The sequence below is a fragment of the Girardinichthys multiradiatus genome, chromosome 4, assembly GCF_021462225.1.
Source record: "Girardinichthys multiradiatus isolate DD_20200921_A chromosome 4, DD_fGirMul_XY1, whole genome shotgun sequence".
Classification (NCBI taxonomy): domain Eukaryota; kingdom Metazoa; phylum Chordata; class Actinopteri; order Cyprinodontiformes; family Goodeidae; genus Girardinichthys; species Girardinichthys multiradiatus.
The window spans coordinates 42135621-42255485 of record NC_061797.1 but is presented as its reverse complement, the minus strand read 5'-3'; the positions used below and the strand labels follow the sequence as shown (position 1 = coordinate 42255485).

General features: G+C 41.0%; 5 protein-coding genes across 10 annotated transcripts; 4 read left to right on the top strand and 1 right to left on the bottom strand.

Moving 5' to 3' along the window:
* The first annotated feature begins 11347 nt into the window (after positions 1–11347).
* LOC124866631 (ERO1-like protein alpha) lies at positions 11348–18839 on the top strand. The gene is made up of 8 exons (XM_047362508.1): positions 11348–12053; positions 12761–12880; positions 12962–13045; positions 13392–13433; positions 13675–13754; positions 13986–14059; positions 14375–14420; positions 18824–18839. The coding sequence occupies exons 1-8, from the start codon at positions 11982–11984 to the stop codon at positions 18837–18839; spliced, it is 534 nt and encodes a 177-aa protein (XP_047218464.1). The 5' UTR covers positions 11348–11981.
* Positions 18840–25837: 6998 nt separating this feature from the next.
* On the top strand, positions 25838–39462 carry ero1a (endoplasmic reticulum oxidoreductase 1 alpha). Its single transcript, XM_047363991.1, has 15 exons — positions 25838–26675; positions 27383–27502; positions 27584–27667; positions 28014–28055; positions 28296–28375; positions 28607–28680; positions 28996–29116; positions 30292–30353; positions 30431–30457; positions 30531–30623; positions 30716–30962; positions 35015–35084; positions 35408–35494; positions 38824–38960; positions 39064–39462. The coding sequence occupies exons 1-15, from the start codon at positions 26604–26606 to the stop codon at positions 39122–39124; spliced, it is 1377 nt and encodes a 458-aa protein (XP_047219947.1). The 5' UTR covers positions 25838–26603; the 3' UTR covers positions 39125–39462.
* A 2413-nt stretch (positions 39463–41875) lies between these two features.
* On the top strand, positions 41876–86122 carry pacsin3 (protein kinase C and casein kinase substrate in neurons 3). Of its 5 annotated transcripts, none has more exons than XM_047363493.1 (11): positions 41876–42312; positions 56062–56127; positions 67802–67890; positions 68091–68247; positions 68439–68674; positions 69037–69192; positions 71427–71602; positions 73278–73398; positions 77991–78133; positions 81876–82051; positions 83730–86122. In XM_047363493.1, exons 3-11 carry the CDS (start codon positions 67837–67839, stop codon positions 83843–83845), a joined length of 1335 nt encoding a protein of 444 aa, XP_047219449.1. In that variant the 5' UTR covers positions 41876–42312; positions 56062–56127; positions 67802–67836; the 3' UTR covers positions 83846–86122. The 5 variants fall into 5 exon arrangements, with proteins under 5 accessions (XP_047219449.1, XP_047219450.1, XP_047219445.1 ...); XM_047363489.1 differs by having other exon boundaries at positions 41877–42312; positions 67790–67890; XM_047363490.1 differs by having other exon boundaries at positions 41877–42312; positions 56023–56127; positions 67790–67890.
* A 4402-nt stretch (positions 86123–90524) lies between these two features.
* On the bottom strand, positions 90525–111795 carry LOC124866802 (Golgi apparatus protein 1-like). 2 transcript variants are annotated; one of them, XM_047362748.1, is made up of 27 exons: positions 111442–111795; positions 105872–105901; positions 105065–105151; positions 104754–104969; positions 104314–104517; positions 104092–104163; positions 103811–103997; positions 102656–102873; positions 102445–102566; positions 101718–101819; positions 101323–101476; positions 101179–101196; positions 98233–98370; positions 98065–98151; positions 97906–97968; positions 97703–97816; positions 97373–97461; positions 96430–96547; positions 95042–95134; positions 94820–94957; positions 94299–94422; positions 94091–94233; positions 93880–93981; positions 92934–93041; positions 92722–92842; positions 92527–92633; positions 90525–91857 (listed from the first exon to the last, which is right to left on the bottom strand). In XM_047362748.1, the coding sequence occupies exons 1-27, from the start codon at positions 111742–111744 to the stop codon at positions 91690–91692; spliced, it is 3426 nt and encodes a 1141-aa protein (XP_047218704.1). In that variant the 5' UTR covers positions 111745–111795; the 3' UTR covers positions 90525–91689. The 2 variants fall into 2 exon arrangements, with proteins under 2 accessions (XP_047218704.1, XP_047218705.1); XM_047362749.1 differs by lacking the exon at positions 101179–101196.
* Positions 106923–118953, top strand: LOC124866804 (troponin I, fast skeletal muscle-like). Its single transcript, XM_047362752.1, has 7 exons — positions 106923–107046; positions 114754–114792; positions 114875–114911; positions 115719–115847; positions 118110–118199; positions 118374–118550; positions 118671–118953. The coding sequence occupies exons 2-7, from the start codon at positions 114785–114787 to the stop codon at positions 118755–118757; spliced, it is 528 nt and encodes a 175-aa protein (XP_047218708.1). The 5' UTR covers positions 106923–107046; positions 114754–114784; the 3' UTR covers positions 118758–118953.
* The last annotated feature ends 912 nt before the right edge of the window (positions 118954–119865 follow it).

Genomic DNA, 119865 nt, shown 5'->3' with positions numbered 1-119865 from the left:
TCGTATCTCTTGATTTTTTCATAAGAAGTCAAACCCGGCTCGTTTAATATCGCTCTCATTTCAGCATCCAAATTCTCCTCCGCCGTCTGTCTGATGGACGTGTCTGACTGGGTCAGACGCTTGAATTGATGAGGGGAAATGAGAAACATCTTCTGCGATGTTCTGAGAGACATTATCTCCTGATGATTCCACCCACTAGATCACCGATCAAGGGTGCAAGAGCCGTTAAGATGGGCAGAATAAAACCACCTCGTTGCTTTTTGAGAGCCAACTGTTTAGTTTTTATCCCGGTTCTTTTATCACCCAACAATCTGATGATATTTCTTTGTTTCTTCAATTGTCGGTGTTGAGAGGGTGATAGTTTAATGTTACCTTTTAGGATATTCAGTGCAATCTCGCACAGAGCCTGAATAAAGTCGGGAGAGCAGTGTGCGAGAATATCTTTACGTTTCTGTGGACAGGCCTGGTACAAAGCTCTGAATAATGGTAAATTCCTTTTTATACGCGCTGACATGATGACTTACTTTGTTCTGGGTACGTACACAGCAGGCCACTGCTGAGGAAGTATCCCCGTTCTCAGTCTGAAATGTTCTGGGCAGGTAGGCGTAAAATCGATGATTAAATATCCATGAGCTTCTCTCGTTGCGTCTTCAAAACTCTCCAAGAAGAGACCCTTTTGAGATGGAAACATTTGGCGGGCCAGTATATTCAGCTGCAGCTTATCTCTCGGGTTCTTAAACAACACCATATAATTACAGTTCAAACTAATAGTGCGACTGAACTTTCCCTGATGAAATACATTCTGAGTCAACATCATAACACTCATATTACGATGGTGACGAAACTGGGTAAAGACCTTCATCACGTTTTCATCATCTGAGGCTTGAGCAATAACATCGTCTAGAATAATCAGATGATTCTGATCAGGAGGAAACAGGTTTTCATCTTCAAAAGAATGAGGCAATCCTTCCACAAAGGTAATATTTTTATTCATCTTCTGCAATTCAGCATACATGGGTTGAAAAGATGTGTAAATCCATACAATATTTTCTGGAACAATATCCATGACATGATTACAGTTTTGTAAAATACTTTTTACAAAGAAAGTTTTCCCGCAGCCGCTGGGTCCAACTATCATACACGAGAAAGGGGCTCTAAATCTAGGATCAAAATCAATCTCCTGTAAATCCATGTGACTTTTTATTTTATTTCTTCTTCAACTCTAATAACCGAAAGGCAGAGTTGTCCCGTCAGAAAAAAGACGTCTCTTATCATACACCAGTCGAAACTTTTTAAGAAATGTCGTGTTTGTCAAACGGAATCTCTTTTTATCCCTCCTGATCGTGTGCTGAGGGATTTCAATGACACCCTCACTTGACCTCTGTAAGTAGCCCTCGACCAGCCCTTTGATGCTGTCAAAATTGACCCTCTCGCTGCATTCATGCGTCTGAGTGATGCCTTTAGCACGTATCATTACATTTTTACGGTTTTTGGTCTGGTATGCATAACTCTTGGGTCCTGTCGATGCAAACTCCGAAATGCTGTCACCATCTAACTCGTCAGTAAGATCACCCAGATAATTCCCCAATTCCAGAGGAGTTTCACCACTTTTTGTCACATAAATCAAACTGTCCGTGTCAATATAAATCAATCTGTCCTGTAACTTCTCCATGCTGCTGAGAAGTTTTAAACGTGCATAAGCGGTGGTGAATGCTGCTATAAACACATTATTTGTCTTACTTGGTGGATATATGACACGTTTGCTGTAGTTCCACTGCACTACACACATTTCAGGGTTGAAAAAATGAAAATAGTTAACCCTGTATTTACTCGAGAACATGAAGCTGAAAAAGTCTTCAGGATTAGTGATGACTGTGGTCTGAGACAGATCACTTCTTTGCGCAAATTTCCCCCAAAAACTGTTTAAACACAATTTTGCAACCTGCCTTTTGGCAGGATTCATCTCGATTTTCTCAGGGTCTAATTGGATGCCCTGATGCAGTTTGTAGTTGCTTATATACTTTGACTTACTCTCCTGATCCACTGCTTCAGACGGATAGCCTGAAGCCTCCTGCTTACCCTTTAAAAAGCAATGAATGTAACCTTTAAAAATGGTATCACTTCTCTTTTCAAAATGCCACACCTCTGTGATTTTAGCAAGACGATAACTACACTCCAAAGCTTTACAGAGTTCTACAGTCACCCAAACTCCCGTCAGAGCTCTTTCTTGATCATTATGCATGCAGGGACCTGACTGGTTATTTAATTCAGCGCATGAGCGGCAGAGAGTGAACACAAGTTTACCTTGGGATGTTCTGTAAGGTAAAACAGGGAACAATAGGTTACGTGGTGGGTAGACTACAGCTTTGATTATACCGAAGTAGCTGCTGGGGTCATCAAAATCTTTGTAAATGATGGTGGGGTGTCCGAGGGGAAAAACGCAGTTGGCGTTTACATAAGGGTACAGAGATGTGTAATCCACATAGTGTACAGTTTCATCCGGTTCCGCTGTGTACCTCAACTTCATAGGACAGGTGCGTCCACCATACAGCGCATCCCGGGGGGATAGCGGTTCGGGTGCATTAACTTTCTCAAGAAAGCTGATCACCCCTGGGTCTGATTTTTTCATTTCAATCCACTCATGCTCCCATATGACTTCGAGACGAAGGCCGTACACAGTTTGTAACACCTTGCTTCTCTCAACAGTGGCTGCGTAAAACTGTTCAAATGCGACCCCTCTCAACGGACACTTGTCATGAGGCATGTAACACTTTTTACAGCCGTGGAAAAAACAGCCATAAAATTCAAACGCAACTTTGACACCGTTAATCTCTGCATACCCATCCACTGAATATGGCCCGATTTTCTTTTCACCCCTATTTAATGCATGCTCGATAAATATGGCTCTGCTGTCTGCAATCCAGCCGAGCCATTGAATGGACGCGCTGGAGAACGTTTTACTGCTACGTCTGTAGTCCAGAGGTGATGGAATGGCTAAGGTTTGAGGAGGAAGGAAATTGGTTACAAAAACCTTCATGCAGGCTGATGCTATTGTGATACTTTTAAACGGATCCACACTTGTCTCCTTAAAGAACTCGTCTCTGAATTTTAAGCATCCTTGAAAAAGAATTTCAACGTCATTTTTACAATAACGAATTGCTTCTTTCTTAAAGTCAAAGACCTCTTTGCTCGCTTCTCTGTACCAGCTGCTAAACACCTGTTGTTCTTGAAGACTCATGCGTTCTACAGCGTAGCAGGATGGAGGAGGAAAAGCCCCTACATACTGGAGATGTTGTTCAGAGGAAAATAGGTGGGGAAAAAAACCCTTGCTTTGATCGGTAAAGCCTAACGCTTTCGGCATGGCACTAAGCTTCATGCACATGAAGGACAGGCTATCAATGTATTTTAACCTGTAATCAGGGTCGGTTAAACAGAGAAGTTTACTCCCTACCATGACGATATGTGGTTTAATGCCTAACTGCAGCATTGCTGTAAGAATCAGGTAACCATCGTACCCCCGCGCATTGTGCGCTATTAAGGTGTAACCTTTGTACATTGGCCTCCTGAAATGCAAGAGAAATTTTTGGGTGCAATTCAGTCCATAAGCGTACCATTCATCACCTTTCAACGTTTTAGCACAGACCAGAAAGGGGGTATGCACGCCGCTCTCATTGACGAGGCATTCGAAATCATAAAAAATCAGTTTATCATCAAGCTGATTAATTGCACTGCAAGGCAGAATGTAACACTTATGATCATCGCATGTAATGTCTAGGCTGGGGGGTACATTTTCACCGCAAATACTGCATTTTACATTACACACGTGTGGTTTATTCGGTTTACTGATTGGAATAACGTATATCCGTTTGCATACTTTACACAGTTTTACCAACTCACAGTCACTCATAGGCCTTTCAGCACTATTTCTGATGCGCGGTTCCCTGTGTCTGCTGAAACATGAAGAATTACGACAGATTCTTTGACAGCCTGCACAGCTTACAGGATTGCTAATCTCTTGCATACATTTATATGTTCGACACACTGGACAATAACCTTCATAATGGTGTGTATTGGCATTCTGATAGCTGGCGTAACAGTAATTACAAATATATCTGCACCCCATAAAACCTTTGAGATTTTTTATCCCATAGTAATGACCTTGAAATAACAGCAAAAACAGAGGGTTTGAACGATCGGGGAAACTGGTCTCAAATTTACACAGAGCAGTAGAGCCCGTGGTTCTGTGAAACACTACAATTTTTCTCTTCAGAATGGTTTCAAATTTACCAATATCACTAAAAGTAACTGCTGTTTGCTCGTCAAGGCCTGCCTGATGCTGCCATCTCCTCCCCAGTTCTACAGCACAGTGATCCGTGAGCTCAGGATCAGAGACGTGTGCGAGGCTGATTGCAAAACATAACTGATTACCGGTATTGTTTATAATATACAAATGACGCATTTTCTTATTAAACAGTTCACAGTCTAACGTTCCTGCAGCTTTACGCTTAGAACCTCCTGCTGGGTCATTAACAACCTGAAGAACAAATTCCATGTTATTATCTACAGGTATATTTGCATTCGATTGTACTAAATCGTCGAGGAAGTTTTCGAAAGCAGGCAGGATCATATTTCCATCATCTGTAACAGTAAATGTGATGTGACGATTGAGATTTTCACCCACTAATTCCAGCTGCACAACGTCGTTACGTCTGGTTAACGATCTCGCAGCGTCGGCTAATTCAATTATAATACGCATGATGTCTGTATAGAATGCTGCTAAATCTGGAACGTTACTTGGACAGGGCGGCGGTATGGTAAAAGGTCTCCTTATTTCATGGTTATTAAAATGTTCACGTTCAACCACAGCTGGAGGATCTCGCTCTATTTGATCAGAACTAACCGCTACTCCCGTATTGAAATTACCCCCGTGATGATCTGCGGAGTGTGACGTAGAAGGATTCTGATGAGTGTCAGGTGGATCATTTTCCTCAATGCTGCTGCTGTGTGGAGACGGTTCGCTGTTCAAATCGGAAAGAGCCTGATTGATTACGTTTAAAACGTCACCGTGCTGATGTTCATTTATTAAATTTTCACTGTTAGCAGGAGATGCATTAACGGGGATTTCGTTAAGTTCATTAACTAAATTTCTTATTTCATCCAGGGCAAGTCTGATTACTTGATCAGAACTAACCGCTACTCCCGTATTGAAATGACCCCCGTGATGATCTGCGGAGTGTGTCGTAGAGGGATTATGATAATTTTGCTCAATGCTGTGTGGAGACGGTGTGCTATTTTCTTCTGCATTAACGGGAATTTCGTTAAGTTCATTAACTAAATTTCTTATTTCATCCAGGGCAAGTCTGATTCAGTTATCCATTTTCTATGAACATAAGAAACAAAATAAAAATAAAACTAACCTACAGAAAAAACAAAAAACAAAAAACAAAAACACAGTGATCAGTTCAGTTTAAAATCACCTTGATGTCACCAAAATGCTTCTTTAACAGAATCTGACATGCTGCCAGAAGCGTTAACGATGAGGCCTTATTACGAAGATTCCGTGAGGCTGTAGAGACTGTCTTCCTGCGTTGTCCGTTTCTGTGACCAATCTGTCCTACCATCAACGTTACCTCTGTAAGGAGAATGAACAAAAAATAAATAAATAGATAATAAATATATATATATATATTGAAATAATCACATTAAAGCTGAAAAAAAAAAAAAAAAAAAAAGGGGAATTAAAATTAATTCAGTATGTATGTATGAATTAAAACGTACCGTTCATTAAACCACTCACTAGCGTTGCTCTGGTTTGTAGCGCAAAGAGTCGCTGTCTTTTGGCCGGGGTTAAATATTCTGTAAAAACAGAAGACAATAAAAGTTATCTTACGCTGCGCAGCACAGCGTTCATAAATAAAACGAAAATAGTTTTTAAAATACACAAGTTTTTTTTTAAATCTTACTCCGATTCTTTGCGGTAAAACCTCCAGATTTCACTTCTTGTTGGACTGAAACTGTGCCGTTCTGCTGAAAGCTGTCTTGATCTTTGAAAAGCGACCTTCTGGTGGGCGGATTCAATGTGGCATCTTTGGATGTATCTGTAAACAGGTTTATATGACATTTTTATTGAACTATGCTTAAAATACATATATATATATATTGTTTTTATTTAATTTTTATTTCCTTACCTTGCTCCTGCTCGACAACTATGTCTTCCACAGAGCTCTCAGTCGAATCTGTAAACAGTTTTATCTGAGGTTTAAAACAAAAGTCTCTAATAACACATAAATAAAATACATTCACTCTCAAAGAAAAAATAGATAGTTCTTAGGACTTACTTACTTTCTGGTGGTGCCGGTAACTTATCCGGTGTGTCTTCAGGGGAAATGATGATAATTGACGGGGGGGTATTCAAAGAATCTGTCGTAATTTCTGTGTTAAAAGAAAGTTCAGTTGTTGCGAGTTTTTCTTGTTTGGAAATAATTCGCCTTCTTAATTTGGACTGTGGATTCCAGCCGCTGAACCCTCCAACTTGATCATTCGGGTTTACCTCTCTCATCAAATCTATAAATTGAAACATTGTCAAGGGTTAACTATAATATATATATATATATATATATATATTATTGCATTTAACATTTACTTACCATAATCTGATTGTGTCAAGATGAAATCATCAAGGTCATCAGCGGTGGGTTCTATGACAAAGAAACAAATATATATATATATATATATATATATATATATATATATATAAACAATATATATAAACAAAATTTGAGAACATTCACATGCATTTAATGATACTTACTTACTTACTTACGTTTTAAGATGTCATTGTGCTTTTGTGAATTATCAGAAGAAGAAGCCACAATTTCCGGGTTTCCTGAAATATTTACCGACATTTTTTCTTGTCAGTACTGGTATTTTTCAATGTAACAAGTGTTATGGTTCAAAGACATTCAGCATTTGAAGACCCTGACACTGAGGTTAACCAATGAAACAGAGCCCCAACATTTACACACAGTATTTATACCAGAACATGACAGTGTTATCTCAACCGCAAAGACTATGTTTTTAAGACCAAAACCCTTCTTGAGTTCAAAGGTGATATGTTATCTAAGAAACAGACGTAACTGCCCCTTCCTGAAATCGCCCCTAACAGTTGGATATGGTATAACTGTAACCCTGTAACTCTAAGATGAAAAAGTAAAATGTTTTAGAAAAGCTACAGGTAACTAAAATTATCATTCCTTTTTCCTAAAATGGAGTCTCTCATGATTAAAAAACAAACACATCATTGCTAGTCAATTTGTAACTTGGAAACAGTATACTGATGTTCTTTTTTTTTCTGTTAATCTGATATTCGTCTTACCTATTTCAGCTGCTTTTCCAGTATGTTGACGCAGAAGCTGAAGGTTTTTCTCGTTCCATCGATGTAGTGAAGCACAATTTTTTTATTTTATTTACTTTTTTAGGTCTTTTCTATTTTGAACGGATTTAGACTGGCTCATATATTCAACAAATAGGTCCTGCTGTAAAGCAAAATTAACTTACAATTCTGTCAGGTTACACAGTTCCTTTATTAGGATTTCATGTGATAGGTCAACATTAAGTTGATTATACCTTTAAAAATATAAAAGGATGCATGTCTTTTTTTTTGTTTGTTTTGTTTTTTAGATGTATTAACGCCTGAAAAAACATACAGATTATTAATAACACCCTTAAACACACCCCTGTGTGTTTTAATTGGCTCATTTAAGGCCTTCCCCGTAACACCCTTAAACACACCCCTGTGTTTTAATTGACTCATTTAAGGTATCGCCCCTAATGACGACAACCAATCAACATCCACTGTTACGCCCCTTGGACACACCCCCCTGCCCACATGGCAACCACATGGCGCCCACATGGCCCCCACCGGAAGTCCCGCCCTCACCGGAAGTCCCGCCCACCTGTCAAAATGTTTGATGAAAGGGTGCACTTAAATTCTCTCTCACACTACTTACTTATTTCTCTGTCAGAGTCATTTTATTTGCAAAAATTTGAACATAATTTGACTTCTATTATTCTTAAAATGCACATTGTTTCCTCATAACCCCTTTTGTTTCCACCAGGTCTGTTTTGAACGCTTCAATTCTTTTTTATTCACCAAGAATCAATAAGGTGGTCTTAGTGGGATCCACCTTAAAGGTGTTATCTGTTGGGTGTCATGTTATCATTGTCAGGTCAGTGAGGTTCATAAGTCAGTCAGAACCTTGGTCATTTGTTCTGTGCACATAATGTTTCATAGATCCAGCCTATGATTAGTCAGCAAACCTTCCACCTATAGGAGAAAAATTGATTGTTAATGAATGAGCTGCATTTCCTAGGAACACTGTCTTCCTCCTGGATGAGCATCACCTGTTGAAAAACTTTCATCATTGTTTGTTTCACATATTCAATCAGATCTTTATATTATATCAGTAGGTGAAGTTGTTAGTATCTCATGTAGACTGACATATACTGTTGCATTTGGAGAAGATCTCAGATTAAATAAACATAGTTAGAGCTTCAATCCAGGTTCATTTTGTGTCTGCAGACTTTAGCCAATTTTTCTTTTCTTTTTTTTATTATACATAAAGAGCAAGATTCAAAACATTTTCAAAAGGCAGATTGTGGCAGAATGTAGACAAAACTGCTTATTGATTGACAAAATAACATTCAAGCACACAATCACCATATTAAAAGGCTCTACTTCTAGAGAATCACTAAACTTCTGAGGTCCGGTTTTGGCCCGCGGACCTTGAGTTTGGCACATGCAGAGGTAGAGTTACAATTTTTTTTCAGACCTTTCAGCAGAGACAGGCGTCTGCTGTTTGCAGAAGTTTTATCTTTGTTTTCAGGCAGCTGCATCTCTTTGTCAAGGTCGTTTCACAGAGCTGAAATTTAACTTCTCTCAAAGAGGAAAAATCAGGAATGCACACAATCTGAGCCAAATATGGAATTATTTCCCTGTAAAATGAATCTTTTGCATTTTATCATGATATCGTTGGTAGTATAACACCATAGAATGATTTTTAAAGCACCTGTTTCTCACTAATGCTTGCCTACAAAATCTTTTACTCTCAGATTACTTCTTTAACAACTCTAGTCATTGTTCACTGGGTTGTCCAGTTGGACAGTTTCCATGTTGTCCACATTGTCACCTCCTCTTTTAACTTCTTTTACCACGTCCTCTAAAACCACCTCTTAGTCTTTATAATTTGGGGCTACCTTGGTATTCTAACCTGGGATGGGTGGCGCTCCGCCCCCCTTTATTTGTTTTCAGTTAAGCTGAAAGTTTTTTTCTGTGCTTTTCTTAAGGCCTCAGTATTATGGCTATGTCAGTTAAAAGCTGCTCTTATTGTTGTTTTTTTAATTCATCTTTTTGTTTTAATCTTTTTATCAACTGTGAGCACTCAGGGACTGAAAAGTCCCCTTTGAAATTATAATCTGGCAAGGTTTTTTATTGTCTCTTGAATCTTTTGAATGCATAATCTCCAGTTTAAGATCCCCGTGTAGTTTTAGGATTTCAGTGATAATTAAGTTACCTGAAAATCCGTATTTTTATGCCATCGTGTACATATTTCTGTTAAATCAGAGCTTTTTCTCTGTCCCTTCCCCCATTGTTCTTTGTTATTTTTCTCTTTTTAGTTTTCATTATTTCTAATTTTAGATCCCCTTGTAATTTTAAGACATCCTTTGTATCTAATTTGCCCAAAAACCCATGTTTTTTATTTTTTATTCCATCTATGACAGATCATACCTGCTCCTTTTACATAGTTCTCCATAAACTTTACTTCCCCTTCTAAGTCAATTAGTTTACTTTGTTTCTTCCCCATTATGTTTTATGTTAGTTTAATTGTAGTATAAATGTCCCAGATAAAAGGTCACTGGCATGAGACTTTAAGGGGAGGACATTAACACGCCCTTCTACTGCGACTAATTCGCAGCGGTGTTAATTTTCTGGAATGAAATCCAACCTGAATCTCCAAAGTCACCAGTACGTAGTTTTAATCTGGGCAAAAGAAAACACAGGACTAGCAGAATCCTGCTATGATTCTATTAAAATGCTTAGTCCTCCATATACACACACAACACAGTCACACAGTTAGTTTCAGGTACCTTGTAATTTTTCTAAGTTAACTTGGTGTTATTTTATGAGCTCAATTTACTCCGTTCTTTTTACTTTTATAGCGCTTATTCTATTCCCTCGCAGGGGAATAACCCTTAGTCGTTTTATTTGGCCCCCTTCTTGGCGGGGCCCTACCTTAATTTGTCACTATTCCTTTCACGGTGGAATAAAACCATCCCAATGCAGCGTCCTTACCGGCGACGCACTACCAACGACTTTTAAGTACTTTTCTTCTTTTATTTATATAGCGCTTACTCTATTCCCTCTCAGGAGAATAATCCTCAGTCGTTTTCTTTAATCCCCTTCACGGCGGATTGTACCAAATTTGTCACTATTCCTTTCACGGTGGAATAAAACCATCCGAATGCAGCGTCCTTACCGGCGACGCACTACCAACGACTGTTAAGTACTTTTCCTATGAACTGTATTTTAAAACTGTCTCACCTTGGAGTTGACTTCTTGGTGACTCTCTGGACCCTGTGAGAGTCACCCCGCGCCGAGGAAGGCGATAACCCACTGGCCAGGTGTGAATTCACACACACCGGGACTTTTAGCCACTAAATGGAGGCTGTGCAGCGGTGCTTCGCTCGACGTCAGGCTTCCCCCACGGATCCCAGAGTCACTGTTAAAGCAAAGAGAAATAAGGTTATTGAATGACTCCGGCTCGAAGGACCAATAAATGTTAGGTATTATTTAGTCAACTCAGAGGTAAGAACGATACAGTCATAGTTACTTGCAGCAAGGGTAGCCCACTTTGCAGTGAAACTACCAAGTTTTTGACACCCTATCTCTTTATTTATATGCACAATTCAACAGACAGTTCAGACAGGGTGTGTGTGTGTGAGACAGAAAGGAGGCTGGTTCTCACAGAGATAACAATGATCTCACACACACAGGGAGGAAGGCATAGTGCAGGTGCCTTGCAACCCAAGGTTTTTACATGAGTGATAACAAGTTTTTGCACCCATCCAACAAATTTCAAAGCCAGAGCCCACTTTTGGCTTAGAATGTTCTGTTTAGTAGTTGACCTTTTATTTTTTTAAGTATCGTTGTGCAATTAAATGGCATATCTTCATTGAGTTATTTAAATTCTCTTCACAGACCCACAATATGGCCCACGAGCCTCAAGCATTCAGGAACCACTTCCTTTCCTTAATTGTAAAAAAATTATTTAATTTTTCTTCTATTATACATGTACATACTTTTTCAGGTTGAGCATTTATAACAGGATTGCTTTCAACAAAGTGTATGACAAATATCTCGTAAAAACTGTACATCTGACGCTTGAGCTGGAATCCAATTATCTGATGGCTTATGGCATGGTTTTCCTAAATACGAGAAAAAGGTTTATACAATATAGCGTAAAATTATAAAAAGTTTTGATAAACTAAAAACACTAATCAAGCGGTAATAGACGTGTGTCCTCTATTGCCCCTGTGTGGCTGACTTGGGGCACGACATTATGGAGACGTGACAGACGTTGATTAAACTGAAAATAGGTTTTTAGGCGCACATTATTGGGTCTTCTGTGAGGACCACGGACTGTGGTTGTTGCACCAAAAGTTCTTTCCATTACATTCGGTGATGAAGACGTGAAGTGAGTCTATGACTGCATCAGCTGGACGTCACGTACGGCACGTAGCGGATTGGAAATGAGAAAATATCAGGAAATGACACCTCACATGAGATATCCGCCTCCACACAGCTGCAGCTGCTGAGGGATTGAAGCTTTTTCCTCATTTCTAGCAAAACGCGCGGACTGAGAAGGGCTCCATCTTGACAACGTTAAATAACGAACAGAGAGAAAACCCCCAGAGAGGTCGTGATGGCGCCGGTGGTCTTCTTGCTCCTCCTCCTCCAGATGTCCGGATCTGCGCACGGCAAGTGCTTCTGTCAGGTGAGCGATATTCCGCCTCATTCCTGCCCGAATCATTTCTAGATCTTGTTTTTGACAGGTATGGGGCCATGTTTACTTCCTCTGGTCTTTGTGGAGTCACTTATTTCGTCAACAATGTATAAAAACTTCTACATTCAGAGTTTCTTTGTGTTCATAAAACTGTAAACCGAACACAGAGTGGAAAGTGCTATTCCGGATCAACTGAAAAGGTAAACTAATGAGGAGGAAATTAAACTGGCATTTAAACTGGAAAGTCTAATGAAAATAATACCAATACTCTGAAGGTGCATATCCATCTTGTGATTTCTTTTACATATAAATATCTTGTCTGACGAGCTTCAGTGAGGTTTTAGAGCCGAGAGTTACTGACAATATTGTTATGACCTCTGTTTATTTTATGAATGCCACTTATGTTCACATTGGAGTGCTGCATTGTCAGGTACAGTATTATTTTACGGAGGCTTTATCATGCTGTAAGTATGAAGATACTAGCATTATGCAGGCTTATATTCTAATTGTCTGAATCTGTTCTTTGCACCGGAGGTAGTTATGGCGTACCACAGGGTGTGGTGCTTGGTCCAGTATACTTACTTACTCATTCACCCACTCCACCCATCCATCCAATTAGCTCCCAGTGTCAGACACTCTGCTTTTTACATTAAGGTGAGAACTTTATGAATCAAATAAGATAAAAGTTTCTTCCTCAGGTCACAGGTGAACTGGACGACTGTGCCTGCGATGTCGAGACCATTGACGGTTTCAACAACGAGCAGCTTTTCCCCAAACTTCAAACTCTTCTGGAGTCTGACTACTTCAGGTTCTACAAGGTAATACAGCCTGACTTGTCACTCACAGATGCTTGGATAAAACAATCTGTCTCACAGGGGTTCTGGTGATTTGTCTTACAGGTGAACCTGAACAAACCGTGTCCTTTTTGGACGGCCATCAGTCACTGTGGTCTAAGAGACTGTGCAGTGAAGCCCTGCTCACCTGTGAGTTTCAACTTCATATGCATTCTGTTATTATTTGTTTTTTCTACAGATGCTTCTCAAGGAATTAGAACAAATGTCTTTGTGACAGACTGCTTGAAAGATAGTGCCTAAAGGTTTAATTTAAAGCAGGTTCTAAGCTATTTATCTGTGCTACTTGCTTGGAAGCAACATAGAACAACCCCCAGTAGGGATCTTCCCCTATCAGACCATTAAGACACATAGAAACTTTGAAGTCATATTAAAAATGTTTCCCAGTTATCATCTTCTAGATGCCAATTACTTGTTAAAATGGGTCTAAGTGGCAAATAATTCACATGAACCTGATCAAATCTGTATCTGCTCCCAGAACGAGGTTCCTGAGGGAATCCGATCCTCTCCACATGAGAAGGTGAGTCCGTCCAGAACACTGCTGGGGTTGCCTGACTTACTGCTGTTCCTTTAGTTCTGAGTTTAAAAGTTGATGTGACCGTAGTTAAAAGTTGATGTGGGGACAACAATAAATTACAAAACTACTGAGGATATTTCTTTTACTAAAATGAAATGAAATAACAAGGATGGTCTTTCATGCGATAACCAAAAACAAAAATGTTCTTTTCTTCATCAATAATAAATTTTCCATCTGCATTTAGTATTCTGCAGAGGCAAATGAGGAGCAGCTGGATGAATGTGAGAAGGAGAAACATCTCGGAGCTGTAGATGTCTCTCTGAGGTGAGTCAGAACCAAATTAACTCATTATGGGCTTACCTGTGCTTTAGTTCCTTCTGTTATCTGCATGTAAAATCTGTCCTTTCTAAAAAGCTGTTAATTTATGACTAAACGTCAGTTTTTAACAACCTCCATCAATAACACACGGCACTTACTCCTGGTTTAGTACTGAAAACTGACAACCTTAATTCTGGGTCAGATCCTTTGAGACTGAACTGCTGCTTTTGTTTTTAGTGAAGAGACACGAGAGGCTTTATTGGATTGGAGCAAACACGACGACGAGGCCGAACGGTTCTGCGTAGTTGACGGTACAGATCAGTCCATCTGTTGGGAAATAATTGTATAAACTAATGTTAGCATGTGTAATGTCTAATACAATTTGCTTTATAATGCAGAAAATGCAACACAAATGATTATTTAAAAAAAGGGGATACAATTTGAAGTAAAATGTTTTATATATTTTTAAAAACAGAAGTGAAGATTTGCTTATGTGACACTCTTCGCATTGCTCTGCTCCCCTTTAATTTAAAATGGGTCTAAGTGGCACTGTTTGGCACATATATTTGCTGAAATGGTCTGACAGATGGATGACTTATTGTTACTAAAGTGTTGCTGTTTTGCAGACGAGGAGTCACCGGACTCATCAGAGAACAATACATGTTTCACATTGTCCACAGCCCAAGATTTGTGCTCCTTGCACCATTGAAACCGACGTTTGGCATTGGCACGAGTGACCAAAGGTTTGGCTATAGCAGCCCGGCCGTGTATATTGACCCTGTGGAGCTCCCGACGGACAGTTCTGGTGGAAACAGGAGAGTTGAGGTGCACATTTAATTCTGCCTTGATTTGGGCAGCTGTGATTTTATGTTTTTTGGATACAATCCGGGTTAGTACCCGAACATCCCTTTCAGACAGCTTCCTCTTGTGTCCACAGTTAATCCTGTTGGATGTGGTTCGTCCTTCTTGGTGGTATGCTGACATAACCCTGGATACCGTGGCTCTTGATACATCACAAAGACTTGCTGTCTTGGTCACAGATGCGCCAGCAAGACGTGCACCAACAATTTGTCCTCTTTTGAACTCTGGAATGTCACCCATAATGTTTTGTGCATTTCAATATTTTGAGCAAAACTGTGCTCTTACCCTGCTAATTGAACCTTCACACTCTGCTCTTACTGGTGCAATGTGCAATCAATGAAGACTGGCTACCAGGCAGGTCCAATTTAGCCATGAAACCTAAAATGACAGGTGTTTCAGTTTCATTGTCCAACCCCTGTATATACAGTACAGACCAAAATTTGGACACACCTTCTCATTCATCTCATTCAAAGAGTTTTCTTTATTTTCATGACTATGAATATTGTAGCTTCACACTGAAGGCATCAAAACTATGAATTAACACATGTGGAATTATATACTGAACAAAAAAGTGTGAAACAACTGAAAATATGTCTTATATTCTAGGTTCTTCAAAGTAGCCACCTTTTGCTCTGATTACTGCTACGCACACTCTTGGCATTCTGTTGATGAGCTTCAAGAGGTAGTCACCTGAAATGGTTTTCACGTCACAGGTGTGCCCTGTCAGATTTAATAAGTGGGATTTCCAGCCTTATAAATGGGGTTGGAACCATCAGTTGTGTTGTGCAGGATGTGGATACAGTACACAGCTGATAGTCCTACTGAATAGACTGTTAGCATTTGTATTATGGCAAGAAAAAAGCAGCTAAGTAAAGAAAAACGAGTGGCCATCATTACTTTAAGAAATGAAGGTCAGTCAGTCCGAACAATTGGGAAAACTTTGAAAGTGTCCCCAAGTGCAGTCGCAAAAACCATCAAGCACTACAAAGAAACTGGCTCACATGAGGACCGCCCCAGGAAAGGAAGACCAAGAGTGACCTCTGCTGCGGACAATAAGTTCATCCGAGTCACCAGCCTCAGAAATCGCAGGTTAACAGCAGCTCAGCTTAGAGAACAGGTCAATGCCACACAGAGTTCTAGCAGCAGAAACATCTCTAGAACAACTGTTAAGAGGAGACTGTGTGAATCAGGCCTTCATGGTAAAATAGCTGCTAGGAAACCACTGCTGAGGACAGGCAACAAGCAGAAGAGACTTGTTTGGGCTAAAGAACACAAGGAATGGACATTAGACCAGTGGAAATCTGTGCTTTGGTCTGATGAGTTTGAGATCTTTGGTTCCAACCACCGTGTCTTTGTGCGGTGCAGAAGAGGTGAACGGATGGACTCTACATGCCTGGTTCCCACCGTGAAGCATGGAGGAGGAGGTGTGATGGTGTGGGGGTGCTTTGCTGGTGACACTGTTGGGGATTTATTCAAAATTGAAGGCATACTGAACCAGCATGGCTACCACAGCATCTTGTAGCAGCATGCTATTCCATCTGGTTTGTGTTTAGTTGGACCATCATTTATTTTCAACAGGACAATGACCCCAAACACACCTCCAGGCTGTGTAAGGGCTATTTGACCAAGAAGGAGAGTGATGGGGTGCTGCGCCAGATGACCTGGCCTCCACAGTCACCGGACCTGAACCCAATCGAGATGGTTTGGGGTGAGGTGGACTGCAGAGTGAAGGCAAAAAGGCCAACAACTCCAAATAAATCAAACTTCTGTGAAATCAAACTGTCCACTTAGGAAGCAACACTGATTGACAATCAATTTCACCTGCTGTTGTGCAAATGGAATAGACAACAGGGGGAAATCTTTGACGATTAGCAAGACACACTCAATAAAGGAGTGGTTCTGCCGATGGGGACCACAGACCACTTCTCAGTACCTATGCTTTCTGGTTGATGTTTTGGTCACTTTTGAATGTTGGTGATGCTTTCACACTCGTGGTAGCATGAGACGGACTTTACAACCCACACAAGTGGGTCAGGTAGTACAGCTCATCCAGGATGGATGTGAGCTGTGGCAAGAAGGTTTGCTGTGTCTGTCAGCGTAGTGTCCAGAGCCTGGAGGGGCTACCAGGAGACAGGCCAGTACACCAGGAGACGTGGAGGAGGCTGTAGGAGGGCAACAACCCAGCAGCAAGACCGCTACCTCTGCATTTGTGCAAGGAGGAACAGGAGGAGCACTGCCAGAGCCCTGCAAAATGACCTCCAGCAGGCCACAAATGTGCATGTGTCTGCACAAACGGTTAGAAACCGACTCCATGAGGATGGTATGAGGGCCCGACGTCCACAAATGGGGGTTGTGCTCACAGCCCAACACCGTGCAAGACGCTTGGCATTTGCCAGAGAACACCAGGATTGGCAAATTCGCCACTGGGGCGCTGTGCTCTTCACAGATGAAAGCAGGTTCACACTGAGCACATGTGACTGACATCACAGAGTGTGGAGACACCATGGAGAGCAATCTGCTGCCTGCAACATCCTTCAGCATGACCGGTTTGGCAGTGGGTCAGTAATGGTGTGGGGTGGCATTTCTTTGGAGGGCTGCACGGCCCTCCATGTGCTTGCCAGAGGAAGCCTGACTGGCATTAGGTACCGAGATGAGATCCTCAGACCCCTTGTGAGACCATATGCTGGTGCAGTTGGCCCTGGGTTCCTCCTAATGCAAGACAATGCAAGACCTCATGTGGCTGGAGTGTGTCAGCAGTTCCTGCAAGATGAAGACATTGAAGCTATGGACTGGCCCGCTTGTTCCCCAGACCTGAATCCGGTTGGGCACATCTGGGACATCATGTCTCGCTGCATCCACCAACGTCACATTACACCACAGATTGTCCAGGAGTTGGCAGATTCTTTAGTCCAGGTCTGGGAGGAGATCCCTCAGGAGATCCCTCTGCTGTCTCATCAGGAGCATGCCCAGGCGTTGTAGGGAGGTCATACAGGCACGTGGAGGTCACACACAATACTGAGCCTCATTTTCACTGTATTATTAGGTGTACCTAATAAGTGGCCGGTGAGAGTGTGTATCTATATGTATATTTATATATATGTACGTATATATACTAATGATTACATTTTGAAATAATTTAAAATGTTAAAGTATATCTAATTATTTTGGTATTAATATCCAGTTACGCCAGTGTTAGTGGGCGGTGCTAATTTTCACGTATAGACAATCTGATTGGTCTGTGGTAGAGCTGTTGTGCAGTTTAACCAATCAAATGTAACGGTCTAGTCGTCAACTAACTATGATAGTTTAAACTTTTCAATGGTGGACTGTAGCACACAAGAAATGAAAAATGAAAGTAAATACTGTCATAATTATACATCTTTTAAATAACGTTTAATTACTCAAACCTTTATTTTGAAAGTATGAACTCTGCTGAGGTACACTTGTGGACATTTAAATATATATACCAACACTTGCCTAAAGCTGAAGAAGTGGCCTCATCTGCGTTAACAATTTTAGGTTAGGATTCAATTGTATATGTCTGTTTCTCCTGTTAAGAATATAAAGCTATTTTTGCATGTCTTATTTCCCAAACAGGTTGGAAAAACAGGAAAATAGGCCCGTTACAAAACCAATCACTATAGCAAGTCTTTACATTTGCGATGTTGTTTGAAAAAGATTTATTCTGAGAGCGAAAATCGGCTTCTCCTCCGCGCACATACAAAAAAAAAAAGAAAAAATACAGGAATGTGGGATTAATGAGACTAAGTTTTATATCTGCTTAAAGGGTACTTTTAATCCCACAACCCCGTCATATCGGAACATACATTTGAATATGACTGTATAATGTTAGAATGTTGCTGCAGCTGCTAAATTCAAAGTCGGCCACTTGATGGCGCTGTTACACCACATCAACGTGTTTAAACCTTTTGTTTTGAAGTTTCTTCTTTGAAAACTATTCCAAAGTTACCTCAGCGTCATAAAGTCTTTCATCCATTGTGACGTCACAGCGGTTCTAAAAGTCTAGCTTCACTGACTTCTAGCCACAGTGTGGACAGCGTTGTTGGTGTGCTAGTCACAGTGTTGTTGGTTTGCTAGTCACAGTGTTGTTGGTTTGCTAGTCACAGTGTTGTTGGTTTGCTAGTCACAGTGTGGACGGTGTTGTTGGTTTGCATTTTTCAATAGACTTGCTTATTCCTTTTTTAACCCGTCAGCAGCAGACATGGCTGAAGGAATCTGTTCAGAGTTTAAAGAGAGCTCAGTTATTTCTGTGAACACTCTGAAACAAGAAGTTGCTAGTTTCTTCAAAAGTCTTACAGAAGACCGTTGGAGAAACTTGATGTCTGGAAGTCCAGACATGGAAACAAAATGCCAGCTGGCAGAGCTTCTATGTGATGTGACAGAGCTCCTTACGAGTACAATCCTGTATAACCACCAGAGCGAGTATTTGACACTGGCGGATGTGACAGCAAAATTGGGAAAGACAGTCCCAGAAATCTTTGCAGAGGTACTGGGAGTTCCAGTAGAGATCACATCCAATAGCTCAGAGGGCTTCAACAATTTAGTTGTGAGTCATGTAATAGACACAATCAGATCTTACCTTTGTTGTGACCCAGATGATCTTACAGAGAGTTACGTGAAGCAGATCTCTGACTTGTACAAAATGGATATAATGGTTTGTGAGTGTATGGTCATGATTAAAGAACTCGTAATTACATTGGACAAACACCAGCTGCAGAATACAGCAAAGGAGTTTATTCCCCCTCTCGTCTGGGACTTCACTAGGACAAATCTGCACACGAAGTCCCCGCCATCTGCTCAGACCGAAGAGAAATTCAAGCAAAAATCAAAGAAGAAAGGGGTAATGAGAACAATCAAAAAGTTTATCAGTAAATACATCCTCAAAAAATCGGTAATGCCACTCGATTACTTGCCAGAGAATGCAGATACTGAGAATTTGCAAAAAGACATCCTAGAAGACTTGAAGACTGATTGGCAGTCAAAACCTAACTCAGGTATAGGAGAATCCATTCCAGGGGATACATTTTCAGAAGTTGGATCTGTAAAGAGCTCAGAAAATGACAAAAATGGTGATGAATTCATCCAGGTGAAATCCAGCAAAAATGATGTTGACATCATCCAAATGAAACCACAGGAGCAGTTTATGCACATCGCATCCCAGGAAATTATGCCAGGGGTTGAATGCTCAGAGGCTACATATGTGAAAAACTTTAAATCTACAGTTAATCTTTCTGGAATCATTTATGTGAAACCATGTAATCCACAGCAGCAGTTTACAGAAATTGTATCATTGGAAGAAAATGGCCAAGAGGATGAACCTTTAGATGCTGCATGCATGGACGTATCTGATGATGAGATATCTGAAATTCCCCTAGCAAATAATCTAATTCAGCCACAAATTTACAACAAAACACCGAGGGAATGTTTCGTTGCAGAGGAGGACTCCACAGAGGACCCCGATAGGGAAAATCTTCAGCCTCAGCAGCAGTTTTCATACACCACACTAGTTGAAGACTTTGTCCCAGAGACTGAGCATTTAGAAGTGACACCTTCAGACACTGTCTTCGCACCAAAGGAGAAGCCAGCCGAGCTCTCACAGGTGGAAGATTTCAAATCTGAGCAGCTGTTATCAGAAGCTACTTGTGTAAAGGACATGGTGCCTCAGAAAATGGATCCCCTCACACCGCTGGAAAAATGTGATCAGGATGCAGATGTACTAAGAGAAAGTAACAAAACATATGTAAGCCTATTTTGGGGAATCCTGATGTCCCGGGCCATTCAAAAATCCGAGTTAAACTCCTTTTCTCCTAAAAACTATCAACTCACCCACAAACGTCTATTTGACCAAATCTGGACTGCTTTAGCAAAAAAAGACATACACATCAACCCAGATTCATTATCAAAACAGAACAAGAAAATTTTCAGTGGCTTTTGCAAGAAGCTCGACTGTCCAGATGAACTTCTGTTGTCTTTAATGGTTTTAAACTTCCCAGAGACAGATAGTGAGATTGTCTCATCTTTCATAAAACAAGTCAGCAAACTCCAAAATAAACCCCGTTCTTTTAAGGAGGCCTTAGCACATTTAGGTAGATCCATACTGAAGCTTATACCGAAACAAAAGATGCACTGTGAGGAGTCCAGTCAAACCAATGAGCATTGGCTTGGAAAATCTGGCAAGACTCCATCCGAAACACCAGAGTTCTCAGGGATGTCCGCTGCAGGTGATAACTCTCCTAAAGACACAGCACAGTCATCACATATCCAAGAGAATGTATCTAAAAAAGCAGCTAAACCAGTACTGCATAACCCAGATTATTATGCCATGTTGGAGGAAAAGATGAAGGCTGCAACACTTACACAGGAGAAGAGAATGGCTGTACAGATCCTAGTTACAAAGCTGATATGCAAGATCATTAAACGGTCACCTAAATGCATTCCTCAGAGTGAGTGTGATAAGATCATTGAGCGTCTCAGCAAGCAAATCTGGGATGAAGTTGAGTCTATAAGCCAGGAAATATCCCCCAAACAGATTGAAAGACTCAACAGGGCTATTTTTGTGGATCTCAGTAAGGAATGGCATAATTCAGACATGCTCAGTTTGCTGCGGTTAGGGATGTCATCTATTGATGCAAGAGTTGTGTCAGTGGTCAGGCATAATCTGCTTAATCCTCCTAAGAAGTTTTGGAAGGTTAGAAGTTTCTTTAGCCCAGCTAGGATTTTCAGACACCTACTCTAACTTTACCAAAGTCAGTGATTTACTTATTCTAAAAATAAATATTGATACTTTCCTTTTGCCCACTTCAAAATGTTCTCATTTGATTTGACTCCATCGAGTGGCCACTTTGAATTTAAAGTAGATATACCTGCTATTAAAAAGAATTGAAGAAGTTTTATGCTTCACATAAGGAAGGCCCTGTGGTCCAATGCCTTGTGTGGTGTTTGCTTCTTCTCCGTGGGTTCTCTCCAAGTGCTCTGGCTTCCTCCCATATCCCAATGTTACTTCTCCGTGGGTTCTCTCCAGGTGCTCTGGCTTCCTCCCATATCCAAAGGTTACTTCTCCGTGGGTTCTCTCCAAGTGCTCTGGCTTTCTCCCATATCCCAATGTTACTTCTCCGTGGGTTCTCTCCAGGTGCTCTGGCTTCCTCCCATATCCAAAGGTTACTTCTCCGTGGGTTCTCTCCAGGTGCTCTGGCTTTCTCCCATATCCCAATGTTACTTCTCCATGGGTTCTCTCCAGGTGCTCTGGCTTCCTCCCATATCCCAATGTTACTTCTCCGTGGGTTCTCTCCAGGTGCTCTGGCTTCCTCCCATATCTCAATGTTACATCAATTGGTCCCTCTTTTGTATTGGGTTTGCAAACTTTCAAGAATGCACACGTGTTGTGAATATGATTATGAATATATAATGTAATATTAGTATTTTAATATTATAAATAATAATTAAATTATGATTTGGTCTGATAGGTGTTTTCATGTGAATACCAGTCCAATATGGCGGTGGTTTTAGGACAATAGTGAAAGGGAGGCAAGCTTTGATATAATTGAACAGAAAAATTCTGCACACACAGAACAAAATTCACACAATTTTTTAAAATACAAGAATTTATTAACAAAAATAACCAAACTCAAAGTCAAACATATTTCCATCAGCAAAAAATAAAGAAAAGACATAGGGCTGCACGGTGGCACAGTTGATAGACCTGCTGCCTCTTTCTGCATGGAGTTTGCATGTTCTCCCCGTGCATGCGTGGGTTCTCTCCTGGTACTCCGGCTTCCCCCCGCAGTCCAAAACATGACTGTTAGGTTAAAATAAATTGCCCTTAGGTGTGTGTGTGTGTGCACACAGACAACACACACACTAAGGTGTGTCTGTGTTCCCCTGCGATGGACTGGTGACCTGTCCAGGGTGTACCCCGACTCCAGCCCAAAGACTGCTGGAGATAGGCACCAGCTTCCCCGCATCCCACTATGGAAGAAGCGGGAGAAAATGACTGACTGACATAAATAAAAAAGTGCTCAATAAATAAATAAGCATACGATTAAATACACACAAAGTGCAGGAAATAAAAAAAAAATGTTGGCAGTAATTAAATTATTTAATGAGACATAAGTTAGTTAGTAGTATTTGACCTTTTATTTTTCTGTGTTTAAAAACCACCCTTTAAATAAAGCTTGTCTAACATTGAAAACAAAACACAGAACACAGAATTAGCGCTTAGCTGAATTTTCTCAACACAAACAAAAACCAAACATCATTAAACAAGCATTATTTAGATTATTTTATTCTAATCTTCTCTGCCTAAACACCAACTCTTATGCGAACCGTGCTGAAGGAAGAAAAGGTTTCTTTCAGTGGCCGTGGTGTGGTGGGGTAGCTCTCGCAACCTGGACATGCACGCAGGAAGGTGTGCAATGCTGAAATCCCGATGCCTTCTTCTCCAGGCCGTTGGGGTAAATCCGCTTTTGGAGCCCTCAGAAGAAAAGTCAGGCCACGCTTGTCTTATTACACCCTTTTTATCAATGCATGCCGGGTACTCGAACGGCAAAATCCTTACTTAACTTTGTTGGATACGATCAGTGTGATCGTAGTCACTTTTGGATCCAAGTTGAAGAGTTATGTCTGCTTGCCGGCAAGGAGACATTCGTGCACTGTGTCCTTCCGTCCGGTCTCCTTGTGAGCCGTATGGAAGAGGCCGCCATGTTGGAACATGGCCTTTTTGTTCAAACAGTGACACCACGGGGAGTCAGGTATGACTCTTCCTCTTCCTGTGCTGGGTTAGGCAAAAGTTAGTGTGACGCCAAAAGGTTTAGAAAAGTTCATACTGGACTTTGATGATGTATAATTCAGAGTCCATGTTCATCCTTGATGTAATCCATGGCTGGGGTCCCACCAGACGCCTCTCGCCAATTGACAGCGGGGGACAACCACTAGCTCCCTGGGCATCCTTCAAGCTACAGTATAAGGGGATATAAAAAAGATGGGTGGATTCAAGTGTAGAATACACAAAAAGTGTACAATAACATCGCTCTTCATGTTCATTGATGGGTTTTCTGGTTTCCTCTGACTGTCCCCACAAAACCCCACCCCTTTATAATTAAGTAGCTGGTACAATTGATTTTCAATGTTCAGCCTATAACAAAGTAATAAAAACTTATGTCACATGTGTGTCCTGACCTAACGCTCATTTATATTTATGTTTGCTTTTTTTAGACATGGGGTGTGACATGACAGCCAGACTGAAAGCACCCAGATGTTTGGTGATTTTGCAATCAGCTAATTGTTTTCTAAGTGCTGGTTTGATGGGATAGAACAACTTAAAATAAACTATTGTCTGTGTAATTGATGATGATGGCATCTTTATGAAGTACAACCCCAGAGGGATGCTCCAACATCACAGGGCATGACATCACATTTAATGATTACAGAGGGGAGGAGGGAGCTGTGTAGGGTTGTATTGGTTTAATGTAAGGAATACAGTTCCGGACATAAAAATGGAATGGTTTGTTCTGTAAAATGCCTTGAGATAGTCATTATTTAGGGCCTGCCATAACAATGAATGAAGGCTTTGCAATGAATTCTCTGCCCCAACATTGTATGGAGGCACATATTACCATCCCCTCCAAACTGGACTCTTTATTTATTTTTCTTCTGTCTATATTAAGGCAGTCCAAACAGTAAGCTGTACTCACACAACGCATATATCAAAACATCCAGCTCGAGATCGGACTCCAGATGTATGCTATCTCTTTTATTGGCAATTCGAGTTGCCATGGCGACATAACTAGAAACCATGCCCAAAAATCCCATAGGAATGAATGGAGTCAGGGTAGGAAGCAATCATCAAAATTTACTATTTTTGAGGCTTTGCTGTATTGTCATACTTTCACCTAGAGTTTAACAAGGGATTGCTTCAAAGTCAACACCAGTGACTGTCTACTGTCTCTACACACTCATTCAGGAGGAGCGACTGCTCCAAGTCTCTGACTCGATGCAATCTGCTGGGTTTCCTTAGATAGAAAAACTTGTTATCCTATTTGAATAAATAACTGAATCTGACTGCATTGTTCAATGGTTAGGATTAATTGGAATGTATGTACCTGACTTTGTGAAGTGCCTTGAGACGACATGCGTTGTGAATTGGCGCTATATAAATAAACTGAATTGAATTGAACCATTCTGTTTGTAGAGAAATCCGTCATCTTTTCAGAAGTGAAGACGTATGTTGATACATGCTATGCTTTCTTAACATTGAGTGTTGAAGCATGTTAAATTTTTTCTATCACCCAGTTCTTTTGTTGACAGCCCTAGGAAAGGAGCTGGAGTCGTTCTTAAGTTCTCAAAAGCCAAACCCTAATTTATTTTGACCACGTATAAAGTTGTACAATGCTGGACTCTGCAGAATAAAATACATATTTATCTTCTTCTGTACAACTTGCTGGAGTTACGCACGCATCGTGATCTTATCTTCCATATGCTAATACTACGGGTAGGCCAGCCTCTGCACACATGAGCTGTACAGGTACATGTACATGTACTACAAAAGTGTGTGAGTGTTGTTCTCAGGAGTGTATCTAATTGCAAGAGAACTACTGATATGGCCTTGAGAATACAATTCTGCTCTGTTTCTTAGCTCTAAGAAGATTGTATGAACACAGAGAGAAATTAGACTATAAAACTTACAAATGACAAACTAGCCAGTATATGTCTAGTATCAGATCAAACACAGTTAATAACCAGTAAATGACTAATTCAAATTTAAACAGTAAAGCACAAAACAGTCAGTTCTAACAATCCCCCATTTGACATTATTTTATTATGAAGCTTAGCCCCAAACTAGACTTTATTCCATCATAGTGCTTCAAAAGGAGAACAGATATAATTTCTTTAAATCAGGATTATGAAACCTTTAAGAGTTGGGGGGGATATTCTTATTCACATGCTAATAAATGTTCCATTATTTTAATTATTAATAATTTGGAATTACCGTTTGTACTTATTTGAAATAATGTTTCCTACTTCTACGTATTCTTTTAACCTTTAAACCCTAAAAATAGAACATTTATTTCAACATTTTCAAAATGATCCCAAGTTATAGTTTATAAAACACTATACATTTTTAACTAATTTCAAAGCCAGAGCCCACTTTTGGCTTAGAATGTTCTGTTTAGTAGTTGACCTTTTATTTTTTAAGTATCGTTGTGCAATTAAATGGCATATCTTCATTGAGTTATTTAAATTCTCTTCACAGACCCACAATATGGCCCACGAGCCTCAAGCATTCAGGAACCACTTCCTTTCCTTAATTGTAAAAAAAATTATTTAATTTTTCTTCTATTATACATGTACATACTTTTTCAGGTTGAGCATTTATAACAGGATTGCTTTCAACAAAGTGTATGACAAATATCTCGTAAAAACTGTACATCTGACGCTTGAGCTGGAATCCAATTATCTGATGGCTTATGGCATGGTTTTCCTAAATACGAGAAAAAGGTTTATACAATATAGCGTAAAATTATAAAAAGTTTTGATAAACTAAAAACACTAATCAAGCGGTAATAGACGTGTGTCCTCTATTGCCCCTGTGTGGCTGACTTGGGGCACGACATTATGGAGACGCGACAGACTTTGATTAAACTGAAAATAGGTTTTTAGGCGCACATTATTGGGTCTTCTGTGAGGACCACGGACTGTGGTTGTTGCACCAAAAGTTCTTTCCATTACAGTCGGTGATGAAGACGTGAAGTGAGTCTATGACTGCATCAGCTGGACGTCACGTACGGCACGTAGCGGATTGGAAATGAGAAAATATCAGGAAATGACACCTCACATGAGATATCCGCCTCCACACAGCTGCAGCTGCTGAGGGATTGAAGCTTTTTCCTCATTTCTAGCAAAACGCGCGGACTGAGAAGGGCTCCATCTTGACAACGTTAAATAACGAACAGAGAGAAAACCCCCAGAGAGGTCGTGATGGCGCCGGTGGTCTTCTTGCTCCTCCTCCTCCAGATGTCCGGATCTGCGCACGGCAAGTGCTTCTGTCAGGTGAGCGATATTCCGCCTCATTCCTGCCCGAATCATTTCTAGATCTAGTTTTTGACAGGTATGGGGCCATGTTTACTTCCTCTGGTCTTTGTGGAGTCACTTATTTCCTCAACAATGTATAAAAACTTCTACATTCAGAGTTTCTTTGTGTTCATAAAACTGTAAACCGAACACAGAGTGGAAAGTGCTATTCCGGATCAACTGAAAAGGTAAACTAATGAGGAGGAAATTAAACTGGCATTTAAACTGGAAAGTCTAATGAAAATAATACCAATACTCTGAAGGTGCATATCCATCTTGTGATTTCTTTTACATATAAATATCTTGTCTGACGAGCTTCAGTGAGGTTTTAGAGCCGAAAGTTACTGACAATATTGTTATGACCTCTGTTTATTTTATGAATGCCACTTATGTTCACATTGGAGTGCTGCATTGTCAGGTACAGTATTATTTTACGGAGGCTTTATCATGCTGTAAGTATGAAGATACTAGCATTATGCAGGCTTATATTCTAATTGTCTGAATCTGTTCTTTGCACCGGAGGTAGTTATGGCGTACCACAGGGTGTGGTGCTTGGTCCAGTATACTTACTTACTCATTCACCCACTCCACCCATCCATCCAATTAGCTCCCAGTGTCAGACACTCTGCTTTTTACATTAAGGTGAGAACTTTATGAATCAAATAAGATAAAAGTTTCTTCCTCAGGTCACAGGTGAACTGGACGACTGTGCCTGCGATGTCGAGACCATTGACGGTTTCAACAACGAGCAGCTTTTCCCCAAACTTCAAACTCTTCTGGAGTCTGACTACTTCAGGTTCTACAAGGTAATACAGCCTGACTTGTCACTCACAGATGCTTGGATAAAACAATCTGTCTCACAGGGGTTCTGGTGATTTGTCTTACAGGTGAACCTGAACAAACCGTGTCCTTTTTGGACGGCCATCAGTCACTGTGGTCTAAGAGACTGTGCAGTGAAGCCCTGCTCACCTGTGAGTTTCAACTTCATATGAATTCTGTTATTATTTGTTTTTTCTACAGATGCTTCTCAAGGAATTAGAACAAATGTCTTTGTGACAGACTGCTTGAAAGATAGTGCCTAAAGGTTTAATTTAAAGCAGGTTCTAAGCTATTTATCTGTGCTACTTGCTTGGAAGCAACATAGAACAACCTCCAGTAGGGATCTTCCCCTATCAGACCATTAAGACACATAGAAACTTTGAAGTCATATTAAAAATGTTTCCCAGTTATCATCTTCTAGATGCCAATTACTTGTTAAAATGGGTCTAAGTGGCAAATAATTCACATGAACCTGATCAAATCTGTATCTGCTCCCAGAACGAGGTTCCTGAGGGAATCCGATCCTCTCCACATGAGAAGGTGAGTCCGTCCAGAACACTGCTGGGTTGCCTGACTTACTGCTGTTCCTTTAGTTCTGAGTTTAAAAGTTGATGTGACCGTAGTTAAAAGTTGATGTGGGGACAACAATAAATTACAAAACTACTGAGGATATTTCTTTTACTAAAATGAAATGAAATAACAAGGATGGTCTTTCATGCGATAACCAAAAACAAAAATGTTCTTTTCTTCATCAATAATAAATTTTCCATCTGCATTTAGTATTCTGCAGAGGCAAATGAGGAGCAGCTGGATGAATGTGAGAAGGAGAAACATCTCGGAGCTGTAGATGTCTCTCTGAGGTGAGTCAGAACCAAATTAACTCATTATGGGCTTACCTGTGCTTTAGTTCCTTCTGTTATCTGCATGTAAAATCTGTCCTTTCTAAAAAGCTGTTAATTTATGACTAAACGTCAGTTTTTAACAACCTCCATCAATAACACACGGCACTTACTCCTGGTTTAGTACTGAAAACTGACAACCTTAATTCTGGGTCAGATCCTTTGAGACTGAACTGCTGCTTTTGTTTTTAGTGAAGAGACACGAGAGGCTTTATTGGATTGGAGCAAACACGACGACGAGGCCGAACGGTTCTGCGTAGTTGACGGTACAGATCAGTCCATCTGTTGGGAAATAATTGTATAAACTAATGTTAGCATGTGTAATGTCTAATACAATTTGCTTTATAATGCAGAAAATGCAACACAAATGATTATTTAAAAAAAGGGGATACAATTTGAAGTAAAATGTTTTATATATTTTTAAAAACAGAAGTGAAGATTTGCTTATGTGACACTCTTTGCATTGCTCTGCTCCCCTTTAATTTAAAATGGGTCTAAGTGGCACTGTTTGGCACATATATTTGCTGAAATGGTCTGACAGATGGATGACTTATTGTTACTAAAGTGTTGCTGTTTTGCAGACGAGGAGTCACCGGACTCCCGGTATGTCGACCTGCTGCTGAACCCGGAGCGCTACACGGGCTACAAAGGTCCGGAGGCGTGGCAGATTTGGAACAGCATCTATGAGGAGAACTGCTTCAAGTAAGCCTCAACACTGATGACATACCTTCATATGTCTTTGCTTTTATCTATATGATGAACAGTGGACAAGATTAGAGTTTTTTAATTAATATCTGGTCTTTAACTGGAGTTATAGGTCAGTAAAGATGACTTCAGATGAACGGTAACAATTACTAAACTGTTGGGATTCATCATTCTTCCGTAAAAAAAAAAGATTATTCACAAGTGCAAAACATTTGGGATTGTTGCCAAATTTGCCAGGAAGTTCACACTCAAGGTCAGACTGCACAATTCTTAGAGAGATGACCAAAAACCCAAGACTTCCATCTAAGACTTTATGGGTCTTAGCTGATAGATATTAAAGCTTATTATTTAACCATTAGTAAAATAATAAACAAGTGTTGTTTGTGTTGAACGGTTGCCTCAAGAAAGTGTATCCTATTTAATCATTGTATCAGTACAGCTTGTGAATAAATATTCTGGAACAATGTTCTTTGGTTCTGTTAGTCCAAAGTAGAGAAGCTTGGCCATAAAGCACAATTTGATGTTTGGGGAAAACAAAACACAGCATATCAGTAAACAAACACCTCATTCCAACTGTCAAGCACGGTAGTGGAGGAATATTGATCTGGGCATTTTGTTGGCAAGTCAACAATAAACCTCTTTGTTCAGTAGAGTCAAATGCAGGGCCATCTGTCTAAACTGGATCAAGCATATGGACAAAGATCCCCAGAAGAACAGCACATCAGAAGCAGTTGCAATGGTGCAGTCAAAGGTTCAGACCAGAAGTATGATGTTGGAAAGAAAAGTGGACCAGAATTTCCCCATAACTATTTCAGATGCTTAATGCTGCTAAAGGCGGTTCTACAAACTACTTCATCATATTGTGGGATGTACTTAGTTTTTCACCAGCTACTCCTGCGTTTTGACCATTTTTTGAAATATGTGATGGTTTTTGCATCCCATGTTAGTTTTGATTAAAAATCTGATTAATCCAGTTACATTGATAAGGGGTTAGCCCTGTTTACATTAAACCTTCCAATTCAAAGATGTCACATCTTAATATCAACATATTATGATTACAATGGTTTTCAGCCGAAACAATGTTCTTAATTATGGTTTTCTGCAGAAAAGTAAGCAGACGAGGATAAAACGGATTATAATGGTACATTATTTCCTTTATGTATTTGACACAGACCATTTACCATCAAGCGACCGCTTATTCCTAGCTCATTTCAGAGCAGCTCAGGAAGTGAAGGTAAGCTGTCTTTAATGCTCCATCCAGCTGTCTTAATCTTTGTTGACGGAGCTCTTACAATCTGACATTCTTCACAGCGCGAACCTTCTACAGCTGGCTGGAAGGTAAGCTTGCTGTTCATTTGCAGACGTTCTGGAGTGTTTTCCAGTTTTCATGTTGCTTTGTATCCTTTCTCAGGTCAGTGTGTGGAGAAGAGAGCTTTCTACCGTCTCATCTCTGGTCTCCACGCCAGCATCAACATACATCTGAGCGCACAGTATCTCCTGGATGGTGAGACACGTTAACTGTGGGACTGGATTTCCATGTTTGGGATGTTTTTTAAGCCACCCCCCATGTTAACCCAACTCCTCCTCCCCTTTCAGACAGTTGGTATCAGAGGAAGTGGGGTCACAACGTGTCTGAGTTCAGGCAGCGCTTCGACTCTGATCTGACAGTTGGCGAGGGCCCCAAGAGGCTCCGCAACCTCTACTTCCTGTACCTGATAGAACTAAGAGCTCTAGCCAAAGTTCTCCCGTTCTTCAAGCAGCCATCCTTCCGGTTGTACACAGGCCGGACCGAAGAGGACCAGAAACACAAAGAGCTGCTTCTGGACATCGTGCAGCTGGCCCGGTCAGTCTACAAACCCAAAGAAAACTAATAATAAGCTGTTAGTGTTGGCAGATTTGACGTAACCCTTTACTTTCAGGTTCTTCACAATGATTTTTCTTTCTCTATTAGAGTTTTCACAATACTAAGATTTTAAGCTCGGTACTGAATCTAGAAATATGATTTTTGATACTACGGCAACATTTTTTGAAGGCACAGGGTTTTTTCCTGTTAAAAGCAAAAAAATATGATTAGTTACAATATGACAATATTTGAACTTGCTTAATTAGGGCAAGTAGGAGACAATTCAACTTTTATTTAGAAAAATATATAATTCAAAAGTGTCACTTTCCTGGTTGGCAAAACAGTAGACAAGGTAACACTAAGTATAAGTGTTAATATCCTTTCAACGTTTGTACCTTTGATTCAATCGTGCAGTTATCGTATTATTATAATTGTTTATCTTTAGTGTGTCACTGTGTGCTTCAATTTGCCTGTCAATCTGCTGTTGATACAAAGGGGAGGGGCAGAGTGTCTGTTATTGCAACGCTGCTGCTGGAAGACTTGCAACAATTTGGGCAAATAGTCGGTTTACAGTGGCGCCCAGAGTTTTTTATACACAATCTCGTGATGGCACATCAAAATCAAAACCAATGACTGAATGGAAAAAAAAAAAAACAATGACTGACTTTTATTATATAATAGGAACTATAAAAACCCATCATAGACCATTTGTCTTTTGTTTTGTTTTTACAAATTTATACTTCAGACTGACCACAAAAGAGCATTTAGAGCTTCACAGCCTACATGTAGATGCCCATGACATCACAAAATCACAGAAGAGTCTTTGATGGGTGCACATATTTATTTCTCCTTTTCAGAGCATCCAAGATAATCTTTGCATTAACAGTTTAAACTACAAAAAAAAAACATAAATGGATGCTCATACAGTGTTTAAAATAAACCCGGTTCCAAACTTAACTGAGTGTATTAACATACATTCTGTAGATTTACATTTTTATAAAATGCAAAATAAAGGCAAATAAACCAGATAGCATGTGCCACAGTTACTTTCAAAGTCATAAAACCAAACAGTCACTTTTAAATAGAATAACATGCAAAGTTCATCACAAGTAAAATGAAGATTATAAATCTATAACTATAATTCGCTTGCCAAGGATGTAAAACGTCTGCAAATATGTAAACTGTGTGTCTCTCACAGAAGGAATGCAGCTAGCTCCAGTCAGCATGAGAGCTAAATTATCACATGTATGCAAGAGGTAAATATGCATATCAACTGTTTTCATTTGTTTCAAAGCGAACATGTTAGACCCGGCAACACAACTGATAGATATCATCGGACTTTCAGACAGAAAAGGCTAAACAAATATTTTAACTCACCAGCTGGATCTGAACCTGCTGCAGCCCTCTGCAGGGCATGACAAACTCTCCCTTATACAGATTACTGGGCTCAGCCTCCCCACCGTGTTATACATGTTACAGGGCCGACCGCTCAAATGGCAATAATTTAAAGAGACAGAGCAGTTGTTTATTACGGTAAATTTAAACATTAAAAGCAGGACAAACTCTAACCATCATTTGATGCTGCATTCACTGACAATCAGAAAAGGCAGACACATTGACAACTCAGCTTCAGTCCTAAAACCAACAGCTTACCACCAACAGCTGGGGGAGCACTGGGGTGGCCAGTGTTATCTCCCCAATGAGGGGCCACTGTCAGCTCATGTCGATTTTTAAAGGAAATTACTATCTTTGATATAGTTTATTTTTCTAGTATTGATTATATCGAAATATGGATTATTTTAACAACCCTATTTTCTCTATATATTTTTACCAGTTTTACCTTCTACCGATGATACACTTGCCCCTGTCTTTCAGTGTTTAACCTTATTTTTCTCCTAGACATAGCTACTGATTGAGCTTTTACTGTGACTAACTCTTTGTGCTCTCTCTCATGACTCAGTTTATCTGTTTTGTCTTTCTAGGTGAAACGACTAAAGGAGCTACATCCATTAACATTTACTTTTTCTTCCCATAGAAAGTACTCCTGGATCAGTGCTTCTTTGTTCTCTTTGTGTCTCTGCTCTGTTCTCTCAAACCCCCAGTCGGTCGTGGCAGATGGCCGCTCACACTGAGCCTGGTTCTGCTGGAGGTTTCTTCCTGTTAAAAGGGAGTTTTTCCTCTCCACTGTCACTACATGCATGCTCAGTATGAGGGATTGCTGCAAAGTCAACGCCAGTGACTGTCCACTGTCTCTACATGCTCATCCAGGAGGAGGGAATGCTACAAGTCTCTGACTGGATGCAATCTGCTGGGTTTCCTTAGATAGAAAAACTTTTTATCCAATTTGAATACATATCTGAATCTGACTGCACTGTTCAATAGTTACAATTAATTGGAATGTATGTACCTGACTTGACATCTGTATGATTCGATTGAATTGACTTTGCCCATTTTAAAGGTACCCACCTTTCACACAATGCAACAGGAAACAACACTCTCCAATTATTTTTACCTCCGTCTTCTTCCCTCCCTGTTGGTTGGAGTAAGGGGGAGTCAGGTTTAGCCTAAACCGGCTCAGTTATGGTTGAGGTGCAAACACACCCTCCATTTCTGCTACCTGTATGACCCCTTCTCTTTTCCAATGGTTATAATCAGTCTGACAGAGAGAGGTATCCCAATCGTTGTGGTTTTTAGTATAACAATGACCATCAGTGGGCTCCATATGGACAAACTTTATTAGTTTATTAATTTACTTACCGGTAGTACCCCAACACATAGCCCTTTCTAAAATGTCCAAGCTCTTACAATCAGTAGTTTATTCTAACCTCCAACAACCCCGCACCATTCCAAACCCTTTGTGAAGTGCCTTGAGATGACTTGTTGTGAATTGGCGCTACATAAATAAAACTGAGTTGAAATGAATTGAATTGCAAGTTTTAGAACTTTAAGGTACAACACCTTTCTTTTTCAGCTATGTCTTTACATCTCTGTTCATAACACCTAGTTTGCATATCTTCAGTAGGCCACTGCTTCAGTCCATGACACTTGTGGTAGTCAAAATCATGTAATTCCTTCGTCACATCTCTATAAACCATTACTGGTCTATATCATTGCTCTTTTTTGGTGTTTTTAAAAGATAACCATAAAGGTTATTGCCCTGTATTCTGTAGTAGAATGGGTAGCTGGTGGTGTTAGTTTCTGGTTCTCCTGGAGTCCTTCTGTGGTCAAGGGAGATCTGCTGTGAGGTCTTCAGTGTCCCTCTAACCCTGGGCTTTTAAGCCAGACTTTCTGAGGTACCTTTAGGTGTTACCCTCTCAATGGCAGGATCTCTTAATGTCTGCCAAGTTTTTCCCCTCATAATGTCTCTTTTTCTATATGAGCCACGTTACTCTGAGCCTTGCTTCCCACTTAGCATACCTTTGTGCTTCCCTTAACAAGGTGTGTTGTCCCAGAGGCTATTCTGAAGGGTATTCTTCATTGGGCTGCACTGGAAAGTGTGGTGCAAGCTCCCTTGAAGTCAGTCAGTCATAGCGGGTCGCAGGGAAGCTGGTGCCTATCTTCAGCAGTCTATGGGCAAGAGGTGGGGTACACCCTGGACAGGTTGCCAGTCCATCGCAGCTCCCTTAAAGTTTATTTTATAAAACCACAATAAATGGTATACAGATAAACAAATTGTACGTTGATTGAAGCTGCTAACTGAATCCAGAATGCTTCATTCCTTGAAGAGTCAACACAACCAGTTGCATAGAAACCAGTTTTCTCTTGGGGGAAATGGTCTTTCTGACCCTGGTTGAATTATTGGATTCTTTGATCTCCCACACAATGAATGTGGAGCTGCTCAGATGCTTATACACAGAACAATCTTCTTATTTTGGCTGAGGTTTACCAGTTTGAACATAAGAAGTGAGTCCAGCCACCTCTAGTTTGTAGTCCTCTCTGTTGTTTAGGTGCCACATAAGGCCAGTATGGTAGCCCATGTTTCTAGTTCTGCAGCAGTAATTGTTAAGCCGACTAAGACTAATTGTTCTTGCTGCGGCTGTTTTTTTTTTCAGATCTTTTCCGCTGCACTTTGATGAGACCTCCCTGTTTGCTGGAGATGAAAAAGAAGCTGGCAAACTGAAGGTACGAAATGAATAAACTTTTTAGTGTTTTTATCCTCTGAACAAATTTTTTTTTTTTTTTATTTCTATTTAAAATGATTATTTTAATTTTATTTAAATAATCGTTATATTTTCGAAACGCTTGGAATTTTGAATTAACGAAATGTGAAAAATTGGCCAGTAGATGGAGCTGTTTGTACAACTTATTGTGAAGTTAGGTGGAAAAGATGCAGCAAATCGACACACAGTCAGTTCAAATCCGTGCACATAGGTTTTTAATGTTGCTACAACTTCATTTGTTTAACTGTTTACCTCGTAGACATTCACACTCTCATTTTCCATCAGGAGGATGTCAGACTGGCCTTTCTCAACATCTCAAAGATTATGGACTGCGTTGGCTGCTTTAAATGTCGTCTCTGGGGAAAACTACAGGTGCGCTATCTCTGCTTTCACTTTTATCTGATCCCTAAAGTTTATGGAATAATTAATCCTGTCAGTCAGTCATTTTCTACCGCTTATTCCATAGTGGGTCACGAGGGAGCTGGTGCCTATCTCCAGCAGTCTATGGGCGAGAGGCGGGGTACACCCTGGACAGGTCGCCAGTCCATCGCAGGGCAATTAATTAATCCATTCAATTTTTAAAATTCATAATGAAAAATTTGATACGAAAAGGATTGACATTTATTTTCATACTGTATAGTTTACAAATCAAGATTCGTTTTACTCCAAAAAGGAAGGAGAATTCTGGGTTACTGTACTGGTGGATAAATGCAGTACTCGTACTCGTCGTCTTCCGCTTATCCGGGACCGGGTCGCGGGGGCAGTAGACTCAGCAGAGACGTCCAGACGTCCCTCTCTCCAGACACCTCCTGCAGCTCCTCCAGGGGGAGACCAAGGCGTTCCTAGACCAGCCGAGAGACATAGTCCCTCCAGCGTGTCCTGGGCCGTCCCCTGGTCCTCCTCCCGGTGGGATGTGCCTGGAACACCTCCCGAGGAAGGCGTCCAGGAGGCATCCGGTATAGATGCCCAAGCCACCTCAACTGGCTCCTCTCGATGTGGAGGAGCAGCGGCTCTACTCCGAGCCCCTCCCGGATGGCCGAGCTCCTCACCCTATCTCTAAGGGAGTGCCCGGCCACCCTACGGAGGAAGCTCATTTCAGCCACTTGTATCCGGGATCTCGTTCTTTCGGTCATGACCCAAAGTTCATGGCCACAGGTGAGGGTAGGAACGTAGACCGACCGGTAAATCGAGAGCTTTGCTTTTCAGCTCAGCTCTCTCTTCACCACAATTGACCGGCACAGCGCCCCCATTAGTGTGGCAGCCTCACCGATCCGTCTGTCGATCTCCCGCTCCATTCTTCCCTCACTCGTGAACAAGACCCCGAGATACTTAAACTCCTCCACTTGAGGCAGGAACTTCCCTCCAACCTGAAGAGGACAAGCCACCCTTTTCCGGTCAAGTACCATGGCTTCGGACTTGGAGGAGCTGATCTTCATCCCAGCCGCTTCACACTCGGCTGCGAACCGCCACAGCGCATGCTGTAGGTCTTGGCTACAAGGGGCCAGCAGGACCACGTCATCCGCAAAAAGAAGAGACAAAATCCACTGGTCCCCAAACCAGACCCCCTCCGGCCCTTGGCTGCACCTAGAAATCCTGTTCATAAAAGTTATGAACAGGACCGGTGACAAAGGGCAGCCCTGCCGGAGTCCAACATGCACCGGGAACAGGTCCAACTTAGTGCCGGCAATGCGAACCAAACTCCTGCTCCGCTCATACAGGGACCGGATGGCCCCTAATAAAGAGCCCCCAATTCCATACTCCTGGAGCACCCCCCACAGGGCATCACGAGGGACACAGTCGAATGCCTTCTCCAGGTCCACAAAACACATGTGAACCAGTTGGGCAAACTCCCATGAACTGTCGAGTACCCTGTAGAGGGTATAGAGCTGGTCCAGTGTTCCACGGCCGGGACGAAAACCACACTGCTCCTCTTGAAGCCGAGGTTCGACTATTGGTCGGACTCTCCTCTCCAATACCCTGGCGTAGACCTTACCAGGGAGGCTGAGGAGTGTGATCCCCCTGTAGTTGGAACACACCCTCCGGGTGGTCACCCTTCTTATGAAGGGGGACCACCACCCCAATCTGCCAGTCCAGAGGCACTGTCCCCGACCGCCACGCAATGTTGAAGAGATGTGTCAACCATGACAGCCCCACAACATCCAGAGACTTGAGGTACTCAGGGCGGATCTCATCCACCCCCGAAGCCTTGCCACCACGGAGCTTTTTAACCACCTCTGTGACTTCAGCCTGGGTGATGAAAGAATCCAACCCCGAGTCCCCTTCCTCTGTTTCCACCAGGGAATGCGTGATGGCAGGATTGAGGAGATCCTCGAAGTATTCCTTCCACCGCCCGATAATGTCCTCAGTCGAGGTCAGCAGCCTCCCACCCCCACTATAAACAGTGTTGGCGAAGCACTGCTTCCCCCTCCTGAGGCGCCGGACGGTTTGCCAGAATCGCTTCGAGGCCAACAGGTAGTCCTTCTCCATGGCCTCACCAAACTCCTCCCAGGCCCGAGTTTTTGCCTCTGCCACAGCCCGGGCCGCAGCACGCCTGGCCTCACGGTACCCATCAGCCGCCTCAGGAGTCCCACAAGCCAACCACAGCCGATAGGACTCCTTCTTCAGCTTGACAGCATCCCTTACTGCCGGTGTCCACCACCGGGTAAATGCAGTATTATTACATAATAATGCTGTTACATTTTGCACAGAAAATGAAATAAAAATCTAGATTCGGCTTTCTTAAAGTAGACAAGGGTTGTGAAAACAGCTTTGAGGTTTCATGTTTGTGGCAGGGAGACTTTGGAGTCCTCTGACTTGATAAAAGCACTTTACAAGTGCAGGCCAGTTACCAGTTTTATCATGACAAAATGAATCTTGTAGTGACAGAGTGATGTGTCAGCATAGCAGTAAATCAACTGAGGATTCAGTTCAACGTCGGGTATGACCCATCAGGAGTGAAGAAGTTTGGATGTTCTCCCCGTTCCTTCTGGGTCCTCGAGCTTCCTCCCACAGTCCAAAAATATAACTGTTAGGTTAACTGATTTCTCTAAATTGCCCCTACAACCATGCACACACACTCATACAGAATGTGTGTGTGCATGGTTGTTTGTCTTGTGTGTCTCCATGTTGCCCCGAGATGGACTGAACTGGGTGTACCCCACCTCACCCGCAACCTTGCAAGGACAAGCAGGTTTAGATATGATGCATCAGGCGACTAGGTGGTCCTATGTGTCCATTTTGATACAGGCAGTCTCTATCCAGTCTCTATCCAGTATGTTTATCTGTATAATCTGTAAATTGGCATCGACATTCTTAAACTGTTTGTTTTAATCCAATATTTTTCTGGCAACTTAAAGCTCCAAAGCAAAGTGGTGGTCTTAATTAATGCTGTGGTGGGAGAATTCTGATATCCTGCATGTGCCTGAGTCTTTTAAAGCCCCTTGTCTTTTTTTAGTAGGCAAACTTTCTATTTGTTTAATGTTCACCATCACAACATGTTGGTTGAACGTTACTTCGGCTTTTTGAGTCCATGGGAAAGTCTCAGCATATCAACAGGCAGTGACCGAACTTATTATTTAACTCCTTCTATACTATTATCAAACTTTTTTTATTTTTATATCTGCCAAATATTTTTTTGTATATTAAGAAATTCAGTATCATGAGCCTTTTTGTTGTATTCTTTCTCTTTCCCTTATGGCCAGACTCAGGGATTAGGTACGGCGCTGAAGATCCTGTTTTCAGAGCGTCAGATTGAAGCGCTGCCCCAGTCCAGAGAGCAACGACCCAGTTTTCAGCTCAGCCGGCAAGAGGTTGTCTCCCTCCTCAACGCCTTCGGAAGGTAGGAATCTGTTGCCTTCGTAATGAAATATCTTTTATCAACTCAAATATGTATTCTGAAACATTTTCATATTTCCTTACTAATGTTTTGAAAATGTTCTCAGGATTTCCACGAGCGTCAAAGAGCTGAAGACCTTCAGATCGCTGCTTGCAGAGGAGCGATGACAAAGACTGGGCTGGACGTTTCAGGCCCTGATCTACAAACTGCCATCTACATGACCACTTTAACCCTGCTGTAATGAGACTGTTATCAAGGTCTTAGATAAGGAAGACTTAGCTGTGATCAATAGGAGGTATTTTGTCTGTGAAGATGTCTTATTTATGTTGAATTTAAATAAAATTTGAGGTTTGTATGGCATTTGAATGTCCTTCATGTTACTTATTGTTTGTGAAATAAAAAAGCTACTGTAGTTGGAAGTCTTTAGCGAGACTAAAGGATGTAATATTCCTGTGAAAGTTTATTAAAATTGCTTCATGCAATAATAAAATCTCTTTATATGAAAGCCTGGCTTAGTCAGTTATGTCTGCTTGTAGGAAACCAATGGTGTAGTAATTCGTTTGTCCCATTGATGGCGCTGTTGGTCAATAAATTAAGTCGACTTGCTGCTCAGTCCAAAATTTTAGGACTTTGAAATAAAAAAAACATACAATTACAAATAGATTTTATTTAAAATTCACATTATATGGGTTACATATATGGGGTCACTCGCTGGAGATCATTTTGGAAATTTATAATCAAAACCTTTAAAAAAAAAAGTTATCTTTTCTTGGTAAAATGTGTTTTCACAAATCAGTTTTTTGCTGTCTATAAAGACAAATTAATTTTCACTTAGCAGAGAAGGTCCTCATCATGGGATCACAAGTTGCAATGGATATTCTCTCCTTTTCTGGGAGAGATGGAGCCCACAGCACCACTCTTTATCATGCAGTCATGCATGTCTTTTTTTTGTCAGAAGCGACAGTTGCTGTGCTGAAACTGTAAGTCATATTAAACAGAAATTGAACCATGAGTGGTAGAACCTTCTGGTGACCACATCTATACATTTGTATGCATCTACACTCAGGGTCGACCCATGGCTGAATGAGAACCTAAGCAGAGTTTCATCAGGGGACCCGCTTCCAGTTAAGTAGGCTTGCGGCATACTCGAGGGGGTTGATTATGATGGCATGCGGCCCTAAGATGCCGTTTAGTTTGCTTTGCCTTGGGTTGGCTCTGTCTTCAGTGTTATGTGTCTGAGATAAGACAGGTTTAAAAGACCTTTTGCTCTCAATTATTAAAAACTTCATAGCTGAAAAAATGGGACTGAATTTGGGTGTGTGTAAACTCTGTTTGTAACCAAATTTGACAGGAGTGGGTGAAATATATGGGCAACACACCCTGCTTGACATCTTTACAGGCTAAGCCAAACATTGTACCTTAAAACCACACAAAAAACCCATACAACCTAAACTGTGATTGTACAAAAAAATACAAAAGGATTAAAAATGTCCGTTCCCTCAGGTAGTATCAGGTAACTTTCCTTGGCCCATTTAAACTTTGGTCCGGGTTTCTGTTGAGATGTAAGGCTGAGCTATGGAGCTCTAAAGACCGCCAGAATTTCTAAATCCTATTTTTAAAATCATTTGTCGTCTTAAAGGAAATTTTAGTCAAGTCAAGCTTATTTATATAGCGCTTTTCAGCAACAAGGTACTCAAAGCGCTGTACATGAGGAAAAACATTACAATGATACAGACACAGAAAAACAAATCAAATGACAATAATAATCCTTGGGAGTAATAATAATTAATAATCGTTCAGGGTTTACTGGTAGAAATTGATTCCAAGCCATTCTTAATAATAAAGCATCTTATGCTAAAAGAAGATGATAATATTGATAGTCTCATCATTCCACTGAATTCTAACTAGGGAAGCTGAGTCACTGGTACAAAACAACTTTAATCCACATTTTCAAGTGCTAATAATATATTGCTTTTACTGGTACTGAAGTTGAACTAAGTAATAACAGTCCATTGTAGTCTAATTAAGAAAGCTGGGTCAACTTTAGCCGTTTTTTGCTATTTTTCCAAATACTGTATGATTTCTGACTGTTTCTGACTGAGCCCCATGTTTTGATGTTCAGTTTAATTTGTGCTCCCTCCGATTTTGGCCAAACTGAACATAAAAAAAAGAATAAAAACATACTAACCATCTTACAATAGTACCCTCCAATAAATATGCAAGCACAATATAAGCAAAAAAAAAAAAAAAAAACCAACAACAATGAACCAAATCCATTTGCAGACAAATTTTGAAGCCACTGAGAGTAAATTAGATTTTTTTTAACTAGTATGTTTCAATATTTCCTTTTTTATATATATATTTTTTTGTTCAATTAAAAGAGTAAAAATATTGTTGTATTTTTTTTTTTTACATTTTTAAGTGTTGTCTTACAAATGCAGGTATAATTTGAATGAAATGTAATCAAAGTATCAAAGTGTTTATCCAACAAGCTCCAAACAAAAAAAAAATAAACTGTCCTGTACGATATATTTTGTATTTGTGCTTTCTTGTTATTTTTTGCTGTATTTCTGAGGGTCTGTGTCATAATTGGATTGCATTGCAGTTTATAACTGATTTAACTGTATGTACTTGGTTTAGAATGCAAGTATGGTTGGGTTGTACTGAAATAAAATTACTTGATTTGAAATGCAGTAAATTAGTTTCTGCATAATTGGAAATGAATTGTTTGTCTTGTAAAATGCATTGAGTTGATATTTGCCTTGAAGTAGAACTTTATCAATCAGGTCACCTCAAATTATGTGATTTGAGATGGTCTCCAATTTGCCCCCTACTAAAAAAGCTCGGAGAAGCGAATATTCCGACGGTCCTGTAAGGCAGCATTAAGCCTTGCAGCAGCCAGTGAAGGGTTAAACTCTGTAATAGGATGAATAGATATTGTGGTGAGCAGCATCTGATTACGGACACGCCAGCAGGCGTCTGAGGTTGAAAACGCTCATCAGCAGCGGGAGAAACAATATTTAATGCCCCTGTAAAGAGAATAAACTTGTTTTACTCTTGTATTTCTGCTTCTCGCACATGAAATACAAATTGGACTTTTTAAAAACCGGAGCAAGAAGGACAACTCCACAGTTTTGTCGCTGGATTAGGAGGTTTGAAGTCGTTATAAATGGCTGAAGGGGCCCGACTGTCGACGGAATGAAACCTGCAGGATGTCGCAGTTTGTGGAGGTGTGAATAGAGAAACCCACCGCTGTGCTTTAAGGCGAATATTGGTGTTTTACGGTCAGACAGGAGGATCTTAAGGCTGCGGGAGGATTCAGTCTGGTTTGTCACGCCAGCGGAGAGTTAAACAGGTAAGCCCGCTCACCTGGCTGTCTGCTGCCTGCAGCTTTTTCTACAGCTGATTCACGCTGAAAACAACCTGCTTTAACTTCTACATGATTTTTTTCCCTTATGTGTTCAGTGTTTTAGTTTAGAGTCTGCAACCACCTTCAGTTAGAGTATTTGAAAACTGTCATTTTAAAGCTGCCAGCCTGACTTTTCTGGACAAGCACTCAGACTCTCTCTAGCTATAGTTTTGCCACCTATAGAACATGTCAGGGTCAGCTTTTCTGTTTGTTTTGCTACTTTGTGGTAAAACAATAATCAAGGTATCTACATTCCCAAAAGAGCTTCCATGCACATAGACCTGTGGTGACATCACGTAAGGCAGACGATCAGAGCTCTGTTAAAATGAATTCTTTTATATTTTTCTTTTTTCCTCGTTTATTCACATTTTTAATGACATTTTTGCTTTTAATGGTGATTGCTTGTATTCTGTGCATCTTCAGTGAAGTGGGCCGAGTTAGAAATGGACTTCGAATGAATCAGATGAATAAATTGGCCATGTGGTATTTTTAGTGATGCAGTGTAGGACTGAAGCAGAGAAGCAATGCCAGCAGTGTCGTCGTTTTTTCACTGTGTTGAAAGGGTAGTGAGATATATAATGTCGGTAAATAACGGTTATCGGCCATAACAGCGATATTAATATCGGATTTCAATATCGGCCTGAATTTTGATATTGATGCATCCCTTTATTTTAACTACATAAATATTTCTATAATTTCAAATGTAGTCGCTGCACTTTCAATTAAAATTATATAATTTTCGTAAAACATTTTACATCTCTAAAATGTATCTTAAATACCAAAAACACACTATTTTAAAATATTTTTTTACCTGTAAATTGAGTCTAACAGTGTTCCTTTTCAGTTTGAATAATTGACTATGAAAAATAAACTTTAAACTCTAAAGAACCATTCAGTTCAGTTTTATGGAAAATGTAATATGGAAAGGCGCAATCATCGCTCCGCAAATCAGGTGATTCAGAAACGAGTCTTTCAGGAGATCATGTTGTATCCCAGATATTCCCAGGTGAGAGTCCTTTTTGGGCGTCTGCAGCAGCCGTCCCATCTTGAGGTTTGCTTCTAGTTTGGATTTTAAAAAAAACAACTGTCAAATTAAAACCATTTACACTGACTTAATGTTGTTTTTCAGGTTGTGAAGAAGAAATGATGCACAGTAGTAAGAAAGATGCAACTTTTATGAGCCAAATCTAGTAATTTGCCAAAGAATCTTCTTGGAAATTATTGTGTCCCAGATTTTCTGAGGGGTCAAACGAAGAGCTCGATTTGTATTTTTAATCCTCAAGCTCGACTCTACCACCATCCTGTAGTAACGCCACACAGCCTAGTTTTGCTATACATTATTGATGGAAAGGTTATTTCATTTTGTTAAACTTTTCAACAGATTGCTTTGTGTCACACAGGAATGCAAACCCCACTAAGACCACTTCTTTATCACTTTTTCCATTTCTTTGGATTAATATTTATTCAAAACTGTCAATTTTGCATCCAAAACAGAAATGCTTAATCATATTTTGTGCAACATTTGGCAGGAAATTCCCTTTAATTCCTGGTATTTGAGTCACTTTTGTTGCTAGTAAAAATACCAACACATTTATCATAAAATCTTCAGTTGTAAGCCCCTTGTAACATCCCTTCCCATTCAAGGATCGATAGTTGTCTCTTCAGCTTCCGGCAGAAGTCACTAAATCAGCTTTTATGTGGCAAGGAAAAATCAATATGGTGGAACATGTGGCTTCAGATGCATCTGTCAGTAGTCTGAGCAATGCTGCAAGTGGTGACTGATCCAATGCTTTGCTGCATGAAGCACAGGGAGTCCTGCATTTCTTGTGTATTTTTGAATAAAGTAGCAACAGCTTAGCGCAAGTAACCGAACGGAGACTTGAACCCAAACTGTTGTTTTCCCTCTGCCTGGTACTTTGGCTGTTTAGATGAGAGGCAGTGGATCTCAGAGGTGTAAGAGTTCAATATGTTAAGCTCGAACATCGGAGCAATCAGTACATCGGATGCATGGGCTTGTAGTGCTGCATGTAAATATAGATACTGATGGGTTTTGGGAGTTTGTGTCGTTTAGCTGTAGGCAGAGTGGCTGCAGATTGATCAATGCCAGGCGGTTTCATCAGAATAAATTCTAAATATTGATAAATCTTTATTTGTTAGAGCTCTATGCTCCCTGTTGTTTAGATAGCAATGGAGACCTAACATATCCAGCATGTTGCAGAACAAAAGATGAGTAACTGCAACCCTGTGATCTCCAGATTTATTTTTGGAGCTCTCATGGGAGCAAAGACGCTCGGCAAACTTTCTGAAAATAAAAACAATGAGCTGAAAAAGGCTTGAAGGCTTTTTTATCTGTTATACTGGAAGCAGAGCTGGTTATAGACTCTAACAGTGGCTAGGAATAACAGCCCAGAATAACACATACTATAAGTTTCAAGCTTAATGAATGAACAAGCACTATATAGACGACTATGGCTATCCGTCTACTTTTGTAGATCCTCCAGTGCTTCTAGAAATCTCCTAAACCTTCATTGTTTCAGAGTGTTGTAGTTCTGGTCCAGTTGGTAAGTTTTGTTTAATTTTTGCTACATGACATTCAGCCATTCATGTGAACCCTAAATCTGCCTTATTGTTGGTGACATAAGGAAATAAAATCAAATCATTCTCGTTAGCTTACCCACTAATAACTCTGTTATTGGCTGGAACCCATCAACAGCAAACGCTTTGAAGCTCATTGATAAAAGGGTGAAAGTTCAGCATCGAAACCCGTGAATGGTGTGGTAGATCCAGAAAAGAAAACTTATTTTTTTATTATATTTAGGGCATAATGTGAAATCATGACAACGTTCAAAATATGTTCAGAATATTTATATTTTACTTGCTGAAACTTGGGAGAACCCTTTTTTCAATCTGAAAGTCGGCACCCTATTGTAATGTTGGATGCAGCACACCAGCAGCTTCTGGCTCCAGCTCATGTCCTCCTGTGGCATCATATGGAAAAACCAACCTATTCATTGCATTTAACAGGATTTAACAGCTTGTTTTCCTGCACTGCTTCTGTGCAGGTTCTAGAGTGTTCTAGGTTAAAAGTTTTCCTCTACAATTCAATTCAGTTTTATTTATATAGCGCCAATTCACAACACATGTTGTCTCAAGGCACTTCACAAAAGTCAGGTACATGCATTCCAATTAATCCTAACCATTGAACAGTGCAGTCAGATTCAGTTATTTATTCAAATTGGATAAAAAGTTTTTCTATCTAAGGAAACCCAGGAGATTGCATCGAGTCAGAGATTTGTAGCATTCCCTCCTCCGAGATGAGCATGTAGAGACAGTGGACAGTCACTGGTTTTGACTTTGCAGCAATCCCTCATACTGAGCATGCATGTAGCGACAGTGGAGAGAAAAAACTCCCTTTTAACAGGAAGAAACCTCCAGCAGAACCAGGCTCTGTGTGAGCGGCCATCTGCCACGACCGACTTGGGGTTTGAGAGAAAAGAGCAGAGACACAAAGAGAACAAAGAAGCACTGATCCAGGAGTACTTTCTATGGGAAGGAAAAGTAAATGTTAATGGATGTAGCTCCTTTAGTGGTTTCGTCTAGAAAGAAAGAACAGATAAACTTTGAGCCAGTTTTCAAGGATAGAGTCTGAAAGAGAGCAAATAGTTAGTTACAGTAAAAGTTCAGTCAATTGCTATATCTAGGGGAGAGAAAGGGTTAAACATTGAAAGACAGGGCCAATTGGATCATTGGTAGAGGGTGAGCATTAAGTTGTTGCCAGCAGAAGCTTGGATGATGCCCATCTCCAGAAAGGTGTCACAGGTAGACACAGAGTCAGGCCAGGTGTAGCTTCTAGGAAGACAAAAGAGAGAGAACATAAAGTTAAAAACTGAAATAACAGCAAATAATGCAAAATTGGAGAGTAGTGTGAGAATGTAGTGAAGAGGGTGAAAGTGGTCATTATGTCCTCCAGCAGCCTAAGCCTATAGCAGCATAACTACACAGATAGTTTCAGTTTATTTATTTATATAGCGCTTATTTACAACGTCTTCTCAAGGCACCCCACAAAGGGTCCGGAACGGCGCGGGGCCGCCGGGGAGGCCAGACCAAACCACCAAGTGCCAGAGCCCGGCCACCCCAGAATGGGCCACGTGTAGGGGACCTAATTAAAATAATAAAATGATAAAGTTTGTCCATCTAGAGCCCACTGATGGCCATTGTTATACTAAAAACCACAACAATTGGGATACCTCTCTCTGTCAGACTGATTATAACTATTGGAAAAGAGAGGGGGTCATACTGGCAGCAGAAATGGAGGGTGTGTTTGCACCTCAACCATTACTGAGACAATTTAGGCCAAACCTGACTCCCCCTTACTCCATCCAACAGGGAGCGAGGAAGGCGGAGGTAAAAAATAAGGAAGATAGCCTAAGCCACTCTAACTATAAGCTTTATCAAAAAGGAAAGTTTTAAGCCTACCCTTAAAAGTAGACAGGGTGTCTGCCTCACGGACCAAAACAGGGAGCTGGTTCCACAGGAGAGGAGCTCGGTAACTAAAGGATCTGCCTCCCATTCTACTTCTAGAGACTCTAGGAACCACCAGTAAACCTGCAGTCTGTTAGGAACATATGGAACAATCAGATCTCTGATGTATGATGGAGCTAGATCATTAAGGGCTTTATATGTGAGGAGGAGAATTTTTAATTCTATTCTGGATTTAACAGCCAATGAAGGGAAGCTAAAATAGGAGAAATATGATCTCTCTTTTTCATTTTCATCAGAACTCTTGCTGCAGCATTTTGAATCAGCTGAAGGCTATGAACTGCATTTTGTGGACATCCTGATCTTAAAGAATTACAATAGTCCAGCCTTAAAGTAACAAATGCATTGACTAGTTTTTCAGCGTCACTCCTGGACAGGATATTTCCAATTTTGGCAATGTTCCGGAGGTGAAAGACAGAAATCCTAGAAACCTGTTTAATATGGGATTTAAATGACATGTCCTGGTCAAAAATAACACCAAGGTTTTTACTTTATTACCGAAGGTCAATTTAATCCCATCCAGGTTAAGTGGTTGACTAAGCAGTTTCTTTTTTAAAGACTCCGGTCCAAAGACGACAACTTCTGTCTTGTCTGGATTTAGAAGCAAAAAATTTAAAGTCATCCAAGTTTTTATGTCTTCAAGACATGCTTGTAGTCTATCTAACTGGTTGGGCTCATCAGGATTTATGGATAAGTAAAGCTGAGTATCATCAGCGTAACAGTGAAAATGTATCCTATGCTGCCTGATAATTTGACCTATTGGAAGCATATATAGAGTAAAGAGAATTGGCCCAAGTACTGAACCCTGTGGTACTCCACAATTAACCCTGGAGTTTAAAGATGATTTATCATTTACATGAACAAACTGGAATCTGTCAGACAAATAAGATTTAAACCAGCCTAACGCTGTTCGCCTGATCCCTACAGCATATTCCAGCCTTTTTAAGAGAATATTATGACCGACTATATTAAATGCAGCACTGAAAACTAACAGAACCAGTACAGACACAAGTCCATTATCTGAGGCCATAAGAATATCATTAGTGACTTTCAGCAGAGCTGTTTCAGTGCTATGATGAGCTCTGAAGCCTGACTGAAACTCTTCAAACAGGTCATTGCTGTGTAAATGCTCACACATTTGATTAGCAACTATTTTCTCAAGAATTTTAGATAAGAATGGAAGATTGGATATAGGTCTGTAATTTTTCAAGTCATCTCGATCATGCGAAGGCTTCTTAAGTAAAGGTTTAATTACAGCTACCTTAAAAGCTTGTGGTACATATCCATTTAATAAGGATAGATTAATCATACCTAAAATGGAGCTGGTAATCAGAGGGAACACTTCCTTAAATAATTTGGTTGGGATTGGGTCTAACATACAAGTTGAAGGTTTAGATGAAGCTAATATTTTTGATAACTCAGGAAACTCCACAGGATCAAAACAGTCCAAACACAAATCAAATCCTACAGTTATTTCCAATGTTGTCTCACTTGCTGAGGACGAAGCAATCATCCTTGGGACCATGTCAAAGATTTTATTTTTAATAGAATCAATTTTATTTAAGAATAATCCCATAAAGTCATGACTGCTGAGAGCTAAGGGAATGGATGGCTCAAAAGAGCGAGGACGCTGTGTAAGTTTTAGCAACTGTACTAAAGAGAAACCTAGGATTATTCTTGTTCTCTTCTATTAATGAAGAGAAATAAGCTGTTCTGGCTTGGCGAAGTGTCTTTTTATACAACAGTAGGCTATTTTTCCAGATTAAGTAGGAATCCTCTAGGTGTGTAGAATGCCATTTTCTCTCCAATTTTCTAACATTGTGCTTTAAAGTGCGCAGTTCTGTATTAAACCAGGGAGCCTGCCTCCTAAAGTGGAACAGATTCTTTAAAGGTTGTTACAGCATTGTCTGATAATGATCTACTATAAGGAAATTTTCTTTCAGGTGTGGAGTACTCGGTTAAATTAAACTCAAAGGTTATTAAGAAATGGTTATACAGGACAGGGTTATGAGAGAATATTGTTATGTCTTTACACTCAATGCCATATATCAGCACAATGTCCAGAGAATGAAGACAAAGGTGGGTATGTTTGTTAATGTTTTGAGCAAAGCCAGTTGAGTCTAAGATAGCATTAAAGGCTATATTTAGGCTATTACTTTCAGTATCAACATGAATGTTAAAATCCCCCACTATAATAACCTTATCTGTATTTAACACTAAATTAGATAAAAGGTCTGAAAACTGATCTAAAAATTGAGAGTAAGGGCCTGCTGGACGGTACAAAACAACAAACAGAAGTGGTTTTAGTGCTTTGCAATTTGGATGAGGAAAACTAAGGATTAAATATTCAAAAGAGTTGTAGATATTGATTGGTCTGGGACTAATCAATAATTCGGACTGAAAGATGGTTGCTACTCGTCCTCCTTGCCCAGTATTTCGAGGAATGTGAAAATTTAAATAATTAGTAGGAGTTGACTCATTTATAGTAACATAATCCTCTTGCTGCAGCCAGGTTTCTGTGGGGCAAAATAAATCAATCTGATTGTCACAAATCAGGTCACTAACTAGCAAAGTCTTTGAAGAGAGAGATCTTATGTTCAGTAGGCCACATTTAATTTTTCTTTTTAGTCTGAGTTGTTTATTTTTGAGATTTTTCTGATTTCCTCATTTTAGATTATTTTTTAATCTATTCAATTTTGGCCATGGGCGAGACACTGTCTTAATAGGGTAATGGGTGGGTAGCAGTACAGAAGCTGCAGAGAGGAGTGTTAAACTTTTCATCAGATCTTCAGACGTTTCTGTTCCTTGTAGTAAAAACATTCAAAAACATGTAGCAAATGGCACTCTCTGTGTAGTCAGATTTGGATTCTTTACTGTCATTTTACCAAGTACAACGGAAAGTAAGATGCATGCCTTTCAGTGCAGATATGAAACCAATATGAATAAATAAACAATAAGCAGACTATGTGGAAAAGTGGAAAAACCGAAATGTATACAGAGTAAGGATGCTCTCCATGGTGGAGTGGTAAAAGGACACAAGCAAACTGGGTGAAGTCATGTTTCCGGAGGATTCTCAGAAGGTGGAGTCTTTGCTGAATATTCTTTACTATCTTGTGGTGTTTCTATCCCTGGGCATTTTCTTCTCTATTTGGACCCCTAGGAAACGGAAGTCCCTGACCCTTTCCACACAGGTCTCACCAGTGAGAATGGGCTGAATGTCTGTTCTGTTTCTCCTGAAGTCTATAATTAGCTCCTTGGTTTTGGACATGTTCAGGAGCAGCACACTGTCAGCATTCCACTTTGTCCAGGGACGCACTCTACCTACCACCGTGGGGCTATCAACATACTTAATATGTGGGTCCTGTAGAAAGTCACATATTTAAAAAAGGTTTTTGTTTAATTGATCATGAAATAAGCATCTTAGCTGAAACATGCAAAAAGCAAAGCATTATGCTAAGAATCGACAGTAATTTTGCATACAGATAAAAACTATATAGGGTTTTGTTTTTCATGGTTGCATTTTAAACCTGTTTTTAAAAAGTGATAATATTTAAATATAATGTCACTCTTTATACTCATAAGGGTTAAAATCTCATGTATGAGAATTGCATAAAAACCAGTGGTCATAAAGCATAACTGGGTTCTGTTTGATGATGTAGTTGCTGCACCGTTTGTGCATTCAGGAGGCAAAGCAGGATCTGCTTTAATCTCTGGCAGGGTTGTCTCAGGTCAGCAGAGTTTATCCGAGCTCGCAGGCTGCAGCCGGTGGGCAGCTGACATGGAGGCGGTGGCTCCAGAGATGTGGTTCTGGTTGTGTGGATTGTTTTATTTTATTTTTTTCATGGACTCTGTGCTGAGTCAGCTGCATTTTCTTTTTCCAGAGGACTTTCATTCGATTCACTGTCAGCTAGATCAACAGCATCAGGTTGCAGGCACAACAAATGTCAGACCTCACAGGGTGAAATCTCAGCTGCCTCACTGATCAGTGGACAAAGTTTAGAGTTCATGAAAATAATTGTCCTTTAGACAGGTCTATGTGCTTTCATGGCTTAATAAGAAGGAGATTTTAAATATATTTTTCAACTGAAATGAAATCAGCAGTCACCAATTTATTTACAAGGAGAGAGAGAGAGAAAAAAAACTCGGCCCCCTTGAACTGGTCAACCTCTTACCATATTTCAGGCTTCAAACATAAAGATATAAAATTCTAATTTTTTGTGAAGAATCAACAACAAGTGGGACACAATCGTGAAGTAGAATGAAATTTATTGGATCAAACTTTTTTATTATTTGGCCCCTTTACTTTCAGTGCAGCAAACTCACTCCAGAAGTTCAGTGAGGATCTCTGAATGATCCAATGTTGTCCCAAATGACTGATGATGATAAATAGAATCCACCTGTGTGTAATCAAGTCTCCGTATAAATGCACCTGCTCTGTGATAGTCTCAGGGTTCTGTTCAAAGCGCAGAGAGCATCATGAAGACCAAGGAACACACCAGGCAGGTCCGAGATACTGTTGTGGAGAAGTTTAAAGCCGGATTTGGATACAAAAAGATTTCCCAAGCCTTAAACATCCTAAGGAGCACTGTGCAAGCAATCATATTGAAATGGAAGGAGTATCTGACCACTGCAAATCTACCAAGACCCGGCTGTCCCTCTAAACTTTCATCTCAAACAAGGAGAAGACTGATCAGAGATGCAGCCAAGAGGCTCATGATCACTCTGAATGAACTGCAGAGATCTACAGCTGAGGTGGGAGAGTCTGTCCATAGGACAACAATCAGTCGTACACTGCACAAATCTGGCCTTTATGGAAGAGTGGCAAGAAGAAAGCCATTTCTCAAAGATATCCATAAAAAGTTTCGTTTAGAGTTTCCCACAAGCCACCTGGGAGACACACCAAACATGTGGAACAAGGTGCTCTGGTCAGATGAAACCAAAATCAAACTGTTTGGCCACAATGCAAAACGATATGTTTGGTGTAAAAGCAACACAGCTCATCACCCTGAACACACCATCCCCACTGTCAAACATGGTGGAGGCAGCATCATGGTTTGGGCTGCTTTTAATCAGCAGGGACAGGGAAGATGGTCAAAATTGATGGGAAGATGGATTGGGCCAAATACAGGACCATTCTGGAAGAAAACCTGTTGGAGTCTGCAAGAGACCTGAGACTGGGACGGAGATTTATCTTCCAACAAGACAATGATCCAAAACATAAACCCATATCTACAATGGAATGGTTCACAAATAAACGTATCCAGGTGTTGGAATGGCCAAGTCAAAGTCCAGACCTGAATCTGATCGAGAATCTGTGGAAAGAGCTGAAGACTGCTGTTCACGAACGCTCTCCATCCAACCTCACTGAGCTCCAGCTGTTTTGCAAGGAAGAATGGGCAAGAATTTCAGTCTCTCGCTGTGCAAAACTGATAGAGACATACCCCAAGTGACTTGCAGCTGTAATTGCAGCAAAGGGTGGCGCTACAAAGTATTAACGCAAAGGAGCCGAATAATATTGCATGCCCAATTTTTCAGTTTTGTATTTGTTAAAAAAAGTTTGACACATCCAATAAATTTCATTGCACTTCACGATTGTGTCCCACTTGGAGAGAGTTAGATAGAGAGAGACCACAAACAAACAAACAAACTGTACACATAGTATTGGAAGCAAGAGCTCCATTGATGGCTTTGTCCAAGGGAGACAACAACACGCAGAAGTGCTGAGCCACTTTCTATGTGGGGAAAAAAAGGAAGGGGACAAAGTTAATGGCCGCACTAACTGAAATTAATGAGTAAATGGAGAATAGTAAGAGGAAACAACTGAGGAAAAGTGGTCTGTGTGTCCTCGAGCAGCTGCCTATAATGGCATAGCTACAGAGATGGGTCAGGATGACCTCAGCTACTCTAACTATAAGCCTTATCAAAAGGGAGAGTTTTAAGCCTTCTCTTAGACTGTCTTAGTTCAGCTCTTTTAAATCTCAAATGTTAATTTAAGTGGTTTAAAAAAATCTTTGCATATAAGGTATGCAGCAGTGTTACGTTTTGGATGTATATGTTGTGAACGCTTTAAGAAAGAACGGCTGACACTTTCTGTTTAAGTGCTCCCTCTCCAGGTTTTTGCTTGGGTTGGCTGTAATAGAGGTGTGAGCTAACTGCTCTGACCTCTGCTGCAAAGCTCCTCTTCTCTCTGGCTCCTTCATTACATTTTCACGCCAGGTTTCATGTGTCCGGGAACAGGTCCGACTTAGTGCTGGCAATGCGAACCAAACTCCTGCTCTGCTTGTACAGAGACCGGATGGCCCCTAATAAAGGGCCCCCGACTCCATACTCCTGGAGCACCCCCACAGGGCATCACAAGGGACACAGTTGAATGCTTTCTCCAGGCCCACAAAACACATGTAGACCGGTTGGGCAAACTCCCATGAACCCTCGAGTACCCTGTAGAGGGTATAGAGCTGGTCCAGTGTTCCATGGGCGGGACGGAAACCACACTGCTCCTCCTGAAGCCGAGGTTCGACTATCAGCCGGACTCTCCTCTCCAATACCCTGGCGTAGGCCTTACCAGGGAGGCGGAGGAGTGTGATCCCCCTGTAGTTGTAACACACCCTCCGGTCACCCTTCTTATGAAGGGGACCACCACCCCAGTCTGCCAGTCCAGAGGAACTGTCCCCGACCGCCACGCAATGTTGAAGAGGCAACCATGACAGCCCCACAACATCCAGAGACTTGAGGTACTCAGGGCGGATCTCATCCACCCCCGAAGCCCTGCCACCGCGGAGCTTTTTAACCACCTCGGTGACTTCAGCCTGGGTGATGAAAGAGTCCAACCCCGAGTCCCCAGCCTCTGTTTCCACCAGGGAATGCGTGATGGCAGGATTGAGGAGATCCTCGAAGTACTCCTTCCACCACCCGATAATGTCCCCAGTTGAGGTCAGCAGCCTCCCACCTCCCCTGTTAACAGTGTTGGCGAAGCACTGCTTCCCCCTCATGAGGCGGCAGACGGTTTGCCAGAATCGCTTCGAGGCCAACCGGTAGTTCTTCTCCATGGCCTCGCCAAACTCCTCCCAGGTCCGAGTTTTTGCCTCTGCCACTGCCCGGGCCGTGGCACCCTTGGCCTCACGGTACCCATCAGCCGTCACAGGAGTCCCACAAGCCAGCCACAGCCAATAGGACTCCTTCAGCTTGACAGCATCCCTTACTGCCGGTGTCCACCACCGGGTTCTGGGATTGCTGCCGCGACAGACACTGCAGACCTTATGGCCGCAGCTACAGGCAGCAGCATCGACAATAGATGCGGAGAACATGGTCCACTCAGACTCTATGTCTCCAACATCCCCCGGAATCTGGTCAAAGCTCTCCCGGAGGTGGGAGTTGAATACATCCCTGGCCAAGGGCTCCGCCAGACATTCCCAGCAGACCCTCACTATGCGCTTGGGCCTGCCAAGTCTGTCCGGCTTTCTCCTATCTCCAGCGGATTCAACTTACTACCAGGTGGTGATCAGTGAACAGTTCAGCCCCTCTCTTAACCCGAGTGTCCAAAACATGCGGCCAAAGGTCTGATGATACGACAACAAAGTCGATCATTGACCTCCTGCCTAGGGTGTCCTGGTGCCAAGTGCACTGATGGACACCCTTATGTTTGAACATGTTGTTCATTATTGACAATCCGTGACTAGCACAGAAGTCCAGTAACAAAACACCACTCGGATTCAGATCAGGGAGGCCATTCCTCCCGATCACGCCTCTCCAGGTGTCACTGTTGTTTCCCACGTGGGCGTTGAAGTCCCCCAGCAGAATAATGGAGTCCCCGGGAGGGGCACTATCCACCACCCCTGACAGGGACGCCAAGAAGGCCGGGTACGTCGCACTACTGCTTGGCCCGTAGGCCGAAACGACAGTCAGAGACCTGTCCCCAACCCAAGGTGCAGGGATGCGACCCTCTCATCCACCGGGGTAAACCCCAACATGAGTCGGACCTTTTCCCGGTGCATGTTGGACTCCGGCAGGGCTGCCTTTTGACACCGTTCCTATTCATAACTTTTATGGACAGGATTTCTAGGAGCAGCCAAGGGCCGGAGGGGGTCTGGTTTGGGGACGAGAGTATTTAGTCTCTTCTTTTTGCAGATGACGTGGTCCTGCTGGCCCCCTTTAGCCAAGACCTGCAGCATGCGCTGGGGCGGTTCGCAGCCGAGTATGAAGCGGCTGGGATGAAGATCAGCTCCTCCAAGTCTGAGGCCATGGTTCTCGACCGGAAAAGGGTGGCTTGTCCTCTCCAGGTTGGAGGGGAGTTCCTGCCTCAAGTAGAGAAGTTTAAGTATCTCGGGGTCTTGTTCACGAGTGAGGGAAGAATGAAGTGGGAGATTGACAGACAGATCAGTGCGGCTGCCGCAGTAATGTGGGCGCTGTGCCGGTCCGTTGTGGTGAAGAGAGAGCTGAGCCGAAAACGAAGCTCTCGATTTACCGGTCGGTCTACGTTCCTACCCTCACCTGTGGCCATGAACTTTGGGTCATGACCGAAAGAACGAGATCCCGGATACAAGCGGCTGAAATGAGCTTCTTCCGTAGGGTGGCCTGGCACTCCCTTAGATATAGGGTGAGGAGCTCGGCCATCCGGGAGGGGCTCGGAGTAGAGCCACTGCTCCTCCACATCGAGAGGAGCCAGTTGAGGTGGCCCGGGCATCTATACCGGATGCCTCCTGGACGCCTCCCTCGGGAGGTGTTCCGGGCACGTCTCACCAGGAGGAGGCCCACGGGACGACCCAGGACACGCTGGAGGGACTATGTCTCTCGGCTGGCCTGGGAACGCCTTGGGCTCCACCCGGAGGAGCTGAGGAGGTGTCTGGGGAGAGGGACGTCTGGGTGTCTCTACTGAGTCTGCTGCCCCCGCGACCCGGTCCCGGATAAGCAGAAGACGACGGGTACAAGCTTCATCTGTGGTATTTGACTGGGACTCCCAGAATGTGCCACCCTCCAGCCAGCACTGAGCCATAAAGCAGTAGCAGCACCTTCTGAAGGAGCTGCTGAAAGGGGTGTTCTAATTTAACCGCTTGCTGCTGCTACCGCTTCTTTGCTGTCTAACAAACCTCTTTGTGTTTTCCCTCTGCTGTTGCTTCTGAGGACCCTTTCTCCCTCTGTGCGGACCGTTTTGCCCCTCAGGCCGCTGAAGCAACGGGCCGTCTTCTGTTTGGACATCCGTCCATCTGTGTTTTTGTCTCTGATAAGGTAAGTCCTGCATCACTCCGGTCTCCACATGGCTACAGCATTTTAACATTTGCATGGCAGGCCTGCTTGTATTTCATGTTCGTATTCATGCTCATGCTGATTAAAATTGTACAGGCTGCATTTTGATTTTTTCCTGGTCATCATGATGAGCACATTTCTTCCAGTTGTCTTCTAGTGACTTGCAGAACTTTTCATTCCTGTTGAACGTTTCCATATTTTCATCACATTCCGCCCAGAAATCTATAATGTGTGTTTGGGGTGGCTTATGTGTTAGACCCACACAAATATAGTATAATTGTGAATCCTTTGACAGGGTTTCTTATAGCTTTGCCTTGTGTTTGTGTAGCTCCATCCATCGTCCCATTTAACTCAGACCAGCTTCCCTGTCAGTCCTAAAGAAAAGCATCCCCACAGCATGACATGATGCGGGCACCACCATGCTTTCCAGTGGGATTATGTTCATTGTCTTTGCGCTTTACATTTATACACTAGTTTGTGTCAGTCTGTCACCTAATACAATTAATAGAACATTGTGTTTGTAACGTGACCAATTGTGAATAAGTTCCAAGGGACATGGTTGCCTTTCCAAGGAACTGTAAATCTGGTTTCTTTTCTGTGTAGCAGTGACTGTTTGTATTGGCAGCTCTTAGAAATGTGGCCAAAACATTCTTCCTCTCGCATCACGATGTCAGCTGCAGCGACTAACCTGCCTTTTTCTGACTAACTACTGCGGCATCATAATTAGAACCTGTTCTGGTGGTATTGGACGTGTATTTTTGGTTTATAGCTGGTTTACCCACAATGTGACTCACCTGTTAATCTGCCAAGATGTAATTTAACAAACTGTTGCAGTAGCAGGCTGTGAGGTGTGAAAAAGCAAAGTGTTTCTGTTTGTAATTTTTATTTCCCTTCCTGGGTACAAAATGAGCTCCCTAATAAAGAACCTTTTTATTATCTTTACAAATAGACGTGTACTTCCATGTTTATGATGGGTAAAATTGCATTTATTCAGACTTTTCTTTATTGTCATCCTCCAAGAATTTTTAAATGCTCTGTGTTCCGTTTTCAGGATGGAAAAACAGAAAATCTGTTCCCTTTCTTACTAAGGCCATGTCCACAGTAGCACAGATAAAACAGACATTTGCTGTTGTGTTTCCATCTTTTTATCCACTTGCCGCTGAACTGGTTGTAGAATCAGGTAAAATCAATTCAAAAATGCTTTAATCCCAAAGGGAAATTAAATGTCACTCCTATTATACAGTTTTCTCGAAAGATTTTACTTTTGAACTTCAGTTCACTACAACACGTTGTGGAGTCAATACGGTCTCTAGATGCTGGCTGCCATTAGCTTCTTATGGTATCATAACTTTGAGTCAATTGCTTGGCGTCATACCAGAAAATTAAAAAACAAAAGTGGAAGACATAATCTTCTTACTTTTATCTAAAACAGAAAAGCGACAATTAGTCCAACTGATGAATGTCCAGCCATTGTGCTGTTCAGGAAGGGTTCTGTGTACCAGAGATGAATGCAATTTGGTGCAAAGCAAGGAAATAAACCTCAGATCTTGTGAAGATGCTGGCAGAAAATGTTAAGAGTGTCCATTTAAAAACTCGTCATGTACCGACATGGGTTGAAAGGCCACCTAGTCAGGTAGAAACCAAAAGTAAAGTAAAGTACTCCAAAAGTAACATATAAAGCCAGAAAACACTTTGAAAAGTCTTACAGAGACAAAGACTTGAATTCCTGGACATGTGTTCTGTGGTCTGTTGAACCTAAAACGGAGCTGTCTGCCTATAATGACCATTGATGCAGCTGGAGAAAAAGGGAAAAGCTTGCAAGCCTGTGAACACCATCCCTACTGCAAAGTACGGTGGTGGCAGCGTCATGTGTGGGTGTTTTGATGCAGGGGATTATGGTGCACCTTACAGTCATCATTAAAAAGAACTTTAAGTTGAAGCCTGGGTTCAACTGCCAGACGACCTGCCAGTCTGACCCAGTTACTGCAGGTCTGCCAGGAGGAATGGGACAAACATCTAGCGGGGTGTGGGGGTTGGAGGCTTTCTTTCAGCCAGTTCACTTGCTGTGAGCAGCAGCAGGTTGGAGAGGGACAACCCACACTTTCCTGTAGTTTTTTTGAATCAACTTTTCTGATAAAATAACTTTCTCAGACAATCGCGGCTTTTAATTTGTCTTGACCAGATGGTGAAGAGTTATTCTAGCCTGCTGCATGTTGGCTGCATAGAGCGATAAAACCTTCTTTTTAATGATTGAAGTCAGTCTTTCTTCCGTCTAGCCATTTGGTTTGTTTTTGGCACCAGCAATCATCTTGTATTCACTGAGTGTTTTTTAAAATTTCTTTCTTCAAACATGGTCTCTAATTTCATGAGCTTCACGGCTGTTTCTGTTGGCAACAGGACACACGTTCTATCTGTTGTTTGCATTTTTAGATATTTTTAAGCTTCCAGGTCATCGTATCTGTAAATACTGAACCTTTACTGGAATGCAGAGCAGCTTAAAGTCGATGGCTCATGCAGGTCTTCAAAAGCTCTATACGAAGCAACAAAGAGCCCCGCCCAACTGCATGGAAATGATTCGTTTACATTAATCAGATTAATGGTTGTGAGTTTGCCACCAGAGCTTTGGTCTGGCCTCTCTGTCCGTCGCTCCCTCCTCTTCCTCCTCCTCCTTTTTCACTGGCCTGACCCACTTTTCAATAAAGCAGCAACAAGAATCTCCTTCTGCCCCAGCTTTCTCTCTTGCTCCCATCACCCACCTCTTTCGCCTGCGAGATACAAGCCTGCCCAGACTGTGAGCTCAAATTATTTTTGATCCTCTTTGCTCTCCTGAACAGTGATGGTTGGGTTTAAAAATTAATCAAACTCTGGTTCACATAGATATTGTTCCATGTACTTAATGTGTAAAATACAGAACTGCATTTCAGTGCCATAGATTCAGTCAGTATTTGTAACCTGTAAAGTTACCATTACACTCAAATAACATTCTGACAGTGTTTTAAGATAGTAGAAAGCTGATTCATTAACAGAATTGATGTGGTTATCAAATGTCATGTCCAAGTCTGAAACTACACCCAGGTTCCTCTCATGCTCTGTGCTTTTAACTCCATTGACTCTAGTTGAGCGCTGATATGAAGGAAATTCTGACCATCCATTCATTGATATTATGGACACTCAGTGAGTTTGGTTCCAAGGCTGCATTAGCCAAAAGCCAAAAGTAATGTGGTGGACCATCTTCCTGAGAACAACAACCTGAATTAGAAGCAGTGTGACCGATTATTTACCGCTCATGAATTGCACATTTCAATATTATTTTAGCAACTTGGACGACCTCCATGACGCTACAGTTTATTATGTGGCCCATTCATGGCAAACTAATTGCTTAATGCCTGCCCTGGAGAAACTAGTGAAAGTTTTACTAATTTCTTTCTTTTTAAATTCTTTAATTTCACAAGAAAACAAGAATTGGTACAGCAAATAATTATAAAATTTGAAATAGCATTCCTAGGTTCAAGTAAGTCTTGTGGATCTAGACAAATTTTCATTTTTGAGGGAGCAACTCAAAAAAACATCATTGGATTATAAATGGTGCTGACCCATGTTGTAAGCTCAGTGTATGAGCCAGCATAACAGAAAACTTGTTAAAGAACCAGTTTGAAATGGACTCTTTAGGTTCTTTACAACACAGCCAAATATATTAGGTGAACATTTCTATTATTGAAATGATAGAACTGCTAGGTTATGGTTTATTAGTTATTTGATGGATTTATTTTTTTATTTGTCAAGATCTTAACTTTCAGAGTGGGTTTTGTTCTTTTAGGCCAGTTGCTGCCTATGTCCTTCATCTCTGGTTCTGGTGGGATCATAATGTTTCAGCCCAACACTCAGACCACTCTATAGCAGTGTTTTTCACTCAGAATCTTTTAGATCTCTGCTGAACTGCCGTGGAGATAATTCTATTGTTTGACTTCGGTGTGTCGGAGAAGTGGACTATCTAAACTGATCAGGATGTTAGTCTCAAAGTCTAAAGTCCTGTATCTGCTGTGGGTTTAATGCTAGTGATAGAAACAAGGTGGTTGAACCCGAAGTCAGGATCAGTGACCCTCAGCTGGGGAAACCTTTATTCCACATAAACCAAACATCTGACCATCTGTTCAATGATCTGCAGCTGCTTCATGGGCACATTTAATGGAAAAATAAACCAACATACAGGATTAAGAGATGCTTTTAAATTAGGTCATCAGTTTTTATTGTGATCAGTTTGTTAAAGGCATTCAAAATGGAATGGCACCCAACCAGAAGCATCTAGTATTTGGCGATTAAAAAAAACACCAAACAGGCTGGTGGTGTAGGGGTTAGCGCGCGACCACATATAGAGGCTATAGAGGCTATAGTCCTCGAAGCAGCCGTCCCGGGTTCGAGTCTCGGACCCGGCAACCTTTGCCGAATGTCTCCCCCTCTCTTTGCCCCTCCTTCCAGTCTGCCTACTGTCAAAAATAAAGGCCTCTAGTGCCGAAAACATTCAAGCAAAAAAAACCAAACAAACAAAAAAAAGCACCAGTTTACATAACAATCAGTCTGCTTTTTCTCAACAAATCAATACCTTTTTAGTCGATGAAACATCAGATAAAAGTGAGTGTCTTATCGCTGTTTTCTAAAGACACGTGTGACCATATCAAGGATTTTATGCAAACTGTAGCTTTATCCAATAATTAGGTGTGTCCATAAAAAAACTATTGTAGGAAAACAAAAATGTTTGAGCAATTTCAAGGAAATTAAAGAAAAACCTGTAACAGAAATCATTTAAAAAATATTTTCAGCTGAACAATTAAACCTCTATCTTTCTTTGTGAATGTTGCTTTAGTCCGTGTCAGATGTTGCAACAGGTGGACATGTGGGTCACTACATGGTTATTTTGGTTTGCTGACGGGATCTTATGTAACATGGAGTTTAATGTCATTTGAGTTATGTTCTGATGTGCAGAAACACTATTTTCAGCTTGTTCATCTGGCTAATGAGGTCCGTCTGTCTGTCTTTGACCAGCTAATCTGTTACTTGTGGCTGGACCTGCACAGTAATGGCTGAAAATGCACAAGCACGCATCCTCTGAGCCTCTGGGATCTGGCAGAGATCTTGCAGATCAGCACTGGGTTTGTGTTGCAGTCTTCCCTATGATTGTGTAGCCTATGACCCAGGCTGAGAGACCATTAAGAGGCGCAGGAAACATTTTCAGGTGTTTTGAGTTAATTATCTGATTAGGGTGGGACACCTTCAGTTTTCAGTATTTAACTATGTCACATTATACTGAATTTAGGAGTTTCATGAATTGAAAGCCATAATTATCAAAATTACTAGAAATAAAGGATTGTAATATTGAACTGAATCTGTATAATATTAGTTCCACTTTTTTAAATGAGTGACTAAAAATATAGCTTTTTTACAATATTCACATTTTTTTAGATGTACCTGTGCTGACGTAGGATGTTCCTGACAAAGCTCTGCACCATCAGGGTCCCCTGAATAACGACAAGAGGGGATCTGAAGGCAGACCCCCTCTTCATTGCTCTTTTCATCATGATGCGGGGGGTAATGCTGAAGGTGGAGAGCAGTTTATCTACATTCGGTACCTCTATAGGTCCACATTAAAACCCTCTCTGGCCGTACAGAACTGAACATGATGCATCACCATTTGTGATCACTTCATGGCCCCTGACCTCCAAATGTAGCCATCTTTGCTCTGGTGTCATTGGTAAAAGGAACCAGCTGATCAGCCAAAGCCGCAAAGTGCAGGAGGAAGTAGTACCTGGAAATCACAGTACCGGGTATACAAATTTGAAAACGAATTGTTCAGTTTTAAGCCTGTCCTTCAGTAACTACTCATGTGGCGACCAGTGTAGAGTGTGCTGCAAGACCTGCACACAAAATTGTTGTCAAGGGCTTCAGTGGCCGGCGGGCCAGCTGACTGACTTTGTTCTGGACTTGGCCTGCACTGGGGACGTGACAGCGTTGTTAATTCAGGGGTTTTGGTGCCTTGTGTCCCTCCCAATGTCTCTGTGGCCCAGGAGCTGCTGTTCCCATGCTTCCCTGGGGACTTACCTCTGTGTCAGGCGCATGGCTGCTCTGAGGCACTGCCTGGTGTCTGTCTGCATGGGTTGCTGCAGCCTTGGAGCTGAGTCTGCCTGCCTTTTGTCCCATCAGGCACTCAGTCTTGCAAACTTTCCACCATTCTTACCATTCCAATAACTTTGTCTTGGTGACAAATGTGTGCACACACACCCACCCAACACAATCACACTTACTTATAGAAACACAGGCATGCAAACATACAGACCAACACGCACACAAACCACCATATGGTATGCCTGAAATGCAGAGGCAGGACTTGTAAAAAATAAAAAAAGAAAATAAAAAGCTATCCTTAAACCATGAGTAGTTCCAAAGTGGTCTTAAAAAAATTGGATCTACTGCCATGGCAATTTATGTCAATGCTATTATTAATGTTTAAATCTGTAATTTTCTGTGGAAGGTTATTTACACAGCAAGGAGTGATTGTACGGAGGTAGGAGGCAGTGCGCCACGAGTAATCTTCCTGTCTGAAACACGGACTGAGAACCGTACATGTAAATTGTTTCTGGTCTGATTAATTGTTTGAAATAAAATGAATGCAATGTCAAAATGTATGAAAAAACATTCACCTGAGCCACTATATATATTTTTTTATATTAATTGATATTTTTAAGACTGTAGAATTCCCTATTTAGAAGTGGCCTAGCTCAGATTTTCAGTTGTCTTCAGTCTCACCTAATCTGTATTCGTACAAAATGAGATCAATGTGCTGCAAGTAAGATATTACGTGTTCATTAGCTTTTACCTGGGCCTCACCTCTGGAAAAGGTCAACTGCTGAACTCAAAATTAGTCAGAAAGCAGCCAAAGTCCAAAGAAGAACTTTGAAAGTCCTTCAGAAACCTTAAATAACTAGTCATCAACACCACAGTCTGATTAGTGCACAGTCCTGTTTTTTCCAGCTCACTTACACAGACCCAATGTTTATATAATGATTTGTAATGGCCTCCAATGGTTGTGAATGAGCTTTGACCTCTGATGCAGCAGTAATTAGCGATCCATGATGAAGTCAGTATCTCATCCTCATGCTCCAGCATGTTGAAGCGAGAGGTCTCTGCAGCTGTTGGCATATTTGCCACCCTTCTGTGGAAAAACGCCCACTCAGCCATTGGTTTGTTGCTTCCACAGTCTGTGAGAAATACCCGCCATATCTGAAGCATGATATGTTTTGCCTAAGCTTCTAGGATGAGCTTTATATGTTGCATGTCTCCACAGATACACACACACCTATCGTTACCCATTTTAACCCAATTGTTTGTGAGTTCTCGCTTGTGTTGCCTCATTCTTTCTGCTGCCGGCTACTTTGTCTTTGCAGCACTCACAGAAAGGATCCGCGTTTATTTACACCTGCTGGCGCATTGTTCCCTGCAGATCCTCACCAAGGTTACGCCTCTACACTGCATCTAATTTGACACCGGTCTGCCCACAGCACTGATGTACTGGGAGAGAGGGAGTTATTTACAGTGAGAGAACACATTGTGAAACAACTGGGCATATCTCACAGTCCCGTCAAGTTGAGTCTTGCAGAACACAATCTCATACAAAAAGTATCCTTGTCAGATATTTAGCTTTAGGTGGAAACCTCCCTGAGGAACAGAAATACTGGAAATTATTGCAGATTTACTTTCTGCACTGATAGAAAATTGGAATCGACCAGTATACAGGTCCTTCTCAAAAAATTAGCATATTGTGATAAAGTTCATTATTTTCTATAATGTAATGATGAAAATTTAATATTCATATATTTTAGATTCATTGCACACTAACTGAAATATTTCAGGTCCTTTATTGTCTTAATATGGATGATTGTGGCATACAGCTCATGAAAACCCAAAATTCCTATCTCACAAAATTAGCATATTTCATCCGACCAATAAAATAAGTGTTTTTAATACAAAAAACGTCAACCTTCAAATAATCATGTACAGTTATGCACTCAATACTTGGTCAGGAATCCTTTTGCAGAAATGACTGCTTCAATGCGGCGTGGCATGGAGGCAATCAGCCTGTGGCACTGCTGAGGTCTTATGGAGGCCCAGGATGCTTCGATAGCAGCCTTTAGCTCATCCAGAGTGTTGGGTCTTGAGTCTCTCAACGTTCTCTTCACAATATCCCACAGATTCTCTATGGGGTTCAGGTCAGGAGAGTTGGCAGGCCAATTGAGCACAGTGATACCATGGTCAGTAAACCATTTACCAGTGGTTTTGGCACTGTGAGCAGGCGCCAGGTTGTGCTGAAAAATGAAATCTTCATCTCCATAAAGCTTTTCAGCAGATGGAAGCATGAAGTGCTCCAAAATCTCCTGATAGCTAGCTGCATTGACCCTGCCCTTGATAAAACACAGTGGACCAACACCAGCAGCTGACACGGCACCCCAGACCATCACTGACTGTGGGTACTTGACACTGGACTTCTGGCATTTTGGCATTTCCTTCTCCCCAGTCTTCCTCCAGACTCTGGCACCTTGATTTCCGAATGACATGCAGAATTTGCTTTCATCCGAAAAAAGTACTTTGGACCACTGAGCAACAGTCCAGTGCTGCTTCTCTGTAGCCCAGGTCTGGGAATGCGGCACCTGTAGCCCATTTCCTGCACACGCCTGTGCACGGTGGCTCTGGATGTTTCTACTCCAGACTCAGTCCACTGCTTCCGCAGGTCCCCCAAGGTCTGGAATCGGCCCTTCTCCACAATCTTCCTCAGGGTCCGGTCACCTCTTCTCGTTGTGCAGCGTTTTCTGCCACACTTTTTCCTTCCCACAGACTTCCCACTGAGGTGCCTTGATACAGCACTCTGGGAACAGCCTATTCGTTCAGAAATGTCTTTCTGTGTCTTACCCTCTTGCTTGAGGGTGTCAATAGTGGTCTTCTGGACAGCAGTCAGGTCGGCAGTCTTACCCATGATTGGGGTTTTGAGTGATGAACCAGGCTGGGAGTTTTAAAGGCCTCAGGAATCTTTTGCAGGTGTTTAGAGTTAACTCGTTGATTCAGATGATTAGGTTCATAGCTCGTTTAGAGACCCTTTTAAAGATATGCTAATTTTGTGAGATAGGAATTTTGGGTTTTCATGAGCTGTATGCCAAAATCATCCGTATTAAGACAATAAAAGACCTGAAATATTTCAGTTAGTGTGCAATGAATCTAAAATATATGAATGTTAAATTTTCATCATGACATTATGGAAAATAATTAACTTTATCACTATATGCTAATTTTTTGAGAAGGACCTGTACATGCTCAGAAAGGATTAAATAGAAATAAAGAGTCATACTTTGTTTGTAGAACTTCTTTTCCTGCAGAGACAAAGGAATTTATTGAGCCTTGCAACCAAAAGAAAATGAACAAAAACACAAACGGAAAAGAATGATACTTCTTCCAAAAGGATTGTGTTCTTAGCAGGGATTAAATTAAGATTAGTGTCAGTTAAAGGCACCACATCAGTCGTACCATCAGACAAACGCAGAACTCAGAGAGAGAGTAGAAAAACACAGGTTTGACGTCAGCATGAGTCGGATCCAACAGAAGTGGGTTATGGATTGTGGTAACTTGGTTTTGTCTGCTGCAGGAAGCTTCCTGGCCTCGACTCTGGTTTCTGTTCAGTTGCTTACAAAGTATTCACACTCCTGGACAGAGTTTTTAATTTTCTCACCTTACAGCTACACATTTCAATGGATTTTGAGATTTTATATAACAGACCAATACAAAGTAGAGATTAATTGAAAAATACAGGGGTTGGACAATGAAACTGAAACACCTGGTTTTAGACCACAATAATTTATTAGTATGGTGTAGGGCCTCCTTTTGCGGCCAATACAGCGTCAATTCATCTTGGGTATGACATATACAAGTCCTGCACAGTGGTCAGAGGGATTTTAAGCCATTCTTCTTGCAGGATAGTGACCAGGTCACTACGTGATACTGGTGGAGGAAAACGTTTCCTGACTCGCTCCTCCAAAACACCCCAAAGTGGCTCAATAATATTTAGATCTGGTGACTGTGCAGGCCATGGGAGATGTTCAACTTCACTTTCATGTTCATCAAACCAATCTTTCACCAGTCTTGCTGTGTGTATTGGTGCATTGTCATCTTGATACACGGCACCGCCTTCAGGATACAATGTTTGAACCATTGGATGCACATGATCCTCAAGAATGGTTCGGTAGTCCTTGCCCATCTAGCACAAGTATTGGGCCAAGGGAATACCATGATATGGCAGCCCAAACCATCACTGATCCACCCCCATGCTTCACTCTGGGCATGCAACAGTCTGAGTGGTACGCTTTGGGGCTTCTCCATACCGTAACTCTCCCGGATGTGGGGAAAACAGTAAAGATGGACTAATCAGAGAACAATACATGTTTCACATTGTCCACAGCCCAAGATTTGTGCTCCTTGCACCATTGAAACCGACGTTTGGCATTGGCATGAGTGACCAAAGGTTTGGCTATAGCAGCCCGGCCGTGTATATTGACCCTGTGGAGCTCCCGACGGTCAGTTCTGGTGGAAACAGGAGAGTTGAGGTGCACATTTAATTCTGCCTTGATTTGGGCAGCCGTGATTTTATGTTTTTTGGATACAATCCGGGTCAGCACCCGAACATCCCTTTCAGAGAGCTTCCTCTTGCGTCCACAGTTAATCCTGTTGTATGTGGTTCATCCTTCTTGGTGGTATGCTGACATTACCCTGGATACCGTGGCTCTTGATACATCACAAAGACTTGCTGTCTTGGTCACAGATGCGCCAGCAAGACGTGCACCAACAATTTGTCCTTTTTTGAACTCTGGAATGTCACCCATAATGTTTTGTGCATTTCAATATTTTTAGCAAAACTGTGCTCTTACCCTGCTAATTGAACCTTCACACTCTGCTCTTACTGGTGCAATCAATGAAGACTGGCTACCAGGCTGGTCCAATTTAGCCATGAAACCTCCCACACTAAAATGACAGGTGTTTCAGTTTCATTGTCCAACCCCTGTAGAAGGAAAATCGTACATTGTTTTTAAGCTTTTTACCAAATAAAAATCTAAAAACTGTGGCATGCATTTATATTTAATTTCCTTTAATCCAATACCCCTAAAGAGAAAATAGTATTAACAGTTCCCTTCAAGAGTCGTTTAACTAGTCAGCAGGATCATGAAGACCAAAGAACACAGCAGACCGGTCAGGAAGAAAGTTGTGGAGAAGTTTAAAGCAGGATGAGGATCTAAAACAATATCTGTTCAATCCACCATCTAAACATGAAGAGAAGGTGGACCAACTGCAGACCTACCGAGACATGGAGGTCCACCTAAACTAACAGGGTGGGCTTTATATGTATGGTCCGCTGGGTCCTTGTACAGTTTGAAGCCTTTTGACCTTTCTATAACAATACTGCAAACCCCCTTCATTGTTTTTGATTTCTGTCTTGGCTGTTCTGTCTGTGTAAACATTGTGCCTCACCATTAAAGATGTCTGCCAAAGGGATGATACGTTTGCTGGACACAGAGGTTTGAACCTTTTTAAATCTGTTTTTCCTTGATATGTGCAGTCTTGTGTGCAGCTGCCATCATTCCGTGCTGTGGGGCCGACCCCAACATGTCTTCCAATGGAGACGTCAGCGACCTCAGCAGCTCTGACAGCTTCTGGGAGGTACGCATAAAACACGTTTATTACCAGAATTCATTCCCACTCTGCACTAAAAGACCTTGTTTTGCTTTGCCTAACTTCAGGGTTAAAGTCGCCCAGTGGTAAATTTCCTGTTACTGTATCAGTTTTTGTTCTCTTGAACATGATTCTATTTCTGTGCTGTACCATCTTCAAAAACTCACTCAACCTTTGTGTGTCTACAGCCAGGTAACTATAAAAGGACGGTGAAGCGGATTGACGACGGCCACCGGCTGTGCAACGAGCTCGTCAGCTGCTTCCAGGAGAGGGCCAAGATCGAGAAGAGCTATGCTCTTCAGCTGAGCGACTGGGCCAAGAGGTGGAGAGGCATCGTTGAGAAAGGTCAGCTATTTCAGTAGCAATGATGGATCCTTTTTATGTTGAAAGTCCAAAGATCTTTGAAAAGTTTCACCTATGATTCAATTAGATGTCAGAAAACTGGGGTTTAATTAAAATTTTTGCAACCTTTGCGAATGTTTTTTAGGTTCAAAGTGGTGCAAATGCCAAACCGTTAACAGTTTATCATCCAATAGGTCCTCAGTATGGGACCCTGGAGAAGGCGTGGCACGCGTTCATGCAGGCGGCCGACCGCCTCAGCGAGCTGCACCTGGAGCTGCGGGAGCGGCTGGCGGGCGAGGACAGCGAGAAGGTCCGCGACTGGCAGAAGGACGCCTTCCACAAGCAGATGATGGGAGGCTTCAGGGAGACAAAGGACGCAGACGATGGATTCAGGAAAGCTCAGAAACCCTGGGTCCGCAAGCTGAAAGAGGTGAGGAAATTAGTCTGGGATGTCTGGCCATCCATTCATCTGTTTATGGGACTGTCTGTTCCTCTATCCATCCATTTGTCAGTCAACCCTCCATCTGTCCATCCACTGTTTTGTTGATTTGTCCCAACTCTCATCTGTCCATCCATTTATCCTGTTGTTCATCCATCCATTTTTCCGTTTATCCATAATATTGTCCATACGAGTGAAAACTGTGAGAAGTCTGCAGATGACTCTGAATTAGCTTGAAGGGCAATTTGTGAGTGTTGCAAAAATGTGTGTTTTGCATCAGTTTGCATGAAAGTTGCACAGATGAATTCACTGAAAATCAAATGTTTTATTACCTCTGTGATTATTACATCAAGGTTGAGTCCAGTAAGAAAAGCTACCGTCAGGCCAGAAAGGAGGAGTGGACGGCCATTACCAGGGAAACGCATGCTAAAGCCGATCCGTCCAAATCACAGGAGGAAGTCCGCAAATACACGGTCCGGGTGGAGCGCTGCAACCAGGAGGCTGAGAAGGTACAAAACTGAAACCCACACACTGGAAGCCCAGGAGGAGCTCCTCTTGCCCCATTCAGGGTGTGTCAGTGAGTCCAGTAAAACATACCAGCAGTGTCTCTGCCTATAAAACATGACCGGACTTGTAGCCACTCCATTCCTGCTTGGGACAAACCCAGCAGCAGGGACAGAAAAAGTGAAGAGAGGAAGAATTGAGCAAAAATGGTGAAATCTAAGACAGAGACAGGCTCATCTTCATGACTCATTCAGAAACCTTTCCTCATCCAGACATCAGTCACGTCTCTTCATGTGCCTGAATTTCAGCTGAAGTTAAATCACAAATGACCAAATGCAGTTCTGACACAAGGCGAGTTATTTTATTCAGTAGATAAGACTTAATTATAGTAAGAAGAAATGTTGCCCAAACAGAATCGCTCTGGAGTATAAGGCTGCAGTAAGTGTGAGCCACCACACCTACAGTCAGGTAACTGAAACGTCAAGAAGCTTTCTGGTTGTTTGCATAACAACGTTTGTGGTTTCTGATAGCATGAGGGGAATTACAGATCCTTAACTGAACCTTCTCAACCCGTACAGACCCGATGAACACGTTAAAGAAGCATTTTAAAACATGAGCCGTGTTTTAAATCAACTTTCTGAGGCAGCTGCTTGGACCACACTGTGCTCTTATTTCACCTTACAGCCTTAAAATTATTATTAAAATTAAACAAAAATATTAAACATGATGCACAATATTGGGTTCAGATTTATTTTTTTGTTACTGTTAAACTCTGTTTTAATAAATCCGTTTAGACAAAATAAGCCAAATAAACTTTGAAATTCTCTTCATTCATGCTTTCACTGGGAATAAAGGATTCACAAATCTCACACTTCATTTTAAATAAACTTTGTTCAGTGTAGAATGATCTAGTTGAGTCAAAGTATTTTAGATTTTGAACTAGAGCTGATCTAAAGGACCCTGAAGTCCTTAAACAGTTAAATTAGGCCTTTAGTACAGCTTCACATCACACACCAACTTCACCATTGTTGACCAGCCTCAGTGAGCAGCAATGTTCTCCTTTTGTTTTCTAGCAGATACTCAAACTGTTGTAAAAAAAACCTGATTTAAAAGCAGGGTGGTGGGTGAGGGGCTTCTACAGTGCAGACTTATTCAGATGAAAACCTCCCCTCTTTAAGAAATATTATTGTGTTGTAATATTTTAAAGTTTAGTTTTGGTCTCATGTGACCAGAAAAACCTGTTCCACATGTTTGCTGTGTCTCCTGCAAACAGGACTTCTTAAGACCTTAAGTGTACAAGTAATAGTAGTGCTGTCAACAGGTTCATACCTGAGCTGCAGGCCTCTGCAGCTCCTCCATTTACTATGGCTATTTTGGCTGCATCTCTGATTAACTCCCTCCTTGCCGGCCAGTTTAGGTGGACGTCCATGTCTTGGTCCATCTTCTCTCAAAGTTAAGATGATGGATTGAACAGAGCTCTGTGAGATGTTCAAAGCTGTGTTTCTTCATCTTCATGATGCTGTTTGTTCTCTGATGTTCTCTAACAAGGCCAGAAACTATACAGCTGGCTCGGCTATTATAATTTAGTTAGTTTCACTGGATTTTATTTAGGTCTGAATGCAAATGCATGCCTCCTTTTTCACATTTTATATGTAAGGAATTTCCTTTTTCCTTCCACTTAACAATTGAGCATTACACTAAGGTTTGTGGTTGTAATGGGACAGTTTTTTTTATGTCCAGCTGGTTTTAAAATTTTTAAAGTGCAATTGCAACACAAAAAATCAAAATCTTTCCACAAGTTTCCAGTTAAAAGCAACAGGAAAAATTCATTCCTGCAAGTTTGTTATTAGATCACTTCATTTTAACGTTATTTACAAAAGTTTGTTTTATTTGAAACTTGACTGCTTGTTGCTTCCTCTTCTTCTGCTGCACAAGAAGCACCACCTTCTGTTTATGTCGGTTAACCAATCTGTTAGAAATTCCATCACAACAGTGCATTCAAAGATGTAAAAAATTTACATTTTACTATGATGTTTTTCAGAAAATTTGTTAAACTATCAGTATATTTAAATTTGAATCTAATTCTATTTTTTTTACCTTGGAAAGTGCAGGAATAAAAAGTTTAGCATCGTCTGAGGAAGTCTTTCATATCTCAAAATGACCACGTCGTGAATATTCTGCCATTTGTCCACTTGTTTAAAACGTTTAACCTTAGGAAGTGGATTGGTGTGTTTGGTAGGAGAAGGAGCGCTACACAAAGGCTCTGGAGGAGCTGAACCGCTGCAACCCTCGCTACATGGAGGACATGGAGCAGGTGTTCGACCTCACGCAGGAGGCAGAGCGGAAGAGGCTGCGCTTCTTCAAAGACGTCCTGCTGGACATCCACACGCACCTCGACCTGTCCGCCAAAGAGAGGTAGGACGGACACACGGGGCAGGAAAAGGTTTACATCCTCAGGGGATAAATAATGGAACGTTAAGACCGAAGGCATGCAGATCGTCATGACTCTGAAACATGTGGGAACATGTGTGTGTACACGTGTTAATAGAAAACCTGAGCTGTTGTCCATTAACTGTTGACCTCTGGTTTTATTTAAACAGGCTGAAGTTGCCATGGTAAAGTCCAAGTCAACATATTGAAGAAATAACTTTCAAGTAGCTCTAAGAAGAACTGCATATTTTACGTGCCAAAATCTTTTTTCAACCAAGGGTTTTGGTCAGTTGTTTCTCTGGCTGCACCGATCAGGTTTTTACTGATCTACACTAATTTCCATTTTTCGACCGCTGACCCTCCAGTTACATTTTTGGGACATTTTGATTTTTTTCCCCCCCTGAAGGGCTAAATCATGTGCAGCTGATAAAGGGGCTTGTTGGCTGGTTTTTATCTAACTTTAATGCAATTCTTCTGGCATATCTTACAATATGCAAATTTTTAGGGCCATAAAGAAAAACAGATCTGAAAGTTTTGTAGGTCCATTCTTGTGTTGCTTCTGTGTGATCTGCAGCTGAACTTGATGGAGTGGGGATGAACTGGTTCCTCTCCAGATCACTGGTCCTTCTGATCCCCTCTCTGACTTATAAACCTCGGCTTCCAGAGTTGGAATATGGTTATCTGATTCATGACTTTATTCTGAGAGTCAATCATGGCCTGTTGTTATTGATCATTGCAACAAAAGCTCAAAGTTACTAGACTAGAAAAAGTCAACAATGACGGTTTTCAGGTATTATGGTTTCATAATCATCTGCTGATCATAATAATTTAGTTCAAGACTAAATTTATAACACAAATAAGCTGTAATAATGATTAATATTTAAATTTCTCTGGAGATTTCAGGGTTTTCTGATGGTTCTTGGATCCACTCAGAAACTTCTAACCTTTCTGAAGAAGCTGCATATATTTTGAAAACCCAAAGAAAATTAGCTTAATGGCCTCTCTGCTTGAGACTGTTTCAGAAAAGGCAACAAATTTAAATTGTTCAGGGTCACAACTTCGGCAAAATGGATTTTAGAACACATTTCTTTATTCAAATCTGCAAAGAAAGTAATGTATGAGTAATGAATATATAGTTTCTAATGCTACAATAATGTGTTTTGAAAAGATTAGATGTTTTAGCAGAGTTTCAGGTTATAAAATTAAGTCTAGGCTAATCTTGTTGTAAAAGTAATATTGGTTTGTAAATACAATTCATGCTAGTTTTTCTGTTAAAAATGCCCAGTTATAGTAAAAACAGAAGAATTAACCAGTAACAATTTTTTGTGTTTTGTGTCTTTTGATGTTTAAACCCTTGTATAAACAGAGTTTGTAGAAACATATTTTGAAAAATTAAAGTCAGCTTGATCATTTGAGATTTGATTTGGTCAGCAGATGTCTTATTTTTCCTTCAGGTTCTGTTTTGCAAGTAGCAGTATAGCCGAGAATAACATGGTGGTGCATTAAATCAAAATAAAGCCTCCCAAGATTCATGAAAATGTTAAAAACAACTAAACTGGTAAAAAAAAAAAAAAACCTTCATATAAAGACAGAAAATCAGTTCAGATTAAACATGAGAAGAACTTTAATGTGATGGTTGTGTATTTTATTTGATCAAAAGCTTTAAGAACCTGTACCGGGATCTGGGTCAGACCATCCGAGCAGCCAGCGATACCGAAGACTTACGTTGGTGGAGGAACACCCACGGACCGGGCATGAGCATGAACTGGCCCCAGTTTGAGGTGCGGAAACATTCACACACACACACGTTCTGAACATTGGGAGACATTTAGATTTTCTCCCTTTATTCTGGGAACCCCTTGAGCAGGTGTGCATGTGCTGGTTCTGTAGACTTGTTTTTGATGAACCGGGTCACCTCTGATGGCCTAAATCATTGACTGTCAGTTTGTAAGCTGAATGTAAAGATAGAAAAGGTTCAGAGTCGACTCGTCCCAGAGAGTGTGTTTTTGTGCAACATGCTGAATATTAAACAGGTTCGCAGTGAATGCCTCGTTTTGTAGCTGAGAGCAGTGAGTGGGGTCAGGAATGTCAACCCCCCCAACACATACACACACACACTCTGTCAGGTTTATTCCTTCATCTGCAGATTTTACCTCAGCTCTGCAGACTGGATCGGAGATGAAAAAGATTACAGCATCAAGGTCCTCTTCTGATGCCTGTTTTAGTTTCCTTTGCAGCTGATTTACGGGAACACATAGAAACATTTGACTCAGCTTTACTTTGTATAAGGTCACCTCACCTGGAAATCTGCTCAGCACTGCCCCAAACTGCAGAAAGCAGCCAGAGGCTTCTTATAAACAACTAATAAATCGTGTATGTTGGATGTTTAAACTGGCAGTACCGTCAGATGCCTAAATACACTCTATCAAGAAGAGAAATTGTTCTACTTGTCATCACTTTCTCGTATACACCTTGAGGTTTTTCCACCTGCTTCAGTACTTGCTCCTGACTTGTAGGCAGTGAACCATTATTGTTTTCTCTTTGTGTTTGAGATACAGTACAGACCAAAAGGTTGGACACACCTTCTCAGTCAAAGAGTTTTCTTTATTTTCATGACTATGAATGTCGTAGCTTCACACTGAAGGCATCAAAAATATGAATTAACACATGTGGAATTATATACTGAACAAAAATATGTCTTATATTCTTGGTTCTTCAAAGTAGCCACCTTTTGCTTTGATTACTGCTCCGCACACTCTTGGCATTCTGTTGATGAGCTTCAAGAGGTAGTCACCTGAAATGGTTTTCCAACAGTCTTGAAGGAGTTCCTAGAGATGCTTAGCACTTGTTGGCCCTTTTGCCTTCACTCTGCAGTCCAGCTCACCCCAAACCATCTCAATTGGGTTCAGGTCCGGTGACTGTGGAGGCAAGGTCATCTGGCGCAGCACCCCATCACTCTCCTTCTTGGTCAAATAGCCCTTACACAGCCTGGAGGTGTGTTTGGGGTCATTGTCCTGTTGAAAAATAAATGATGGTCCAACTAAACGCAAACCGGATGGAATAGCATGCCTGATGCAAGATGCATCGGGATCCGTTCACCTCTTCTGCGCCGCACAAAGACACGGTGGTTGGAACCAAAGATGTCAAACTCATCAGACCAAAGCACAGATTTCCACTGGTCTAATGTCCATTCCTTGTGTTCTTTAGCCCAAACAAGTCTCTTCTGCTTGTTGCCTGTCCTCTGCAGTGGTTTCCTAGCAGCTATTTTACCATGAAGGCCTGATTCACACAGTCTCCTCTTAACAGTTGTTCTAGAGATGTGTCTGCTGCTAGAACTCTGTGTGGCATTGACCTGTTCTCTAATCTGAGCTGCTGTTAACCTGTGATTTCTGAGGCTGGTGACTCGGATGAACATATCGTCCGCAGCAGAGGTGACTCTTGGTCTTCCTTTCCTGGGGCGGTCCTCATGTGAGCCAGTTTCTTTGTAGAGCTTGATGGTTTTTGCGACTGCACTTGGGGACACTTTCAAATTTTTCCCAATTGTTCGGACTGACTGACCTTCATTTCTTAAAGTAATGATGGCCACTTGTTTTTCTTTACTAGCTGCTTTTTTCTTGCCATAATACAAATGCTAACAGTCTATTCAATAGGACTATCAGCTGTGTACTGTATCCACATCCTGCACAACACAACTGATGGTCCCAACCCCATTTATAAGTCTTGAAATCCCACTTATTAAACCTGACAGGGCACACCTGTGAAGTGAAAACCACATCAGGTGACTACCTCTTGAAGCTCATCAACAGAATACCAAGAGTGTGCGTAGCAGTAATCAAAGCAAAAGGTGGCTACTTTGAAGAACCTAGAATATAAGACATATTTTCAGTTGTTTCACACTTTTTTGTTCAGTATATAATTCCACATGTGTTAATTCATAGTTTTGATGCCTTCAGTGTGAAGCTACAATATTCATAGTCATGAAAATAAAGAAAACTCTTTGAATGAGAAGGTGTGTCCAAACGTTTGGTCTGTACTGTAATTGGCAGTATAACAGAGATAAAGTGACCTGGATTCCTGCCTTTCAGCCTCCACACACCTACAACGGTGGTGTTTGGCGAAGTGCACGCCTCATTTCAGAGCAGACAAAAGAGCTGACATGTTCAGCTTCAGATGGCATGGTTTCAAATCTGTTTCCCTGCATTCGAATCGCTTGAACAGAAGTTTGTAGAGTACTGAAAAGACATAAGGCTAAATATATTTACAGTATGGGACATGCTAATGCTGCTCCTGATTCCTGGATTGAGGGTCTGAGGACAAAAAGTTTTAAGCATCATGTTCAAGGGTTTTCAGTTTTTGCACAGACTGATCAAGTTGTTGATAGATCAGCAGCTCTGAGGCTAACGAAGACTCCAGCTGAAATCTCCCTATTGATCTTACTAGTAGACTGAATGGTGTTAAAAAGGGGCGCATGTGCTTGAAATTATTGTCTTGTGTTAGCAACAATTGCCTCCAAAGAATGGCATGCAGCCATCATTGCTTTGATTCAGAATGGCAGGAAATGACTTTAACTTCAAGCTCAGAGGTTCAGCTGCAAAGAAGTTGCTTCAAGATGTCCGTTTCAGTCCACCAAACTCCAGGAAGATTGTACTTCCAAATTATGTTGCTGCCAGCCCAGAGCTTAACTAAAGATTGCAGCATCTGGGTGTGAGTGCATGTAGAAGCTTAAAAATGGCAACACAGAAGTGATTTTTGTCCAAGTGAACCATAAAATATGGACTGAGATTCTGCAGGAAGTACAACGATGGACAGCTAAAGACATGGTTGGTTTAATTTTCTCTTAATCCATCTTCTGATTGTTTGGAAGGTATGGAGAGGAAAAGGTGAGAGCTACATAGAGTCTTAACAATTTGGATTACTGACTTAATTTATGTTTTGAGTTGCTTTCCTTCCAAGAGAGGTGGTTTCCTCCCAGTTCTGCCCAACAACACAGCCATGAGTAAAGATTGTGACCAAAACATCCTCCTTCAATAATTTCTTCTGACAAACCAAGAACAATTTAGTGATCTGGGGGTTTTCCAGCATGATTGATGGCGGGATCTCTGAGATCTTAACACTGAAATCATCGGCCTGTGCCTAATACTCCTTGCATGTTAGTTTGAATATAGCACATCCAGTAGCTATAACTGTAGGTATTAAGCATGGAAATTAGGCTTTACTCTGACCGCAAGGTACCCTCATGCTGTTTTGGCTGCGTGGTGGATTGTTGCTGTCAATAGTTTGTAAGGAGTTCAATTGTTTTGGGTTTGGAGCATTTGGTGAAGAGCTGCTCCTGTGATCAGCCCAACATCTGAGGCTCTTTTATTCCTCATTTTCTCTTTTGGCTAAGTAAATGCGAGTTTTTCATTGTAGTAAACTCTTAACTTGGTGTACTTTTATACAGCCTTCCTCAGGTTTTTTTTTGTTTTGTTCTACAGTTACAGTCAGAGGGAGAAGTTGGCAGGGAGAGACGTGTCTCTGTCCTCAGTGGAATCTCCCAGTGTTCCCACAGTTGTGCTGACATACAAACAGAGACCCATTGTTGCCAACACACACTATCTCTCTCTCACACAGACTCTTACAGCCTTAAGTTTAGATCACTGCACGTCTAAGAACGTTTTGTCCACCTTCTAAATCCCTACATCCAACACCACCTCTTCATCTGCTTGAAGCTCAGATTTTTAACCATAAAGGAGCTGTGATGTGTTCAGGAAACATTCTGCTAACTTTGAGTGTTCACTGTATTCTTTCTGTACCTGTGGGAACATTTAGTTCACTGCACACACCTTTAGTTCCTCTGAGATAATAGAAACACCAGTAACTTCATCCGGAGCTGCTCTCTTACTGCAGGTTGCGCCCTGGTCTTATATTGGGTGTGCACATCTTTTGTATGGGTGTTATCTGAGCCATGGATCCACATTAAAAAAGAGGCTTTGTGTTATCTATTCTTAATTACCTTTAAAATAAAAAAAGAAGCCGTTAAAAGAGAAATTTGTAATTATCTGGGATTTTTTTTTTTCAATTGTTAGTGAAAAAAGTGAAACAAGACTATTTATTTTATGCATGACTCTAGAATACAATGCCATAAAATGTTCAAGTTAATTACAAATAAGGATCACGCTGCTCTTTCTGCTTGTTCCTCAGGCACTTTTGAACTTTACTGCAACTTTTATTTGCTTGAATATTTGTCAGTTTTAAACTCATGCTATTAAGTTTTGGATGAAAAGATGGAATAAAGAAGATATTTTATGATGCAAACATTAAAAAACCGCCAAAAGACAAATGTTTTTTGTCAGGCTTTGCAGATAAGTGTGTTTTTGTGTGTGTTTGCGTGCAGGAGTGGTCTCCAGAAGCAAGCCGCTCCATCAGCAGGAAGGAGCGAGGAGGAATCTCCGAGGAGAATGTGGTCACCCTCACCAACATCGTCTCATCGGGTGGAGGAGACGCTCCGCCCAGTCCCATCACCGTGGATACGGGCAGGTAGGAAGGCATCATCAAATCTGGTTGTTTGCACTGCTCTTTCTCAAAATTAGAACGATTTTACAACAAATAACTGCAGTGGTTTTTTAAAAAGAAAACAAGTTTAAAACCATTGTGGATTTTCTCTAATCCATACAAGATCAAACTTTTATCTCCTCTTTTTATATTTAGATAGATGTCACTTATGAAGTTGCAAACCAACAGATCCTTTATGCAGTCAATGACAATCTTCTGTCGTACGTCTTGCTGAATGTTTAGGCTTTCTTCTGGGTAAAAGTGGAAGAGTTTATTTAAATTGGCACCAACCTGGGTTTTAAGCCGGTCCACATATTTTCATAAATGTTGAGGTCGGTTCTTTGAAATGTTCCTGCCTGAAACGTTGTGTTGGCTTGTTTTTATCGCTTGTGTTTTTGTGTTTATTGTTGTTTGGAGCTTCTGATTGTGTCAAAGTTTGACCATCTGTCTGTTTATTTGAGTTAAGTTGGATAATTTGGAGGTCCTCCATTACTGCTCAGTCTCCTTTCTGCAGTCAGACACGTCAGCGCTTGTGTCTCAGTATAGCAGCAAAAGGGACGAAGAGAGGTAACAGAGAGAGATGATAGGGTTCTGGATCATTTGCTCATCTGTGCCCTAATTAAAGTAAGCAGTTTGTTTTGTTTTATCTTATTCAGTCAATGTACACAATGTACACATTACCTCTAGAATCAATTTGAACTTAATGTTGTGTGAAATTGAAATAACTTGCCACATTGTTCAGAAGATCCTGCAGATGTTTCTGGTAAAACTGCAGATGGATCCACAAATTTAAAAATTCAAACTTTTTCAAATGTTTTTGATTTTTTTACAGAGCAGAATTTACATATTTTATATACGGTGATCTCCAGGGTTTCTAAAGAGACTTGAAAAGTCTTAAACTGTGGTATTTCAGTATTGAATTGCTGACTGAATGCCAACTTTAGACACCTTCAAATTCAGGCTGAACTGGGACTGTCCTTAAATCGGATCTGGTTAAGACACACTAAAACTGTTGTGTTTTGGATTTTTTTTATAAAGGATATAAAGGTATCAACTCTTCAGAAACTGTGCTTTTCAGAATCTGCATTTACTGTAGAATACTCCAGTGCTTAGGTGACAAAGGGTTACAGAGCGTGAAATGGAGCTGGTTTAAGTGCGAAGGCCAAAAAAGCAGTGAAATGACCTTTTAGGCTCTCAAAAACTGAGAGACGCCATTTAGTCAGTTCAAAGTCAGTTGAGTTTGTTACTCAAATGTCCAAATGTTATCAAAATTCAGGAAATCTGAGTCTGGAAAAGTTTGGAATTGTGAAATGGAGTATATGTAGGAACCCTGGATCCCAAAAACTAAAAGCTGTTTACACGTATAATGAGAATAAAGCAGCTGCTCGGCTGTTTTTGGATAAGATTTTGCAGGATGGCTAATGTGAACTAACAAAAGGTTTATTTGCCCTGTGTTGTAGAGGTGTCTTTCCCTCATTTTAGAGGAATACGTTTTAGAGTTTTCTACTTCATTTTTAGGAGCTCATCTTTCCTCTGGGTGCACACACAGATTTACATCCTCCCTGTTTGATTTAAGAGTCGGCTATGGTGGTTGTTGTTTTGTAAAGCTTTCAAACTGCATGTTTCTGTGGGCTGTTTAGTCCAGACCAAACAGAAGACTACAATTATCCCTGAGCATTCTGTGGGTGTGTGTAAGAGAGGCAGCATGTAGTTAACTTCTGTTATACCTTGTCGTCTCCCAGCGGAGTTTTATGCTCAACAAAACTGTCTCTAATGAGAAGCTGGAGAGCTGAGTGTGTATCCATGTGTTACTCATGCTGGGAGAGGCCGCGTTGCATTTTTAGGATCAAAATATGTTCTAGATAACATGAAATGTAAGAACTGTGGATGTTAAGTAGTCAATGCAGCTGAATCCGAACCTCATGGAGCTGTAAGATGTAGTAATAGATCTGCTTTGTTTCCTCAGAAAGTTTTATCAGACAAACACCGGGTCTTCCTCCTGTTACTGTGGGGGTTTTTATGAGGTTCAAAACAAAACAGGAACAACAAAACTCTAAATAAGGCAAACCGAACAGCTTTATTCTACTAACCTCTTGGACCCTCTCAGGGTTTCAGACTTTCGGAAGCTCTTCCCTGGTTTTCCTGTGGACTATCAGAGCTATTGACTAAAAACACAGCTTTCTGTGAGGCTCTGGTTTGAAGCAGGACAAAAGTGTTCAGCCTCAAACCTGCTGCCAGCGGACGAACATTTTCTGACAGTTATGTCTTCAAAACTGGGGAGAATCAATCTAAGATCCTCCACAGGACCCGAGAGACCAATCATCCTTTGGTCTAGCAGCTACTGAATACAACTAGTGGCACTTTAAAAAATGTTTTCTCTCTCACACTGTGTTGGTGTTGTTCACATATTCAACGAGGTGTCTGCTGGTAGAAGATGTTCAGCATAAAAATACCACAACTTATGGCAATAGTTCAAAAATCCAAAGCAAAGTTGTACAATATCATCATAACTTTTATTTAAAGCAGAAAAGTAACACTTATTCCCTCTGCTGCTACCATAATGTAGTGACTATTTCAGTTTTAATGTAATCTATAAATTTTTTTACTAATATGTTGTTTTAATGCATATACTGCTGCAAACAAATTTATTTTAAACCCCTTAATTCAGTAGTAGTAGTTTCAAGTTAATTTGTTTTATTTCATAGAATAAAACCAATGTTTGCTGCTTTTTCCTTCTTTCTCCAGAGTAACAATGAGCTGATATTAACTGGTTAGTCAGGCTATCTACTCTAGTGCTTAACAGACATGCCTCTCATTGTCACTTTCTCAGCATCTCATTAAAGGCATCTTTAACCTGTAGAAACGGTATGATGGGAAAATCTGAAAGCGACTTTTAAAACCTCGGTGCTTTATTTAGTTATTTTCTATAGCTGCTCCAAACTGGGAGTTTTCTGGAAGATGGAGAGTTTTGGGGTAGGTTTGCACTCAGTTACTGTCCAGTATGGACCTGAAATGTGGTGATTTACCCACTGACTTAATTTTGTTTTTGTTCGTGATCCTTTTTCTTTTTGTTTCAGCCAATCAGCAACCGGATGCTGTTAGAAAAACCAGCCTGTGTGTGCATGTTTCTACAGAAAATACTTAAATCAGGTAGTTCTGCTGAACAGATCCGAGGAGAAGAAAGTAAAACAACATTTAGCAACTCTACTGCAGGGTTGAAATGTTACTCTGCAGAATTAAACTCATTTTCTGTGGATGAAGTCTGTATTTCTGTTTTTCCTCAACAAGTTTTAACTTTGTATTACCTTATTTCTTTCTCTCTTGCCCTTAGCGAGCTGCTCCTAATGTTAGGATGTGTTCTGGTTATTTATATTCCTCCAACACAACAATTTGACCCTGGAAACGAAACAAGCAGACAGACTAAATTTGCATGCTGGAGTAAATCAGCGTGCTAGAGTATGAAATAGGAGGCAAACATTATAGTTAATTCTGTTAAATGTAGAGTAACATTTTAAATACTTGACAACCTCGAACATTTTTATTTCAGCACAGATTATAAAAAGCTACACTTCAGCTGAGCCAGGATGTGCTGGTTTCCACAGTCCGAACCTTTTAAAGCTGCTAGTTTTCTGCCAGGAAGTTTGTGTTGTAGCTTTAGAGCTGCAAGAAAGTTCTGGATCAGGACTTTTTCAGGGATTCTTTGGTTGTCTTTTCTTCTCACATTCAGGATGAAGGACTATACATCGGACTGGTCGGACGAGGAGAGTCCCAAGAAGGTGCTGGCGGTGAACGGCATGGGGGAGGCGGACGATAAGGAGGAGGAGGAGCAGGTGGAGGGGTTGCCGGTGAGGGCGCTGTATGATTACACGGGCCAGGAGTCGGACGAACTCAGCTTTAAAGCAGGTATTAACCTGAACTACTGCTTTTTATACTGCAGAGGCATCACAGGGAGGAATCTCTAATCAGATGGGTTTCTCAAAATATTTTACGCTTGGAAAATCTGATTTTCTATCATATTTATGGTTATTTTACCATTTTTGTTGCACTGTCTATAACTAGTTCTGCCTGTGATGCAATTTCATAACAGATTTACATATTACATATAACATATTACATTAATCTGATGAACCTACAGGCTCCATCTGAGTTACAGAAACATTCCAGCTTCTCTAACAGTGAGCTTAGAAGTGGAATTCTTCACAGTTTTGCTTTGTCAGTAAAATTTAAATGAGTACAAACTGACAAATAAGGACATTTTTTACATCTTAGAGCAATAACTTCAGGATGTTTCTGTCTTTCGGAAGCACTTTTTAAATGCATGACAGAAATTTCAGCGATGCCCAACAAGGGTATATGTGTTGTTCTGGATGCTTTTCTAGAGCTAATCTAGAGCCAGAGAACAGCACCTATAGGTGGCTGAAGCTCTTGAAGACAAACAAGCAAAGAAAATATTGTGACCATCATGTTTAAAACTTTTGAAACCTATTTTATTTTTATCTTTGGCTAAACTAATAATCACCTTTAGTGACTTTTATAAGCATAGTCAGGCCTTTAAATAATACATGCAAGTGTTTATAAATCCTGCTTGGACCAGTTCAGAATTGGAGATGGTTCTCAACTTTGTGAAAAGCATTTTTAGACTATATATGCTGCTTATGGGCCTTTAAATATCTCTAGTTGGTGTTTATAAATCCTACTTAAAACAGAATGCATAAATCCAATTTGCAGTGTTATTTTGAAATACCATTTTGAAGTTGGAGATGGCGCTGTGAAAAGTATTCTCCAGCTATTTAATATCAGCAGATGTTTATAAATCCTTTTTTAAACAGAATGTTTAATCCCAGTTTACAGGGTTGTTTATAAATTCAGATCAGAAGTAGGAAATTGTGTTCTACATTGAGTGAAACAATCTAAAAAAAGGCGTATGGGCCTTGATAAATCTTCAATTGGTGTTTATAAATCCTGATTAAAACAGAATTTGTTTCTGTCTAAAAAATAAAATAAAAATCAGAAGTTGGACTTAATCAGATTTATGGAAAGCAGTGTCAACTGCTAATAACCCTTTTAATGTCACCATCTGGTGTTTATAAAACCTGACTGAGACTAAATGTGTATGTTTTTTCTAGCTTTGTTATAAATATAAATTAGAAGCTGCAGATATAGGTCAGCATTGTAGGAAGCAAATTCAAACTGTGGCCGTTGCTTATAAGCTTTGTAAATCTCCAGCTGGCTATTTAGTGCAGATGGATGTTTTTCTGTGATTCTGGTATAAAAGGTGTCTCTTGGTCTGGAGATGCATACCTCATGTAAAAGTCAGCAACTTTCCATATGCTTTGATATTTAGAAAAAAAAACACACTCAGGGTTTGTCCCTTTAAAAAAAAAAAAAATTTTTATGACACTATCGGGTGCCCAACAGAAACAAAAAAGATTCACTATTAGCTGACACAACGGGCCTTTCATTGCTCATTCTGTTATAAACGTTTCAGCACAAAAACTCATCCATTTCTCTGCATTATAGAGCATCTGTACGCACCTGCCTGGTGTGTATTAGTGTTTAACTTCCATTCCTTTTCCTTCAGGCGACGAGCTGCTGAAGCTCGGAGAGGAGGACGAGCAGGGCTGGTGTAAAGGACGGATGAGGAGCGGCCAGGTTGGCCTTTATCCTGCCAACTACGTCCAGGTCATCACTTCCTGATGGCTCCACCCTCTCAGGTCAACACATCCAATTACAAAGCTGCACACAGGCTGCCGGAAACAAGTGAAAGATTTCCTTCCTGACCTGATGATATCTGTCAGGACACTGGCTGTGAAACTTCCTTTATCATCATTTCAGCCACACTTCAGTTGGAAAAATAATTCCTGTTGTTGAGAAAGTCTGTTTTACTCATCTGACAGAGGAGAGGAAAACAGAACTACACTATCTGCCAGTAGCCATTCAACAGTGGGAGGAAAAGCACGGATGCTTATTTAACCCCCTACAAGGAGACAAAGAATCAATTAGCAGCAAGTAATGCATCAAAAGCTGGAATTTTCTTTTAAATTTTGTCTTCTGAAGATTTTAGATAATGTCTACCAAGTTGGGGAAACGAACAGTCCAGGTCACATAAGGCTAGGGCTTGTAACTGCTTGGCATAGCTTAGCATGAACCCAGTGTAACTATGCTCAATTTCTCTGCTTATTGCAATATGACATTGGAGGTATTTTGAGACACTTTAATTAGCAAATGTTTCTATTTCCACACCTGCTAAACATGCCTGTGTGAAAGACCCCTGACCCCAATCAGCCATTATGAGTTTCCCTGCATCTAGTACTTAGTGGTCATCAGTGTAACTGTATGTTCAAGATCTTCCTCTCTTGGCTTTAGTTGCTGAAGAATTAACTTTAAAGGGATAATCTGCTGCTGTTGTTTTTTTTTAAATAGGGCTCTTTCAGTCTGTATTCTGCCTTGAATAAGTTGGTTTCAGTTTAGAGAATTGAGAGAAAACCTTATTTAAATAAAGTAAAACAGACCATGTTGATTGGACTCCTACAGACTAACTGAAATCTGCTGAGGAACAGGCCCTGATCTGACTAGCTGTTAGCTTCACTCTTTCTTTAGATTTACTAAAGTCTACTGAAGGTAAGATATTAATTATTGATGACCAGTTTACAGAACCCCATTGTAAAAAAAGAATTGATATTCCTTCAAAATGAAATGCCAAATTACAGACTGTCGGTGCCTTGGATAAATAGGCCAGAAATGTGCATCGCCGTCCTCCTTTTTGACTTGGTAATCACATCCTTTAAATTCACAGCGTCGCTCTTTTGATTAAAAAAGAATATCATGCAGCAAATGAACAGCATCGCCCTGTTGTTTTGCTGATCTACAAAATGTTTTGAATGTGCAGCGCAATCCTTCTGTTTGACTGTGGAACTGCATCCAATAAAATAAACAGCGCCGCCCTTTAGTTTGACTGTGGAACTACATCCTAGGAAATGTGCAGCGCCACCTTTCTGTTTGACTGTGGAACTGCATCCATTAAAATAAACAGCGCCGCCCTTTAGTTTGACTGTGGAACTACATTCTAGGAAATGTGCAGCGCCACCTTTCTGTTTGACTGTGGAACTACATCCAATGGATGAACAGCGCCGCCTTAGGGCGTCAGTTTGCCCTAAAGAATTGCATTCTATAAATGTGCAGCACAATGATTTGGCTGAAGAATTACATTCTTTGAATGAACAGCGCCGCTATACTGTTGGGCCGAATAATTGCATCCTCCAAATGAAGATCTTCACTTCTTTAAATTGACAGAGTAATTCCACTGGTCTGCTGTTGAACTGAGAGAAGAAACATTTCCAGTAAGCAGCTGGGAAAGCATTCGATATTTGGATGCCTGAACATTAACTGGATGTTGCAGGCAGCACCTATCTGGATTCTGTTGTTCTTGTTTTTGGTTAGTTTTTCTAGTTATTCTGGATGCAACGCTTTCTTTGTTTTTTAAAAGTAAAACATTAGCCGTTTGTTTTAATTAACTTCTGAATATGGACAGTTTAAATCGTTATTTCTTATAATTTTTTTTAAACATTCGAGTTTTTACAGCGTCAGTCTTTTTCCTTTTGATTCTTCCTCCTGGGGTAATTGTGACCGGTGAGAGACGTTTCTTTTTAAAGTCTGTTAGGCTGTGAACACAACAATTTGACCTCAGTCACATTAAAGAAGCATAGATTTTTTTTTTTTTTTTTGCAAAATTTTGTTGCTATAATTTTCTCTGTATTTGGTTTGCTTCATGTTTAAGTTGTGGTTTGTTTTTGAGGGAAGCGTCCTCTGTCCTGCTGATACAAGCATGTCTACGGCTAATCTGCATACATGTTTAAATACTAATAAGAGATTTAAAACCTTAAGGCTACTGCACGCTCCTGAAGCATTTCCTTAAGTGTAGCATGTACAGTAGGGTAATTGGGAGAAATAAACAGCTTGCTGCAGTTGAACACCTTTCTGACTCCGTTCTTCTGTCATTATTACAGGGAGTATTTAACAGACTTCTGCTGATTAAAATGTTGCAAAAATGTTTGACAAATACTTGTTTATGGTGGTTATTTTTGCCACAGGTTTGTTTTTTTTGTTTGTTTTTTTTCCCACAAAATAAACATGTATTTGAAGTTCTGAAAACAATGTGAAATGAATATGCAAGGCCTGGCAAAAATATTCACACCCCTTTCACTTTTCCATAGTTTGTCACAACTTTAAGGCATTTAAACAGGATTTTATGTGACCAAGGAACATCTAATTTTGAAGTGGAAGAAAATTCAGGATTTTGAGATGGTTTTTACAAATAAAAATGATTTGTATTGAGCCCTTTTAGCCTGATACCCCTAAATCAAATCCAGTGGAACCAATTTCCTCAGAAGTTACCTAATTAGTAAATTGGTGTCCAGGTGTCTGTAATCTAATCCCAGTATTAATCCAGCTGTCCTGTGAAGGCCTCAGAGGTTTGTTGAAGAACATTAATAAACAAACATCATGAAGACCAAGAAAAAAAGCAGACCGGTCAGGTAGGAAGTTGTTTCAAGCAAGGTTGGGTAGGGCTGCACAATTTTAGAAAAACATTGAGATCGTATAATTATTACAAATAACTTTCATTTTCCTGTCAAGTCCATACAACTCCATGAGCTTTAGCGTTTTAGCAACTAAAGAAACACAGTTGGTGTGGGCATTAAAGGACGTTAGTCCATTCAAATAGCAACTTACAGTGGGGGGAACAAGTATTTGATACACTGCTGAATTTGCAGGTTTTCCCACCTGCAAAGCATGTAGAAGTCTTTAATTTTTATCACAGGTACTCTTCAACTGTTAGGTGTTCAAATACTTCTGTCATGCAATAAAATGCAAATTTAAGTATTTAAAAATCACAATGTGATTTTCTGGACTTTTGTTTTAGATTCTGTCACTCACAGTTGAAGAGTGCCTATGATAAAAATTAAAGACATTTTTCATACTAAAGCTATTGCAGTTTTGCTTTGCATGAAAAGATTAGAGTTGAAAAGGGGCAGGCGAGTCACAAGCAGACTTTAATGGCTGACCTTACTGTGTCTAATTCCATAGTTTCAGTAGCTTTTAATTAGTAAGGAGTCACTGAGTAATAATACACTGACAAGTCATTCACTGACTGGACTTGCTGGGGTAATGTTAGTTCTTATGCTCATGCGTCTCATGTCCTACAGGCCTTTGTGATGAGCTGGCATGTGTCGTTTAATTAGATGTCATTCTCATAGTGCCCCCTGGTGGAGAAAAAGGCAAGGGCTTTCCCGTCCAGTTGTATAGATTGCTTTTAAACAATTTATTTTGCAAATAAGAGCATACACATTTCTGATCTGCTGTGATGGACTGGCGACCTGTCCAGGGTGTACCCCGCCTCTCGCCCATAGACTGCTGGAGATGGGAACCAGCTCCCCCGTGACCCACTATGGAATAAGCGGTAGAAAATGACTGACTGACTGACATTTCTGATCTGGTCTTGTGGGATTCCTGCAGAGAAAATGTGCACTCTTGTACTTTCAAGAGTTTAAGTCAGGACAGAAAAAAGGTCGAAGCATCACCTTGCCTGTAAGGGCAGGAGTTTATAGACAGTTGCTGCTGTGGAGCATACAGGTGTGTTACCAAAATGCTAAGTTTGAAAGACATCAGCACTGAACTTAGAGAAGCAAAGGTTGTGTCCCATCATTCTGGAAGGGGTTAACATGCAATGTCTAAACTATTTGAAGTCTGCCAATCTCCCCAGGACTGGGAGTGTGCCATCAGATTTACCCCAAGGTCAGCCAATGCAGTCCTCCGATTATTTACTGAAAACCCTCGAGAGCTCCCTCTCAGGCTCTACAAGCCTCAATGGGGAATTTTCAAGTCCATAAATGGACACTTGGAGAAAGCATGGCTTTTTAAAAGTTATAAAATAAAGCTTCTCCCTAGTGAAAAATATGGCAGTACACTATCTGAATAAACCACAAGACTTCCAGAACAATGTTCTTTGGATGGATGAGACAAGAGAGGTGTTTGGCCATAATTCACTAGCCATGTTTGAAGGAAATCAGTCACAACATGGCAGCCAAAACACCTCATACCATCAGACAGGCACGGTGGTGAAGGGCCAATGATCTTTGGTTTGTTTGACACTCTGTCAGTTGGTCAACAATCATCTCCACTGTATACCAAAGTATGCTAGAGGCCATCTGTCTGACAGCTGAAGCCTGTCACAAACTGGGTCATCAACAGGACAATGACATAAAACTCAGCAGGAGATCTACAGCATAATGAATAATAGAATCAACGTGTTGCAATGGCCTAGTCAAAGTCCAGGCATTGACTTGGCTGAATTTGTTGGGTGGGCCTTTAAAAAAATGAACGTCTGCTAACCTCAAAGAACTGAACCAATGATGCAAATAAGAGTTGGCCAAAATGTTCTCGCCACAATGTGAACGACACCTTTTTCTATTCAGACTTTATTTTTGTTTTTTCAGTTTGGAATCTGAGGTTAGATTTAAATTTTAAGACCTGATGAAGACCAGACCCTAACGTATATACAGGTCCTTCTCAAAATATTAGCATATTGTGATAAAGTTCATTATTTTCCATAATGTCATGATGAAAATTTAACATTCATATATTTTAGATTCATTGCACACTAACTGAAATATTTCAGGTCTTTTATTGTCTTAATACGGATGATTTTGGCATACAGCTCATGAAAACCCAAAATTCCTATCTCACAAAATTAGCATATTTCATCCGACCAATAAAAGAAAAGTGTTTTTATTACAAAAAACATCAACCTTCAAATAATCATGTACAGTTATGCACTCAATACTTGGTCGGGAATCCTTTTGCAGAAATGACTGCTTCAATGCGGCGTGGCATGGAGGCAATCAGCCTGTGGCACTGCTGAGGTCTTATGGAGGCCCAGGATGCTTCGATAGCGGCCTTTAGCTCATCCAGAGTGTTGGGTCTTGAGTCTCTCAACGTTCTCTTCACAATATCCCACAGAATCTCTATGGGGTTCAGGTCAGGAGAGTTGGCAGGCCAATTGAGCACAGTGATACCATGGTCAGTAAACCATTTACCAGTGGTTTTGGCACTGTGAGCAGGTGCCAGGTCGTGCTGAAAAATGAAATCTTCATCTCCATAAAGCTTTTCAGCAGATGGAAGCATGAAGTGCTCCAAAATCTCCTGATAGCTAGCTGCATTGACCCTGCCCTTGATAAAACACAGTGGACCAACACCAGCAGCTGACATGGCACCCCAGACCATCACTGACTGTGGGTACTTGACACTGGACTTCTGGCATTTTGGCATTTCCTTCTCCCCAGTCTTCCTCCAGACTCTGGCACCTTGATTTCTGAATGACATGCAGAATTTGCTTTCATCTTAAAAAAGTACTTTGGACCACTGAGCAACAGTCCAGTGCTGCTTCTCTGTAGCCCAGGTCAGGCGCTTCTGCCGCTGTTTCTGGTTCAAAAGTGGCTTGACCTGGGGAATGCGGCACCTGTAGCCCATTTCCTGCACACGCCTGTGCACGGTGGCTCTGGATGTTTCTACTCCAGACTCAGTCCACTGCTTCCGCAGGTCCCCCAAGGTCTGGAATCGGCCCTTCTCCACAATCTTCCTCAGGGTCCGGTCACCTCTTCTCGTTGTGCAGCGTTTTCTGCCACACTTTTTCCTTCCCACAGACTTCTCACTGAGGTGCCTTGATACAGCACTCTGGGAACAGCTTATTCGTTCAGAAATTTCTTTCTGTGTCTTACCCTCTTGCTTGAGGGTGTCAATAGTGGCCTTCTGGACAGCAGTCAGGTCGGCAGTCTTACCCATGATTGGGGTTTTGAGTGATGAACCAGGCTGGGAGTTTTAAAGGCCTCAGGAATCTTTTGCAGGTGTTTAGAGTTAACTCGTTGATTCAGATGATTAGGTTCATAGCTCGTTTAGAGACCCTTTTAATGATATGCTAATTTTGTGAGATAGGAATTTTGGGTTTTCATGAGCTGTATGCCAAAATCATCCGTATTAAGACAATAAAAGACCTGAAATATTTCAGTTAGTGTGCAATGAATCTAAAATATATGAATGTTAAATTTTCATCATGACATTATGGAAAATAATGAACTTTATCACAATATGCTAATATTTTGAGAAGGACCTGTACATGGTCCCTGTCAAATAAACCAATCAGATCCCAAAGGGAAACCTAGAACACAAAGAGGATGGGGCCTTAAATAGAGCCGTGGGGTTCGCCTGCAATTAAGAATGGCCTCCAACAAAGAAACATCTTGTTTCGGTGAATTCATTCTAGAAAATAGACTTTTGAACAGAGGAACTAAATTACTGAAAATAAATCTGGCTGAGGCAAATATCTGAAAACTGCAGACATCTTTTATTAAACTGACAACTTGAATCTGTACAGCAAAATCAGACATCACAATAATAAATCTGTTCTCCATATTACATGGCATATTTAAAAAAAGCTGCACACCGTTTAACTGTACAAGCAGAGAATAAAAGACAAAACTCTTTATCAAACGACGGAGAATTCGCGTCCACCTGGATGATATTCAACCAGCTTTCCTATTTCAGGGAAATTCCTCTGGGAATAAAGACCAGCCCACGTGCTACACATTCACTTAATCCCTCAGAGAAATTAATGCAAAAAAAAAAGCCAATATTAGCTACAAGTATTTAGATTCAAGCAAATTAAACATTTACTTAGGTCATGTTTTTACATTTTCATTGCCTTGATCAGATCCAGGCTGTTTCTATCACTTAAAAGGATCAATTAGGAGCTCATTGAGGGGTTAAAATATTTAGTTTTATGGTGAAAATCTAAAAACTTCAATCTAGTTTTTGGTTCACTTCTGATATTCCACTCCTATTAGGAAATTTCTCCTTTCAGAGTTTTTGTTCTTCCGGATCAGCAGAAGAAACATTCCCACACGCTCAAAACAAAGTGCATCATCTGCAAATCAGTTCATCAACAATAAATTAGACATTAAAGTAAAAAAGTGCAATGAAATTAGTGTTTATATTAAATCAAACAGAGTCTTGTTGTTCATGAAGGCCGGCTCGGAGTCACTGATACAAATAGGTCATATCTATGGAGCTTCATGACTTATGAGATGTCCTTCAAAACAAATAGGATCACCTCAGAGTTTAACAGCTAATTTGCCTCAAAACTTTTTCGTTTGCAAATAATGCAGCAGCTGTCAAAGAAAGGTTTGCAAGAAATATACCAAAATAAATCATCAGGACTGAATTATCAGAAAACAGTCCAGAAGCAGCAGTCCTTGGTCACAGCAACAGCGTTCATCTAGAAGTTTAAATATACTGAACGGCATTGTCTCGAACGATCCGGACTCAGAGTTCAAAGAAGTCCAAACGGAGGCTTAAGCATTTGGTTTTCTACAGAGGAGGGGGTTCGGATGTGGTGTTGGCACTGTTAACTTCAGACCAGGCAGCTGAGGGAGACAGAGGAGGAAGAAGAGGAGGGGGCGAGCAGTCTGTTCTTTCTGAAGCTCGAACTTCTACCGGTCCTTCATGTCCCTCGTCACTCGCTTCGTGATCCGACCGCAGAGCAGCCCCACCAGGAACAGGACGCACACGCTCAGTGCGATCATAACCAGGATGTAGTTCTTGGAGGGCGATATCATCACTTGTACGGCAAGGTCTGAGAAGCCCTCGGCTGGCGCCACCTACAGGGCACAGACAGGAAAATAGTCCATTTTAAGCTTCAGAAGGTTTTTCTACATCAACACATACTGTATTCATAGCTCTTGACTTTTTCCACATTGCAGCCACAACTGGCTGGGATTTTTTGTAAACCACCTACAGATCTGATGACTGAAACTTCCAGCTGTTCTTTGGTAGAACATCAGGCTGGATTGGAGATCCTTTTGGTTTTAAAATCTTGCCACAGATTCTTCATTGGATTTAGGTCTTTACTTTGACTGGGCCATTCTAACACATGAACATACTTTATTCTAAAACATTCTACTGTACCTCTAGTTGTATGTTCAGGGTTGTGGCCTTTTAAAAGGTGAACCTCTACCCCAGTCTCAAGTCTTATAAGCCTCTAACAGGTGTTTTCCCAGGATTGTCTAAATTTAACTTCATGCATCTTCCCATCAGCTCTGTACAGCTTCCCTGCCCCTGCTGAAGACAATCATTCATATAGCATGATGCTGCAACCAGTTTCTAGGTGATGTGCAGTGTTAGCTTTCCTCGCCACACGGTTTCCCTTTTAAGCCAGAAAGTTTAGTTTTGGTCTCTTCTGACCAGAGCACCTTCTTCCTCATGTTTGCTGGGTCTCCTTCATGGCTTCCTATGGCTTTCTTCTTGCTATTCTCCTATGAGGGAGTTACCTTTGCTGCGTAGCCCCACATGTCTATGCGATCTTGAAGTCTTTTCTTGCACTCCGGCTGCAGACGGATCCTCTTATCCTGCAGCGCCTCCATCAGACATGACATCTCTGCAGCAATCACAAGTTGATAAACATGCTTTTCTATTTCAGTTGCATGCTGCATAAAGATGGAGAACATTGCGCAAAAATCACCCACGTCGCCCCCTGCCAGGTGTGATAGCAGCACAGTGGTGTTTGAGGTCCAGAGCGCAGGCCGTGTGGAGCACTGGGTCCACAAATATGTCCGCTTTACTCTCCTTCAGCATATTCAGCACTTCCTGTGAATCAAAACACAAGAAGAGCCGAGTTTCACTGCATCCTGGTCCTAGAAAGAATGCTAACTCAAGAGATTTTGTTGAAGTGGTTCACCTTTTTACAGGCTTCCAGTTTGATTTTCAGGAGGTTGCCTTTCAGACACTCCTCCACCTGACCCGTTTGCTCCTGAGCAGCGGCCTCCTCCGCGCACAATCTGGAAATCTGCAGGAAAGGAGAAGTGGAAGATGTTTAATTTAAAGAATGACAGAGGAAAAGTTTTATTTAACCTTTATTTGTATTTCAAAGAGTTCCTGATACTGTGCAATCTAACAAGGTTCCCAGGGCCCCTAGGAGGAGAAACAGGCCCTAAGCATCACAGATTCTCCACCGTACCTAACAGCGTAAGTAAGTAAACGTACATTTATTTATATAGCACAATTCGATGGTAAAAAGTGCTTCAAATTGAGAGTATAAACTTTAAAACATGAATCATCATTTGTTTGCAGACCCAGCTGCAGTCTTTCTGAACAGCTAGTCTGCTTAAAACAAAGTTCAACTTAAAGCCACATCAGCGTTAAGCATGTAGTTTGTTTTCCTGGCATAGAACTGAATCTTCCAGCTGGCATGCAGATAGCATCTACTGGTTGTTGTCAAGGCTTGGTCACCTCAAGATGCCACTCTATGCTGCAGTTCTCTTAACAGTGAGATTTGAAAATGTCTTTACCTCCCTCCCCTCATCACTGTGCATGAGAAACATGGGTCCCTGTCCCGCCTTGTTTCTCAGAGCTCCAGCTGTTTTAAACTTGAATTATTGTTCCGACTATAGATATGGGTATATAAACTGAGATCAACTGTGTCTGCCTTACTTGAATGGCATGGTGTCTTGTCTTTCCCATTTTGAAGAATGGCTGAGAGAAATGGGCTTCTGTGTCAGATTATGTTCATACCCAGCCGAAACAAGAAGTTGTGGATTACTAACTGAAAGTTTCTAATATGCTGATCAATTTAAGGTAATTAGTAACATGTGATTTTACTTTTATACAACAGTTAGTTCTCTAACCTCATCTGAGCAGTGCATCTGCAGCTGTGGGTCCAATCTGTAGTCGAGTGCCGACTCCTGGAGAATCACTCTGATCTGGTCTTCACAATCTGGAGACAACCTCTGAACCAGAACCCAGCCAGAAATCAGGCAATATCATGCAATCAAACATGTAAATCAAATTGTTTTTAATCCATAATTTTAAAGCAGAGAGTCGAGCGACTGCTCAAACCTGATCGGCGTATTTGAGTTTGAGGCAGGCGATTATCTGACCCTCCAGCTCGCTGTCCTCGCTGGCTTTGTTCAGGATGGACTGGCAGAACTTTGGGATGTCGGCTCGGCAAGCTTTCCTTAGCACTGGGTTCAGTCTGTAGTCTGGAGAAGGAAGAACAGTGAGATGGAGAATGCTCCTCGCTGATGATGTGTTTCCACGGGTTTACCTGTGTTCTGGGTAATCTGCCTCTTAGTAATCATCTGTTTACACTTGGGGTCCATCAGCTCGCTGTTCTTGTTCTGCTTCAGGCACTGAAGGACATTCCTGGCGTCTGCTTCAGTGCAGAAACGCTGGAGGAAGGACGGCATGCCATCATAAATAATTAAAACACTAAGTGCCTTTTTATTTGTACAAACTTTTGGAAACCATTTGTTTTCCTTTCCCTGTGTTCCCTTATGCACACCAGGTGTTGGCCTTCCACATAAAATCTCAAGAAATATACTGACGTTTATGGTTGTAATGTGATCAAATGTGAAGGGTGCGAAAACTTATGTGATACATTGTAACAACAGCAGTGGGTTTCTGAATATGTTTTCTCAGCAACTAGAAAACCTCCTAGTTGTCTTTCAGAATTATTTCTATCTTGAAAGAAATCATCATGTTAAACTTCAGAAGGTTCTTTATTCATCAGGTTGCAAATAAAACAACAAAATGACTGCCATCATTTCCCGTCCATTCTCTGCTCACCTTAATCATCTGTTTGCAGACTCTCATCAGCTGATAGTCGAGCTCTGGGTCGCTCATCTCCACCTCCTGCAGCTTGAAGATCCTCTGGTGGCAGCGTTGACTCAGCTGCTTCTTCTGCTCCTTCAGGCACTCAATCATCTGAGGGGGAGCAGAAAAACATGGCTGAAAGTTCTGATGAGTAACAAACGGTAACAAAGTAATATAATGTTCGGGAAATGCTACCTGAGCGTTTCCGAATGCCACGTTGGGACACAGGCGGCTAATGTCGGACTTGCAGGGCTCGTACAACTCTGGTTCCAGCCGAATGTCTTCGGACTGAGTCAGAATAAAGGAAATATTACCATTTCATAGGTTCTTTGTTTAGTTTTTCTTAAATATTTTGCTGCTGTGTTTTGTTTACTCAAACCTTTATTTTCAAGTCCTTCCATTAAAAATAAGTTTATTGATCTTAAATCAGTGCCTTATTGGTGGGTTCAGAGATGAGTAAAAATGATAACTTTATGTCTTCCAGGACCCAAAACCACAGTTTTTTTCCCACTGCAGGGACTTTGTCATTACCCGGAATGGGATATGGGCTTCTCGGCCTGGCTTTGCTTGTTTGACCTGCGATTTCCTATTGCCACCCACTGGACAGGAGGTGTAATTGCAGTTTTCTTCACAGCTTCCCCATACGCCATTAGGCTGATTTAGATACACTTTTCTGCAGCCTTACAAAGCAGTGGAAACAGAAAGCACACACATATATCCCCTAGCAAGTTGCACCTTGGTCACACACTTTTTGTAGGTGTGTGGTCTCCTCTTTGCAGAAATGATAGAGCTTATTTAAAATGATTGATTTACCTGCCAGGGAGCTGGCTTTTAAAATTAAAGTCCACTTTTTATTGACAGGGTTCAGATTGGAGGTTTAGAAAGGCCAGAAGCTTAAAGTTCGCCAGGTGAATTTATTCTAAATTCAGTTGCCATCTACGTTTGGGATAATTTTCCTCCTGTAACACTCAACTATATCCAAGTTTCAACCATCTGACCAAAACCCTCAGCCTCATATGGAAAGAAACCGGTTACTGTGATCAGTAGCAACCCGAGAGCCACCAAGGATCACACCTCCCAGTCTCTGGAAGCTGCTGGAGAACCAGTGTCACTGTTCCTTGTGAAGCCAGTTTTACATCAACATGGACTGGACAGAGAGGGTGCCAATTACTGGAAAAGCCCCGGTTTTAAAAACACCTTAATGCTAGACTGAAATTTGCAGCTGCTCCACATGGACATGCCACATGCCTTCAAGAGAAATTAACTGGTCTGGTACTGGTGCATTATGTAACAGGAAAGGCATAATAGAAAAGGACCGCCTTTAAAATTCTTCAACATCATCTTGAATTAACAGCTACACAGCGGAAACATGGACACAGTTACAAGATCTGTTCTTTTACTCCATAAAACAAGCTAACATTGAATTCCACATTGATAAAGCACTGGTGCCAATGATACGTCAATGTAACCTTCTAATGAAACTGTTAACATCCAGAGATTAAAGCCTGAATCGTACAGAACTGAAGGATCTCTGTGAACAGAAATTCCTTCAAATGAGGTAACAACAGGTTGCTTGTGTTTACCATCTCTAACTCCTCCACCCGCAGCTGTTTGCGACATTTCAGAGACACCCGCTGCTCTCTGACTTCCTGCAGCGTGTCGTTCCTCACTGTGGTGCTGAGACAAATAACGACGTCCACTCTGCAGGGAGACAGAAGGACACAGAGACTTATATCCCTTGAAAAGCAGTTTATACGACGATTAAAGCAAATGTAAATGTTTACATCACGTAATGTTACATTTTTATTCACATGTAGCAGAATGTGCATGTTATGTTCTCTTTGAATGCAACACAGTAGTGTAGGGTAGATAAAATGACAACATATTTCCAAACTTAGGACAGGTATCTGTGATAGGACAGAGTAGATGGAGTCATTGGGGGTCGCTGTGTCCTGCGTGTAGCTCGCCCTACTTTGACCTCTCTAACTGTGGACAATGGAGCAGAGGAATATGAATTTTAATGTTATTTATTGTATTTCTTTGTTAAAATAGATATGCAGGGGCTGCATGGTGGCACAGTTGGTACCACTGTTGCCTTGCAGCTAGAAGGTCCTCAGTTTGGGATTCTTTGCGTGCTTGGGTTCTCTCTCTCTGGATACTCCAGCTTATACCACAGTCTGAAGCCATTGCTGTTAGGTTACTTGGTCTCTCTAGGTATGAGTGTGTGTGCATGGTTGTTTATCCTGTGTGTCTCTGTGTTGCCCTGTGATGGACTGGCGACCTGTCCAAGGTGTACCCCGCCTCTCGCCCAGTGACCGCAGCCCCCCCCCCCAACCCTGCCAGGACAAGCGGGTAAAGACACTGGATGGATGAAAAATAGGTACTCTACTTAAAAAAGGCAAACTAGGGGATAAAAACAAATGCAGAATGTTAATATGTCCATATGGTTACTGTGAGTTTTTGTTTTTTTGTGTTCCCCCATTCTGTTGAAACCTCTCGTCTCCTCAAAGTATAATGTCCTCTCACTTTTTTTTGATGTTCGGACACAAACGCAGAACGTCCTCCTTGCAGGCCATCTTAAACTTGTATGAGAACCGGAAATCCTTCATTTGGATCTAAAATTAGACAACAGGAAAGAATACTAAATAAGTTGCAATCATTTTAATGTCAGACTGAATTCATGAAATTATGAACAAGATGAATTAACACAGGAAACAAAGACTCTGTTCGTAAATCACAGAAACCTGTTAAAAATCTAAAAAAGGTCACAAACAACGGGCCCAAACTTTCCAAAAGCACTGGAAGAAGAAAATGTGGCGTATGGTGGGGGTGAACAGAAAGTAGGTCTAAACTGACCAGCTGGAAATGTGTGACACCAACTGCACACTTATCGTTCATCTCCTTCTGGTGTTTATTCTGAACCAAACACTCCATCAGATCACCGGTATCGACCTGGTTGTCAGCTACGTCCTGCACGCAAACACCCATAATAATGGTTGAGCATTTGAGCGTGAAAGGAAAAGACTATGGGCTGTGGTTGGCTGTGTGCATTTGCTCACATGGCAGTGGGCCTGAATGATGGGCTCACAGGCTCTGATCAGCAGGGCGTCAATCTGGATGTCCTGAACAACAACACAGAGAGATACATCCTTTCAGCTGCGTCCACACCTGCAGCAGGATTAGATAATGCAACCAGTTTAGTTCAGCTGAACTCAGACCTCTGACTCCAGCTCTGTCAGGTTGCCGACAACCTCCCTGCAGCTGGACACAAGGTCCTCCAAATGGTCCTGCAGACACTCCAACTCCTTAAAGAAAACAGAAACATGCCGTTAAACCGTCCAAACCCTCCCATCGTGAGCAGTACCGGGTCTGATGCGATGTCTAACCTGTCCTGTATCCGTCTTCTCGCTGCACCACTTGCCCAGGTCAGTCATGCAGCGTTTCTGCAGCTCTGGGTCCAACTTCACATCTAGCGCCCTCTGGTGGAGAATCCTCTGAACTTCGACTTTACAGTCTCGAGACAACTGCAAAAACACGAACAGATTCCACAAGAATATAAGTATATAAATATCTGCTTCAGAGGTACTCCATAAGCCCAAAGCATCAGCCCTCCACCACCATGCTTGATAAATGATAGGATCATGAGCCGGAACCATTCTTAGATGTTTTCCACTTGTGAATATTCTCCCTTGCTGTAGAACAATGGACCTCAAATACTTTAGGAATGTCCTTCTAACCCTTTCCAGACCGATGGGCAGCAACAGGTGCTTCTCTAATGGGATTGCTGAGATCTTTCTACCTTGACATTGTGTTCACACACACCGGTAAGTTCCAGAGAAGCAACCTGCCAAAACGTCTGCTTTTTATAGATTATTATCAGTTATTTAATGCATCTGGTTAGCAGCACTTGTTCTGCACCTGACCCTCCTATTAAGATAGAAATAATGAGTTCGTTTTTCACAGTCTGTCTCAACATTTAGGCTTAGGTCTGAAAAAATAACGACTTGCTGTACTGTGATCTGTGCTGCAGTTCATCTGACGTTACATCCTGCTGATTTTACGACCAGGAAAGAAAAAACATATTTTTTTCCCAATGAATGAAAACCTCAACATTTTATATAAACAATCTGGATCCTTACTGTGTAATAATAACCATTCTAACACAAAATTAGTCCAACATTTATGTCCTTTTTCAAAACATTTTTATCTGCAGACACTTTCCCACTAAAAATCTCAGATTCTCAGTTTATTTGACGATTTTAGGTAGCTGAACAGCAAGCAAAGTCTCAAATCCCAAACATTTGAAGTATTTTTAAGAATAAACTGGAATATTTACCTACAATAGTATTTCTTTACTTATAAAGCAGAGTACTCTGATTCCTTTTAATTCAGCAGGTAAAACATAAACAGAGTAAAGCCTTTAATGATGAAAATTAAGTTTAGCTTCAGGTTTTTAAGGCCAAATTTGTCAAACATTTGCTAATAAATACATCTGTGACTGTATCCAACGGATTTCTAACACCTTTCTTTGGAAAACGTTTTTCAAATTTTGATTTTCCTGATTGTTTCCATTGACTTGTTCTGAATTACAAAAACAGTGTGCAGAGGAAAGATGGTTGAAATCGAGAATGTCGAATGTTTTTCTACCATCATCACATAAAAATACCAAAACTGAAAACAACTATTAAACAAGCTACAGCTTGGCCGTTATCTGTCAGGTGTTTACAGGATTTCATACTGTCGGAATGCTTTCTGAAGTGAAACAACAGATTTTTACATTTCAGTCATTTTATTGGGAGTTTTAAATAATGCTGTTGTCAGCGACCTTTATGGACGAGGTCAGAAACAAGCTGATTACAGAGAAAATGTATTTAAGCAAAACCAAAACAAAATATGATGCAGAAAATCTAAAGTAACAATTTATATTTATCTGAGAGACTCTGATTACATGGATACCAAAACTTAAATCGTATTTGTTAATGATTCTTGTTCAGAATTATTCCTGTTTCTTAAATCTCTGTCTTAATAAAACAACATATTTTTGACACTTATAAATACATCAATCACAAACAGAAATAAAAATGCCTTCGTCAACATTTTGTGAACAGAAACAAGAGGATGTGTTTGCAGAGAGATTGCTTCTAATTTCCAGTTTAGACTGAAGCTGATTCCCTGCTTTTAGTCTGAGAAGGTGATTCTGGTTGATCTACCTCGCCTAAACAGATCCACCTCTGTAATGCCGGAAACTTGGGGGGGAAATTCACACAGCAAGGCAATTTGCCCCATTATTTTGCACATGCTTTATTTGTTCAGTACACTAAATATACGCAGAAGTAAACATGACCATCAAGTCAAGCAGATGAAGGCCATTCGCACCAGATTTTGCATCAGGTGGCAGTTGTCCTCTCTCAGAAAAAACACAGCAGGAACAGATATGACTGAAGAGATGCAGACAGATAGCTCCAACTCCCGGCCTTTAAAACGTCAGTAACAACATCTGACTGTAGCAGGGACAAATCATTCATGAAATCATTAGGTGGCCTAAATGTTCTTTGGTTTCAGTTGCAGGTAGCACACAGCGCGCTCGATCACTGTCTCCTCCTCCCTCCGGTACCTTTATGGCTTCTCCTACCCTTAGTGATCCCTCAGTGCACCTTAGCCATGTTGCACACTGAGTACAGATCTCTCAGCGGCACAGTCAGTTGCTTCTTGTTCCCGGTTTCCTCTACTTAATCAAATTACCACCAAACGTCTGCAGAGGTTATATTTTTAACACATGCATGTTGCAAACAATTGTGGAGAATTTGATGCCATTTTATGTGGCTCTAATTTGCAAAAATTACATAAATATGGGGTGGATTTTCTCCTAATTGCATGCAGAGCAGCTTATTTAAATTTGGCTACACTGCACCAGTGCAGAGGGAAGATATTTGCTTGGCAGGGCCGTGTTAGGAGCAGTTTTACCTGCATGCAATTGGAAAGAGGTGCAACCTCTGATTTGCACACCTTTAGTGCAAACAAACTGCTTCTGACCTTCTGCACAGTTTAGCTGCTTAGCTGTTAATACCACACTGTAGCACAACCCTCAGGAAATGTACAAATAAGCCAATAGATAAGCCAATCACATGCAAACCCACAATTAACCATAAAGCAGTACTGTGTACTTTTATATAGCTGATAATATACTGAACTGAAAATATATCAGGATTGGTCGGGTCATTTTTACAAGGCTCCCCATAGCCCCTTAAACAGCAGCAGATTAAATGTCAGATTATTTGAACCCTTCACCTGATTGGGTCGTGACTGATTTAAGTAAAATGCACAGGTCTTACCTGCTCATCTGGGTTTACCTGTTAAATTTCAAAAACATCAGAGTCACACGTCCTGAACATAAGTTCTAACATTATCACCGAAAACCGCCAAGATCAAATAAACGCTATTTCTGTTCGGATGTCAGAGAGACTTATTTTTCTTACCCGCCGTCCCTGCTCCTCTGTGCGGTAAGCGTGGCGGTACAAGCAGGAGAAAACGGCTCCCGGCGGCATCAGCTCGCTGGTCTCGTTCCAGCCGTGAGTGTGGCAGAGTCGAGCAGCGTCGCCCTGACACTTCCTGTACAGGGTCGGGTCCAGTCTGCAGGACAAACACATTATTTGTCCTTTCAGATGCTGCATAACTAAAACAATCACAGTGGACCACACAGGTTTAAACATGAATCCAGTTCTTAATGTTATTTGTTTTTTGCTTGCCAAAGTGCTGGGACCTAACTTTTCAAAAGCAATAAAACTAAAATGATTTCAATGGACAGTTAAGGTACAAAATATACGTGTTACATCCTCTCAATGAAGCAGCCAACAACCAAGAACAAACTCACTTCCAGTCCCTGGAGATAAAATACTGCAGCTCCAGCAGGCGATGCTCGCAGTCCTCCACCATCTTCTCTGTGTACAGGTGCTCCATCAGGCAGGAGAGGATCCTACAAACACAGACGAATCCATCAAATATTGATCCAGTTTTAACTATCCTCAGGATAAGAAGAAAGGACACATTCTTTCAGGACTATACCAGATATCAACATTAAACATTAGATTATAATTACAAAGAAAGAAAGAAAGTAAAAGCAGCATGTAACAAAGGAATTGATAGTTTGATGTGAGAAGGGTTTTATGGCCATTCCCAAACTACCTGAAATGCTTTATTGGAGATTTAAAAAAATATTCATGACTAAAGAACAATTAAGAGAGTTGCTAATCTTCCCAGGACTGGAACAACAAGAAAATTAAACGTGCAATACACAGAGAAAAAGGGGCTCCATCTCAGACTACAGGCTTCACTAGCATTTATAATGTTAAACTTCATGACACAACAATAAAGAGAGTGTAGATGCATGGCTGTTTGGAAGGGTTGAAGGAGAAAGTCTCTACTTTTAAACAATGTGGCAGCATGACCAAAAGAATTTGAAACTAAAAGATTTTATAGTGGAAAACCTTTAGAATTGAATGATTAAACCTTTTACTATTACTGCATATAGAAGGTTTATTTGGCAAATAATCCTGCAAATTCGCATTAAGTTTTTTTTATATGTGTCATAAGGAGCTCACATTGGGTCTCCGCTGCGGATGTGTTTACAGGCGGTCTGGATGACGGATTCACAGGCCTCGTTGAGCGCTCGGTCGATCCGATAATCGGCTCCAGGGTCGGCAGACTGGATCAGAGTTTGAAGCTGCGGCAAAACACAAAATCTGAAAAAAAAAATGTCCACAACAAAAACAATTTAACATAAAATCATGCTAGTAACCACTGTGTTCTTACTGCGCTCTGGCAGATGCTGTCGACGGCGCCGTTGCGGTCGCCTCGGCCCAGTCGCATCAGGCAGTGCAGCGTGCGGCCCTTACGGTGCAAACCGGAGCACTGGGCCTCGATCTCCGACCGGCAGTGAAGAACGATCTCTGGACTTAAGGAAAAATCCTCCATTAGCATCCGCCGGAAGTCCAACATTTCCCCCTGACACTCTCCGCTAACTGGACGACCTGCAAAACACAGTCCAATTACAGAGGGTTATTAGAAAGTGTTCTGCGTCAGTCTTCCACCAACTACACTAAAATAGCATCTTCTTAGATTAATTTACTGATAAAAACAACACAAACATACAAAGCGCCACTGTTTTTTTCAGTTCAGGTTATTTCCACCCATCAGGCAGATGCAGCGCAAAAGCTTTCCTACCCCTTCAATTTTTCCACATTTTGTCACATTACAACCACAAACTTTGATGCATTTTCTTTCAGAATTTTATGTGATAAATCAACACAAAGTAAGGTGCTCTATTTTTACATCCACAACGTGACCACCTAGCCTACCTAGAGCCCTGAACACCACATAAGATGCTGCTGCAAGGTGTTGGCAGCATCGTGCTGTGGGGATTCTTTTCTTCAGCAGTGGGGAAGGAAGAGGGCCAAGGTAGGTTTGAAGATGGGACAATCCTGGCAGAAAACCAGTTAGGGGCTTCCAGCAGGACAACGACCCTGAACATACAGCCAGAGCTACAATGAGGGGGTATAGATCTAAGAATATCCATGTGTTAGAATGGCCCAGTCAAAGTCCAAAGGCCTAAATCTAATTGAGAATCTGTGGCAAGATTTGAAAATTGCCATTTGTTTTGGACAAAATATTGGGGGAAAAAAAGTATAAATTAGATGTGAAAGCCTGGTAGAGAAATGTTCCACAACCTGCTGGAGTAATTGCAGTGAAATGAGGTTCTACAAACTATTGACTCCGATGAGCTAAATACAGATGCATGCCACACATAATTGTCCTTCTACTTGATATTTGTGTGCTACTTTTTGTTGGTCTGTCACTTACAAACCCTAAAAAATGCAAGTGTGTCCAAGGCATTTAAATATGAGGCACTGGAGAGGGTTTAAATCTGAAACTTTGGGGAGGCTATACCTCTGGCTCTCAAGCACTCACCTCGGTGCACAGCAGCCTCCAAGCACAGCAGCAGGTATGACAGTCGGGCTTCACGGGCTCGTGGCAGGCTGGTGTCCAGACTGCAGCGCTGCTTCCTCAGGTCTAGCTTGCAGGCTTTGGCCAAAGAGTAACTGACTCTGTAATCTTGAGAGATCAGCTTCTGTCGGGTCGTCAGGGCGTCTCTGCACTGGTGAGAGGAGGAGGGGTGTTTAATTTGATACAATTAATGACATGTGGGTCAGAAACAATCCTCTGGCTCTCCGACTTTGTGTTGCCAGTACCTTTTCAGACATGGCTTCCTCAAACTTATGGTTGAACAGACACTTATAGACCTTTCCTTCTCCTGCCTGAACCTGTGCAGGAGTAGAAATTGACTCATTTAAAAGTGAAAACGTAACCCTCCGGTTCTTGCCTATGGATGCCATGCGAGTATTTCACTGATTATTCTGTGTGTCTCTTTAAAGACGAGTGAAATCATGGAGGAGGAAGTAGAGTCTCCATACGCTCTGGCAGAATCTCTCCCGGTCATCTCGGCAGGCGAAGTAAAGGTGCCTGTCAAGGTGAAAGTCATCAGACGACAGCTCCGCCACCCGAAGGATTGCTTTCTGACACTCTTCTCTGATTGGATGAACACGGTCCTGCTGCTCCGCCTGCCTCACCAGGGCCTTCTCGAGACAGGCAATCACCTCACCTTGGGAGTGAGCATCCTGTGAACAGATTAATGACCGTGGCCTCAGTAAAATCTTTTAGTCACCTGTGACAAATGGGTACCTCAACTAAAGGAACACAGACATGCAAAAAGATTATCAATAGTGTGACGAATGAAAGCTTTGAGAAAAATAGGTTTTCAGATTATTGACACTGAAAGGTTTAGAGAAATTCCCTTATTTTGGTGTATATTTACAGTTGGCTGCCGCTGCATTGCATACACACACCCACTCACCTTTTGTCCTATGTTGATGCTGCCGCAGCGCAGGTTATTTATATCTTCTCTGCATTTATCCATGAAGCCACAGATCAGTCTGTAGTCGCTGAAGATGATGCTGGTAATCTTGGTGATGTACTGGTTGCACTGGTACTCGCTGATGTTGCCTCTGTGATCCACAAGGCAGGACACCAGATAACCCCGCCCTCGCTCCTCCTCGTTACACTCCTTTATCTGAAGGTAAGGGACATGTGAGAGGCAAAAGAAGGCTCAACTAAACGCATCAGGACAGGCAAGACCCCATAAAGGCCAGACAGATGCATACAAACCTCAGGGATGGTGCTCCTGCAGACCTCTGTGGCCACAGACTCAAACTTTGGATCAGTTGTCAGGTTCAGCTTGTAATTCCATAGAAGCTGAAGAGAATATTGGTGCAAGAATAAAAAAAAAACACACACAAGAAACAAAACGAAAAGTTAAGATTATGATGTGAAACAGCTTGGCATTAAAAAGGGTCCAGAGTTGGACACTTGGAAACCATAATATGTTGAGTCAAAGCGCCTAAAAGCCTTCTGTGGTCTGCTAAGTTTAGCAAACATTTAGATAAACGGACTCATTTCCACAACAGCAGCCAAATGTGACATAAACCAATAAACACTTTCAAATATTTAGATACATGAATACATTTAAATAAATTGTAACAAATGCAATAAATAAACAAAAAAATTATCAATATTGCTCCTCAAATGCATCCCAAAGAAGTCATTGGTTAACCTGCACATCAGCCTAACAGCAGACCAATCACATTTACAGTATTTGCCCCGCCCACTAACTCTGATTGGTCAGGCTGACAGATTGGGTGAGAACAGCATGTGTAGCAACACAAGACTAGGGATTAATTAAATACTGAAACAATTATATATACTTTTATGTGTTTTTTACATTTAATTCTGTATTTTATAAATCACTGAAACATTTAAAAATGTACAGATACATTTATTTATTTAAGGTATTTATTTCACAAATATAAATATTTATTTAATCAATTGTGCTGCTTTTGGTCATTTTTCTTTCCCACATTGCATTCAATTATTTGGCATAAATTAGCTGCAGGCATACTGGATGAAAATACTCACATGGTTGCAGTCGGGTGCGAGCTCAATTTCCTGGAAAAAAGACAGAAAGAGGAATTTTCAGATTAAAAGTACAGACAGAAAAATGTGGGATTTTGTTCATTTATTCCAGGACTCCATCATAAAACCAGGCATTTGATTAATTTATTTACTGGCAAATTAATACTTGATGCAGGGTGAACTGGAGACGTCTGGCACTGTGTACCAGACATTTTACATTGGCAGAAAAATCATTCAGAAATTGGTGAAACAAGCAGCTGAGCTACAGAGCTATAGGAAAACAGCATTGAGCATCATTAAAGTAACACCTTGCTCATAAGGAAACACGGTGGTGGGAGTGTCATGCTGTGGAGTAACTTCACTTCAGGTGAAACTGGGGTTCTTGTCAAAGTGACAAAAAGACCTTCAGATTTCATCTTTTAGCTTCACAGTCAGCCCAAGCATAGCTCTGAATCACGAAAAGAACAACTTCACTACAAGATCATTTTTCTGAATGACCGAGACAGAGGCCAAGACGGTTTGGAAAGGATATGTCCTCACAATCTGATAGATTCAGAGAACTTTTGCAAGATGCAGTGGGGATGATTTTAGTGAGCAGAAACATGGGACACTCAGACTCTCCTTCCAAATCTTCCAAAGAACAAATCCTGAAATAAAATCAAAATGTGTTTCGGCAAAGACAGAATGTGTGCACATTTGTTTTTCAGTTGAGTTGTACAGGTTATAGGTCACAGTAAAGGTTAAAAAAAAAGTCTGGAAATCATTCATCATGGTCTCTTTTTTCATCCTAATAAACCTGGTTTTTCACAAGACTTTTGAGATCCATTGTGAACCAGATTGAACTGGTCCACTTTGTTGCTTACATCAGAGCCATTAAGTCATTAGACTCTTTTATGTAATGGGAGGATATCTTATTTTAGCCCCTTAGTGCAACCAGCCCCACCACACAGTAAACTGCCAGAACAGAAGACACCTACACAAAAAACCCTGAAAAGGAATTTATAGCATCAGAACTCCGCTTTCCTGATTAAGCACCAGCTAAGTAGACCTCAGGGTTTGGAAAAAACGAACACAATTAGACCAGGAGCAGCTGCTGCAATAAATGACCTCAGGAAATTCAGACTTTCCAGACCCAGACTTAAGCCAATTATAGAAAACAGAACAAGAACTCAGTCAAGGTTAGTCAACACTGATTTCTCTCTTAATTATCTCCCAAATATGAAGCCATTTCTCATGAAGCTTTATTTACATATTTGTACACAGTGTTTAAAAATGTTTTATAGAATCAAAGATATACTTAAAACAGAAATTGAATAAATAACCAGCTGTCGCAACAGTGAATAAAAAGACACGATGGAATCAGAGAACAGCAGTGAAATGAAAGAAACCTGACTGTGCTACACCCTAAGCAGCTCTGCCTCCTCTGAAGCTGTCAGTCAGGAGCCATACTGTATAACCGTGGTGCTGATTCTGGGTTTTTCCCCTCTGGTAAAGAGGCAGATTTATGGGAGCCATTAGCCTCTTCAGGAGGTCACAGCTAGCATAAAGTCGAAACTAAGTAATTATCTCAGGATCGGTTGTGGCTGCAGTGTGTTTGTGTGCTGGTGACAGCACGGTGAAGGAGAGATGAAGACAACAGGGAAATAAAACAGCCAGGTTGAAGAAGGAAAACATTAAAAAAAGACTATGGAGAAAAAAATCCCTTTTTTATTTCTGTTCTTAAAAAAAGAAATTAGTCATGTGAAAATTAGCATGACATATGACAGAAATCCCTTTTCTGGTGAACTGCTCCATCACATTTTCTAGTCCTCAGGTAGCATCTCATGACACTACAATTAGAAAAAGACTCAAAGGAAGTTTTGTTATAAAGGACTGAAGGATAACGCTTCTCCTGGCAAAAAACAATACTGACCAAAGCAGAGATGCTTGGTCATAATGCACAGCACCTTGTTTGGAGATAACCAAACAAATACCTCATACCAATCATCAAGCACAGAGGTGGAGGAGGGATGATTTGGGCTTGCTTGTTTTCCAGCTGCAGGATCTTAGACAAACATGAACTCCTTTGTATAGAAAAGTTTCCTGCAGACAAACGTGAGGCCAAACTGGGGTATCAATAAGATAATAATCCCAAAACAAAGCAGCAAATCTGCAGAAAACTTCCATGTAGCTGTGAGAGACGTAGAAATCATGCAACAAACCCAAATACAGTGACTTATTGCTTCTAAGGATGGTTCTCCAAGCTATTGATTCAGAGTTCTTTTCATAAGGCTTTTCATTCCATCCGAGTTAAACTCGGGTTATTTATTTAGAGCCAATATCTCCCAAGGATCTCCACAAGACAAACAGATTCTCCATTTTGGCTTTCTTATAACACATAATGACCCTGTGGAATCTGTTGTGTGTGTTTTTTTCACCCTGGTAAAGCCCAGAAATTGTTTATGTCCAACATAAAACACTGGAATTGAATGAGGGTGTACATTTTTTTTCTATCAGGAGTTTAGAACGGGCACTGGGAGTATTGAGGTAATGTCTACGCTGCAGGCTGATGACTATTTTTGCTAAACTCTCTTAATGAAGTTAAAGAGTGTATCTGGCCAAACTACACAGAACAGCACAGCAGCCATCTTTAGGTAGATGTTTTAAGGAACACAACTAGTAAAGAAACAACTACAGAAGAGAAAATGCCCAAAACAATACTACATTATGTGACAAGCAAATGTTTTTATTAAAAAAAGAAGTGAATAGCCCACAGTAGTCCCTGGAAGCTAACTTTGCATCTGTGGTTCTATTTTAGATGTGGCAAATTAGGTGCTGGCACCTCAGAAATATTACCCTCTGATATTTGTATTTATTATACACAAAACCCTCCACATTTAGAGACTCAACTCAATGCATAAATACAGAAATCTGATAAAACCAACAGAGCGTATACAGGCAAAACACTTATAATCAGATAGAGAGAGAACGGAACCGTGTTTATGAAAGGAGAACATTAATGTTTTACACATGAAAGAATGTGATACGCTGAGCTCTCTCAGTTTTTCTTGGTTGGGATAAACGGTCTCTGCGAATACTTTGACCTCTAATAGAGAAGGGGACTGTTGCCATGTTTGATGAGCATTGGCTTACAAAGATAAGGGAGAAGCTCATAATAAGGGAGGCAGTCCAAAGATAGTCCAGTCAAAAGGTACAAGAGAGCAGAAACAGTGAAGGAATTTTAATCACGGAGGAAAAAACGAACAAAAAGCAGGCAGAATGTTTGGCTCGACTTCGACCTAGAAGTCACCTGACAGCTGAATGACTGCACACACATCTGCTCGCTAAAACCAAACCAAGTCAATAATTACTTCAGAGGCAAATTCACTGTGAGCAGCAGAGCTGTGCAAAGTGCAGGCTGTTAAATGTTCCAACTGTTTAAATAGAAACTATGATTTCAGAAATGAAATATGAACCCAACATGATGCAGATTAACACATTTCAGCAACAAAATAAATAAACAAATATGAAAGCTACATTGCAGAGTACAATAAAGGAATGTAAAGAGAAGTTGGACAGCAGATTCAAATGAATGATGTTTCAGTTAATAGTTTCAATAGAACAGCCAACGGCAACTCTAAACAAATGGGTTTTTAACCTTGATTTAAAAGAACTCAGGGTTTCACCATTTCTGCTGTTTTTTGGAAGTTTGTTACAGATTATCGGAGCAAAAGAATTGACTGCTGCTTCTCCATGTTTGGTTCTGATTCTGGGGATGCAGAGTTGACCTGAACCAGAAGACCTGAGTGGTTCAGCAATAGCTCTTTAATGTACTTTGGTCCATTCAGTGACTTATAAACTCAGAAATATTCTCTGAGATGCAGGGAGCCAGTGTAAGGACTTAAGAAGTGGGGTGATGTGCTCTACTTTCTTAGTTCTAGTGAGGACGCGGGCAGCAGCGTTCTGGATCAGCTGCAGCTGTCTGATGGACTTTTTCTGCAGACCTGTGAAGATATTGTTGCAGTAATCGGGTTGACTAAAGATAAACGCATGGATATGTTTTTTCAGGGTCCTGCAGGGACATTAGTCCTTTAATCCTGGAAATGTTTTTCAGGTGATAGAAGACCAACTTAGTGGTTGCCTCTGAAAGTTCAGGTCTGAATCCATCCCTACACCCAGATTTCGGGCATGATCAGTAGTTTCTAGCTGCAGTAAAGAAGCAGTTTACCGACTCTTGATCGCTGCTTCAGTTTTGTTTTTATTCAGCTGAAAAAAATTATGGCATATCCATGAATTGATTTGTTCTATGCATCTACGTAACACTTGAATAGGTTCATAGTCACCTGGTGACATTATAAAGTAGAGCTGTGTTTCATCTTTGTAGTCATGGTAACTTTTCTTGTTGTTTGTTATGATCTGAACATGTAGATATTGAATAGAATGAGTCCCAGGATGGAACCTTGAGGAACCCCACATGTGATTTTTCTCAACTCTGATGTAAAGTTTACCTATTGACACAAAAACATTCCCTGTCATTCAAATAAGACTAAAAAGGAACGACCAAGTTCTTCAGTCGCTCCAGTAATATTACCGTGATCAATAGTGTTGAATGCTGCGCTGAGGTCCAATAATACCAGCACTGTGGTTCTTCCATGATCTGCATTAATGCAGATGTAACTGAACACCTTGACAAGGGCAGTCTTGGTATCAGGATGATCTTTTCCTCCTTTACCTACATTCCTGTTTTCTACCCCCACACAGCCATTTTGTCAGTTCACATTTCTGCTTAGTTCATTTGTCTTGAAATGAGCTCCAAGTTCCAGGAAAGGTAACCTGTAATTTCAAGGTTTTTAATTTTAAGTCGTTTGCTAAAAAGAAACCTCCATTCTGGGGTTCTGATCTATTAGCTCTTCAAGTTCACTAAACTTTTTTGGGTCTATATTTAAAATATTCTGGCTAATTAAAAACTTTTATAATTTGCTTCCCCAAAATGTGTTTTATTTTAAATCATACTATGTACCATAAAAGACATATTCAAATTTACCACAGGAAACAGTTCAGCACATTTTAACTGAGGTTTTGGATGTACGTTTCTATTTCAGGCCTTCGATGTTTCCTGGAGGTTTATTTAACTAATAAAAATTAAGTAAAACCATCTAGAAGGTGATAAAATAGCATATAGATAATGCTGTCTTAGGGTTAGGGTTACCCCTAACCCTAACCCACAAACTAGTGGCTTCTTCCTTGTCCATAACCCAGAGGTCTTATAATATTTTCATTTATTCCAGAGAGGTGGAGGTGAATTGATTTTTACTAAACAGAAAGAGAGGTAATGGATCCGTCTGATAAGAATATTAGTCTTAGATATTTTAGCGGAATAATCTTTAATATTCTGGAGGATGTTATCCAGAGGTAAACGAGGTTTTTGGTCAGAACCAGCTACGGGTGTTGTGGTCACCTCAGCCTCACTGTCATGTTAACAGTCGGCGTCTCTTCTAACCACCAACCGGGGGCGTCACACCCAGCAGATGCCCATCATCTTTATCAACAACTCACGGTGTGAATCCCCGCTGGCTCGGCCACCAGCCGCTTACCTCTCTGCGGTCCTGCAGGCACTCCAGAACGGCCAGGTTGTTGGTCCAGGTCTGCTTCGGGCAGAGGCGGGTCAGGTCCTCCCGACAGGCCTCCTCCTCCGCCAGCTTCCAGCCGCTCGCCCTTCGCGGCTGAGAGGCCCCGGCGGCGACAGGTGCATCCTTGCTTAGGGGGTCGACGGCTCTGACATCGGGCGGCAAGGCCGGGTCGTTCGCCAACTTCTGGCCAATGACGCTTAGAGAGCTCCAGAGACACAGAAAGCAGAATAGCAGAGCCAGCGGCGGTGAGCGACTATGTGCCGCCATCTTCACATAACTGTCAAGTTAGACCTGATACAACAAGACTGCTTCACTTCCGGTCAAGTGGCTCACAGCCAGAGCTTACATCCTGTGAAAAATACACAATTTACTGTCACTGTCACCTTATAAAAATACAAACTTTATCAATAAAATGCTTTGCTGTTGTGTCCTACAAGTTGTTTTTTATATGAATCGATAGAAATAGCCAGAATAATTAAATATAATTCTTAGATTTTTAAGATTATTTTCTATAAAATCACAATTCTATGATTTGGGAAAGCTTATGAAGATGCCATAAATTTGTAAGCTACTGATAGGACAATAACATTTGAGTTAAATGGGGACACAACTGTGGATATACTTTAAGGCACATTTTAACACCTCAAATACATTACATTGCTTACCATCAAGAAGAAAACAATCTCAAGAAATCAGCCAAAGTATAATAGAATTGTGGACCTCCAGAAGTCTGCTTAATCTTAGAATACTATTTTCAGGTACCTGAAGGTGCGACGTTAATCTGTTCAAACAGTTGTATGTGAGTATAAACACCATGGGAATGTCCAGCCATCACATTGTTCAGAAAGGGGACTGGTTCTGTGTCCAAGGGACGAACGGCCGGTTTTGGTGTGGAACATTTTCTTGCTCATTACTCTGGCATTTATTAAATAGAAATCATTCCGGGAGTTCTAACTGACAGGAAAACAGGAAAAGTTTAGTGTTATTTAATGTCAGACAGCATGGGCATGGAAAAAAAGTTATCTCCAACCACGAATCTCTTTGTATTTTATCACAAGGTGGTGGCAGCATCATGGTGTGGAGACATTTTTCTTTAACAGAAACAACAAAGCAGGTTAGATTTGATTTGAAGATGAATGGACTTAAAGACAGTCAAATGGGCAATCATGGAAGAAAACCTGTTAGATGCTCCAAAAGACTTAAGGCTGGGCAGGAGGTTCACCTTCCAGCAGTAAAATCAATGTGCATCCAAACTGTACAAGAACCACTGCTTCAAGCAAAAAATTAAAATTGAAAAGATTAATTGGTTTTTGCAAGCCAGCATTTAATGATGTCAGCTAAGATACATTATGTCAAGTAGTAAAATGTTAATTTTCAGAATAAAGGTGCATGACAACGAAAAGATTTCTGACCTTTGGGCAAAGATTCCCAAATATTTAACCTCTTGTCAAGCCATAAAGGCCGGGGATCCGTTAGAGGTGAAAAACAGAGAAGAGGTCAAGCTGTCATCCACTAAAGCTTTTAAATTCTGCTTGTCAGTTATCTATTTAATAAAATCAAATACATGGAACATCTATATGGAAAAAAAAACTTTTTCTTTTATTTTCATGGAATTAAATCTATGCCAACAAATTTTCAGATAAACTAATCACTTGTATAAAGGTTATTAAAGAGCTGTAAAGCAGTATGGACTTTTAGGGCAAGTTCAAAAAGTTGTATTTCCATGTAGCTTGCAGGCAGAGAGAGACCAGTCTGTGAACATATTTAGCTGTGCTTATCTTCTCTCACCTCCCAGGTTGTTGCTTGAGCAGCTGCTCAATGTGAGAGTCAGAAAGAGGAAAAAAAAATCCTCCAAGTTTAGAAGTGACAGCTGCTTTGGAGAACTTTTGTTGTCCACCAGCAGCCACTCTGAAGTTTTCAGTCCCTGCCGTAGTTATTTTAGAAACAGCCTCTTTTTATAATGACAGGAGGTTTCTTTTCCTATCATTTTCCTGAAACCATCTCTGAAAAGACCTAAGCCTGAATTAAGTTAACTACCCAAATGTAATGCTTATTCACGTAGCCCACAAATTTATAGAAAAAAACAAAACATTTTGCATTTGAGTCCATTTCCGTCTATGGTTCATCTACAGTGGGACATAATTTTGAGTGCAAGACACTTACCTCTTCCTTGTTTTTGGTTGGCTGTGAACGAAGAGACTTTGTGTGCAAAAGTTTTAAACCACCTTCATTTATTACAAGCGTTGGCTGCTCTTTCACCCACTTCCAGTCCAGTTCCTGTACCTGGCAGCATCTACTCCATTGTATGCTCAAAAATTTAAAAAGAGGTCAAATGGACAACAAAGGAGGTTGTGGAAAGTCTAAAAAAAAACTTTGTCCAGCAGAGAAAATCCTTCAAAGACCTGACACAGGACCTAAGAGAGATGCGTCATCCTTCCAACTCTATGGCAATTTCTTTCCAACTCTATGGCAATTTTTCAGCTAATAGTTGTTTGGCAATCCCTTTTTTGGAACTTAAATCCTACTTTGTCTGTCAAACTGTCTTATATTTGTTCTTCTGTGGGCAGATATTATTTTATGGGAGTCATGTAGCCACAATTTATTGAGCCAATTATGAGTAGATGAGCAGAAATTACTTTAAATGATAAATTAGACCAGGTGGGTATGAATGGATGCATGGTTTGTGTACTTAAAAATCAAGTATGACATGACCAAAGCTTCAGAAAAAGGGAACGCTGAATGGGCAAAATAACCAGCACCCATCTGTTATGTGTCAACACAACCCTGATTTGGGCCTGAAAGATTCACATCAAATAGTGTGGAGTACTATTACTTGATCTCGGTCAAGGGCACTTTAAAAGATTTCAGTAAATTCTGATGACTGTGAGGAAAATATACCTAAAAATCATGGACAACTCAGGACTTATGCACAGTGTCAATTAGTAACGCCACAGTTAGTTATCAAACTCCTTTTCCTCAAACTTTAACCAAACGATTTAATTTAACGGAACTAAATTCGTTGAGGCTCCATTATTGTGCAGAGAAGCTTCCAGAAGGAAATTCCTGAAGCGTTCGTTTCAGGCTCAGCTGCTGCTGTCCACTCTAAGGCCTTCATTTCAGACAACTGTCCCTGCCTCATCTCAACCAAGCACATACACACACACACACACACACACACACACACACACACACACACACACACACACACACAGGACCCAACATCTATAAAGAGACCAGAAACGTGTGGCTGTTTCATTCATCTCTGTTTTCATCCAGGGATAGCTGGAAGAAATCAGCTGCTGGGAAGATGGCTGAGTAAGTCCCTGGTTTCTTTGATTAAAAATAAAAACAACCAAATCTATTTAGATTCTTCTTATTATTTGTATTTCTTTCGAAGGAAGAAGATGTCGCTGAGCCGCAAAAATCATCTCAAGGTATTTCTAATGTTGATGTTAACCTGCTTGATCTTTAGAGGTTTAAAACTATTTTTCTTCGATACAAAATGTGAATGGCTGGGAATATTAATTTCTACCAACGGATACACTAATACACTGCAATACAAAAGCATTTGCCTCCTTACAGATTTCTTCTGTGTCACAGTTAAATGTGCCTGAGTAAATTCATAAAGTAGTTATTACAGGATGGTACATTTTTTAAAGAAATAAAAAACTATTCGAACCAACCTATTGCCGAAGGGGGCGTCTCGGCCTCGAAGGGGTTTGGAAAGTGTGTATCCCGATATATCTGGTGTAAAACTAGCACAGCATTTCATTAAAAGAACATAATTTTGACAGTCAAACATGGTGGTGGTAGCATGCTGGTCTGGGGCTGCTTTGCTGCTTCATGACTTGAAAGATTTTTTGTAACTAATGCAACCATGAATTATGCTCTTTAGCAGAAAATGCTGAAGGAGAATGTCCATCCATCAGTTTGTGACCTAAAGCTCAGCCACATTTGGGTTATGCAGCAGGACAATGATCTGAAGCCCACCACCAAGGCCATCTCTGAATGGCCAACAAAAAAAGGTGTTCAAGCCAGAAAACTTCTCAAAACTTCTTATTTTATTGACTCAGGATATCTTTATTTGATATTACATTTGTTTGATGACCTGAAACATTTCTGTTTGACATGAAAGCAATTACAGAAGAAATCTAAAGGGGCAAACACTTTTTGACTGCACTGTAAATAAGTGCACAGGTGGTTCAACAGTTTTAGCTGCATGGCTTCACTTCTCATCTCAGAGTGTGCTGCTTCAGATCGGTAAAGAACTGCTGGAGGAGGAGGCTCGTGAGGCCAAGGAGGAGAAAATAAGGTACATGAAAGAGAACTGTCCCGACCTCTCCTTACCACAATGCACCCCGGACATTCAGGTATGTACACCAAAACCAATGACTTGAAAACCATTTGACAAGGTTAATTTCTTAATTTTAAATCCTAAAAATAGGAATAAAATGGTGGTTCTTTAAAAATGACAACACATTTTCTACAGTAGACATTATAAAAAAAATCTAAGTTGTCTTTTTTCAAAAAGTCAGGTAACATTTGTGGCGCTACACAAGTTTTATTTCGCTGGACTGAGAGTACAAATGGCTCTTTAGATTGTAAAAGTTGCAGACACCTGATTTAGGTAGTTTTTTTTTCCTGCAGCAAATCACAAAGACACATTTTGTTCTAATGTCTTGAGAAGAATCTGTTGAAGAATAAAAAAATGTGGGTGTTGGTGTGATCAGCTGAAGGCTTGTGCTTCTCCCAGGTCCTGTGGCAGGTCTGCTGTATTTTTTTCAGACACTCTTCATGTGCTTGCGACTGTTTTATATACCTGTCACTTCTTCTTTTGTCTGTAACTTTAAATGATGTCCTACTTTCGAAGCACACATATGTTGTCATTGAGTAAGGATTGGACCAAAAAATGAGTAAAAAAGATGATTAAAATATAATTTCTATTTACATTATCTATCTATATATGCATATATATGTGTGTATATGTATATCTATATTTATAGATCTATGGATCTATAGATATACACTCACCGGCCACTTTATTAGGTACACATTGGTAGTTTCGGGTTGGACCCCCTTTTGCCTTCAGAACTGCCTTAATCCTTCGTGGCATAGATTCAACAAGGTACTGAAAACATTCCTCAGAGGGTTTGGTCCATATTGACATGATAGCGTCACACAAATGCTGCAGATTTGTCAGCTGCATCCATGATGCGAATCTCCCGTTCCACCACATCCCAAAGGTGCTTTCTTGTATTGAGATCTGGTGACTGTGGAGGCCATTTGAGTCCAGTGAACTCATTGTCATGTTCAAGAAACCAGTCTGAGATGATTCATGCTTTATGACATGGCGCGTTATCCTGCTGGAAGTAACCATCAGAAGATGGGTACACTGTGGTCATAAAGGGACATGGTCAGCAACAATACTCAGGTAGGCTGTGGCGTTGACACGATGCTCAATTGGTACTAAGGGGCCCAAAGTGTGCCAAGAAAATATCCCCCACACCGTTACACCACCACCAGCCTGAACCGTTGATACAAGGCAGGATGGATCCATGCTTTCATGTTGTTGACGCCAAATTCTGACCCTACCATCCGAATGCCGCAGCAGAAATCAAGACTCATCAGACCAGGCAACGTTTTTCCAATCTTCCATTGTCCAATTTTGGTGAGCCTGTGTGAATTGTGGCGTCAGTTTCCTGTTCTTAGCTGACAGGAGTGGCACCCGGTGTGGTCTTCTGCTGCTGTAGCCGATCCGCCTCAAGGTTCTACATGTTGTGCGTTCAGAGATGCTCTTTTGCATGCCTTGGTTGTAACGAGTAGTTATTTGAGTTACTGTTGCCTTTCTATCAACTCGAACCAGTCTGGCCCGTCTCCTCTGAACTCTGGCTTCAACAAGGCATTGCGCCCACAGAACTGCTGCTCACTGGATATTTTCTCTTTTTCTGACCATTCTCTGTAAACCCTAGAGATGGTAGCGCGTGAAAATCTCAGTAGATCAGCAGATTCTGAAATACTCAGACCAGCCCGTCTGACACCAACAACCATGCCATGTTCAAAGTCGCTTAAATCACCTTTCTTCCCCATTCTGATGCTCGGTTTGAACTGCAGCAGATCAATTTGACCATGTCTACATGCATAAATGCATTGAGTTGCTGCCATGTGATTAGCTGATTAGAAATTTATGTTAACGAGCAGTTGGACAGGTGTAATAAAGTGGGCGGTGAGTGTATATATATATATAAATCTTCACTGATGGTAAAGTGTACTGGAGTCAAATTCCTTGTTTATGTGCACAAACTTGGCAATAAAACAGGTTCTAATTCTGAATCTGATTATGATTCTGATTCTGATTCTGAACATGTCATAAACTGGGGTTAAAGCATTAAAAATACTAACTACATAAATTATTTGTCCGTATGAAAAACTCACTTACATATTGCTTATAAATCTGGTGCATAGACTGCAAATTCCTAATCAATTTCTAATCAATTTAACTCCAGGTTTTTATTTGTGCTAGAAAACATATGAGCAAACTGGAAAACTGGAATGGCTTTGTGGCATAAATTATTCAGAGGACTGATCTTCTGTAGTTTTGCACCATAAAGCTCACTGCTGCTCTGTAACACCAGGAGCTGTGCCGACAACTTCACAAGCAGATCGATTTGGTGGACGAAGAACGATATGATGTGGAGATGAAAGTGAAGAAATGCAACAAAGAGGTTTTCTATTTATTAAATGAATTTCTTGATCCTGTATTTCACTTTTTTTTTATTTCATTTTGCCTATTAGGTTTTATCTTTAACATTAAACCTGCTTGGGGTTAAAAAAAACCATCTGGGCAGATTATCGGTTTTCAGCAAAGCTCACACCTGAATGAGTATTATCTGTTTCAGATTGATGACCTGAAGATGAAGGTCCAGGATCTTAACGGCAGGTTTAAGAAGCCCACTCTGAGGAGAGTGAGGATGTCGGCTGACGCCATGCTGTCCGCTCTGCTTGGCTCCAAACATAAAGTGTCCATGGACCTCCGAGCCAACCTGAAGCAGGTGAAGAAGGAGGTGAAAGAGGAGGTCGGTACAGCAGATGTCAACAACAACAGAAAAATTGTTTGCATCGGAAATATTAAAGCTGTGTTTGTTTGTGGTAATCTGTGTAAGTCATTCTGGTGTTTGCCTTTGTATTCTTCTCAGGAGAAGCAGACAGGGGACTGGAGGAAGAACATTGAAGATAAAGCCGGGATGGACGGCAGAAAGAAGATATTTGAGACAGAGGCTTAAATAATATTGAGTTGTTCTGCAATTGATAACTTGATTAAATGTGTTTGTAATTCGAATCCACTCTGTTGTTGCTTGACCTGCATGCTAAAAGTAAAAACAGCAAGGTTTTATATGTTCTGTCTTTTCTTTGTAATGCTACAGACTTATTCTGCAACCAATTTGAATAAGCTTTTTTTTAAAAAAAAAATAAAATTTACTCCAAAGATCCTTATTAAGATGCTTCTGAAACTTCAGTGGAGTCCATCTGTGCTAAAGAGATTTTATCCTAAATTAATTTTTTGGGCTGAACATTAAGAGTCATCTCCAGAGAAAAAGAAGCACTGATCATCTCCTGACTAATACTACACCTACGATCGAGCATGGAGGTGGCAGCACTATTCAGTGGGGATTTAGACAACCAGTCTGCACAGAGGGTAATTTATTCTTCGAGAAAACCCACTCAAGAGTGCTCTGGATGATTCAATTCATCGTCCAACACGACAGTCACCCGAAGCACACAGTCAAGATAAAAAGGAGTGGCTTCAGGAGCACTCTATAAATGCCATTGTATGGCCTACGCTGAACCTGGTCTCATATATCGTTGAGCATCTTTAAAAAGACCTTTAAACCAAATCCAGGGAAAGAAGTGGCCTTCAGAAGGTACCTAATTAGAAAATAGAGTTCACCTGTGTGTAATACAGTCAAGAAGCCCTTGGTATCTCTGGATGAGCTGCATAGACTCACAGCTCAGGTGGGAGAATGCGTTGACTGAATAAATATTAGTCACCTATTCCACAAACTGGGCCTTTGTGAAAGAGTGGCAAGAAAAAAGCGACTGTTAATAGAAAGTTATAGAAGATCCTGTTTATAATATGCCAGAAGCCATGTCCACTCAGTTAATACGTGGAAGAAGGTGTTCTGCTGGAATGAGACCATAACTGAAGTTTTTGACCAGTAGGCCAAACAAATGCTTTGTGTGGCTCAGTTTTCTGATTATAATCACTATTTGTAGATATTTTATTTCCTACATTTTTGTTCAACATGAATTGAATTGTATTACATTAGAACACTAATTGCATGCAGCATTAAAAAATAACATTTTCAAAGTCATGTTTGCATATTTCCAATA

What these genes read in the sequence shown, in the direction of transcription:
- LOC124866631 (XM_047362508.1), top strand. Translation starts at nt 11,982, where the DNA reads ATGGCGCCGGTGGTCTTCTTGCTCCTCCTCCTCCAGATGTCCGGATCT. An exon ending in ACGGCAAGTGCTTCTGTCAG is followed by an intron (nt 12,054 to 12,760) that starts GTGAGCGATATT and finishes TTTCTTCCTCAG; the next exon opens with GTCACAGGTGAACTGGACGA. An exon ending in GATCCTCTCCACATGAGAAG is followed by an intron (nt 13,434 to 13,674) that starts GTGAGTCCGTCC and finishes ATCTGCATTTAG; the next exon opens with TATTCTGCAGAGGCAAATGA.
- ero1a (XM_047363991.1), top strand. Translation starts at nt 26,604, where the DNA reads ATGGCGCCGGTGGTCTTCTTGCTCCTCCTCCTCCAGATGTCCGGATCT. An exon ending in CGCACAGTATCTCCTGGATG is followed by an intron (nt 30,624 to 30,715) that starts GTGAGACACGTT and finishes CTCCCCTTTCAG; the next exon opens with ACAGTTGGTATCAGAGGAAG. An exon ending in CTCCTCAACGCCTTCGGAAG is followed by an intron (nt 38,961 to 39,063) that starts GTAGGAATCTGT and finishes AAATGTTCTCAG; the next exon opens with GATTTCCACGAGCGTCAAAG.
- pacsin3 (XM_047363494.1), top strand. Translation starts at nt 67,837, where the DNA reads ATGTCTTCCAATGGAGACGTCAGCGACCTCAGCAGCTCTGACAGCTTC. An exon ending in GACCTGTCCGCCAAAGAGAG is followed by an intron (nt 71,603 to 73,277) that starts GTAGGACGGACA and finishes TTTGATCAAAAG; the next exon opens with CTTTAAGAACCTGTACCGGG. An exon ending in CGAACTCAGCTTTAAAGCAG is followed by an intron (nt 82,052 to 83,729) that starts GTATTAACCTGA and finishes CTTTTCCTTCAG; the next exon opens with GCGACGAGCTGCTGAAGCTC.
- LOC124866802 (XM_047362748.1), bottom strand. Translation starts at nt 111,744, where the DNA reads ATGGCGGCACATAGTCGCTCACCGCCGCTGGCTCTGCTATTCTGCTTT. An exon ending in TCATTCAGGCCCACTGCCAT is followed by an intron (nt 97,817 to 97,905) that starts GTGAGCAAATGC and finishes GTTTGCGTGCAG; the next exon opens with GACGTAGCTGACAACCAGGT. An exon ending in CACACCTGGCAGGGGGCGAC is followed by an intron (nt 92,634 to 92,721) that starts GTGGGTGATTTT and finishes TGATTGCTGCAG; the next exon opens with AGATGTCATGTCTGATGGAG.
- LOC124866804 (XM_047362752.1), top strand. An exon ending in GCCGCAAAAATCATCTCAAG is followed by an intron (nt 114,912 to 115,718) that starts GTATTTCTAATG and finishes TTCTCATCTCAG; the next exon opens with AGTGTGCTGCTTCAGATCGG. An exon ending in AGAAGGAGGTGAAAGAGGAG is followed by an intron (nt 118,551 to 118,670) that starts GTCGGTACAGCA and finishes TATTCTTCTCAG; the next exon opens with GAGAAGCAGACAGGGGACTG.